General features: G+C 37.3%; 1 pseudogene; it reads right to left on the bottom strand.

Annotated features, from left to right (window-relative positions):
* Nucleotides 1-34,036: 34,036 nt before the first annotated feature.
* Nucleotides 34,037-35,443, bottom strand: LOC144254881 (eukaryotic translation initiation factor 2 subunit 2 pseudogene; annotated as a pseudogene).
* Nucleotides 35,444-144,179: the final 108,736 nt, after the last annotated feature.

Here is a 144,179-nt window from a genome sequence, read left to right as displayed (position 1 = left end):
TTATACACCAGCAGAAAAAAAAAGAGAATTACTATGATGGCAAAAGTAACTAACCCTCATGAGGAGAAAGGGTTTTTTTATACATATTAGGGAAAAGTATATCTGAAATTCAGGGAATTTATAGGGCACGTATTGAAAAGAAAGAGAAAGAAAGAGCGCACATGTGCACATACAAGAGAAAGACAGAGAAGTTGACCACCACCTGAATGGAATGAATTTATTGTGGGGTCGGAGTCAATCTGAGTAGTGCAAGGGTCAAACTACAGCAGAAGTTGTCAGTGCCTCACCTATTCGGCCTCGAACTTCACAATTAGAGTGCACATGGCTGACCTCCAACTGTCTCTTGACTCTCTCTGGTGGCCAGAGCCTCTGTCCACCCATATGGCAGGTCAGAAGTGTTTGGGAATTAAGAGCTCCTAGGAGCAACTTTCCATGAATGACCAAAAGGAATTGGGTTTAAACATTTCATGTCCCTTTCACCTGGAGAGGACAAATCTGAGGTTCATGCTCTGCACAGGGTCTTAGAGTTCCTCAATGAGTCCTACTTAGGCACTGAAACTTGCTTCATTATGAGCTCTTTATTGGCCAACATCTCTCCCATGCTCCTCCTTCTCACTTTCTTATTGGGGCATCCTAGGATTATCTCCAAACAAATTACTTGCACTCTAATCTCTATCTCAGGATTTACGTCTCAAAGAAACCAAGCAAAAAAAAGATTCTTAGGCTATTCTTGAAGGTATTACCATATGGAACATTCAAACAGAGATCAAGAGTCATGGACAGAGATTATTTCTGTTGTTCAGTCAATGAGTGATATGCTAGATACAAACAGAACTCAAGCCCCTCTTTTGTCCCACTGGAAACAGCAAGGGACTTCACCCTTGCTGAAGAATATGAGAGGTTGGGGGAGGCTAGCTATCAGTGGGCAATGACTTAATTCCAAAGGATGTCCTGGTAAATCAAACACATAATCCCTTGGTCAGGTCTACTCATCTGGCACTTCCCAGCAATCAAGCTCTCTCCTTTCTTGGACAATTTCTGCAATTAGCACCCAGCCTAACAGGCACCCCTCCTTACTTCTCCCCCTGCCCCCTTGCCACATACTCCCTGCCCATCCTGTTCTCCAGGCTTCTTCAGTACCACTCAATTCCTCCTCAAAACCTGCTATCCATGTATAATAGACACCCAAGCCCCACTAAACCCATACTTTATAACTCTAATAATTGTTTTCAAAACAATTTCTCTTTTCTGGAGTACAAAGAAAAATTCATTTTCAAGATAAGAAGAAATATAAGTACACTATCTTTTATTAGCAGCAAATCAGAAAATAAAAACAACTTAATTATTACATTGTTACATAAGTAGAAACAATGCATGTGAAAATAATGGCAGTATTTATTGTTGATAAAAATTAAAGAAGGGTTTGATTTCCTTTATTTTTTTTCTTTATTCCTAATCTTCTAAAAGATAACTACATATGTATGCTATCTTAAGAAAATACAACTGTGTGCATCACTTAAGAGCCCAGAGATTGTAGAGTAGTTCAAGGACTCTAAATCTATGTTTGTTCACATGTTTTGCCTATAATAGGAGCAAGGAACTACTCAATCTTTGCCCACTTTAATTTCAATTTATTTTCCTATGATAGCCTTTCAAATTTAAAACATGTGCTCACAAGTAAAAATAACTCAAACTCTGATTTAGAATGCCACTTACTTCTTTACAGAAATAAGGCAATTTCATGTGATTCAATCTGAAAGTTGAATACTTTCTTTCATATGTATATACACAATACATAAAAATGGTTAGCTAATCTAATAAATATAGAATATACTTACAATGAAAAATTACAAACCTGTCAACCATAAAAATAATTCTAGGTTCAGTTAAGTTCAAAAATAAATTAATATGACAGCTGATTTCATCCAAGAATGAGGGAACTTCTAGTAGGCCATCGTTAAGCACAGGAAATTTGCTCTCTTATGAAATTCTTCATAAAATGACTAAAGATCATCTGGTCTGAGAAGAGTAATAAAAGCATAGCTACTATCCTTCAAGACAGACAAGGGAATCTTTCTGAGCTGCTGTTTTCACTTCTCAAGAACATACTGGAAAATAGCTCTAAGGCACAGGATGAGCATCTCTGAAATCCTATCCATTTAGATCCTCAATATAATGAAAGGACTGAAAGAGAACTAGTAAAATTTGAAAAATTTTCACTGCATCCTAGATTAAGCTCCTTCCTCAGAGCTGTCTGGAGCCACTTAACAAAGTTTGTAAGGAGATAAAAATTCAAAATTGCATATCTAGTACTGGAAAGTAAAATTAAATCTAGTGTAAGTTAATTTACCATAGCTCTCAGTAATTAAGAAAGACCATTGGAATGACAAAGAACCTTGTCTGGAATAAACAGCTAGTCACATATTATATATTAGGCTGAGGCATGTGGAAATACCTATATATGATTACTTTTTCCAAAACAAATGACAATTTCATATGGTTCCATCTAATAATTTTCTCTCATAGTTACACAATTTCAAAACACTTATAAATGTGATCTTTGGGTTGTCATACAAAAAATGGTGATAATACTTTATTACCTCATCTTCATAAAATGTTTAGCTCCACAGGGGCTGACATTCAGTTTTCCATTAATGTTTAGTTCTACATGATCAAAGACCTGTGGGTTTTACATAACATAAGCAGAAAATATTAATTTAAAATGAACTTTTATAATGAAAAATAGTTTAGATTTTCCTCAAAAAATATTAACAATGGAACCACCATACGATCTAGCTATCTCACTTCTTGATATATATCCAAAGGAAATGAAATCAATATGTCAAAGAGATATATCTTCACTCCCATATTTATTGTAGCATTATTCACAACAGCCAAGTGGAATCAACCAAAACATCCAGTGGACAAAGGAATACGGAAAATGTGGTATGTATGCATAATAGAATACTACTGAGCCATTAAAAGAATGAGAACCTATCACTTGTAACACCACAGATGAGCCCAGAGGACATAAGTGAAATAAGTTACACACAGAAAAACAAACAACATAAAATCTCACTCATGTGGAATTTTTAAAAGTTGATTTTGTAGAATGAGACCAGTAGAGGAGGAGGAGACCAGAGTCGGGTGGAGGAAAGTTGAGGAGATACTAGGGAATGGAATTGTTCAAATTATGTTGTGTGCATGTACAAATATATAATAATGAATTCCACTATTATGTACAATTATAATACACTAATATTTTAAAAAATAGGGGAAAAAATAGAATGTGGTTGCCAAAGGCTGAGGTGCCAAAGGAGTGAAATGCTGGGGATGTTTGTCAAAGAATATAAAATTTCTGTTAGACAAGAAGAATAAGTTTAATGTATCCACCTTACAAAATGATGACTATAGTTAGTATAGAGTTATGCAACACTTGAAGACAGATACATTGAGAAATAATATGATCAGGCAAGCTGCTGGTTGTGTAAACATCATAGGGTGTACTTACATAAACTAAGACAGCTATGATGTCAACAGGTCATGTAATCTTATAAGGCCATAATCTATATGCATTGACCAAAATATCTGTTATCATTAACCAAAGCAGTGTTATGTGGCACATGACTTTCTTGTATTCTTGCAAAATGCTAAGAGCAGATGTAAAGTCTTCCAACCACAAAAACGATAACTGTATGAGGTAATGCAGATGTTAACTAGATTTAGTAATTCTGCAACATATATGTTCTTTGAAGCATCATGATGTACACAATAAATACAATTTTATCTGTCAATGTTAAAAATAAAATTATTTTTCCCAAAATTATTTGTATCAGATATTGCTATTGATCTCAATCTGGTATCCTTGATCATACCTAATCAAGAACAGGAGGAGAAATTACTTTCTTGAAAAATTCCCGAATGATGTTGCCTTCATAACCATTTTTCATGTAATGTTAACACAGCAGTTGAAGTTATAAGGTGAAGATAGTTAAAGGGGAAAGGCACTGGATGAGCCAGATCCTTGAGATGCATTCTTGGCTTGCTCTCCTCCCAATCAGCAACACATATTCCTGACTGTCCTCTGTCCAGCTCCACTCCCAGAATCTCTCTCCTTGGAGTTAAAATGTGACTTCTTCTGTTTCAGACCAAATGGATCCTTGAACTTAGATGATCCTTCAGGAGTATTTTAAGGGTATCATCATTTATTTCTCTCTTCTTCAAATATTCCTTTCTCTTAGAAATATTGACATCAGCTCTCCTGGTTTTCCTTCTACCTCTCTGTATCTTTTCAAATTCTCAAACCTATTTCTTCTCCTCTGTCCAAACTCTAAATTTGAAGGCTCCTCGGGGCTTCATCTTGAGCCCTCCTTTTTTCCTCTTCTCTGCCCCTGGTATCTTCCATGCCTGTAGCATTAAATAACCCCTATGTGGTGACAATTTGAAAATTTCTATCTCTAACCAAGATCTCTTTTCTAAGATCCAGATCCACCCATCCAACTGTCTATTTGACATTTCTACTTGAATCTGTCTCCCTCACAAGTAAAAACTAAAAGTTGAACTCCTAATTTTTGTCCCCCAAAGTCACTCTTTCTCTATATTCTTCACCTCATTAAAAAGGCACCTCAATCTCACTAGGTTGCCAAATAAAGAAACCTAAGAGTCATCTGTCCAACTCCACTTCCTAAATGCACCATGTCTGTCACTAAGTCCTATTGATTCAACATTTAATGAATATCTAAAATTTATGTATCTATCTCTTTCAGTCTGCATTGCCATATTTCTAGCCATACCACCATTTCTCTTCTGCATTTCTCACCTACAAAATTTGTGGGGACACAAAGTTGGAAAGAACAAAGTAAGGACCAGGGCTCAACGTGCAGTTCAGCGGTAGAGCACTTGCCTAGCATGCATGAGGCCCTTGGTTCAATTTGCAGAACCAATAAATAAATAAATGTGAGTAAGTAAGTACAGGCCAGATCTGGTCAATGTGAAGGGTAAAATCTTTTGAAAACTCCTAGATTACATATAGTCCAGGAGCCTGAATGATTTTGAATATTTTGTTTGTCCAGCCTCACCATAGATAACTCTCCACTATTCTTGGTCCAATCCTCTCTTACTGGGCATCTGACCTGTTATCCTACCACCTCGAATTCTTCCCCTGCTATTCTGCCTACATACTCTCTTAGGCATCTTCTTAAATGTCACTTCCCTAAAGAGTATTTTTCCTGATTCTTCCAAGGAAATTACATTTTCCCCTATTATTTTTCTTAATAACAACCTATACTTTCTTAAAGGGCTTATCACAACTTTATTTATACTCATATGTCTTTAATGCCTTTTTCTCTCACAAGTCTATAAATGCCATAAGAAAAGGAAGGCATCTGTTTTGTTCAAAAATAATACCCAGAACCTAGCAGACTGCATAAAACATCACTACTATTTGATAAATATTTGGGGAATCTGATTCAGCTCTTGACATTAATGATATATTTGCCTGTATAATAGCTGTGTTAGAAAAGGAAAATTTCAAATTTCTTGTCTTTGCCTGAAATCATTTCAGTTTGGTATCATAGTTTGCTTTTCTTGCTGATCAAAAACTCTGTTCAGCCTTTACAAATAATGATTTCTAACTGAAGATATATTTATCATCATTTGCTTATCACAAGTACAGATTGAGGAAAAAAAACATTTCAACTGTCCACTGAGAAAACAATAACAAAGTAGAAGTCTTGACAATTTGAGAACTGACTTTCAGTTCAAGAAATTGAATTATATACATATATTTACAACCCTTCCGTCCAAAGATCCAATTGAAGTGACAATAATTTATAACAAAAAAAAAGAGGATAAATTCAGCTCCAAGAGGAGGAGTCATCAACAGATCAAGGACTTGGATGATTTTAGAAAACAGGTAGAATTGTACTGACAGAAATGAGAAGGAGCGGAGGGAAGGCTGTAGCCAAAAATGTGCAGAGGCAGGGCTGGGGGCATAGCTCAGTGGTACAACACTTGCCTAGCATGAGCAAAGTCCTGGGGTCCATCTTTACCACCCCCAAAAATATATGTAAAGGAAAGGTTACAGGAAGCAGAGAAGCAGGCTGCAAGGAAAGTAGAAGCCATTCTTTACAGCACAGTTCCAAGGAAGCTGATTGCAAACTTGGAATCAGAGTGGGAAGGGGGCAGAAATCAGACAATCAATCAAAGGACTGTCTGCAGAGCAGCTGCACCAGTCAGCCCACCCCACAACCCTCGCCTCCAGTCCTATGTGCTTGCAAAGTAACTGGCAGCAGGAGCATTTTTCCCCTAGACTAAAATCAAAGCAATGTTCTCTAAACAAACTGAACAATGTCTGGGAAGGGCAGGGTTCCTAATATGAATGCGGATAGCACAAAATTAATCACATATTGAATCAGCAGGGAGAGGAGCCATCTTGACTGTATATTCTCCACTCATACACTCCCAGCTGCCGCACCCACCCACATACAGTACACTCACAGGCAGCCTTCTAATTTAGGGGAGAACCTTGTGCAGAAACAGTCCTACACAACATTCCAGCTCCCTAGATCCATCAATCAAATCCTTTATTTAGTGCTTATCATGTGCCACACACAAGTTATATGGTATTACACTGACTGCTATGTAAATATTTTTGGGATGAGTAAATGAATTAATGAAAGATAAATTAAATGCCTCAAAGAAACTGTTGCTTAGTAAAAGACCTATAGTCATCATTCTCCTTTTTCTTTGCAGTTTTTAAAACAGGTAGCACTTACATTTTACCATCTGCTCCTCCTCACAGTTTCAGGAACATTACTTTCCGATCTTTTTCTTCCTTCTGATTCTTTCTCATGATATTCTCTGGTTCCACTTTTTTCTTTACACCAACAATGGAAATTCCTCCAAAGCTACATATACTTATTCATTCTTTCTCTCTCCCTCTCCCTGTCACTCACTCTTCATCATTCTATAGAAATCTGTTTCATTCAAAATGAGTTCCTCTCTAGAGCCTCATCTCTGGATATTTCACTGATTTCCCTTGATTACTTAAAAAAACCAAAACCTGCCATCTGTCCCACCATCTCAGTGATAGCACTTTCTTATCACCACACGAAATTCTGAATCACTTTTTAATTAACTTCTCTCCTTCATTTTATATATCCAGCCACCAGTCTCTCATAGAAATGTCATACAATTTAAACTGAACCTCATTCCATAAAAAAATATGAGTGGTATATAGAATGCACATATAATAAAGTAGTTCATTATATTTAAAAAATCAGAACTACAGAAAATATAAATTAGAATACAAATATAATATCAGGGAGAATAAAGCAAAGACATGCAGACTATAAAAGCGTGCCGCTATTCTAGTTTAGAAGAAAACTGGTATCAAAACAATCTGATGAAGCAAATGAAATAGGAGACATAGAATTCATAGGTCTTAATATTTAAAATATGGCCTCAATTTTTCAAATTGAGGAAATATTAAAGAAACGATAAATAGTAGCCCTCTTTTCTACCCAGGTGTTGAATCAACTGATAATTAGAAGAAAGTGGTTGAGAGTAAACTAATGAAATTAAAACAAGATTATTGACAATAAAGTTGATTAAAAATACAACTTACATAATGCAGAAAAGTAGTTTTAAACACTGAACCCAGAATTAGATCATCTCAGCCAGACCCTGCCCAGTGGCCCCAGTGCAGGCAGGGCGTGATATTTACCACTTAGCTTCGAGGATGGCAGAGAACATGCAAGTGCAGATTTACCTCAGAAAAGAAAAGAAGGGAATAAGCTATCCCTGCCCAGTTCTCTTCCAAAATCCAATATGATTAATTCTCTCCTATCCAAGGAGTAGAGATGTGGAGTATTCTACTTTGCAACTCCTTCCAGGTAGAGTCAATGTCATCAGGGAAACACTGATTATCCCCAACATAAGGATCCCTGAAAAACAGCAGGCAAGCCATTGGACAACATCTCTATAATGATTCAACACCAAGTTTATGAAGATTGACATTACAAACTATGGTTGTAACACAGAAAGACAACTCAAAGCAAGCAGTTCTAAAAGGGCATCAACAACAAAAGGCAGATTTTCAAATGAAAGCTTCATCATGCTATACCTTTGACAACTGAAACCTTTCAGTAGCTTTTTTTTACTATGAAACAAAAATAAACTACTTAGCTCAGACTGTTATCTTCCAATTCAACTCATCCCAGTGTCATGTATCCTCTTTCTACACCCTTCCATAAGGCCACATATTGTTCCCACATGCAAGACCTTTTCTAAACTTTCAAATTTTAGCCATCTTTGAAAGTAGTTTTAAAGTTGCCTTCTTTATGAAGCATTCTTTGGTTTCTTCAAACCACATTGATTTCTCTCTCTTTACTTCTTAGCGCACATAGAGTCTGTATCAAAAATTCTGCCCAGGTATGCACGTGAGCATTGTTCATTCTTGTTTTATACACAGTATGTCTACTTAACAAAACTGGAAACTCTTGAAGGTGCAGAACAAAGTTTAAGCCTGAATTTCTCCATATTAATTACATACACCACAGGGCTGAGTGTGTGGCAGGTGATCAGTGAATAACTGAATGATAAATCAATCAGTCACATGGAACACACATCAGATAGAATATTTTTTTAAATACGTTTTACAAGTTAAATGCTCTGAAGATCCAAATTAGGTATAATCTTTCAAAACAGTAAATTGAGGCTACAAAAAAAGATTTCAAAACAGATGTACATAGTATCCCACCATATATTCTTATCTTCTCATATTAAATGATGTGAGGAGATGGATGGAAAGGTTGATTGACAGGTACTGTTCTGGTCAAATATAAGCAAGAAGTTCTGGTGTGCTATTGCACAGGAGGATGACTACAGATTATATTAAATTATCTTTCAAACAGCTGAAATAAAGGATTTTGAAAGTTATCACAAAGAAATTATGAATGTTTGAAGAAAGATGGTTAACTTGATTTAAACATTGCACTATGTATACATGTGTTGAAAATTACACCATTGATATGTATAATTTTACATTTTTATGTGTCAGTTTTAAAATAAATTTTAAAGATAAAATAAGAAATTATACATATATCAAAAAAATTGGGAGATCACATATAATAAGATACTATAACAGAGCTCTTATCTCACTCCAGTCAGAATGGCAATTACCAATACAAGTAACAAGAAATGTTGGCCAGGATGTGGGGAAAAAGGTACACTCATACACTGCTGGTGGGACTACAAATTGATGCAATGGTTATGGAAAGCACTATAAAGATTCCTCAGAAAACTTAAAATGGAACCACCATTTGACCCAGTTATCCTACTCCTCAGCATATACCCAAAGGACTCAATATCAGCATACTGTAGTGACACAGCAACATAAATGTTTATAGCAGCTCAGTTCACAATAGCTAAACTATGGAATCTACCATAAAGAAAATGTGGTACCTATATACAATGGAAAATAACTCAGCCATAAAAAAAGTGAAACTATGGTATGTGCTGTAAATGTACAGAACTGGAGACTATCATGCTAAGTGAAATAAGTCAATTCTGAAAAACCAAAGGCTGAATGTTTCCTCTGATATATGAATGCTAACACATAATAAGTGGGGTGGGGAGGAAAGAATAAAGTACATTGGATTAGACAAAAGGGAATCACAGGAAGGGAGGGAGGATGGGAATAGGAAAAACAGTAGAATGAATTGGACATTACTTTCCTGTGTTCACACATAAATACACAACCAGTGAAACTCCATGAGCAACCACAAAAATGGGAAGCTATACTCCTTGTGTGTACACTATGTCAAAATACACTCTATGATCATGTATATCTAAAAATATTTTTTTTAAATATGGAAAAAAAATAGAAGTTTTGATGTTAGTTTTGGATTTGAATCCCAACTCTTACCAGTTGTGCAACCTTTTTATAATTTTGAAATATTTTAATTTTCAAATAAAAGTATAATGAACACATTGATATTAGTGATATAGTATAGTACCCATACTGCTTTTCTGTAAACTCTCTGAAAATAGGCTATAGACCTCATGCTACTGAAGCACACAACTGTATAATCTTGAGCAAGTTATTTCAAACTCTCTAAGTCTTGATTTTCTCATATGTAAAAGTAATTAGGAAAGGGGCTGGGGTTTTGGATCAGCAGTAGAGCGCTCACCCAGCATGTGTGAGGTGCTGGGTTCAATCCTCAGCACCACATAAAAATAAATAAAATAAAGGCATGTGTCCAACAACAACTAAAAAAATTTTTTTTTAAATGAAGAGAGGGGTAAGAATTACGCATTCTTTATAGACTTATTATGCAGATTACTTTTTTTAAATACTTGGCTGTTATTATTTATATTCTTAAAGACTACTTGACCTTTTAAATACAGTATTTTCTTAAATATATAAATTATATATATATATATTTTTTTTTTACTTGTATATGGACACAATGTCTTTATTTATTTTTATGTTGTGCTGAGGATAGAACCCAGTGGCTCTCACTTGCTAGGCAAGTGCTCTACCACTGAGCTACAACTCCAGCCCTACAATGCAGTATTTAATCACACTTGTTATAATTGTCATTTAATTGTCTTATGCTTCATGGAAGGTGAAACTGATGATTTTTAAAAAAAATCACCATTGTATCCACAGCAAAAAAAAAAAAAAAAAAAAGTATATGATGTGTCATAATGCGGTCATTTAAAAGACTTTAATCCCTACCTATATGCACTATTACAGCTTTCTTATTGAATGCTTAAATATCAAACAATTTTAAGGATTATTACCAGGTAATCTGTGTTCATTACAGAAAATAGGTTTTAAAGAACAAAAACAAAAGTAAAAGTCACATATAATCCCACCATCCACAAATAACCACTATTAATATGTATATTATTTTAAACATTAATATACAGACTTTATAAGCATATCTCCACATATGATTATTAACTGAGTCTTACTTTGTCAAATGCACAAATACAAATCAAATACATTTCTCTGTCCCTTGTGTACTCTAAAATTTGCAGCTTAATTGCTTTTTTATGATTTGCTAAGCTATAAGCAAACTGATGTGTATCTTATTTGCCTAAGAATTCTTTAGGCCCTAGCACACAGTAACTACACAATTGGTATCATCCACAAAAATTAAAACCATTAAGTTTTTAAAAAACAATTATAAAATGATGAATAGCACTTTGGAAAGCCAACTTCTTGCATGTAGTGTCAAAATCCTTCCCATGAACTAAGACCTTGAATTTTTTCAAGAATTTGTTTGGAGAAAAAAGAAAAACTGTAAACTCTAGACTCCTGGATTATGAGTACTTTCTTTTTATGGCAACAAGTTATTTCATTGGGAGTTTTACATACTTAAAAATAAAAGACAGTTCTCTTAAAATATGAGCTTGTGCCACCCTAAAGCATAGCACCTAAGTGATGAGTATAATAGAAAAGTTAATTTCAGTCAAACAAAGTTTTTTACATTTGAAGTCTGTGGAATGATTATTTTAGAGGCACTGATGACATTGTAAAACTTGAAATGTAAAATATTTTAGTAGTTTTACTGAAGTTTTCAAGCTGCCATTGAATAGGATCTGGCTTGATTCCTGGTAAGAAGTTCCCCATGTGTGTATTCAGCCCCATAAGCCTTGGACCATCTCTGAGGTCAGTGCCCCTCCCTCCCCACACCAGCCCCAGAGCTAATCTGTATTCTGGAACTTTTCCTTTTCCAGTTTGCTATGGAGCTGATGTCTCGGGAGTACAGCTGTTTTTTTATTTCTCCCTTTTGTAGAAGTCATCCAAGTCTTCATATAATCTTCTCTTTAATCCAATAATCTTCCTTATCTCCCTATTTCCAGATGTTCTTTTTCCTTTCTGTTCCCTGTGTGTCATTTGATCTAATACATACTCATCCACAAATTGGGATTGTTTGTTTAGTAACTGGCAATTAATTCTTTCCTCCTCTAATTTTTGGTCCTGTGTGCCCATTTTTTTCCAGATAAATGGAAATATTGGTATATACAAAAGAATATTACATGTTATGAAGCAAAATAATAAACAAATATTGAGTATCTGTTTACTTTTAAAACCTGACTGTATTCTAAATTTAGGCAGTATATTAATTTAAAAGGTCAGTAAAACAATGAGATAGATAGTTGTCATTTATCTAAAATGTACTTACCCACACAACTACGAAATGCGCACAAAAAAAATAATAATAAGGCATAACATGCTCAGGTGGCTTGTGAAGTGTGTGCACGAAGCATTTAGTAACAGCTGTTTCCAACAAGATGCCAATTAGGAGGTTCAAGGGTGCATCTCTCCACAAAATAACTAAAGTTTGGGAAAAACATATAGTTTGAAATATTGCTAGCCACATAGAAATAGGAGCATTTTCAAGCACACTCTCTTTAAAGAAAGTCAGTGGGTCAGAACTGGTGGCAGACATCAGGAGGAGCAGAGTGGATGCAGGGCAGCTGCTAAAGGCACAGTGCTGTGTGGAACCACAACCTGGACCCATGAGAGTGTCAGAACAATCTGGATCTCAGGTGACCCCAGGGTGGTAGTAGAAAAAAAGAAAAGAGAAATCATCTACAGTTTTTTAACTTAGGGACAAAGTACACTAAACAAAGCAGATTAAAAAAAAAAAAAACTCACAGTATATGAGGAACAAACATACTTGAAAGCAAGCAACAATTGACTAGGAAAGAATGAGGGAACAACTACATAGAAAGGGAGTAAATGCAAGATAAAATCAGAGATCACCTATCAGAAATAAAATATTGAATCTGGAAGATGTATTTGAAATAAATATTGTAGTATGTAGCTGGGTGGGTAGCACATGACTATAATGCAGGAGAGTGAGGCAGGAGGATCATAAGTTCAAGATCAGCCCGGGAAACTTGGCAAGACTGTCACAAAAAATTTTTTTAAAGACTAAGGATGTAGCTCAGTAATTTACACCTCTGTTTTCAATCCCCACTAACACAAAAAGAAAATTTAAAATAAGCTCAAACTTCCCAGAAATCTTTAATATTACTATGTGCAATTAAAAATACAAATATATTTAAAAATAAATTTTAGTAATATATAGTCACACGACTTAAAGCTTTAAACATGGAATATTCTGCTAAGAAACATTTTATACATTTTTCAGAGATCATTCTGTATTACTTGCAATGTCAATTATAAAAACTATTTAATAAAATCTAGTATTTTTAGATAACATAAAATTGGCATTCCCAAAAGCTGCTTTGGACTTTCCTAAAAAATTAAGCTGCACAAATATGTGATTGATTTCAAGGTCTCACAGTCCCACTCAAAACCTGGAGGTGGGGGTTTCAATATGGCAGAATACAGATGGTCCCTTTCCTGGCTGCTCTATGGCATAAAACCAAGAAAGCAGATAGGCAGCTTCTCAGTGAGGTGGGTGAACAAGAAAGGAGGAAAGGACTTTATTGGAATTTAAAACTGAACTTCCAAAGCAGAGCAGGGACTCAAGAGGTTGAATATAATGAGGAAGAAATCCCCAGTGTCACAGCTTCTGTCTGGCCAGAAGCACCAGGCAGATTTGTCCTCCACAAGCAAAGTGAAGGGATAAAGGAATTAAAGGAACCTGCATTTTTAGAAGGCCTGAGGCATATCTGGGTAAGGAGAATTTAGAAATCAAGGACAATGCCCTACTAAACTGAAAGGCACACAGCACAATATCCTTGTGTGGAAAAGAAGTTGCCATCTCTCCAGGCAGCATGTGGAGGACAGATGAAGGAACAATTTTTGCAGCCACAACATGGGGATGGCAACTGAGGGAGCTGATTCCTGGCAAACCTGAGTTTGGCCCTAAGTACAGGCCCAGTAAACATGCACACTCTGTCATGTAGTGTGTAAGTGACCAGGAGAAAATCAAACATGGAGAAGGGTTTACACAGGAGACTACTGCTCTTAGAAACCCACCCGGCTCTTCCTCTCCCCCTCCAATCCAGCTACTTGCAAGACCAGCTAGGAGAGACTCATCTGGCAGAGAATTCAGAAGGGAGTGGCAGGAGAGATTGAGTTAGGAGACTGAACCTAAAACCAGGAACTATGGGGTCCATAGGTATCAAAAGGGACTAAGAATTTGCTTCTCCACCACATGAGTGAAACCCAGGGGAGATCCCTGGGGTACAGTCTCCCATCATGAACCTGCAATTGCTGGACCCTGAAGGTACACTGATTTAAAATCTCCAGACCAATTGGCATTCATCAAAGAGCCTGGAGCCCACCTAACCATAACTGTGCATCCAGGAATTCCACCTATGGAATTCCACCTCTCTCATTCCAGTAATCCAGAGAGTGGAGTATTATGTTCCAGAAGACCCTACCTAAAACTGCTGAGAAAAGAAGTTGAGAATCTTTTGCATTCCAGTGGAAAGAATTCTGTAACTTTTCATCAAGATTTTTTTTTCTTTTACTTTTGTTTTTATATCTGTTTAATATCATGGCCTTAATAGTACATGGACATTTATACATACTCATATTTGGGAGTTTTTTTTCCTCATTTCTAGCATTTTTTGAGGCCAGTTATTTTTCATAGATCAGTTTTTTCAGGACTAGGATGTTTGATTGGTATATTGTAGGTTTGTATTGTATTTTTTATTTTTGTTTTTACTTTTAACTTTTAAAATCATTACTGTATATTTTTTCTCCTACCCATTTTCCTTGATTCATTAACAGCCAATCTCTATTGTTCTCTTTCACTCATTTAATTTTTATGTCTATCTTCTCTCTTCCTCCCTCATAATCATCACACCCTATATCACTTCTGTTCCCTACCTGCCCCACTACTTGAAATTGTAAACCCTTTTGCAAACCTGCTATTTTAATTGTAAGCAATAACTTATCATATCATTTCTTTTTTTTGTGATAATTAACATTATAGACATCATAGCAGGAAATATTTGGTTTAATTCCATATATTGATTGCATTGGTTTTTGTTATTATTTGTTTCCCCCTAAACAGTGAGGTATTAGAAACCTTCAGGGACACCAAGTCCACAGGGTAGAAACTCTATTGCCTCAGATCCATACTGTCAGATGAGTAGACACACAACATGAAAAATCAAGGGAACAAATCACCCCAAACAAATCATGATACTCAAGTAACAGAATACATTGACACCACAGTAGAAGAAATATCAGAAAAAAGTTTAGAATTTACATAGCAAAACTGCTCTTTGAAATAAAGGACTGTATAAGGTGTGAAATCGGAGAGAAAATACAGGAAGTGAAAGATCACTTCAATAAAGAGATAAAGATTCTCAAAAACTAAAAAGGATAAATCCCCTGAAATGAAGGAAACAAAAAGTCAAATTAAAAAGTTGATTAAAAGCATCACCAACAGACTAGATCACTTGGAAAACTGGGTTTCAGGCATGAAGACAAAATATACACCCTTGAAAAAAAAGTTGACCCTTGAGTAAAGATGTTAAGAGACCATGAACAGAACTTCCAAAAAATATAGGATAACCTGAAAAGGACAAATTTAAGACTTATTAGGATAGATGAAGGCTTAGAGGTATAAACAAAAGGAATATAAAATCTTTTCAGTGAAATAATATCAGAAAATTTCCAAACATAAAGAATGAAATGGAAAAATCAAGTATAAAAGGCTAACAGAACCCCAAATACAAAATTGCAACAGACCCAAACCAAGTCATATAATTATGAAAATGCCTAACATACAGAATAAGGATAGAATTTTAAAGGCTGCCAGAGAAAATGAAAGAAACATTTAGAGGGAAACCAATCTGGATCTCAGCTAATTTCTTAACCCAGACCCTCAAAGCTTGTAGGTCTCAGAATAAAACATACCAAGCTCTGAATAATGGATGCCAACTAAGAATTCAATATCCAGAAAAATTAAGCTTCAGAACCGACGATGAAATAAAAACCTTCCATGATAAACAAAAGTTAAAAGAATTCACAACTAGAAAGCCTGCACTACAGAACACACTCAATAAGATATTTCATGAAGAAGAAAGGAAAAATAAAAATGAAAACCAGAAAAGGGAGGAACTACATTAAAAGAAGAATGAATCAATGGAGAAACTTATGCAAATTAAAAACTACAAATAAATCAAAATGACAGGGAATAAAAATCATATCTCAATAATAACATTGAATGTAAATGGCCTAAACTCATCAATCAAAAGACATACTGGCAGATTGATTAAAAAACAAGATGATAAAATATGTGGTCTCCAAGAGACTCATCTCATAGGCAAAGACATCCGCTGACTGAAGATGAAAGGATGGGAAAAAACTATCATTCACATGGATATTGTAAACAAGCAGGGTTTCTACCTCATATCAGATAAAGTGAACTTCAAGACAAAGTTAATCAAAAGGACAAAAGAGGACATTTCATACTGCTTAAGGAAATTATATATCAACAAGACATAACAATCGTACATATTTATGCCCCCAAACAGTGGAACATTTATATGCATCAAACAAACACTTCTCCACTTCTGGAATCAAATAGACCACAACAATGGTGGATGATTTTAACATTCCTTTCTCACACTGAATAGATCCTCCAAACAAAAACTAAAGAAGCTATAGAACTAAAAAATACAATTAGTAATTTAGACTTAACAGACATATATAGAATATTTCATCCATCAGTGACTGAATATACTTTCTTCTCAGCAGCACATGAATCCTTCTCTAAAATAGATCATATATTAGGTCACAAAGCAACTTGTAGCAAGTACAAAAAATAGAGATAATACTATGCCTCCTATAAGATCATAATGGAATGAAATTAGAAACCAACAACAAAATAAAAAAGAGAAGATATTCTAACACCTGGAGACTAAATAATATGCTATTGAATGATCAATAGCAGAAGACATCAGAAATGAAATTTAAAAAAAAATATGTAGAAATAAATGAGAATAGTGATACAACATATCAAAATCTCTGGGATAGAGGCTGGGGTTGTGGCTCAGTGGTAGAGCACTTATCTAGCATGTGTGAGGCACTGGATTTGATTCTCAGAACCACATATAAATAAATAAATAAAAGGACCATTGACAATGTATATATCTATAATACTATGAAGCCAGTAGTAAGAGGAAAGTTCATTGCCTTGAGCTCATTCGCTAAAAGAATAGAAAGTCAACAAATAAATAACCTGACATTACAACTCAAAGCCCTAGAAAAAGAACGAATCAACACCAAAAGCAGAAGACAGGAAATAGTTAAAATCAGAGCTGAAATCAATGAAATTGAAACAAAAGAAACAATTGAAAAAATTGATAAAACAAAGAGTTGGTTCTTTGGGAAAGAAAAAAAAATCAATAAAATTGGTAAACTCTTAGTCAAGCTGAGAAAGAGAAAGAGAAAACTCAAATTACTAAAACTCACAATGAAAAAGGAAATATCAAAACAGATACTATGGAAATACAGACGACAATTAGAACCTATTTTGAAAATCTGTACTCAATAAAAAAGAAAATCTCCAAGACATCAACAAATTTCTAGACATATGACTTACACAAATTGAATCAGGAGGACATAGAAAATTTAAACAGATAAATTTCAAGCAAGGAAATTGATGATACCATCAAAAGCCAACTAAGAGAGAAAAGCCCAGTTGGATTCTCAGCTGAGTTCTACCAGACCTTCAAATAAGAACTAACAACAATCAACCTAAAAATATTCCATGAAATAGGAAAGGAGGGAACCCTTCCAAACTTATCTATGAAACCAGTATCAGCCTAATACCAAAACCAGACCAAAACACATCAAGGAAAGAAAATTTCAGACCAATGTCCCTGATGAACATAAATGCAAAAATTTTTAACAAAATACTGGCAAATTTCATATAAAAACATATTTAAAAGATAGTGCACCACAATCAAGTGAGGTTCATCCCAGGGATACAAGATTGGTTCAACATACAGAAATCAATAAATGTAATTCACCACATCAGTAGACTTCAAAACAAGAATCACATGATTATCTCAAGAGATGCAAAAAATTTGGCAAAATACAGCATCTATTAATGTTCAACACTCTAGAAAAACTAGGGATAGTAGGAATATACCTCAACATTGTAAAAGCTATATGTGCTAAATCCAAGGCCAACATCATTCTAAATAGAGAAAAAATTTAAAGCATTCCCTCTAAAAACTGGAATAAGACAGGGCTGCCCTCTTTCACGACTTCTATTCAACATCATCCTTGAAACTCTAGCTGGAGCAATTAGAAGAAATAAATTAAAGGGTACAAATAGGAAAAGAAGAACTCAAATTATCCCTATTTGCTAAAGAAATGATTCTATATTTAGAAGACTCAAAATACTCCACCAGAAAACTTCTACAACTCGTAAATGAATTCAGCAAAGTAGCAGGATATAAAATCAACACCCATAAATCAATTGCATTCCCAAACATCAATGATGAATCAACTGAAAGAAAAATTAGGAAAACTATCCCCCTCACAATAGCCTCAAAGAAAATAAAATATTTGGGAATCAATCTAACAGAAGAGGTGAAAGACAAGACCTCTACAATGAAAACTACAGAGCACTAAAGAAATAATTGAAAAAGACCTTAGAAGATGAAAATATCTCCCATGTTCTTGGATAGGCAGAATTAATATTGTCAAAATGGCCATACTACCAAAAGCACTATACAGAGATAATGAAATTCCTATTAAAATTCCAATGACATTCTTCATAGAAACAGAAAAAGCAGTCATGAAATTCATTTGGAAAAAAATAATAGGCCCAGGATAGACAAAGCAACCCTCAGCAAGAAAAGTAAAGCAGGAGGCATCACAATACCAGATCTTAAATTATATTACAGAGATACAGTAACAAAAGCGGCATGGTATTGGCACCAAAACAGACATGAAGATCAATGGAATAGAATAGAAGACACAGAGACAAACTCACATAAATACAGTTATCTCATACTAGACAAAGGTACCATAAATTTACGTTGGAGAAAATATAGCTTCTTCAACAAATGATATTGAGAAAACTGGAAATCCATATGTAATAAAATTAAATTAGACCCCTATCTCTCACCCTGCACAAAACTCAAAGTGGACCAAGGACCTAGGAGTTAGACCACAGACTCTGCACCTACTAGAAGAAAAATGATGAAGGTCCAGCTCTCCATCATGTCAGCTTAGGAACTGAATTCCTCAATAAGACCCCTAAAGCACAAGTAGTAAAATCATGAATCAATAAATGGGATGGGATCAAACTAAAAAGTTTTTTCACAGCAAAGGAAACGATCAAGAACATGAAGAAAAAGCCTACAGAATGGGAGAAATTTTTTGCCACCCTCACCTCAAAGCATTAAGCTCCAAGATATATAAACAACTCAAAAACAACACCCCCCCCCAAAAAAAATAACCCAATCAATAAATGGGCAAAGGAACTGAACAGACACTTCATAGAAGAAGAAATATGAATAGTCAACAAATTTATTAAAAAATGTTCAACATCACTAACAATTAGAGAAATGCAAATTAAAACTACACTGAGATTTCATCTCTAGTCAGATGGTAATTATCAAGAATAAAAATAACAAGAAATATTGGTGATGATGTGGGGGAATAGGTATGCTCATACATTGCTGGTGGGACTGCAAATTGATGAAACCACTATGGAAAAAGCACTATGGAGATTCCTCAGAAAACTGGGAATGGAACCACCATTTGACCCAGTTATCCCACTCCTTGGCATATACCTAAAGGACTTAAAATCAGCATACTATACTGACACGGCCACATTTATGTTCATAGCAGCACAATTCACAATAACTAAGCATGGAACCAATCTAGGTGCCTTTCAATAGATGAAAAATATGGTACATATACGTAATGGAATATTATTCAGCCATAAAGAAGAGTGAAATTATGGCATTTGCTAATAAATGGGTGGAACTGGAGATTATCATCCTAAGCGAAATAAACCAATCCCAAAAGTAAGTGAAATAAACCAATCCCAAAGGCCAAATATTCTCAGAAATGCGGATGCAGACTCACAATAGGCAGGGGTTAGGAGTGGAGGCTCACTGGATTGGACAGTGGGAAATGGGGGGAAGAAAGTGGGGATGAGAATGGGAAAGACAGTAAGTAGTGTGAATTGGGCATAACTTTCCCATGTTCATATATGATGAATACATGACCAGTAAAACTCCACATCATATACAACCACAAGAATGGCAAGTTATACTCCATGTATGTATATTATGTCAAAATGCATTCTACTATCTTGTATAACTAAAAATAATAAAATTTTAAAAATCCTGGAGGGGCACCTATCAACAGAGGAAGAAAAGAGGGGATATTGTGATGGACAAAAAAAAAAGAAAGGAAATTCAAATGAAATTAAGCAACTTCAGCATTTTATACTACATTTCCAGAAGAAATCCAGTTAAACTTTGTCTTTTACTAAAATCTTAAACCAGCTTAAGCCTGAAACTTGTAACATTCAACACATCCTTAAATTAAAATCTGACAACAAAGATTCAGCATACTTTTGGGGCTGGGGATATAGCTCAGTTGGTAGAGTGCTTGCCTCACATGCATAAGGCTCTGGATTCAATCCCCTGCACCACAAAAAAAAAAAAAAAAAGATTTGGTATTTGTTTGGGTAGAAGATTATATATCTTTGTTACTATTCATTAATCTTGTTAGTATTTAAATCATGTTATATATGATATTATATTTAATTATTCCCAGTTACCATGTTTCAAAACTGATCTCAGTTTATCTTTCCCACCCATCTACAGATTAGGTGCTATTATTTCCCAGCTGTTTTTATAAATGAGACTATAGTTGATGAAGTTAAGCATCTTCTTCAAAATCACTAAGTTTGCAAAAAGAACGTTGCCTATTATTAGTTTGAGTGATTTGATTTTTTAAATGGTCATTGCAAAGCAGAAGAGAGGCAACTCCATCATTTACTTGATGTTAGGGAGCCATCAATATCCAAGCTATCTCTTAGTAGCAGATAAGGTATCTGTCCCTACTGACTTTGCATGTTTGGGAAATTCTGACGAGAAACTGGGGCTGTATTGATATGAAAGCAATGAAATATGATTCTAAGTTTCTTAGGCAAGTGACAGATACCTTGCATGTGGTCCAGCATGCATCGTACAATAGATTACTATCTGAAATTGGGCAATAAATTGTTTGAAGAGAGAGATGAGTTTACACTGAATTGTCAGGCACATCACTAACCAAAATAGCTGGATTCAATAACTGAGATTTGATGCAGGATCATCTCCATTTATTTTCATCTGGGTTGCAAAGGTTATAGTCCCACTAAATAATATATAACACCACAAACACCAAGGTTAATGTGATTCTTTCCTTCTGGGGTGACCTGATCCAAACACCACACAAAAATAGACTGTCAAGCTCTGAAAATAAATCCAGCATGAGACGGACTTCTTCCCTTTCATCTCCCCCATTGGAGTATCATTACAATTTTAATGATCTGCCTAGAATTTTTCGTACATTCAGTTTCTTTTGAAGGAAGGACAGGAAACCTGTTGAAACATACTAATCTCCTTGAAATGTCTATGGCTACAGCACAGTGGGAATACATGCTTTGCTATAAAGGGAAAGTGAAAGGAGGGAATAAAGCAACCATAAATGCATCACTCTGGTCTGTTATGATATACTGCTTTTCCTGTAAAAAGAACAGATACTTGGGTTCTAATATTGTATTTTCATTACTACAGAATTCTTTTAACACATTCAGAACCCCCACCCAAAAAAATCTATGATTTATGTTTTAGAACTTTGCAGACAATCCAATACAATCATTTGATTTTAATATATCTGGCCAAGCTGCTGTCACTGATTCTCAAAGGGAAATTTAACATTCCATCATTTAAAAAAAAATAGTGATACTGGAGATTGAACCCAGGGCCTTGCATGTCCTAGGCAAAAACTCTACCACTGGACCACACTTACCTACTCTTTCTTTAAAATCAAATTTTATCTTCAGACAAGGTCTGACCAAGTTGCCTACTGTGGCCTCAAACCTGCAATCCTCCTACCTCAGCCTCTCCAGTAGCTGGGATTATAGGTGTGCACCAGGGCACCCAGCTAAAATTTAACAATATTTTTTATGTGGGGAGGGGGGTTGTTCCAAGGATTGAACTCTAGGGCACTCAACCACTTAGCCACATCCCCAGCCCTATTTTTTGTATTTTATTTAGAGACAGGGTCTCACGGAGTTGTTTAGCACCTCGCTTTTTACTGAGACTGGCTTTGAACTCACTATCTTCCTGTCTCAGCCTTCCAAGCCACTGGGATTACAGGCGTGTGCCACCACACACAGCTAACGATACTTTTTAATGATTCAAACTTTATAAAGTTGGGAAGTCTTACATACTTATTTAAAAATCAACTTTTGCCAAAGGTAGTTCAAAGTAGGGGTTCAAACAGGGATAATGAAGAAGGAATTAAGATCTGAGAAAGTCCTGTAAACAAGGTGTTTTATTGGGTGCCTTCACATTTTATCACATTTATCACATCCCAAATCTCAACCAACTACATATGGAAAGAAAATGTTTCAAATATCAAGGTCAAATAAATTCATGTGTCTTACAATTCATTAATTACTCAAACTTATATAACATTTTTTCTTTACCCAACATGTCCTCTACCTAGCTCCAAAGAGTTCAAGATTGGCACAACCAGGAGCCATCTTGGTGCTGAGCAGCATGTGACCTGTCAGCCACCCATCATGGTTCTTCCATATCACCTCCATCTGTCCAATCAGAGCAGGCCTGAGCTCCCAATGTGGGTAAGAGGCATGTCTGGTAGCAATACTGGTACCCTTCAAGCAAATGCTAAATGCCTACCTGCCCCTCCTGCAAGTTTATCACCAACTGTCTCCAGCCAGGTCTTGCCTACAGGAGATTGCTGTGGGCCCATCTTTCTTAGGACTTCCCCTGGGAGAGCACAAGAGAGGAGGAGGAGCAAATACATGTATAATGAGGCTGCTGTACAAAAGGGCCAAGTGCCTGGGCTCTGGTGGCCTGGCTTCAAGAGGAGAAAATGAAAGGGTTCTCAGGGCAATTTGGGGCCAGAAAACAGCTTTGATATATGTGGGTCCTTCTAGTAACCATTTCAGTTAAATTTCACACCCATTTGATGGGATTTGTTGTTACATATTTATACATGTACATAATGTAACAATATAATTTGACCAGTGTCATTCTCCAGTATTTCCTCTTTCTCTCTCTTCCTCCTTCCCCCTAGTCCCTCTCCTCTGATTTCCCATTGATTTGAAAATCCCTCCCCCACCTTTATTTTCCTTTTCCTCTCTAGCTTTCACATATGAGATTGGTCTCACAGAACTCTTGATCTACTGAGATTGACTTATTTTGCTTAACAATAATGATCTCTAGCTCCATCCATTTCCCTACAAATGATAATTTCATTTTTTTATGATAGAATGTGATACACACATATACACACACACACAAAATGGAATTTTATTCTAGCACATTTAAGAAAAAATTTTTAAAGAAAAAGATTTCTATGGTATTAGTTGGAAGACAATTGCTGGCATACTTAAATATATAAAACAGCATAAGGTTTTTACCCTCTATCTTCTGAAGAACAGCCATTGTAGGAAACAAACCTGGCCCTGCACTGTTCCACAGCTCTGAGCCACTCATGGTGCAGCTACCTTGGGCATAACCTCAAGCACATAGACAACATTAAAATACTGGAAAATTATTAGGAGGACATCAGCTTTGATTATTTATTTCCTGTTTTTAAAAGTAAGTTTTTAAATTATACAAATTTAATTTAACAATAGTCTTAAAACTCCAGTGCAAGCCAGCTGTAATACACCACTGGCTATGGCCCTCAACAAAACCTTTAATAATGGTAACAAGGAGTATCGGCAAACCAAAGCTGGGTCCAGGACACTGAGTACGTGTAGGATGCAATTTGCTTTTTTATGTATTGAACAGTTGCATAGCACTTACCAGACACCAAGTGCTGCACAAGCACTATATAAATATTCCCTCTGATATGCATGGTTGTGCCTGCACTGGATGCCTGCAATGGAACTAAAGGTCGAGGTCTGCAAAGGTGAATGGGAGATCTCAAGTTTATTGAGAAATGGCTCAAGACTTACAGCCAAGGACAGAGTGTAGGGTCATGTGGGAAACTGCTGTGACAGAAAGTTTCACTCCAAAGCATAGCTATTAATAAAGCATTAAAGAAAGGAGTTAGTTTAGTCTAGTTGGGCATAGGAGGAAAACTGCTTACAAAAAGGGATTTTGAAAGTAAACCAAGGAGAATGTGGGAGGAGTGGTTAACTATGAAAGACTACTAACACTTAAACAATCAAATTTGAGGAGTAAAGGGTAATTAAAGACAAGTACTGCCATCTAGATTGCTTTGGAGGCCAACTTAAGTGGCCCTAAAGCCACATGAAACTTTTTATTCTCATTATGAAAAACAGCATGAAGGGGGAAATTGCCACTACAATGATTAAAAATGTCAGAAAGAACTGATATTATAAAGACAAAACCAGTTTCATAGAAATGAATGATATAAACAGTTCTAAGTTTGATTCAATATAATTGATATAAAAACTTCTTACTGTTAAATTATAAGCAATGATTTATAAATTATACACCTGCCAGGTACCAGAATATCAGAACTAGGTGTTTATGATTGGTTACTTCTTAAATAAGAAAGAATAGATACCAGTAGTACAAAGTAGGAAGCTACAGATTTTGATTATTAATTGAACACAGGTGTCAAGTAATAAGTTTTGGTCAAATTCTAGAAGCTATTATCATATTCTATTCTGAGCTAAACAATACTAGAGTGGCACACTAATTTAAAATGAGGGATCCATAGGAAGTATTTTATGTTTCTGTTCCAATTTAAATTTACTTAGATTTTTCCTCTAATGGCCATTATTTTTGTATATTTATAATAGTTCAAATAATACTTTTTATATTTCCATTTAATTTATTCTTTTGTTTAAATTAGCTGATCATGACAATAGAATGCATTTTCACACATCATACATAAATGGAGTATAACTTCTCCTTTTTCTGGTTGGAGATGACACATATTAAATCATATTCATTTTATTTGTATTGGTGATTTCTCAAGGACCAATTCTAAGTTTGATATTTTATAAGACAGAAGAGAAGACCTAGCCCGTGCCCTGGAGGTTTGTAATCTCCGCATGACAGACAGAACTGTAATGGTCTGACTAATACAATTCAAGGATGACTGAGTTACTACCATGGCTTAATTTGCTCTAGGAACTCTTCCAATTACATAAAGAATCATGGGACTGAGAGAAAACTGGCATTTTGAAAAGATGGATGCTTAATGCTTTTACCACCACCCACTTGGAATCTCACCTGGGGGGAGTAGGAGAAGAGAATGCAGAAAAGCAAAGCAGTCTTTGTGGAGGGTGTCATTTCTGCTTTCCACGGCACGCAGACCACACGAATCCCTAGTAGTGCACTAATGCAAACTGGAATGGAAACTCAATGAGGTTCCTTTTATTCTGTTCTGAAATTAAAGCTCTGAGTAGTAGAGAGCTTATTGTTTGGATAAGAATTAGCCTCAAGATATCACTCTGATTAGGGGCACAAAAAAGATGTCTCAAGACTCTTACAATGCCTCAGGGTGATTGGGAGCAGACACACTAACACTCTAATCACCTGTCAGCAGTCATTTCTCTTTGTAGCCTTGACTACAAGTAGAAGCCAGGCATGGTGGCACACACCTATAATCTCAGCTGCTTGGGAGGCTGAGGCAGGAGAATTTCAAGTTCAAAACCAGCCCCAGCAACTTAGCAAGGCCCTTAGCAACTCAGTGAGACTCCATCTCAAAATAAAATATAAAAACAGGTCTGGGTGTGCAAGGACCTAGGTTCAATCCTTAGCCCTGGGGAAGGGGGCGATCAATTCAGGGAGGATGCTGGGGATATGGCTCAGTAGTTAAGCACCCCTGGGTCCAATCCCCAGTACCAAAAATATAACTGAAAAAGTGCTAGAAACTGTTAACATCCCATCAAAACCTATCCCTTAATATTCAGTCTTATTTTCCTGAACCTTTGGAAAAGTCATTGGTTTGCAAGTCACACCACCTTCTTTCCCGCACTAAAATAATGATTTACAGAGAGAGGATCCCAGACTGGTTCTCTGAGGCCCTTTCCACTCCTTTTTTATTCCAGTCCCATAGAATGGCCTAAAGGAGCATTGTTGTCCCTCTCCTTTCCCTTAACATCATGGGAAAGCAAAGAACCAGGTAAAGACAAGGGCCTGGAGGTATAGGAAAGCATGGATCAATCATATTTGAGTTTTGAGAAGTCAAGTATCTGCAAACCGCTCCTGCCCTGCTGTCTTCTGCCCTGGTATACAACCCAGTGAGCCAGAGGAGACAGCAAACTGGACTTTCAAAGATTTTTTATTTTTATTTTTTGTTTTTGTTTGTTTGGTGCTGAGAATCAAACAATACAATGCCTCAGGGTAATTGGGAGCAGACATACTAACATACTAGGCAGGCACTCCCTCAATGAACTACCCAGAAGTGGATTTTCAAAGACTGTCCCAGCTGTCTATCCACCTGGAGAGCAAGCACAGCCTTCTAGCTCTCCTTGCATTGCCTGGACTCAGCTGTATAAAATAGTCATCAGCTGCCCAACCACCACTGTCCATCAAGGAAGGAAAGAGGTAAGAGATTCATATCCTTTTATATTTTAGACAGAATCTGAAATTAGAGTTGATATAATTGTATGTGCACCCTCCCAATTAAGTGCAATTTCCTGCAGAGTTTCTAAATTTAGAAGCCTCTTTCCTCTATGCCATCCTTATCACATCAGCTTCCTAACATTTAAATTATTTTTTTCCTTTAGGAGAGGTAGAAAACTCATAAATTGACACGTTGCTATGAGGAGGCTGCAAACAAACCATTGTAGAAGAAAGTTCATACATTTTTGAAGCTGAGAATAATTATGTCAATAATATTGGCTACAGTGCCTTTTATGTCATATCTCAGATCTGCAGGGCTATTATAATATTCCTAACAGTTCTTTTCAATAGGGTAGAAGACTCAGGAGCAAGGTTGGCCTAAAAGAACCTTGTGATAAAGAATTATTATTAAAAATATTCATTTCTGCACCAAGGCTTGAGGAAACATGCAGTGACATATGGATCAGTGCTGAAACTTTAAATCTTTAATTGACTTTTTATGGGTCTGTACACTGAATATTAAACAGAAGGATTTCTCCTTGTTACATTTCCAAGATAATTATGCACTCTGTTTTGTTCAGTAATTTTATCTTTTTGTTTTCAAACTTGCTTTTAGCTACCTGATTCTAAGATTACTCTGTTTAAGACTAACCTACCATCATCATCAAAACCTGCCTTTTCACACTGTCATCTTGCTGCATAGTGACACAGTTATGTAAATATTGCACATTTCCAGTTACCTGGTTATGCCTAATCAGGAGGGCATAGATAATCCTAAAAATCTTTGTGCAAAGTACTTCATTTTCAAGATTTTTTGCCAAACCTTTCCCAAAAGTTTGCCAATAAAAAAAATCAATTGAATTTCCAATTTATCCTCCAATAAATTTCCAATTTATCATTATCACTTTTACTGATAAAAGTGATAATGATAATAAGCAGGAAATAAAGAATAACAGTTGATATACATACATACTTGCACTCCAATGCAGAAATGAGGGCTGGCTCAAGTTCAACATGCCTTTCTTTTTTCTTTCTTAATAATCACTGGAGATCCAAACTTCACTTTAAACTGAGATTTTTTGCTAGAATTCATATATCTGGGCCTGACTAGGGCCCAGGAACAGTGTGGCAAGATGACTTTAGTACCCTGGAGCAGTTCTCTACCCTGGAGCAGTTCTCTGGATTTTTAAGCATTGGTACCAGGTCTAATGGCCAGACAGCTTGTTCAACCTGGTGGGTGACCAAGACCTCAGCTTCGACATCAAGAACAGCCAGTATAGAAAATAAAGAAACAGATGGATATCACATGAAAATGAGAGGCCCTGAGTCTATGTGCACATGAGATACACTAGAAGTAAATCAGAGTAGGCTAAAACTAGGAAAATAGTATCATTCTTAATGTCTTTCTGTTCAGGCTAGAAAGCCCTAGGGAAAGAGGAATTACAGATATGTCTGGGATGACATATTTTTATTTTAAAGATATGAAAAATCAAACACCCATATACGAACATATCTGTAGTTCAGTGTTTCTTCTTTTTCCACCTCTGAGGTCACTTACTTTCTCTGCATCCTTGGATAATCTGTCTGGGTTTTTGTAACAGTTGTCAGCTAGAGCATTAAGCTTTCCCTGATAAAAGCCTGGGATGATCTGTCTGTATCAAGTCAACCCAGAGTTGTAAAATGCTCAAAATCCTCGTAAACACCAAAATTTGTTCAGAAAATACACTGTCTCATAAGTCTTATTCTGTTTTCTAAACCATAAGAGAACGCATTCGCATGAGAGAATAAATCTAAAAGGAAATGTATTTCTTTTCTCACCTTGCCAACTGTTCTCCCTTCCCTGTGGGGGAGCACATATATTTTGTATTTAATGAAGGAATGAGTGGGTACAGCCATGGCTGCGTGCTGCCTTGGAGCACTGCCTAGTGGCCTGGCAGAGTGGGAATTGACTTGTTCTGCTTTGTAGACACAGTTCATTCCTGTCAGAAGTCGTTCAAACCATAGTCTGTGATTTTTAAAAATCTAGGGGGGAAATGAAAAAGGTCACAGGACTGGAGACAAGAGGCAACATTTCCAGATGCAAGACTAGTGAGTGCAGTTGTTAGGACGATGTTAGTCATCAAGAAGAGGTACCAACACCAGAATCGTAATCAAATACTGGGAAAGGAGCTGTAAAGTAAAACAAAATCCCAACAATAGACATGTTCGAATTTCATCTTTGCAGTTTCCTCACTCTGACTTTAGGTCAATAACTTCATCTCTCTAAGATAGTGAAATGAAGATCCTGGTGATAACCTAAACATGTGGTTTTGTCAAGAAGGTTGAATGTCTGTTTTTAATGGAAATTCATGTGGGATCACAAAAATTGTATGCAAATGTATAAAGAGTGGGCTGAGCAAGTGGTGCATACCTGAAATCATGTCTACTAAGGAGGCAAAGGCAGGAGATCTCAAGTTGGAACCTGCCCTGGGCAACTTAGCAAGACACTGTCTCAAAATAAAATTTTAAAAAGGGCGGTGGATGTAGATTAGTAGCAGCCTATTTGCTTAACACGTGTAAGACGCTGGTTCAATCCCCAGGACTTTGAAAATAAAGAAGTAAAACTGCCGCAGTCTGGCTGGGCACAAATAACCGGGAGGTCAGGAGCCACTTGTAGATTCAAGCAGGAAGGAACTTTATTCGAGAACTCCACACGAACTCAACAGAACTCCACAAGAACTCAAAAGTAGCAGGCACCCAAGGTAGCAAGAGCCGCCTTACTGCCGGACAGCAGAGCTTTATATACACAACTGAATAGACAGCTTGTTTCAATTTAGCATCATCCAGTTACAGCAATCAGTCATTATCTTAATAATTATACACAGCTTAACTTAATTATCATCATCTTAATGGCTCACTGGCCCTACCCCTCAACCACTCCTTCTGGCAAAATGCCAGGCACCATCTTGACTTGGTTGTGGCTCTCAACATAAAACAAAAATGGTTAGACTACCAGACAAACATTAGGATTCTTTTGATCTTATGATCCTATTATTTTTTCCCTTCAATCTGTAGTAAAATCAAGAAGAAAATCAAGTTTCAATGATAACAGGAAGAACAATAACAAAGACTGTTGCTCTACACTTACTGAATAGCTACTGTTTCTCAGAAGAGATGTGATCAATACACTTACAAATGACAATGATTTTCAGTCCCTGAGAAGCTGGGTCAAGATAGACTAGAAATGGATTTCAAAACAAATCCCCTCTTTTTTCAGAACATAGGCTTTATATTTTTTTTAATAGAGAAATAACATTGTAATGTTTTTATCATATATGTTTTGAAGTATATGCACACTGTGAGATGGTTAAATCTGTCTAGTTAACAAACGTATTCCTGCTCATGGGTATCATTTTCATGGTTAAATGTCCTTCCAAGGACATAATATGTCATCATTAACTATAGTCAAAAAAGTACTTCACATTCTATATATCAAAGGAACTTTCCATATATAATAGAAGATTTTTTCCTATGATTACATGAATTAATTTATAGTGTAACATGATTTTTCAATTTAGTAAAAAAAAAAATCAAGTGATGCATTTGCCTAAGATTACAACAATTAACATACTGGGTGCAGCCTCTGCAGCCATGAACTTACAGTTCATTTTGCAATTTGTAAAAACATACATGATGTGTCCAGTAATTTACTGCATATAAGTGCCTCCTTTATAAGGGAGTTTCAAAACAACCCTTCCTACACTTCCTTACATTTAATGAGCTATCCTATCATGTGATATTGGTACTTACATTACCTTTAGGATTAGCAAAAAAGTCTATGGCCATCTCATTTTGTTGGAAGGTACTCAAACTTTTGAGAAGATAAAACACTGGAACTGGGGGCTGGGGATGTGGCTCAAGCGGTAGCGCGCTCGCCTGGCATGCGTGCGGCCCGGGTTCGATCCTCAGCACCACGTACAAACAAAGATGTTGTGTCCACTGAAAACTAAAAAATAAATATTAAAAATTCTCTCTCTCTCTCTCTCTCTCTCTCTCTCTCTCTCACTCTCTCTTTAAAAAAAAAAAACACTGGAACTGGGAAAACAGAGCTGAAAATACTTACATAATAACTCCCATTTAGAATCAGATTCTAATAGTACCTCATCTTGGTGATCAAGGATACAGAATCTTAGAGGAGCAAGTTTTCCAGTTCAAATATTTAACTTAAAAAAGAAAAAAAAAATCTTCACACATCTGCTTATCAAAGGTCTCAGCTATTTTTATCCTAGTGTGGGCTCTAGCTTTACTGGAACTATTCAAAGCACAAAGCTACAAAGTTTCAATGTCTAAACCATTATTTTTCCTACTTCCATAAGAGAAAAATGAAAGAAAAAGAAAATACTCTGTGTGTCAAGAAATCTACAGAGTAAAGGATTATTAGATTATAATAGGCCCATTTATTGATTATTGATTTTATTTCTCATGTTTTAGGGGTCTTGTTAAGAAGTCAGGGCCTAGGCCAACATGGTGAAGATTTGGGCCTACTTTTTCTTCTATTAGGCACAAGGTCTCAGTTCTAGTCTTTGATCCACTTTGAGTTGATTTTTGTGCAGGGTGAGAGATAGAGGTTTAATTTCATTTTGCTACATATGGATTTCCAATTTGTTGAATAGGCTATCTTTTCTCCAATATATGTTTTTGCACCTTTGTCTAATATAAGATAACTGTATTTATGTGGGTTTGTCTCTGTGTCCTCTATTCTGTATCATTGGTCTACAAATCTATGTTGGTGTCATTTTTGTTACTATAATTCTGTAGTATAGTTTAAGGTCTGGTATTGTGATGCCTTCTGCTTCACTTTTCTTGCTAAGGATTGCTTTGGCCATTTGGGGTCTCTTATTTTTCCAAATAAATTTCATGATTGCTTTTTCTATTTCTATGAAGAATGTTGTTGGGATTTTAATAGGAATTGCATTAAATCTATATAACATTTTTGGTAGCAAATGAAACAATAATGTGAGTAAAGAGCCTACAGATTGGGAGAAAATCTTTACACATGCACCTCCAATAAAGCATTAATCTCTAAGATACATTAAAAAAACTCAAAAAAAATATGACCCAATCAATAAATGGGCTAAGGAACTGAACAGATATTTCACAGAAGAAGAAATACAATCAATCAACAAATACTTGAAAAAGTGTTCAATATCTCTAGCAATTAGAGAAATGCAAATCAAAACTACTAAGATTTCATCTCTCTCCAGTCAGAATGGCAATCATCAAGAATATAGCCAACAATAAATGTTGGTGAGGATGTGGGGGAAAAGGAACACTCATACATTGTTGGTGGAACTTCAAATTGGTACAACCACTATGGAAAGCAGTATGGAGATTCCTCAGAAAACGTGGAATGAAACCACCATTAGACCCTGCTATCCCACTCCTTGGTTTATACCCGAAGAACTTAAAATCAGCATACTACAGTGATGCAGTCATGTCAATGTATATAGCAGCTCAATTCACAATAGCTGAACTATCAAACCAAACTAAGTGTCCTTCAATAGATGAGTGGATAAAGAAAATATGAGAGTATATATATATATATATATATATATATATATATATACACACACACACATACACACATGTATATATTTTTTTCAATGGACTATTACTCAGTTTTAAAAGAAGAATGAAATTATGGCATTTGCTGGTAAGTGGATGAAGTTGGAGAATATCATGCTAAGCAAAATAAGCCAATCCCAAAAAACCAAAGGCAGAATGTTTTCTCTAATATACAGATGCTAATTCACAATAAGGTGGGACACTAGAGAAGAACAGAGTTACCTTAGATTAGGTGGAGGGAAGTGAAGGGAAGGAGGGGAAGGGAGTGTGGGTATAGGAAGGATAGTAAAATGAAACAGACATTATTGTTATATGTATATATGTGACTGCATGACCAATATGATTCCACAACATGTAAACTCAGAAAAATGAGAAATTATATCCTGTCTATGTGTGTATGTATATGTGTGTGTATCTCAAAGTGCATAAATGCAGTCTACTGTCATGTATAACTAATTAAAACAAATTTAAAAGTTAAAAATATATATAATAGTCATCACTGGTTGATTAAGTCATTGATGACCCTAAATAAATCATTATTGGTAACCACTGTCAATTCTACTTCAGGATTGGAGCATAAATAAGGACAAATAAGATAGCACCCATAGTTAGAAACTATTTCCTCAAGCTGAGAGTAGTTATCAGACAGTGGTATGGGATGGATAAATAGATAGATTAATAAATAAATAAATGTATATATTGCTCTATAATTCAGTGTCAAAGAACAAAGGTATGCTTTTGAGATGAATACAATGGACAATCGCTATGTCATCAAGGCTCTTCCAGGGATCCTTTGCTAGTGGTGACTGCAGCTTGCCCAACCCACGACTTGGATCAGAGGACCCCTGAATCAGCATGCTTTCTTGGCCCTTTGGCACAATTGAGGAAGCCTAATATTCCGTGGAGCTTCTAATTTATCTGATGATAAAAATTAACCTGGAGATACTTATTAAACACACAAATTGCCATGTGTGGTGACAGATGCCCGTAATCCCAGTGACTCTAGAAGCTGAGGCACAAGGATAGTGAGTTCAAAGCCAGCAAGGCCCTAAACAATTTAGCAAGACTCTGTCTCAAAATAAAATATAGGGGCTAGGGATGTGGCTCAGTGGTAGAGTGCTTACCTAACATGCATAAGACCCTGGGTTCAATCCCCAGCACCACCAAAAATAAATAAATAAAATATAAAATGTAAAAAGGGGCTCAAGATGTGGCTCAGTGGTTGAGCACCTATGGGTTCAATCCCTAGTACCAAACACACACACACACACACACACTCTCTCTCTCTCTCTCTCTCTCTCTCTCTCTCTCTCTCTCTCTCTCAAGCTCTACCTAGAACTACTGCTTCAGAATTTCCAGGAAAAGGGCCTGCAAATTTAAACAGTAAGTGCTCTGGTGATTCTTATCCTCACAGAAGGTAGGCAAACAACACAGAAGATTTCTAAGCCCTGGCTCATCACTGTCTGTTGAACCTCCTGGGCTCTAACCAACTGAGTGTCATGCCCTGCATCATCTGAGAAGCACCCTGTTGATCTTAGTCACCACATTCAGTAGTGCAACCCACATGTCACCAAATAACTGAATATCTATGATATACACCAAATTATACAATTAAGAGCATAAAAACAAATAGTGGTTCTTTTTTTTTCACTGTTATAATAACTTTAATTTATCTTGCATTTTACAGAAGTCTATGAACGATTTTAAAAAAGCACCTCCTTACCCCATCATGTCTGACAGTTGTTAAAGTAGGCAATGAGTATGTCAACAGCTTGAGCATCGGCATCCTGCAAGGATTTCAGATCAACCAACCACTCACCAAAGAACTTGGCAGCTTTTCTATCTTGTTTTTAATATAATGGTATATCCACTCTGATGGTAAACCTGTCCAGCCAAATCTCCACAACACACTTTGCAAAATCAGTGGTGATTAGCAAATTAGTTAGCTTTGGCACGGAGCTGTGCTCGCTTGCCCGTGACAGCCTGGAAGCCGGTTTTGATACTGGCAACAGAGCATCGAGAATGACAGGTTTCACACTGTAAGAAATAGAGCCGGGTGTCCTTCTGCAGGATGGTGTCCGGTGATCGGCATGTGTGGCATGTGACATATTCCTTTATATATCTTCTCAAGACATTTTCTATTTGTTTCTGTTGGAATCTTCCTTTGATTACAAGTTGGTTATTTCCATCTATAGATCCACTTGTACCCAATTCTGCCAATAAAAATGCAAGGAGATGTTTGGGCTGACGATGTAATAGTTTACAGATATCTGTAAAGTTGACAAAAGAAGTTTTCTTGGTTCCTACTCGGACAACCTGTGGAGGTTTCATAACAAATTTTCTTTTTTCTCCAGCAACCATATCTGGATTCTTTTCCCTCATGATGTTGAACACTCGATTCAGTAGCTCCTCATAGGTGTAGTCTCTTTCTGAGCCTGCCCAAGCAGGACCTGTCTGGTTACTGAATGAGATCCCATCGTCTTTTTGCTATCTTCATCTTCTACAGCTTCGTCTTTCTCTAATATTTCATCCTCATCTGGGAACTTGACATTCTTCTTTTTCTTCTTTTTATTGCCAAGCATAATATCAAGATCATCCTCTGGTTCAGCTGGCTCTTGAACATCACTTTCAATCTTGAGATCCTTTACACCTTCTTCAGCTTCATCAATATCAAATATCTTTTTTGTTTTTTTCTTCTTTTTCTTTTGATTAAAGAAGTTCAAATCATCTAGATCATCGGAAGCATCTTTTTTCCTACTGTCTTCTTCATCAGCTTCCACATCTTTATCCTCAGTTGGTTCTGGTTCCACTTCTTTTGTTTCAGAGGGCTGGGTTTCTTCTGTCTGGGCATCCCCTTCCTCATCTAACATAAAGGGCTTCTTCTTCTTCTTTTTCTTCTTACTCATTGTAGGATCAAAAATCATCTCGTCCCCGGACATGGCTGCGGTTCGAGTGGGCTCGGCACGAATGGGAAGTCAGACGGATCAGCCCCTGGCCTCGCCGGCAGCGCTGCTCCTACCGACACCTCTCCCAGCACCGCACTAGGCTCTTGCATCAGCGAAAGGGAACGACACCCCGCCCTCCAAATAGTGGTTCTTTAAAGGAGATTTCCAATAAGTCTCTTGGTATTTCTGGAGTAAAAAGTCAAAAGACAAATGCTTTAGTTGGTATAATACTTGAAAACAACTTTCAGGATACTAATTTTCTGAGAAAAGAAAATCCTGGATTAAATTATAAATATAATAGGAACATAAACACATAAAATACCCATCTTGGATTAAAACTAAATACTAACTTACTTTATGTATATGGTGACGATTTTATCTTTTTAACAACATTTATAAGGCATTCATAATTATAAGAATGTCTGATGATACTATTCATAATGTTCTATGATAAGATGAACTGGGCTGGATGAATTTGACTCCGTGATACAGCACATACTTATCATGCAAGAGTCCCTGAAGCCAATCCCAAAAAACTAAAGGCCAAATGTTCTCTGTCATAAGTGAATGCTAATCCATAACAGGGGAGGAAGGGGAATGGAGAAACTTTAATAGGGCAAAGGGAAGGGTGGGGAGTGGGCATGGAGACAGGAAAGATGATGGAATGAGATAGACATCATTACCCTAGGTACACATATGACTGCACATATGGTGCGACACTACTTCATGTACAACCAGAGAAATGAAAAGTTGTGCTGCAATTGTGTACAATGGATCAAAATGCATTCTGCTGTCATATATACCTAATTAAAATAAATTAATTTTTTAAAAAGTCCCTGGGTTCCATGCCCAGCACCATGAGAGAGTGTGTGTGGAATTTTACTAGCATTTAAATGAAAATTAATCAAAGTAAAATTATTTAGAAAGCAAAAGAGGTATTAAAAATTGGGTTTCTGCTTAAAGAATCTCACTGCTTATTTTGTCAACACCTGTTAGTTAAATATATCAGAACATAGCACTTTGAGATGACTCCAGATATGACCCAGCACTTCATGTGGCTAGTAATAACCATTTTATTAAGTTCAGTTCAGTGGAATGTGAACAAAAATAAGTGGTCATGCCCTCAAGACATCAGAAGCAGGATTCTCTGAGTATCTCTGGCCCAACCACTGACTAATGAAGGCAGCCAGCTGGGACTCACGTAGACAAGCTGGGGGTGAAGAAAAGTAGAGCTGCTTCCTGGTCCAGGAAGTTTAGATTTGTACATTAGAAAGAGAAAAACAAAAGCTACTGTTTTGTTTAAGACACTTTTAATTTTTTTAAGTCACTTGAATTTTTGACTTTTTGCTAAAGTAGTCTATACCCTAACAAATACATTACTGTAAACCAAAAAAAAACATCAAACAGATCAGTATTGCCCAAATAATAAGAAACTCAGAAAAGATATAAACTAAATACCACTATTTGTGATACCTCTTAACCTAATTGCAATTCTATCATTTAGTTCCAATGACTTTTTAAATCAATGAACCATTTTAAAAGTAACTGTGGGTGGTGCACATCTTAATCCCAGTGACTCAGGAGGCTGAGACAGGAGGATTTGAGGTTCAAGGCCACCTCAGCAACTCAGCAAGACCCTATTTCAAAATAAAATAAAAATGGCCAGAGATGAAGTTCAGCAGTAGAGTGTCTCTGCGTTAAATTCCCAGTGTCTCAAAAAAAAAAAAAAAAGTAACAGTCAATTCTCTAATACTTACTCTCAATATCTACTCTCTTTGGATGTTATTATAAAATTCTGAATGACCTTTTAGGTTATTTATGATGTAAAATGAACTATCCTTAAAATCTGTATCCTTTTACTGTCAGCAAATCCTTGCAAAGTTCAACAGATTCATAAATAATGAAAGTTAATATTCTGCTACAATATTTATGAAAATTTAAGGCAAAGATATCGATTTAAAAATAAAAACAATATTTTTACATTAACAATTCAGGTCAATAAAGACTATATTTCTAATGTTTGGAACAATCAATAATAAAAAAAAATTTTAAAAAAAGACTATATTTCTAAGTTAAAGTTTTAAGGCACAAACCCTATTTTCATATATCTCTAGGGGAAAAGCATTTCCTGTCATTTTATATAAATCTATGGAGACTTCATTCAAAGTTCTCTGATACAGAATATTAAAACTCAGGAGACATAATCATTGACATCAGAATTGCTAGAATGTTCTTCTCATTGGCTTCCTGCATTTTGTTCTCTGAATGTAGAGAACTCTTTCTTATACAGTTCACATTTGCTTTGAGCAATCACCAATGGCATGAATAATAACCTCAAAGGTCTTTGACTTCCAAGTCTCTACTGGAAAATGTCCAACATTCCCATGTTCCTTAAATCACTTTCCTCTTTCTGTTGGATCCCAGGCCTTCAAGTCTCAGTATACCTGAATGTCTCCCTCCCTTTCTATGATGACTGCTCACTACTTTTCTAAGGCAACATTGTCAACTTTGGTGGAGAATTTGGTTATGATACCAAGTCTCTAACTTTGGGGCTTATCTTACTAAAAGCCCTCTGGATAAAGAAATTTATGATGGAGCAAAACCTTACAGAAGGAAAAAATAAATAAAACAAGATTCTAAGGACTGTTTCAGGACTATGATTTCAGAGGATTTGGTCCATGGTTAGCAGGCTCTAAGGTAGAAATATCACAGAAGACATGGGGAGGAAAGCTGCTTAGTTCATGGCAGCAATGAATCTGAGAGAGAGAAAAGAGGGCCGATGACAGATAGAGTCCCCAAGGCCATACACCCAATTTCCTCCAACCATGCCCCACAGCCTTTACCCACCACCTAGTAGTCCATTCAGCTATCAATGGATTAATCAACTCATGAGGTCAGAGCCCTCTTGATACAATCATTACCTAAAAGCCCCTCCTTTGAACCTTGCACAGTAGGAATCATGCTTTCAACAAACGAGCTTTTGGGGTGATAGTTCAGATCCAAACCATAACAATGAATGATTATAGCAACGAACACAATAAATTAGCAGAGATCTCAAATTCTAGTATTTTAGTGGTTAAGACAGATGTGAGAAAATGGGGCCAGCAAGCATCTATTTACAAGAATCAGTTTACATGGAAAACAAAAGAAATACAAAGGAGGAAGAGAAATGGTCTCCTATCAGATTCCAGAGCCTCATACCAAGCCATTTTATAGAAAGACTGTAGACCCAGGCTGAATTGTTACAAAATATTTGAGAATTACAGATCACCACTCTCATGGAGCCAGACTGAAAAGAAAAAAAAGGTCCTTCAATGAGCAAGCCAGGCAAGTGACTGGGAGCAGGCTAGTGCCTCAAAGAACTCCCAGCACCTGAATTTTGGAAGTACAGAGTTTATAAAAGCAAAAACCACAGGGACAATTGAGGCACCTGTGGGTGAAAAAAAGATCTTATTGAGATGGATATTTTGATTACATGAGAGAATTTTTTAAATTTCACATTTCAGAGTCATTTTTTGTTATACATTTTGTTATACATTGGGGCTATAGTCAGAGACACAGGACTGTCAACATAGATACAGCTGTCAGGAGGCTGAAAACAAAACATTTTAAGCAAGCATAAAATGGAGTCAGGTCAGAACAAAATTGTTTTTGTTTTTTTTAACATTTCAGAATGAGCCTAAAAATCATGAGATAGGGGCTGGGATTGTGGCTCAGTGGTGGAGTGCTTACCTAGCACCTGTGAGGCACTGGGTTCGATCCTTAGCACCACATAAAGGTACTGTGTCCATCTACAACTAAAAAAATATTTTTAAAAACAATCATGAGATAGAAGTACATACTTTATCCATTCAGTGTCCAGATAACAGGTAATACAGAGTGAAAATAAGATGCTGAAAAGGGAACAGAAGTCTCCTCCCCACTTCTAACTTTGCTGCTTGGAGACCTCAGAGTAAGCCCTTGGGAGCACTGGATAGTCCTCATTCAGCACTGTTATAGTTTAGATCTGTAATTCTCCCCCAAAAAAGCTATGGTTTGTATACATGATCCCCAATACAACAAGGCTAAGAAGTAGGGCTAGGAAAAGATCAGATTGTGAGAGCTATCACTTCATCTGTGGATTCATCCATTATATGGATTACAATGGATTCATGATTTGAATGGATTACTAGATGATAACAGTAGGCAGGTGGGGCATGATTGGAGGAAGTAGATCTTTCTCCCTCCCTCTCCCCCTCTCCCTACCCCCACCCCCATTTTCTCACATCAGATCACAAGAGTTTTATGATCTTGGAGATGATGGATATATCAAGAGTTTATCTTGCCTTCAGAAAGCTATCTAAGAAGCTAGGTTCAGTGGTTCGAGTAGCTAGGTCCAGCTACTCGGGAGACGGAGACAGGAGGATGACTAAGATCAAGACCAGCCTGAGCAACTTAATGTGATCCTGACTCAGAACAATAAAAAGGATGGGATAGAGCTCAGTGGTAGAGCACTTGCTTAGCAAAAACAAGGGTCTAGGTTAAAGCCCCAGTGTGGTAAAAGAAAAGAAAAAAAGTGAGCAAACTAAAGTAGTAATGTCATTGGATTTTAGGTGGCGTCATTAAAATTCCAAAGACTTTAGTAATTACCTGAAGCCAAGTGGCAGTAATGAGAGGTAAGGCTACACATGGCCGCCTTCCAGGGTCACCTGCAAACTACACCACTGCAGAGTGGCATGGAGCTAAACAGTGTCTCCTAAGTGCCTACAACCAGCATTTCAGAAGTGAGGTCTAACATACCAATACCAGTTTGTGCAGAATGTAAAGGAAAATCTAGGGATAGAAAGTTGAATGCTTTTTAGCTTGTTGTTCAAAACCATCTCCCAAAACATGGCATTGGAGAGAAGACAAATTTCAGAGGCACATTTAAAGATTTTCTATCCCACAAGGCGGCTGAGCCAGAGCCTCCTGGAAGATTAGGGACACCTGCCATCTCTCTAGCCATCTGCCTCCCTTTGGCTACATCTTCTCAGAGCTAGTAGAGGAGTTAGGTGGCTAATTTTATGTCAACTTGATTGTGCTAAGGATGCCCAAGTACTAGGTAAAATATTGTTCCTGGGTATATCTGTGGGGGTATTTCTGCAAAGTGTTAGCAAATGAATGCTAGAGTAATGAAGACTGAGTAATAAAGAGCACTCTCAATGTGCATGGGCATCCTCCTATCTGCTGAGGGTCTGAGCAGAACTAAAAGGCTGAGGGAGAGTTTTCTCCCCCACCTCCCAGCTTTCTCTTTCCTTGAGCTAGAACATCCATCTTCTCTTGCCCTTGGACATTGGAGCTCCAGATTTGGGGGCCTTAGGTATGTACTAGAACTTATACCAATGTTCCTCCAGTTCTCAGCCCTTTCTATCTGAACTGGAGCTACACGATCAGCTTTCTCAGGCCTTCCACCTACAGAAGGCAAATTGTAGGACTTACCAGTCTCCATAATCATAAGGAGTTCCTCTGGATAACCCTGACTAATGCAGGCCTTTACTTACACAGCAGCAAGATTCAAGGTTCTGGTTTAGGCTGAAGAAGAAAGATCCTTGGTCTTCTAGCCTGAAACACCAAATCCAGCCTAACTCACAAAGTTCTCTCATAGCACAGTGAGCAAGGCAATTTTTTGTTTTGTTTTCCTTTGCAATGTTTGCATATTTCCTGGGAATTCACAGAAAAAAGAGCTGCTGAAAGCCTTGTCTTAACCATAATACCTTAACACCAACCCAAACTCTAAACTAATAACAAAGGGTTATTCTGAAAGATAGGATACCAGGAGAGAGAAATGCCAGACAGGGTACAAGTAGTGAGGTCCTTTATCCCAAGAGAGATGATATCAGGGATGCACAGAAACTAGACCAGAGGGACTAGGAACAGGAGGCAAGGAAAGAGTGCCAAAAGGAACAGAGCAGGAGCCAATGATCAACTTTGTCTACCCAAGTTTCTGGTAAGCCAACAATTCCAGAAGTCTGCAAAATTCATATAAAAATAAATTTTTATATAAAAGACCAAAAAAGCTGTTATGTAACCAATTCTGAGACCCAGATTAACTACTAATCTAGAAATACTTCTCCTACCCCAGATCATGAGTAATACCAAGACTCACACAATGATCTACTTATTATAATTGAACACATAGTGGGCTTTTTAACTTTAGATTTGTTGAATAAAGGAATGGTTTCTCTTTCATTATCTATTTTGTCTTTGATCAAAAAGAAGAACATTTTGCTTTGAAAAGCTGCCAGCATAACTAATAGTTTTCAGCCTGTTAAAAATATTTGAAACTCTTCTCAACATTTCAGAAAAAAAGCTGTTCAGATTTTATTTTGTTGCTTGATCATTGCAACGATTGAAAATGGAACATTCCGGGGGATGAGGAGTTAATGCACAGGCAAGGAAGTTGTCTCAGAATTTTTATCAGCAACGTCTTGGAAAATGTTAACAAAATCGATGCTCTTAATTTTGGAAAGAAATTAATTTCCAAAGATAATTTATAACTTCAAACCGGTCCTTTAGGCAAGTATTGGGAAAGAAAGAAAGAAGAGGAGGAAGTACAGGAAAGAGTGAGAGAGGAAGAGAAAAAGAGAATGCTGTACTCATTATTTGCAAGCTGGGCAAGTCCTGAAGAGGCTTATTAGTTGCCCTATAACCCATATCTTTATTCAATTGTAATGGGAAAATGAGTAGTATGGTCAATTTGAGCTTGGACTTAGGAGTTCTCATTTTGTAAAAAAATTGCAGAAAATCTAGAGTTATGTATGCATTTTTACTTTAATATCTAATTGTGTTTATAATATATTAAGCAGTTAATATCACAATTTATAAAGCATTTTTAAATATATCACAAAATAAAGGAAAAATAATAACAGTATGTGAAGGGTACTGTAGGAGCTGTTTAATTTTTTTAAGCCTCCGCCCCTTATTTTTTTGCCCATCTCTTCTCTTTTATCCCTATGTTTATATATGCTCTTTTCTCCATTGGAGCCTAGGACTGTAACCTATAGTCCACTCCCCACCACCACCACAGTGGCTGACAGACTCCTGCTGGTCAATCAAATCCTTCCCTGTGAATGGAGCAGCATCTTGGAAAGCCAAGCCCACCAGTTACATAAGCTTTTTGATCTTTCCAGCTTGGTGAGCTAGTATATCCCACCCATCCAGTTCCTTTGTTTAAACTGGTCTCCAGTTAGCTAGTCTCCAATCACATGCATTTGAAATGGTCTGGAATAACATATGTATGTCCTTCTATTATATGTGAACTCCTTTTCTTCACAGTCTTATTCATAGCTGCTGTTAAGCAAAATCTCCTTGATTTTTTAATACTCTTTGCCTATCTTCTATTTAAAATATATTTCTGTTAAAACCTAGAAGAAATGAGTACATTCCTTGATATCTATAATTTACCAAAATTGAATTACAGAATTAGAGAATCTGAACAGACCAATAGTGATCAAAGAGATTGAGTCATTAATAAAAAGCCGTCCATCAAAGGAAAGCTCTGGACATGAAGGCTATACTGCCAATTTCTACCTAACTTGTGAAGAACGAATACCAATTCTTCACAAACCATTCCTAAAAAAATTGAAAAGTAGAGAATTCTTCCAAATGCATTCCAGGAGTTCAGAATTACCCTACTACAAAATCACACAGAGACACAACAAATAAGGAAAAATATAGGTCAATATCTCAAATGAACATAGATGCAAAAATCCTCAAAATCTTAGCAAACTAAAGCCAACAGCAAGTTAAAACAGTTATTCACCATGATCCAGTGGAAGTCTTCTCAGGAATGCAAGGATGTTTTAACATATACAAATGAATAAATGTGACATGTCACATTACAGAATGCAGGACAAAAACAATATGGTCATCTCAATAGTTTCAGAGAAAGCATTTAACAAAATCAATCTTCCTTTATGACAAAAACTCTCAATAAATTGGGTCTATAGAGAATATACTTCAACACAATAAAGGCCACATATGAAAAACCCACCACTAGGCTGGGGTTGTGGCTCAGTGGTAGAGTGCTTGCCTAACATGCATGAGGCACTGGGTTCAATTCTCAGCACCACATAAAAATAAATTAAAAATAAAGGTATTGTGTCCATCTACAACTAAATTATATATATTTGGGAAAACCCACAACTAACATCACACAAAATGGTAAAAAGTTGAAAGTTTTCCTACAAATTCTGAAACAACACCAGGATCTCTTTTTTTTTTTTTTTTTTTGCAATTTCTATTCAACCTAGTACTAGACATCCCAGACAAAGCAATTAAGCAGGCAAAAAAATAAAAGGCATATAAATTGAAAACAAGAAAATTAAATTGCCTCTATTGTCAGGTGACATGATCTGATGTATAGAAAACTCCTAACAACTCTGCCAAAAAATATTAGAATTAATAAATTCAGTAAAGTTGCAGGATACAAAAATCAGTAGCATCTCTTTATGCTAATAGCAAACTGTCTAAAAAGAAATCAATAAAACAATCCCATTTACAATAGCTATTAAAAAATACCTAGGAATAAATTTAACCAAAGAGTTGAAAGAGAATGAAAACTAGGAAATATTGGTGAAAGAAATTGAAGGAAGATACAAATAAAAAGACAGGCCATGTTCATGAATTTGAAGTTTTGTGTTTTTGGTTTGGTTTAGTTTGGGTTTTTGTTTTTGTCCCCCCTCCTCTCCCCCCAATACTGGCTGGGATTGAATGGTGGTGGGTATGGCTCTACCACTGACCCACATCACCAGCCCTTTTCATTTTTAATTTTGAGGCAGGTTTTTGCTGTGTTGCCCAAACTGGTCTCAAACTTACGATCTTCCTGCCTCCGCTTCCCTATTAGCTGGAACTATAGGCATGTCCCAGCTTGGATTAGAGTAAATATAGCAAAATATTCATAACACCCAAAACAATACACCGATCCAGTGGAATTCCTATCAAAATACCAATAACATTCTTCACAGAAATGTAAAACTCACTCCTAAAATTCATATGGAACAAAAAAAGAACCCAAATAGCCAAAGCAATCTTGAGCAAAAAGAGCAAAGTTAGAAGCATCACACTATCTGACTTTGAAATAAACTACAAGGCTGTAGTAAACAAAACAACATGGTATTGGCATGCAAACAGACACACAGACATGTGGAGCAGAATAAAGAGCCTGGAAACAAATTCATACCCTTATTACCAACTGTTTTTCAACAAGGTGCCAAGAATATTGGGGAAAGTACAATCTTTTCAATAAATGATACTCGAAAAAAAACAGATATCAACATGAAAGAGTAAAATTAGACCCTGAACTCTCATCATATGCAAAAATTAACTCAAAATGAATAAAAGCCAGGCAGAGTGGCATATTCCTGTAATCCCAGCAATTTAGGAGGCTGAAACAGGAGGATCTTGAATTCAAAGCCAGCCTCAGCAACTTAGTGAGCCCCTAAGCAACTTAATGAGACCCTGTCTCAAAATTTTAAAAAAGGAAAAAATAGGCCTGAGGGTGTGGTTCAGTGGTAAAGCACCCTTCGGTTCAATTCCTGATACCATAAAAAAAAAAAATTGAATTAAAGGCTAAAATGTACGACTTAAAACTGAAACTACTAGAAGGACACAGAGGAGAAATGCTTCATGACATTGCTCTGGGCAGTGATTTCCTGAATACAACCTCAAAAGCAAGGGCAACACAAAGAAAAAGTGATGAATGGGATCATGTCAAACTAAAATCTGCAAAGGAAACAATCAATGAAATAAAAAGGCAACCTGCAAAATGGGAGAAAAGATTCCTAAATTATATAGCTGATAAGTGGTTAATATTCAAAATATATCAGGAACCTAAACAATTCAATAACAAGAAAACAAATAACTATTTAAAAATGGTCAATGATCTGGGCATGGTGGTGCATGCCTATAATCTCAGTAACAGGGGAGGCTGAGGCAAGAGGACTGCAAGTTTGAGGCCACCCTCAGCAACTTAGTGAGACCCTTGTCTCAAAATAAAAACTTTTAAAGCATCCCTATGTTCAATCCTCATCCCTCTACCCCAAATAAAGCAAATCACCTAATAGACACTTCTGAAAAGATAACAAATAAGTGACCAACAGGTATATGAAAACATGTCAACATCATTAATTATTAGGGAAATGCAAATCAAAACCATAATGTGGCATCACCCACTGTGTTGGAATGACTTACAAAAAAAGAAAAGTGTCAAGGATGATGTAGAGACAATTCCCCAAAAACTTAAAATTAGGATTATCATGTGGTCTAGCAATCTCACTGCTAAGTACACATCCAAAGGAAATGAGAATATAAAAGAGACAGCTGCAGTCTCATGTTTATTGCAATGTTTTCTATTCACAAGAGGCAAAATATGAAAACAAAATAAGTGTCCATCAACAGATAAATGGATAAAGAACATGAAACACGGTGAAATACTATTCAGCCATAAAAAGGAAATACTATCATTTGCAACAACATGGATTAAAACTAGAGAACATGATGTTAGGGGAAATAAGCCAAGTACAGAAAAACAATGCCTCATCTCATGAGTGAATATAAAACAGTTAATCTCATAGAAGTAGAAGGGTAACTACCAGAGGCTTAGGTGGTTGAAGGGAGGGGCAATGTTGGTCAGTTATAGTTAGATGGAAGAAAATACTGTTTCAATGTCTAGAATAGGCAAATATATAAAGACAGAAAGCAGATAAGTGATTGTCTGGGCTAAAGTGGGGAGAGGGAGGACAAAAGGAAGGGACTAAGAGAAATTGGGTGACTATTAATGATTATGGAGGTTCTTATGTGATTGATTGTGGTGATGGTTGCAATAGCTCTGATCCTACTAAGAGCTATTTGTACACTTAATATATGTGAATTGTGTGGCACATGAATTACATCCCAATAAAGCTATTTTTTAAACATACATATCCGTTTGACTCTGGGAATTCATACTACCAAGCCATCTTTTTCAAGCAATGTTTTCTAAACTTTCTGATCATAAAACCGGCTTGAGGTGGGAGGGTCCTTGCTAAAATGCAAATTTCTGAGTTCTGCCACATAAATCTTGCTGAATTAGATTCTTTAAGAGGTGCAGTCTGCATTTTTCTTTTCTTTTCTTTTTTTTTTTTTTTTGACAGCTTCACAAGTGAACCTTATAGTTAAGTAAATTAAGGAAATCCTGCCCTCTAGCAACATTTGTTCCAGCCTTAGGGTCTTACTTTGAAAGAAAGCCTTCCTTCTATGGGTCCTTGAATTTTTGAACCCTTTGGTTTCTTCTTTACACCTCTCAGGAAGCCAGACCCTTGGACTATTTATCTTTTCATAAGTGCTCTATGATGAAGTCCTTCTGCCTAGCTGATTCCAATATAATAAATCAAGCTCAAAAGCTGTGTGAGCTCATTATTTAGGAAATTCATGGAAGGAATGCCAGCCTGGAAATTGGGCTAAACCCAGGTTTAAATACTCCACTTAAAGCTGGGCTGGGATCCCCACAATATACTTAATAGCTACGTGACCTCAAACAAGTGGCTACTCTCAATTTTGTTAACCTGGAAAGTTGGGGCTGGTCATAGAGTAGGATGCCCACCCAACAGTGATAACAGGATTCAGGGTAGAATGTACACTTTGGCTTAACCTGTATTTTTACATAGTGTTTGTTCTAATCAGTTTTTCACCACTGTGACCAAAAGAACAACTTTAGAGGAGGGAGGATAAGTTTATTTACGGTTCATGGTTTCAGGGGTTCTCAGTCCAAAGACAGCCCGTTCCATTGCTCTGGGACCAAGGTGACCTAGAACATCATGGCAGAAGAGTGTGGTGGAGGAAATCAGCTCAGAACGTGGTCACCAGAAAGCAGAGAGAGACTAAGAGAGGCTCAGCAAGCACCCAATGACTGACCTCCTCCAGCCACAGCCTACCTGCCTACAGTTACCACCCAGTTAATCCATTCAAATGGATTAATGCGGTTCCTTAAGTTAAAGTTCTCCTAATTCAATCATGTCAACTACCTCTAAAATTCTTGTATTGTCTCATACATGAGCTTTTGGGGGCTACCTAATATCTAAACCATATCTTTTTTATATATATTTTTCTTATTTTCTATGAATGGTAAAAGAAAAGCATATCAAATCATAGAAAAGAGCTCAGGTAGAATTTTAAAACACTTTGTAGGACTATCTTCATTAAAAAAGATATAGTAGTTGGGGCTGGGGATGTGGCTCAAGCGGTAGCGCGCTCGCCTGGCATGCATGCGGCCCGGGTTGGATCCTCAGCACCACATACCAACAAAGATGTTGTGTCCGCCGAGAACTAAAAAATGAATATTAAAATTCTCTCTCTCTCTTTAAAAAAAAGAGATATACTAGTGCTCAACAAGTAGTACCTTTACCTATTTTTTAAATGTGATTTGATTTTAAAGAGCTCCTATTTATGTTTATACAAAGCCGTGAGGGGAAAACAAAGTTAAACATCAAGCTGTCAAAAGAAGGAAAACCAAGTTGACTCATTACTCTTCCTAATTGTTTGAGTCTCCTATTTAATGGGCAAGGGCTTTTTCTTTAACCTTCACTCTTTTTCTGGTAATTCATAGACCACCACTAATGATATGATGAATAAATCTCAAAAACTGAAAAGAGAGAAGCAAATTGCTTTTCTACCTCTTAATGCATCTTGGTTTTTATCTATCACTCAATCATAGTCACCTACCAAACCGTTCTCTTTATGACTTTGATTCTCCACCTGCTCTGGTCTGCTGGGGCTCTTTCCCAATGGCCCTGGCTTCCTTCCAACGCTTAGCTGGGATTCATATGCAAGGAAGAGTTTGGCTCAGGAGCTATGCTCAGTGCCATTCAAATCCCTGCTTTGCCCACCATGAAAGCCCTGAAATGTTCTTAATGCCTGGTCAAGCATCCTAGAAAATATCCTAGCTGTTTGCTCAGAGGGTATGAAAACATAAGATAATTTTTAATCAGTTGATTCAGATGATCATTATGGGAAGAGGTATAGAAAATTTCTTGAGAAGTGGTAAATACTTGGTTTTCTTGCTATGGCATTTTCATATGCAAGGTACCAACTAAGAAATCTGGAAACACTATTTTCAAACTTGTTGCCAATTTTAAAATCTCTTCTTGCCTTCAGATTCTTATATGTTCCAGAACACATCTGTATAAAGAGCTTTGGAATGTCTAAGAGGTAGTCTGAAAATATAACTTACTATATTATGTTATTATATAATTACACAGATTTAGATAGAGTATTTTTACATCAAGTGTTTATATAATTATCTTGGTTGCTATGCTGCTTGCTGGTGAATGGTAAAAAGCATATCAAGATAACATAGAAAACCTTGCTTATGTAGAAATGTGAGATATTTTATGCTGGCCCTCCAATTAAGACTACAAATATTATTCTAGCTGAAAAAAAATACCTTAACACCCTAAGAAGGAAGGTGGTTAGTGCTTATTGCAAGAACTATAGGAAAATCTAAAGAAAAATGCATTTACCACCATCAGTAACAAAGAAAGCTTACTATGTACCAAAGAGTTTATTTCTACCCAAGCAATAAAAACCTGAAACTAGCAGAAATTTCTCTCAATCTAATGCATCATAAAACTGTACATAACCAACTGCCTATTTCAAACTTAAAGCAGGATATTTATAAACAAAGACAAATGACTACTTTTTTCTGAAATTGCTACAAAATTTTTATACATTAGTCCTTCTCTTTCTAAAATTATTACCAGTATTTACAGTTATCTCTCTAGCATTGTGTTTAGAGGCAGGTTAGATTTTTTTTTTTTTTTTGCTGTTCTTGCAATTTCTTCTTTAGGTGGGTGTTTCAAACCATGCTGACAGCTCATACCTAAACACCTTTTTTAGTCACAGTTGGCTAGCATAATGTCTTACAGTCAAGGTGGTAATTTTTATGCAGTGCCTCAAAGGACTGTGATGAATGATGTGTTCAAAACATAAAGCACCAGCACAAATGATAACAGTGCAAGGCTACCCTGAAGCTTTAAGACTTGAATTAAATGTAAGAAGGCGATAATCAATGTGGTGAGCAGAACAATGATCTAAAAGCCAAAGCTCCAACCAGCCAAGATCCATACAGAGAGTATTTGCAGATCTTTATGGAAGAAAGGCAGCCCGATGTGGGATGTATGAACTAAAAATGGTGGGGCAGAGCAGTAGGTGCATTGTGCATCGTATGTAAATTGTCTAATTGAAAAATATTACATCAGCCATTCATTCATCCTAGAAAATAAATGTGAACATTGTTTCTGCAAGCATTTTTCCTGTAAAATGTCTACCTTACTTTATTTAACTACCAAAATGATATATACTTGGACCATAGGAGTTCAGTACCTCACAGTATTGCTTTGACTGGGTTAGGTTTTAATGATGCCTTAAGCTTCTCTGAAATGTTGCCATAAGAAACAGTCAAAAGGACATTTGCCTTTGCATTTACTGTTTAAAAAGAATTTAGGGCTAGGAATGTAACTTAGCAGTAGAGCACTTGCCTAGTACATTCGAGGCCCTAGGTCTGATCCCCTGCATCACAAAAAAATTATAAAAATAAATCATAGCTGAGTAGATCATCAAACCTAACACTCAAAGGTTTTGTTATACAGAAAAGCCCTTGCCAGGAATATAGCTCAGTGATAGAGTGCTTTCCTCATATATGTGAGGCCCTGGGTTTGATGGAAGGAAGAAAAGAAAAAAGAAAAAAGAAAAAACCCTCAGGTAAAATGTATTATAGAATATGCCACCAGGAAAAATCTGTCTTTTCTGAGACCTGTACTTCCTGCTTTTACTTAAGAAGAAATATGCAGTTTATTGTCTTTCCCCTTTTGCATGGACTGCCAGGAATCTTATAGGTAAGTCTAAAACTCAATAAGGCAGTAATTTAATCCACACAGCATTATTTTCATTCTCTACCTTTCGATAGTTTTGCTTTTCTACTTACATTTTATTAATTTTCCATTAATATTGTAAAAGCTCCTTCAAATTCTTTTGGGGAAAGGATTGGAATTAATAAGTTCAATTATCAAGAGGATGGTCATAAGGCAGCATTAACTCTGAAACATAGTTGATAATCAAAAACATAAGATAGCTGGGCTTGGTGGCACATCCCTGTAATCCGAAGGGCTCAGGAGGCCAAAGCAGGAGGATTACGAGTTCAAAGCCAGCCTCAGCAAAAGTGAGGCGCTAAGCAACTCAGTGAGACCCTCTCTCTAAATAAAATACAAAATAGGGCTGGGGATGTGGCTCAGTGGTTGAGTGCCCCTGAGTTCAATCCCCAGTACCAAAACACACACAAACACACACACACACACACACACACACACACACACACACACACAAAGATAAAGGAATAGTTCAAATCTAGTTACAGGAACTCTGTACCAGAGGCCACGGTGCTACACTACAGGAACAGCTCTGCCTTCATTTAAAGTTTAACTTAGACACGATTCTAACAAGTTTAGATATTGTGTTTCTTAGGGCACAAAAATATGAAGCAGGAGAGGCTGGTAGAAGTAGTCATGCTGTTAGCAAAAATAATTTGCAATTGACGGTAAGGGAAGAGGATAAACAACTAGAAAATGTAATGAAACCAAGTCAGGGCCTTGATAAACCAGAGGCACTCCACTCAGAGTGGAAGCTCAGAAGGTGCCAGCCTGAGGCACTTACTATAGAATCACCTGGGGATTCATTTAAAAGCTAAGATTCTGAGCTGTCTTAATAATCTTGGGGTGGAGGGAAGTGACTCAGGAGAATATATTTTTCATATGCATATTAGGCAATTCTTATCAGGTTGAGAATCACAAGTGTAAACACAGACAACCATATAAGTCAGCATACCTTAAGGGTCCATTCATACACCAACCCCAGAAACAAAGATTATTCCAGAACCTGTCTCTCTTTCTCTCTCTCTCTCTCTCTCTCTCTCTCTCTCTCTCTCTCTCTCTCTCTCTTTTTGAGAACCTGATAAATTTTAGAAAGCCTCTGTTAAAATTATTGATATGTGGGGCTGGGGATGTGGCTCAAACGGTAGCACACTGGCCTGGCATGTGTGTGGCTCTGGGTTCGATCCTCAGCACCACATAAAAATAAAAACAAAATAGAGATGTTGTGTCCACCAAAAACTAAATATTAAAAAAAATTCTCTGTCTAAAAAAAAAATAAAAATAAAATTATTGATATGCAAATATTTTAGTGTTTTGTGATTTTCCTGTGCAGCAAGACAACTAGTAATAACTCCAAATGATTAAGAAATTGTAACCATCAAGAACAGTGAAGGGCCTGGGTACTCGCAAGCTAATAAGTTAGCCGACCACAATGTCACAGATGGCTGACGGAAGACCCAAAACTCCTGGGTCAGAGACAAGGGATGTAATTATTCACAGCACAGTAAGAAGCATGGCTTCATATCCGTCAGTTCCCCTTCCACCTCAAGACCAACAAGGCCCACGCTGAGGGGCCTGGTGGGTTGTGCCACAGCTGGGGAGCAGAATAGGAAACCCAGGTCCTTTAGTAATCAAACCAGCTGAACTTTGCTCCAGGGGGAGGCATTACCTTTATTATGCTGGACAGTATTAAATAAAGTGTTCTCTGCTCTAGAGAGAACACTATCCCTATCTTCTGAGGTTGCTCACTATACAAATATCCTTAAGAGATAGTCTGGATAAGCAGAGGCACTGACATCTGTGACAAGATGTGCAGAAACAAGAGACCTTGTGGAGAGAAGACCAACAGTGGCCTCTCCATTTGGGCTGTGGATTGTTGTGTGTTTTCCTTTTAAAGTGCAGGGGTTTGTTGTCACTTGATTAGGAAATTATTTCTGTTCCTTTGAACCCACTGTTTCCATCTTGATTTTCTTTGCCAATCCCTTCCGCTTCTCCCAATTCCTAGAGGACACTAGACGTCTCCAGAGTCTCCTTGTTCTCTGCCTACAATTATCCTCTCTGTAGTATCATCCGATTTCACACTTAAATGACGTCTGTATTGTCAACAACAACTTGTATCTCCATCCAAAAAAAATCCTATGAACCCAAACTTAGATATCTGCCTGACAACTTGGATTTATTTCCACTTGGGTGTAGTTATGGTTCAGGTCTGAAATGTTGAAGGTTTTGCCTCCGTTGCAGCATTGTCCAAAGCTGGACAATTGGAAAAAATTGGAAAAGTGACTTGGGTCATAAGGGTGCTACCCTTGTCAATATCAAAGGTTAATCTATTGATGCATTCACACCTTCATGGGCTTTTGGAAAGGGGTGGCAATCTTAGGAGGTGAGGCCCTGTTGGAGGAAGTAGCTGGGGTGTCCCCTTAATGGGGATATTTTGTCCCTAGATCCTTTCTTTCTCCCTCTTTCTGCTCCCTGGCCACCATAAGGTAAGCAGCTTTGGACTCCCACACGCTCATTGCCATGATGTGCCACAGGCCCAGAAACATGAGAACCAAGTGAAGTTGAAATAAAACCTCTGAAACTATAAGTCAAAAATCTTTCCTCCTTTGAGTTTACTTTCTCAGGCATTTGCTTAGGTGTCTTGTCACAGCAAGAGAAACCTGGCTAACACAGATGTCTAATACATATCTTCAGTTATGATCCACATTCTACCTGTGGTTTCCTCAATTAAGTGGACTAAAACTCTCCACACTCAGCATTTTTCCCCTGGATTGAATCCATTTTTTTCCATGGATTGAACCCATGGCTTCACACATGCTAGGTAAGCGTTCTACCACCAGGAGCCATCCCAGCCCCTCTGAGAGTCATCCCTGACTCTTTCTCTCATAGCCTACATCCACTTTGTAGGGAAATTCTCAACTTTACCTTAAAAGTGTACCTCCTCACCTCCACTGCTACCTCCCTGATCTGATCTATGATCCTCTGTCTCAATTACTTAAAAAGGTTTTGGAGTTTTGTTTTTGTTTTTGTTGGTTTGGTTTGGTTTGGGGTTTTGGTACCAGAGATGGAACTCAGGAGACTTGACCACAGAGCCACATCCCCAGCCCTATTTATTTAGAGACTGAGTTGCTTAGTGCCTTACTTTTGGTGAGGCTGGCTTTGAACTCGCGATCCTCCTGCCTCAGATTCCTGAGCCGCTGGGATTACACATATGCACCACTGTGCCTGGCTCTAAATAGGTTCTTAAACTATCTCTTTACTACCACTTTTAGTTCCCCACAAATTCCCTAAACATACATACATATACGTAGTCTCTTGTAAAAATCAGACCATTTCCCTCCTCTGGGCAAAAGTCCCAGTTGAACCCCTTAGTGCTATGTACCCCTTTTACCTCTCTGACCTCTTCTGCCACCACACTCTCTGTCCAGTCACAAGGGCCTCTGTTGCTTGAATAATCTTAAGCACAGTCATACTATTAATTTCCTATTTTCCTATGACACACAAGCATAAACTTGGTGGCTAAAAATATCAGCAGGCCTTAGAGACAGGAGGTCAGAGGTCTATGATCACGCTCAGTGGACTAAAGCCAAGTTGTCAGCTGGGCTGGTCCATCTGGGGGCTGAGGGGAAAATTCATTCCCTCACCTTCAGCATCCAGTGGTCTCCTATATTCTGTGGCTGCGGTTCCCCCCCCCCCATCACTCCAACCTCTGCTTCAATCCTCACATCTCCTTCTCTCACTCTGGCTCTTCCTGTGTCCTTCTTATAAAGAAATTTATGATTGCGATGGCTGGGGCCCATTTGAATAATCCAGATAATCTCCCTATGTCCAGGTCTTAAATTTGATCACATCTATGAAGTCCCTTTTGCTAAATGGAGTGACATTCCCAAACATTTATTCAGCCTACCATCCTCACCCCAGGGCCTTTGCACTGGCCATGTCCTCTGCAAGGAATACTCTTCTCCTAGATATCCACACAGCAGATTATCTTACCTCCTTCAGATTTTTACTCAGCCGTCACCTTCTCAAGGAGGTCAATCTTAACTACATTATTAAAAATGACAACAATCAACAACTCCACACCTGTGTTCCTGACCCCGACTGCTTTACCATGTTTGCTCTAGCTTTTCTTATCATCTTCTAACATGTTACATAATTCATTTTTTTATTGTCTGTTTCCCCCACTTGAATGTATGCTCAAAAATCAGAGGTCAGTCCACTTTTGTCTGCATGATTCATTGATATAACCCAAACACATAAAACACTACCTGGCATGTGTTAGAAGTTCAGTAAATTTTTGCTGAATAGATAAGTACATTATAGATCTCATAAACCTGAGACATCAAAAAGAAGGTAATGTTTTGTAATGTCAGATAATAATAATTCAGGCTCCCACCAGTCTCCATTTCAGATGTATTTTTTTCTCCCTGAACTTGGGATTGAGCTACATCTCCAGCCCTTTTTAAAAAAAAAAAAAATTTTAATTTTTGAGTCAAGGTCTCACTAAGTTGCCCAGGCTGACTTCAAACTTGCAATCCTCCTGCATTAGCTTCCTGAATTGTTGGTAGTATAGGCATATGCCACTGTGCCCATCTCCATTTTAGAAATTAAATCCTCAGCATATCTTGTTCAACTAGTTTGCAATTCCTTCATGAAAAGGCTACTCTGCTGGGCTACCTGTCCCCTGCCATGATAATTCCAGTCCTACCTCCTAAGCATAGGAGAGTCATTGTCCCTAATTCTCCATGACTCAAAACCAGACCAATGTCTTTTAAATAGGCATAATAAAGGGACACACAAAGCAAGGTGGCTTCAACTGCAGAGAGTCTACAATAAGCCACTGTGCTATTCACATTATTTTGAGCCAACAGCATTTGAGTAACTGAAATTCCTCACCGACCTAAAAGCAAAGCCATCCAAAAGAATTCAATTTTCATAAGTCTCCTTCCTAGAAGCAACTCCAATCTCTTTCAAAAGAGCAAGATATTAGCACCACATCCAAACAGACATTGTCACAAAACCATTAGATCTCTTATCTTTTCTCCTAAGGACCTATTTATCTTTGAGTCATTTTATTACCTTAAGTACTCTTTTTCTGAGCCTCTTCCACCCCCAGAAGTCATTTATTCTCCAAAAAATACCTTTTTTCCCACTTCTCTTATTTAGATGGCTTATAAATCCAAATTATAATCCCTTCCTTTTCACTTGCCCCGTGAACTTCTGCATACATATAATAGAAATCATTTTTGTTTTTTGTTTGTTTTCTGTACTGGGGATTGAACCCATGACCCCACACACTAAGCTACATCCCATCCCTTTTCATTTAACTTTGAGGCAGGGTCTTGCTAAATTGCCCAGGCTGGCCTCAAAATGGTGATCCTCCTGCCTCAGCCTCCATATGGTAATAACAATCTACCTTTTCTCTTCCTATATTTTGTCAATTTAATTTGCAGGCTCCAAGAATAGAACCTAAGAAAGCAGGTGCTATGGTGTGAATAGGTTGTGAATCCCCCAACGCTTCATGTGTTGAAATTGAGTCTCCATCTTGAGGTATTAAGAGATGGAAACTTATTCAACTCTCCCAAATTTAAGAAGAGGAGACAGAGGGCAGTTAGAAAGCTAATAGCTTTGGGCCAAATCAATAAGATTGTTTCATATTCTTCACTGTATGTTAAACCTTGGGGTAAATCCTGTCACAGTTGATCCTCCGGGCATCACCCTGTCCTGCTTACATTCAAACTTTCTGGACGATTCACATGTAAAAGCACAAGGCTTGTTTCCCTTCAAGAGTCGGTGGATGCAGAGGCAGTGTGAAGGGGAAAAGGAAGAGCTTTGTTACCAGGAGCCTGTTGCTAGCAACAACCATGTTGGAGGTGGCTGGCTCTTGCCATCAGTGACTCTCCTCCCCTAAGGGAGAAATTTTCATAAGATTTTTTGAGGGAAGATGTGTGGGTCATAAACAAGTAGGCGTCTCAGTTGTCCAATGATTCAAAAAGTAGCCGCTTCTGGAGTGTGGGCTGTGTGCATCTTAACTCGTTCAGTGAGGGTTGCAGTCCAGCGGATGTAAGACATGGAGGATCACGTCTGTGTTGATGAGAGTGGCTTGCGTCTGGTTTTGGTGGTGGTCAGCATTTCTAGCAAGCACCCTTCCAGGGTGACCTTCTCCTGACTGAAGTATGAGACAAGGAAGTATTCCAGAAGGGAGAGTTTTGTGCATCTCTAGTTAACTTTTTAGTGTGCAATTAATCTATAAGAGATAGGGCAGGCAGAAGCAAAGAGAAACTTATATGAGAATTAGGTCTAGATAGGGGCAGAGGGTTATGTGCATTCTCAAACCCAACTAATTCAGAAACCAGTACCTCTCTTTATGGACTGTACTTCCTATCCCACAGCTTTCCCTATTTTGCATCATCCCACCCCTCTTATCTACAGCCAGGATAGGCTCAATGTAAACAATTTATGTTTTCTTTCTCCAAAGCTTCATTGTTCAGTATTGCTGCTGTAGCTACAGGAACTTGTCCCAAGACCCAGTCCTTTTTTCTACCTGGCATCTTAACTGTTCAGTGAACACTCATTTCAGAGACCCCTCGGGCTCAAAAGTTTTGATTTAACAAACCTAAAAAAAATGCAAATTCAAACTTAGGAACTCTTGCCTGGTTCTGTAATTCCTCCAGGAGGCACAGGTCCACCCAGCTTCCACCACAGAGGAGGTTCAGGAACACGATAGTCCAAGAATCACAGCTGACGGACTCAGAGTGAGTAGGAATCTAAAAATTGCCTCCAAGAACTTTTATTCCTCCATCCCAGAATTGGCTTTTGGCAATAATAATTTATAAGAGCTATTCCAGCCCCAATCCATTGGAGGTTTAGTCTTTCCCGAGAGTTGTTAAAGAATCATCAATTATTTAAGTCACTAATTGCCCATTTTCCTAAAGTCTAGATAATTCACTTTTTAATAAAAACTTGTAATGCTTCAACAGACCAGTCCAGAAAAATAAGCTTCAATAATCTCAGTCAAATCATTTGTGGAGTCTTCCCCTTTTGGTCAGAGGTGTCCATTTGCCTCGGTACCTTACCTTCTGTAGGAGTACCTCCCCTCCTCATCTTTGGCCAACACTTGGGCAGGAGCTTGACTGAAGAGTACACATGAAATCTCCATAAAAATAAGCAAGAATTTTCAAAGACCATGGGGTCTACATTTAGAAAGGAAGAAAATCTCTAAAGAAAAAAAAAAAAAGAATACACTCAGATTTCATGACTCTTCAGAGCACTCCCCATCTCCATCGGAAACATCTGCTTCCAGTTACTACATCACCTTTAGGTTCTTCCTCAACGGTAACAAGCAGGGAAAGGACAACTTCTGAAAGGAACTTTTCATTTGCATATCTGAAAACCTGAGTCAAGAGATTTTTCCCAAAACAAAGGAGCAGTTTTCCCTCAAAGTTGAATTCAGATTGCCCCCAGAAGGATATGAGGGCTTTAGATTGGCAGGTTTAAAAAAAAAAAAAAAAGTTGCAGTTCAAGTCCAGGCTACAGTCACCCAATTTTACTAAAAGATGAGTAACTCCTTTTTTCAAGATGTCAAAACAATGTTTCAAATTCAAAAAGAATTCTAAAATAGCAAAATCTTCTTGAAAGATTTAAAAGTCATTTTTGCACAACTCTGAGCATCTTATTGATGAAATAGCAATCTCCTACCAGGTGCAGGGGTGCACACCTGTAATACCCGTTCCTCAGGAGGCTAAGGCAGGGGAATCATAAGTTCCAGGCCAGCCTCTGCAATTTAGCGAGAACCTGTCTCCAAATAAAAAAAAAATTAAAAGGGCTGGGGTGGTAGCTCAGTGGTATAGCACCCCTGGGTTCAATCCCCCTTACATGAAGGAAAAATATAATAGCTATCTCAAAGGGATGGAAGTGACAAATGAGAAGGGAAGTTGGGGGCAAAAGTGATACCAGAGATAGGAGCTTCTAATCCTATGACAATAGAAAGAAATTGGGCCAGAGTATGAACACACAGACAAAGAAGAGGTGGGGTGGGGCTTGAGAAGGGAAAGAGGCGCAATGAGAGAAAATTCACCATGCCTCCTTCACCCCCAACCAAGGAAGGGGTTAGCCTCTTTCTAGTAGCTGTAGCGGGTTAGGATCAGGTGTTTTTCCACAGGTCATTAAGTACAGTAGATTTTTTAAGAATTTCATCCTTGTGGAAGATGGGGACATCCTGGCACTGTCACCTGATCTCTGATTGATTTGATTAAGAATAGGTGGGTAGGGAAAAAGCATCTTCGACCTGGGTTGAGAATAGGTTTGGGAGGTAGGGAAAGATCTTAGTGGGTAACAAGTTACGGATCAAAGCCCAAGAGCACATCTTCCCTTTTGTCCCTGACATGTCAGAGGTCTAGACTTGAAGGCCAAGGAGTCATCTTCCAGCTAATGTCACCTTCCAGGTGAGTCTTTCTCTAACTACTTTATCAAAGTGTTTCACCCACCCCCTCCACCTAAGCACACATCCACAAACTTCCTAGTAGGGGAGGGAATCTTCTCTCCTACCCCCACCCCCCCACCCCAGAGATTTTCTAGCTGGAGCTTTGCAAATTAGATAAGCAAGAGATATCTAACAAGAGGAAAGCATACACATGTATACACATTTAGTAGGAAGATTTACATGGTATGGGAACATTCCTAAGGAAATAAAGACTCAAGGAATTGGAAAAGTGAGTACATTTTTATACAAGATTTGATGAAGTGTGGAAAGTTGCAGGAAAATGTGATAGAACAAGAGCAGATGATGAGCTATGGACTACAGGTAGTAAAGTGAGGGAAATGGGCAAGGCCTGTCATTCAGATTCCTCTCAGTGTCCCTCCATCTTCAGAAATAAAGAAGCCCCTTTCCAAGCCTAAGAAGAACACCTCTTCGGGTGAGAAGGGAAGGTCAGAGAATCCTTCCTGTACCTGCTGTTTCTCAAATTCCTTCAGCTTCAATATTCCATAGGCCTCCCCACCATATTTTCGGGTAGCATGTTCTGAACCTTGTCACTAACTTCATTCCTTGTGGATTTTTCTTCACTACATACCACCACCAAATACTCTATATGTTTTACATATTTACCTTGTTTTATTTTTTAAGGCCCTACCCCCTCCTAGGAAGTAAGCAACAGAGGAGCAGAGATTTCTGCCAATTTTATTCATTGTTTGTATGAACAGGGCCTACAGCATTGCCTAGAACAGCAAAAGTACTCAATAAATATTTATTTGGTATATGGAAGGATGGAAAATCCCGAAGCTCTAAAATTCAAAATGTCAGACTCTAAATAAATTGCCTATGCTATGATAACAGCACATTTTTGAGCAAGTGGAAACAATTTTTGTCCATTTTAAAGTCTTTCAAGTTTTTCCTTTTAATGTATAACATATACACTGGTAGCAAAGCATTTCAAAATCAGCCATCCCAGTGCATATCAATCTCTCCAGGCTATTCAGCAAGACCCCAAAAGCAAAACTGGGCCTTTGGCCTTGGTAACACAGTACTGGGTAAGCATTAATGCCTTCATACACAGCTGATGAATAAATGAAGAAAACAGGATTTTTAGTCCCTACCAGGGCTTATAGAATTCTACAAATTCCCCTACAAAGTATCTGCTTCGGCTTCTTGAGGATAAAGTAGTCTTTGAATGTAAATCATTACAAGTCGGATTTTAACTTCTTTGAATACTGAGAAAAACCTGCTAAGGGGATATTTATTCTTTCCAAGGGATATATGCTTTGGGACATAAGACCTATATGTTTTTAATAACTGAAAAATATGTAATTGTTTTTAAGTTCTCAAGAGAAAAGAATAAACATTCTGACACTTAACTTTACACTTAAGGCTCCTCCCCTCATGACACTCCTCTGTATTTTAATCTTGTTGAAACACTAGGATATAAAAATAACTACAAATTTAATAAAAATCTTCTTCCATGATGCAGTTTCTTTATAATATAGCTGCCAAAAATCTGATTCACAGAAGGCAACAAAATTGCCAGACTCTAAGCTGGATATGGAATAAAGATGGCAAATAAATCTTTGCAAAGACAAATTATAAATTGTCTATTGGCATAAAGAGAGGTATATAGAGCAACGGGATAGAATTCATGTTCCAGAAATATACTTTGACATTTATGGTCAATTGATTTCAACAAGGCTGCCAAGACAATTCAATGGGAAAACCAACCGTCTTTTCAACAAATGGAGCTGGGACTGCTGGATATTCATAAGCAATAGAAGAAATCTGGACTCTACCATACATCATCCACAAAAATTAACTCACAAACCATATACATATCTGATACAGGATTACTATCTGAAATGTATAAGTAATTTAATAGCAAGAAGACAAACTGATGGGGCTGGGGCTGTAGCTCAGTGGCAGAGTGCTTGACTAGTATGTGTGAGGCACTGGGTTGGATTCTTAGCACCACATGGAGATAAATAAAATAAGGCATTTTATCCATTTACTAGTGCAAAAAAAAAAAACTTTTAAAAAAAGAAGACAAACTGATGAAAGAAAATGGGCAAAGAACCTGAATAGAAATTTTTCAAGAAGACATACAAATGACCAACAGGTTCATGAAAAAGTGTTCAACATCACTAATAGGGAAATACAAATTAAAATCACCATGAGCTATCGCCTCATGCTTACTAGATTTTTGGTTATTATCAAAAAGGGAATGATAACGAAGATGTAGAGAAAGAGAAGACAGATTAAATGATTATGCCAAAAAGATATCTGAATTCCCATGTTCATTCAAGTGATTGTTCAATAGCCAAGATTCAGTCCAAGTGTCCATACATATGAACAAAGAAATACGACATACACACCCAGCAGAATGCTATTTATTCTTCAAAAATGAAAGAAATGCCATAATTTATAACAATATGAATGAGCCTGGAGAACATTATATTAGGTGAAATAAACCAGGCCCAAAAAGACTGACTTACACATGACTCACTTATATGTGTAATCTAAAAAAGTTGAACTCAGAAAAGCAGAGAATAGAATGGTGGTGACCAGGGGCTGGGGACAAGGAGTGGTATTTGAGAAGATGTTAGTCAAAGGATACAAAATTTCAGTTAGACAGGAGGAATAAATTTAAGAGACCTATAATACAAATGATGACTACAGCTAATAGCAATGTATGCATATTAGAAAATTGCTGAGAAAGTAGATTTGAGTCTCACCACAAAAAAAATGTATAATGTGTGTTAATGCATATGTTAATTAGCTTGACTTATTCAGTCCATATGTATAAATATTTCAAAATGTAGTGTTGTACACCATAAATACATATAATTTTTGCCAGTTTTAAAAAATGCTAATAGTTACAGCACAAACAACATCAACGACAAATATTAATAGTAATAAAGTTGACAAAGGCTTTGTGGAGCAAACTCAAAATGAATCAAAAAACATAAATGTAAGAGCTACAATTATTAAACTCTGAGAAGAAAACAGAAGTAAATGCTGGTGCACTTAGAGTGAGCAATGGTTTCTTAGATATGTCACCCAAAGCATAAGCAACAACAACAACAACAACAAATAGATGAACTGTATTTCATCAAAATCAAAATCTTTTGTTTCAAATAATACCATGAAGAAAGCAAAGAAAAAAAAAAAAAGACAACTCATCATGGAGGAAATATTCCCAGATTATGTATCTATCTGATAAAGGATGTCTTAGTCTATCCCTGCTACTATCACAAAGGAACTCAGACTGAGTAATTTATAAATATAAACATATTTCTCACAGTTTTGGAATCTGGAAAGTCCAAGATCAAGGTGCCTGCACATGTAGCGTCTGGTGAGAACTCCTCTCTGATTCTAAACTGGTGCCTTGTTACTGTGTCCTCACATGAGGAGGGCAAAAAGAAACGAATGCTCTCCCTTAAGCCCTTTAATGAGGATCTTAAACTCATGCATGAAGGCAGAGACCTTTTGGCTTACTCACTTCCCAAAGGCCCTGTGTGTCCATACCCTGACCAAACTCCCAACATACCAACCATGCGAGAGACATAGCCCAACTATTTATGAAAAACTAAATTCAACAATAAAAAGATACATTTCCATTTAAAAATTAGGCAAAGGATCTCTATAGACATTTCTTCAAAGAAGATACACAAATGGATAATAAGTACTTGAGGTGCTCAGCATCATTTCTTAAGGAACTGCAAATCAAATTCACCATGAGATTCCACAAACAAAGATGAATCAAATTCAAAGGATAAACTAGGTGTGGTGGCACATGCCTGTAAGCCCAGCAACTCAGGAGGCTGAAGCAGGAGGATTATAAATTCAAGATCAGCCTCAGCAATTTAGCTAAACCCTGAGCAAATTAAAGACCCTCTCTCAAAATGAAAAGGGCTGGGGATGTAGCTCAGTGAGTAAGCACCCCTGAATTCAATTTCCAGTTCCCAAAAAAAGGCACAAGATAGAAGACAACAAGCATTGGTGAGGATATGTGGAAACTGGAATCCTCATTCACTGCCGTAGGAAAACAAAACAGTGTTGCCACTTCGGAAAACAGCTCGACTCTTCTTTTTTCTTTCCATCTTTCTTTCTGTACTGGGGACTGAACCCACAGGTGCTTTACCTCTGAGCTACATCCCAAACTTTTTATTTTAAGATAGGATCTCACTATAGTTACTGAGACTAGCCTTGAACTTGAGATCCTCCTGCCTCAGTTTCCCCAGATCACTAGGATTACAGGCTTATGCCACTATGCACGGCATTGGCTACTTATTAAAAAGCTGAAATAAAGAAAACACAAGACCCAGCAATTCTATGTCTAGGTTATATCTAAGATAATTAAAATATGTGTCCAAAAACCAAAATGTTTGGTTTTTGTAGACACAACTCCAGTGTCCATCAACCAGTGAGTGGATCCATATAATGGAATATTATTCAATCCTAACAAGGAATGAAGTATTAAGACATGCTACAACATGGATAAGCCCTGAAAACATCATGCTACATGAAATAAATCAGATAAAAATGGCCATAAATTATATGAGTCCATTTGTATTAAATGTCTAGAATAATCAAATCTATAGAGATACAAAGTAGATCAGTAGTTGCAGAGGTTAGAAAAAAACTGGAGAATATGGAATGATTTCTAATGAGTAGGCATTTTTTCAGCTGTGCTATGTTCTTAATTCAGACAGCATTAGGAGTTGTACAACTCTGTGAATGTACTAAAAACTACTAAACTTTTTTTTGGTTTTGGTTTTGCAGTACTGGGATTATACACAGGGCCTGACACATACTGGGCAAGTGCTCTAGCACTAATTTATGTCCCCAGCCCTTTATTTTGAGACAGGGTCTCACTAAATTGCTGAGGCTGACTTCCAGCTTGGAATCCTCCTGCCTCAACCTCCTGTGGGATTATAGGAATGCTCCACTATGCCCAGCTTGAATTATATAATTTTAAAGGCTGAATTTTATGATAGATGAATGACATCTTAGTAAAACTGTTATTTTAAGAAAAAAAAGTAAGAATCGCTTTGGGGGACAACTCAAAATGAGCCACAGCTCATACCTATTTTTATAGATTTATGCATCTTTGAATTGGAAAGAAAGCTTATGTTTGAGAAAAGACAACCAGTAAACTGTCTTACTTTGACTAACGAAATAGATCATATGAATCATCCTAACTTTCCTGGAAAGATCAGATGAAACAATATGAGGCAATGTGCTTTGGTAAGGGCTATCCCTGTAAGGATAGTGTATTATATTGCTGTCATTGTTTTTTACAATGTTACAGGCCATAAAAAAATCAAAGTATGTGTCCTTTCTTTTTGGGCCCCTCCACTAGTTTCCTATGCAACTTTAATGGAATTCCAAATCGTCTCTTTCTTCCCTCTAAGAGGGATGAGGATATATGTAAAAAGACTTAAAAGCCCACGGGGAAAGCCTTGCTTCCTGAGAGTCTTCACTGATTGAAATTGCTTCAAAATGCCACTTGCTCCCTCTCCTCCTTCATCCTCTAACCCCTCCCAAAACAGGAAGGGGAGGAATCAATATTTTCGTTTCTAGTGCTCTCAAAGGCAATAGCTAAATAGCTAAAAGCAGACGAGAGTGTTCTGGATATATTTGCCTCTTAAATGATTGAATGAATACGAAAGCAGTAATCCAGATATTCTCTCCTACATCAACTTTTAATGGTAAACAGCAGTAGTGTAAGCAACACACTTTCCTACTGAAGATCAACAAAGAATTCCACAATGTTGGGGAAAATGATCCAACATTAAAATTGAAAACAGCAGGGCACAATTGTGCACACTTAAAATCCTAGCAACTCGGGAGGCTGAGGCAGGAGGATTGCAAATTCTGGGCCAGCCTCAGCAACTAAGGGAGGCCCTAAGTAATTGAGGGAGACCCTGCATCAAAATAAAATATAAAATGGGCTGGGGATGTGTCTCAGTGGAAAAGTACCTCTGTGTTCAATCCCCAGTACCCCTCTATCCCACCCCACCCCCAAAAGATAGAGATGGAAATAGATGTACAAATTCCAAAAAGGAATGGAAAGGAAAAAATGAAACCACAAAGTTAAATATTCAATTCTTGGGTAGGGAGATGGAATCAAACCTTGTAGTTCTTTCCCATCCTGGTAAATTTTCATTAAGTTCTGGTAAGATGATTGACAAAGAAAAATAGCTACATCAGCCAGGTTTCTAACATACTACTCTAAGAGAAACTCTTCAGATTACTGTTTGCTTTACACTGCCCAAAATCTTCTTTGGGCTCCATATCAAACAAAAGTTGTTCAGAGGTATTTATTTTCACTTATCCTTTGTCTTTGTTCTTGCTACTGTATGAAAATACCCCCAACCAGGTAAGTTATAAAAAACAAACTTTTTTCTCACAGGTCAGGAGTCCAAGATCAAAGCACTGACAAAAATGACTTTCTGATTCCAAAGTGGTGCCCTGTTGCTGTGTCCTGTGGAGGACATGAACACTGTGGCCCTCACTTGGGGAAAAGGCTGGAAGAGCAAAAGGCTAGGTCTCTCAACCTTTTTATAGGGGCATGAATCCAATCCAAGGGTGGAGCCTGCATGATCTAAAAAACTCTGAAAGGCCCTATCTCTTAATGCTGTTGCCCTGGGGATATGTTTCAATATGAATTTTGGAAGGGACACAAACATTCAACCATAACATACTTTTTCTATCTTTACTGTGAGAAATAAAATGCCAAAAAATTTAACTCTCGAGCTGATTTGCCCCCTCAGGAAGGAATAAGCAAACATTTTATGATACCAGTGTAATGTAGCTACCATCTATAAAATGTAGCGATGAACTCAGGGGCTGGCTGCTGCAATACATGTTTGCAAAAAGACGGGGTACATTTCCCAGAGGAGGGGATTGTTGGAATGATTCTTAAGGAAACTGTAGGATCCAACTAGACAAAAGAAACAGGTTTGAGGGAAGCCTACTGGAAATGAGGCCAGAACTATCAGGTAGAGCTAAATCATGCAGAGCCTTTTTGGCTATGTAAAGCAGTCTGGACTTCATCCCACAGGATAGCTCTTGAAGAGCCATTCAAGAGTCACCACTAGGGTAGACAAGGTGCTAATTGCATAGTATCACTTTTTCTGAAATTCCTATGCATTTCAGCCAGACCTTATGAGCTATTTCAAAGTGAGATATTTCTCACTAGAAACTTAAAAAATTAAGACTGAGCTAATTATGCTGAACGCCATTGCTCTGTGGCTTAATACACTCAGACCTACTTGCTGTTTTTATAGATAATTTTTTTGTGTTTTTATTGTTTTGTGTGCCAGTTTATGTTTATCAGTCTTAAGTTACTCTCCACTGCTGTACTTACTAAAAAAAAAATTAACAGAGGAGCTAATCATCGGACTCCATAAAATATTATTCATTGTGTACACACATTGTTTTTCAGCCAAATAAATTGTAGCCAGATACAAGTTATGGCTTTAAAAATTAGCCTTCTATAAACAGGAAACAGGCTACTTGGGTAAACAAAAATATCAAAGCTTCTTCCTTAATGGAAATACTGGGGAACTGGTTACAATCTGCTATATGCTGGGAATCTGACCAATCTTGGTTCCCAGGTCAAGTAACAGTATTTGCTCAACATTTACTCAGAAGTATAAATCATCAACCACACCTCGCTCAGCTCCTCAAGGATGTTCTAGGATGATTATAATGATAGTTAGACTAGAGCAGCCTGAGCTCTAGTTTATGGATTTCTGATTATGTCTTACTAATAGGATGACTCATAACAAACATTTTCATCATGTAAATCATTCCTGCTTTGTCATGTCAATGATTTTTTTTCTAAATTTCCAGATACTTAAGAAACCACTCAGAAGAGCCTCTCATTTATGAGAAAGAGCAAAATCTCACTACATACCATATTGCACCTACGCATTTTAATTTAATCATAATCTAAGACAAAGTCATAGGCTCACTATGTTTTAGTCAGCATTTTCTCTTCTGTTACTAAAAGCCCGCACCAGAGTAACTGTAGAGGAGAAAAGATTTATTTGAGGGATCACAGTTTTAGAGGTCCCAGTCCATAGAAAGCCAGCTTCATTCCTCTGGGCTAGAGGCCAGGCAGAACATCATGGTGGAGAAGTGTAGCAGAAGGAAGCAGCTTACACAAAGATCAGGTAGCAGAGACAGCGACTCCTATCGCCAGATACAAATTATACCCCAACCGTGGCCCGGATGCTTCACTTCCTCCAGCCACACCCCACCTGCCTTAAGTTACCAACTAATGGCATCAGGTGATTAATTCACTGATTGGGTTAAGGTTCTTGTGACCCAGTCATTTCTTCTCTGAAAAACCTTGTTGCCTTGTCTCATAGGTGAGCTTTTGGGGGACACCTTCCATCCAAACCACAACACAATATTTTAAGGAGTCTTAAAGATGAACTTCCTTTAAAGTCAGAGAAACAATCCACTCCTGACATTATCTTAAACAACTTTGATGAGGAGATAAACTCATTCATTTGCACTTGTTACACACTGAACCACTGTTCTTATTTTATCTTACTCTTCTGACTCTGAGCCATAACAGCTCACTGAAAATACAGGTATATTAGCAGCATTTTGCTGCAATTTAGAAGTCAGTCTAAGAAAACTACAGAAAAAGGCCTTCCTCTTTTCGGTGAAAAATCCTATTCAGGCAAAGCCTTTTAATCTCTTTTACGACTGAAAATCAGTTCAGTCTCAATTAACTAATAATTAGATTAAATGTCAGAATAAGACTTCAAAACAAAACATCAACCAGTTCTAAAAGCCTAGCATTTAAAAAGCCCTCAACCTGACCCCTCATCCTTTAGAAGACTCCCTATTTATAATTCAGTGAAAATGAGTTGTGTTCATCAGATCCTACTGCTATGTAGACTCTTAGTTTGTTGATGTGTTGTTCATCAAGTCACAAGATCCTTTTTGGATAACAAATGTTGTGCTCCTTCTTTACACTATCGGTTCCACTGGGTAGATTTAAAAATAAAACTGATCCATCAAATAGCGCAGCCCAGAAGAAAAGCATACTGCTTTATAGAGCATGGCTACAGAGCACCAGGCCCACTGTGAAAGCAATGACATCTCCAAGCTTTTAAAAGAGAGCATTGAAGTGCCCACCATGTGGATGATTTTAAACAGGGGACACTGCTGGGAATGCAGAGTTGGCTTGCCTTCCGCCTAGAAGGAACAATTTTAGAGCAGTTAAAAAAGAAAGAAGCTTTTGTCACAATCACCTGAAAACTGGAAGCCAATGTCCACAAATTAGTTCTCATGCCAAAGACCTGTGTCTTATTCCCACTTCTCCTCATCGGAATCAATAGTAGTCAGGAGAGTCCAGGTGGTCTATTGTGGTCAAATTTTTATTTTCTTCTGTTAGAAGTATAAACTTTCTTCTTAATGCTCTTTTGATGCATTTGGTGTAAAGAATATGGTAAAATCTATTAACTTGTGTCTGATTCCATTTTTTTAAATGTATTTCAACATTTATTTGAAATTGTATTAGGAACTTCTAGTTTTTCTGATTAGGAAAAAAAATAAACCAATATAGAGAATGTTTGAGGCAGTTGATTATCAAACTATTATTTAGTTATTTAATCTACTCATTCTAAGAAACAAAGATGTTCATCTTCCAAGTGTATTTCAAAAATTTCTTCAAAACTTCATTTATTTAAAAAATTCATTCTGCCAATTATTTTTATTTTATCAAGGTTGCAGGATCCCTTTTAAACAGATCCCCTGAATCACCTGGACTGATCTTTCCCCTCAGTGCCTGTGCTTAATGAATATTTTCCCTTGTTAAAGAAGCTCTCAAATATACAGGTCAATATTTCAGAGACAGTGATGCTGACCTCAGACCTCCTTATTCAGAATGGAATTACTTCAAATGCACCAATTTTCAATATTGCAAATAACTAGGGGAGAAATTGGCAATTATTATCCTAAAGAAAAATTAGCACCGTATCAAATTTATACATACATTCCTAATTCACTATAAATCTGTAACAAGGTAGCATAGAAATAAATTAGCATATCCATGATAAACTAAAATTCCAGTTTAGGATATTAATGAGCTATTTTCATATTGTATGAAACTGGTAAAAATACCATTTAGACATGCATTACTCAAGTAAAAAATTGTAGGATTTTTAAAGATTCATTTAATCAGACTCCAGTTCCCTAGTCCCTTATGTGGGCTGTGATTATAGAGTTAAGTTGTCAACTGCCAGTGGCTGTCTGCTGTGAATAGACAAAGCAATAGTAACTCAGCCTTGGCTCCTACCAAGGGTACCATTCCTAACCCAGCCATGAGTACTTAACTTTAAAACCTGCCATATTAGTATCACAAAGAACCCCATCAAAGCTGCTCTCAGGGTCTTGGCTCAAGATTGGCCCCAACCCAACATAGCCAAGCTGCAGCTGCTTTCAAGTTTACTCCAATAAGCCACTGGCAAGATAGGGCTTCGGAGAAGCTTCTTGCTGTGCTGGGCCACTTTTTGGCATTTAGGCATGTGTCTTCAAAATTTCTAAGGCTCCACTGAGTACAATAGTTGCCTAGTATTTCTCAGAAGCCAGCAAGGTGCAAAATATCACATGAAATTGTCTTTCTTAGTATGTCAAAGTCTCAATCTGCTCCATTGCTTTTAATTAGCCTATTCTGACCCAATTAAATTCATTCAATCATTTGAAACTGCATTTACTAAATTCCACCATTCAATTTAAACCAGTTGTCCAAGTTCAATGGACAACTAATTTTCACTCTGCCATAGTACACGGGGGAAAAAAATCATGAACCTGGTTAAAATATACTTGTATGTATGACTTTCATGGATTTTATAGTAGCAGGCCAGAGAGCTCAAGTGATTAAAGCAAGGTGCTAATGAAACCAAGGTTGTGGATTCAACCCCTGCATAAACCAATTAACTTCATTTATACAAAACCACCATTCCATGCATGGAAATTAAACTTCCAAACCTAGCCAACCATACAGAAAATGTGCCAGTGAGCTCAAGGAATATTGAGAAGGAGTATGGGTATCTTAGAGCAAGTCACCATTATTGCTTAGAGAAAAGAAGAAAATTGGTGAGTCATTCATTCAACAATAAATATCCCACATCTGCAGGATACAGGGCATCCACATCCAATTTCAGAAGATGCCTTGCCTGACAAATAAACAAAATCTAATATCAAGGTTGAGACATGTGAAAAAGAAACCACAAGATAAATACAAAGTAATTAGTAGGCATAAGATGGTGTATGATAAGCACCATGAAATTTAAAAACCATCAAGGTCTTACAAAGGACAGAGAGTCTGTGTTTAGCTAATAGGATCAAAAATGATTTTATAGAAAAAGTGAAATCTGGTCTGAAACTTAGAGGAAAAACTGAAAGAAAATTCTTAAAAGATAGGTCAAACTAGATAATAGAAGACCTTGAATACTAAGTAAGGAATTTAAACTTTATCTTTAGAAAACAATTAATTATTATAATTTTTTAATACAGTAATGATCTAGTTAGAACTCTGGGGAACTTAAACAGGCAATGGCATCTATAACACATTGAAGACAGGGGGTCTGGATAAAAGTAGCCAAAATCAGGCTTTCATGATAGCCTATATTCTGGGTCATAGTGAAAATGGGAAGAGGTTCAGGAAATACTGGGAGAATAGAATCAGGACTGGCAACTGATCAGATACAAGAAATTACTAAAGGGGAAAAAATCAAACATATATGAGATTTTTAAAATCCAATGATAGGGAAAGTAGTCATGTTATAATCTGAAACAAGGAATATAAATGAAAGAACTGGAATTAACCAGAAGGAGTGGGAAGGCAGATGAGGATTTGTGTGTCTACATACTGATTTTGAAATATTATCAAAACACTCAGCTTGACTCACAAAGCATGCTAGTAGTTCTAAGAAGGGGTAAATCAATACTACCAAATGTTGCAGAAGAATAAGGAAGAATGAAGAGAAGGAAAAATCTTATTTGATAACGAGGATATCTGGTAGTTCATCAAATATTCATTTGTTCTTTTTCCTCTGGGCACATGGTGAGTTTGTACTTCCTTAACTGCCCCACTAGTTAGATGGGGTCCTGTGACTAGTTCTGGCCAACAAGTCTGAGACAAGGCATGCCACATATCCAGGCCAGAAAAATATAAATTTCCAAGTGTAAAACCTGCAGCATTCTCTTTCACTTTTCAAGGCACCCTGCCATGGTCCAGATATGGGCTGCATCATCAGCCTGGATCTCAGAGTGAAGATGAGATAGACCAGGTCCGCAGTCCACCTGCAGTGTGGCAGTGCTCATACATCACTCACAAGAAGTAAACCTTTGTGGTCTTGAATGACTAAGATTTTTGTCTGAGATCAAGCCCAGACTGCTGGATGCAGGAGAATTTTAGATAATGTCAAGAGAGCAGCTTCAGTAAGGAGATGAGGGAAAAGACTGTTAAGTGATAGGGTGGAAAGAAGGTGAAGTACTCAGCAAGCTCACTGCATGGTGAATCTGGTCATAAGAAAATGGAAAGAAATCAGCAACTTTGAAGATAACAGAAGTGACAAATAGATGGTGACAGCTGTTTTTGTTTTAGGAGGAGGAAACAGTAGCATGAGAGAAAGATTATGGGAGGGAAAAGATTAATAGGATAAGATTTCAAAAGATTTGGAAAAGGGTCAAGGTTTACATTTGGGGAAAAAAAAACAGCCACACTCCTTCCTGAGACACGAATAATAAGGAGGATTAATTAGCTTTAAGGAGATATTAAGCTGGGGAAGGAAGAAACTGAAAGAGTTCATGTCAGATGGCTCCCACCAGTCACTAACGTCATCTTTCTTTTCAAAAGCTGTCATGTTTTGACATTATCCAGGATTATATCTTCACTCATTAAATACTAAGAAAAGGCAAAATCTTTCATCAAATTCATTCTTCTCTGAGTATTTAATTAATAACAACAATATCCTGAGCACAATGGCAAGCATGGCAAGGTACACAGGCATCCAGAGTGGGTACAATAATCTCTTCCGTAAACTTACACTCTGTGGAGGGGAAGAGAATTAACATATATATTTAAAATTAGTGTATTTCCTTATATAAGGAAGTATATATTATACATTAAAATCAGAATTTTATATATTAAAATTAGAAAGCTAAGTATTACCTAACATTAAGGCGTGAATTATAGTCACGCACAGTGGCTGGCACATGCCTGTAATCCCAACCACTTGGGAGGCTTCAGTAGAAGGATATCAAGTTCAAGGACAGCCTGGACAATTTAGCAAGATTCTGTCTTAACAAACAAAAAAAGAATTGCAAATTACAGGGGAGAGAATGGTAGTCAATTTCTAGAAAAGTCTGGAAAAGTCTCTTTGAAGTACTAGAGCTTAAAACATGCAAAATAAAAGATACAGGATAAAGGAGAAATCCAAATGATTAGAATTACCCAGGTGAGACAATCCGGGACGAATGAGTCTGGCATGCTCTAGAATAAGATATGGGGTTGTATTCAGCCAGAATTCTTAACTGTGTGCATCAGAAAACTAACCCTGGTTAATTTAAAGATTTGTATAGCTCATAAAATCATCAGGAGTAACATAGAATCAGATTTAGAGGCTAAGCAGCCAGAGTCAATGACCAAAATCATAATGCAAGCCAGGTCTGGTAAAGCTTCCCGCTGCAGCCATTAATGGGCAAAAATGCCCATTAATGTATTATTATTAGTTTATTAATTATTTATTAATCAATGTATTATTATTAGTTTGCATTATTGACCCTAAATATGGTCTTTGATGCCTCTGGAAAGTGAATGGCTATTGCCAGTGTCACTCACATTCACTTTGCATCCTCTGAGGTCCTCTCTCTCTCTCCGTATCACGATCTTGCTTCAGAGTCTGAGAAAAGTTTGTCCAAAGGAGAGAGCTCTGATCATATGCTCCGATGATGGCACTGCAACAAGGTAGCGGAAGTCATTGTCCAGTATCTGCAGCCTTGATAAGCAAGAGTGGTTCTTCAGAATGTTGGGGACTCCCCATAGATAAGAAGGGAGTTCAATTGTTGGGTGTCAAAAGGCCACCAGAGTGTCTATGCCAAATGGAAATATGACTGAAAAATTATAGAGGATAGAGAAAATGATTAAAAACGACTCAGAAATCCAGACAGAAGAATTTAGCTTCCTATTGAAGGAAAATTGAAACTTTCAAGATTTCATAACAGAATAATATATCAGAAACAGAGTGACATATTAATAAATAATTACAGCAGCCAGAAAGGCTAGATGGGTTGGAAAATGGATTAAAAGAATTAGAAACTGGAATGCTAGGCTGCTGCAGTAATTTGGATGCAAGAGTAATGTCTTAAACTAGGGAGGTAGAAATGGAAAGAAAAGTACTCTCATGAAAAATATTTTGAGGAGAAGATCAATAGGCCATAGTGACTGATTGAGTATAACCAATCAATCAATGTATTATTCTGAAGTGATTCCAAAATGTTGAGCATAGGTCACTGAGGAAATTTAGGCCAAAGCTAATTTGAGTTGAATTTTTATTTGGAGGATATTAAACTTTCTTCTGCCATCTCCAATCTGCTTAGGACAATCTAGTGAATTTTCCATAGCAGTTACTTTCCAGTTCTAGAATGTGTTTGATTATTTTCTGTAGCTTAAAAGTCTCGCTGAGGGGCTGGGGTCATGGCTCAAAGGTAGAGCGCTCACCTTGCACATGCGAGGCCCTGGGTCTGATCCTCAGCACCACATAAAAATAAATAAATAAAATAAATAAAATAAAGGTATTGTATCCAACTACAACTAAAAAATAAATATTTTTTTAAAAAAGTCTCTGCTGATATATTCTATCTGTTCCTACTAAGATCATGTTTTCCAACAGGCATGGTAACACATGCTTATAGCCCCAGCTATTCAGGAGGCTGAGGCAAGAAGATCACTTGAGCCCACAAGTTTGAGACCAGCCTGGGCAACGTAGTAAGATCCCATCTCAAAATAAGTAAATAAATAAGTCTGGGATATAACACAGCAATAGGGTGTTTTCCTGGCATGCACAAGGCCCTGGGTTTAATCCCCAGCAACACACATGAACACACACAAAGTCATATTGTTTCATTCTTTGAGGACATTTAAAACAGTCATTTTTCATGTCTTTGAGGACATTTATAACAGTCATTTAAAGTCTTTGCTAAATTCAAAATATGGGCCATTTTTCTGATTTTTAAAGTGGATGACAGCTTTTTTATATACTAGATATTGTGGATAATTTATATACTAGGTATTCTGGATTCTGTTATCTTCCTTGGAATAATTGACTCAAAAAAGGCCTCACAGTTGTTTTTAGAATATATTTTTATTTTTGATTAACACATAGGAATTGCACATATTTATGAAATACAATGTGATATTTCAATACATGTATACAATGTGTAATGATCAGATCAAGGTCCCTAGCACAAATGCCTATCACCTCAGACATTTACCATTTTTTTGGATGGGGAACAAATTATTCTGTATAGATATTTTGAAATAGTCAATTAAATGATATCAACCATAATTATCCTACTATTCTGCAAAGCATTAGAACATTACAAGTCAGGCTGGGGGGGGTGTAACTCAGTGGTAAAGTACTTGCCTAGAATATGTGAGGCTCTACCAAAAAAAGAAAAAGTTTTCCTCCTAATCAACCATCCCCTCTCATCAAACTCCCTCTACCTTTTCATGCTCTATCTCTATTCTCTCCCTCTTTGAGATCAACTTTTTAACTTCCATACATAAGTGAGATCATGCAGTATCTGTCTTTCTGTGCCTGGCTTATTTCACTTTATGTTCTCCAGTTCCATCAACATGCAGCTCCATTACTTGATGATCACCTTGGATTACACATTCTTGATTTCATGCTATGTTAGGAAGGATCTGTGGCAAGCACAAACTGTTTTCCAAGTCCAACTTGGCAGAATTCAAGTTCTGACTCTGCCTTCTCTGTAAATCTCCTCAGATCTTGGTCTTGGGCTTTGCTATGCCAGGTTTACACTAGGCTTTATGCTAGATGTGTCCTTAGAGGCCTTTATGGTATCCTAGCTGGATATGATACTAACATTTATTCGTGAGATGTTAACTGGATTATTTCCTATGACTGGACTGGACCTCCATTATCCCCCAGCCCTGCTCAGCATCTGGTATCTCTGTTTGACTCCAATCCCAAAGCCTCAAGTCTTAGCCCTCCAGTCAGCCTTGTATAGCTCAGATGGCACATAGTCAGCTTAGTCCTCAGCTGGCAAGGAAGCACCAGACAGACTCTGGGGTTCACCTTCAATGCATCTTTTTCCTCTGCGGTACCCACATCCCAACTGTGTCTGCTGTCCTGAACTCCAGTTTTTTGTCTCTTCAGCAAAGCATAACCACCGTGAAGTCTAGCTTCCTGTGCTCTAAGTGGGAAAGGTTTCCCAGGCAGATATCCAGGTCCACCATGGGGTTCATCTGATGAGGTTTCCCTTCTTCCAGGAGTTGCAATTTTACATCACCTCTTGTCCAAGGCATGCAAAGCATATATTTTGTCCAGTTTCATGGTCATTTATATAGCATGAGGCTAGTCTTGTACTAGTAACTCCATCACAGTGAGAAGCAGAAGACGGAAGACGTGAAGTATAAGGGGATACCCAAAACAGTGAAAATTCAGTAGACTTCTGACATCTGCTTTGTCTGGGGCCCTTATTCTGAAGCCAGCCAGTCCACCCTCATCCCCTGAGGAAGCAGCTTCAGCTGCCCTGGCTTAGATCCTAAGCTTCAGCGGGAGCACCTTTCTTTCTGTCATTTGTCAAGACTCTTTGCCAGTTTGACATTTAACAACTTTCTCAAATGCTCAGGTCCACTCTTACTGGGTCGGGAGGGGACAGCAGGAGTCTTCTCTCCCTAGCTCTGAATTTTCGCCAGCCTTGAAACTAGGAGCTGTGATGTGGGATAGATTTTAAGAAGAGACTTTTCCCTTCTCTCTACTTCTTGCCGGCTTCTCTATGTAGGGAGAACAGTGACACAACTGGTGGCTCAGCCTGGAGAAGAGTTAGTCTATCCAGGTGGCCTGTCCTCCGTAGCCCTCACAATCCACCTTTCCTAGGCGGCAGGCCTTCTCCCACAGGAGGTGCAGGGCTACCCTGCCACACCTCTCTGCTCTGTCATAGGCTCATCAGTAGGATTCCCTGGGAGGAAAAGCAGGACTTCTCTCAAGCCTTGGGCATGAGGCACATTTCAACTACATTTCCTAATAAAGCTGAACCTAAAGTAGAAAGCTGTGTGATTAATTGGCCCCCTCAGGTTCCAACACTGCCCTGGCTTAGATCCTAATCCTTACTTTGGTGACTCACTTAAACAGTTTCCCTTTCAAGTTAAGTTCTTGACTTTGACATGCTGCCTCAGTTTTTATCAAACTTAACTCTATGTTGAAGAGTCCTTCCGCCAGTCCCACCCTACAGGACACACACCAGATTCTTTTTTCCCTGATTCTTAATGAAGATATGAGATTAGAATGTCAAGAGAAAATGGCATTTTCATTTATGAAATAAGCTTGGTTTGGTATTTATGATTGGCTGTTGATTGAAGTACAATATAAATCAAGAACAAAGGATCTATCCCCACAGGAACTAATTCATTTATTCCACTCACCTTAACTAATATCTCTTGATTCTCTATCCAAATAGAACCCAAGGAGAGAGCATAATTACATTGGAACTTAAGGACCTTTAGAAGATCAAAGGCCTCAGAATCATGCTGAGCTACTAATCAGTAGCAACCTTTATGTGTATCAACACCCTGCATGATCATTACATACATTATCAATAGAAAATTTCTCAAAACCAAAGGAATTTCCTTCTTTGATGTTAGACACACAGATGAAAGGTTAAATGTTGGAAGAAAGTATAATATAAATATTTTATCCTCAGAACTGTCAGGTCAATAAAAATGAATTATTTACTATTATCACCATCATTAAAAAACTTACTCAACAAATAACATATGCAGCACATTAAGCCAGGTGTCACAATAGAGAAGAGACAAGGAACACCCTTAGGAATATACAAAGTAGTTGAGACAGCAGGACATATGCAGATGAAAATACTGCCAACAATACAAAATAGAACACAAGAAATGTCAAATGACACAGGAAATGTGACAGGAGAAGAGAGACCACTGTGTACTGCAGATGCTCCAATTCAGTCTCTCAGTAGAGGTTGGAATCTGAGTTGGGCTTATGGTTGAAGTAGAACTTTTTAGATTGAATCATATGAAATTGTCATGTTATAGATCAAATGTTGAGTATCAGCAATTTCATATGGTCCAGCCCAATAGCTGGGTAACTATCTTTTGTACATGAAAAGGAAAGGATGGATTGAGGCAATGGGGTACATTAGAAGTAGAAATCCATAAGAATGAGCCTGGAGAAAATGTATTATGTTAAGTGAAATAAATTGGGCACAGAAAGACAGATACTGCTTGTTCTCACCTATACAGAGAAGCTAAAAAAAAAAAAAAGTTTCTCTCATGGAAGTAGAGAGTAGAATGGTGGTTACCAAAGGCTGGGAAGGGTGGATCAGAGAGTAGAACAGACAGAGGATGACCAACAGGGGTGCAAAGGGATAGGAGGATAGGAACTTCTAATGTTCTGTAGCACAGTGAGATAGCTATGGTGGACAATTAATTGCATATTTCAGAATAGCAAGTAGAGGGCTAGGGATGTAGCTCAGTGGTAGAGCACTTGCCTAATATGCATGAAACCCTGGGTTCAAATCTCAGCATCAAAATAAGAAAAACAAAAACTAGTAGAGAGAATTTTGAATGTTCCTAATAAAAAGGAATGATAAATTTCCAAGGTGGTATATGCAAATTATTCTGATCTGATTATTGCACATTGTGTACATGTATTAAATTTTATTTATTTATTTATTTTTTTATTTAGGCTGAATGTTGTAGCACACACCTGTAATACAATCTACTGAGGAGACTAAGGCAGGAGGATCACATGATTGAGGTTGGCCTGGACAACTTAATGAAAGCCTCTCTCAAAAATAAAAAAATAAAAAGGGTTGGGGATGTAGCTTAGTGATAAAGAGCCTCTGGGTTCAATCCCAGTATTGAAAAAAAAAAATTTAAATAAAAATCTATTAGCTAGGTTCCAGTGCCTGGCACAAAGTAGATTATTTAATTAAAACTCTGTAAAGTGAACTGATATGGCACCTTTTTTTTTTTCCAGATATTTACTTAAAAATGAAGTAAGTACAATCTGGGTGTGGTAGTACATGCCTACAATCCCAGCTACTAGAGAGGCTGAGGCAGGAGGAATGTAAATTTAAGGTCAGCCTGGGCAATTTAGCAAGACTCTGTTTCAAAATAAAAAAGAAAAAGAAAAAGAGCTGGGGGTATGGTTCAGTTGTAGAGCACCCCTGGGTTCAACCTCCAGCACCAAAAGAAAGAAAAAGGAAGAAAGGGAGGAAGGAAAAATGGAAAGAAAGAAGGAAAGAAATGCATGAAGGTCACCAAGTAGGTAACTACTTTGAGTCAGAAGCTGTACATTTGTTATTTCACCTTGAAACAATCCTTCGAGATGAGTATTTCTCGTAGAAACTGATTGTCAAAAAGAATTTTGCCAGGTCAGCAGTAATAAAGAGGGGAGTTGGGAACACAGTTTAAGGCCCTCACTACTTCTTGCCCTGGTGTACCACACTAAAGAAGATAGAATCCTTCTCTCCCTATAAAAACACTTAAGTGATTGAATGATGTTTTCAAATATCTTTCATTCACATGATTAGGCAATGAAAAATTTTTTTATTTAATTCATTCAAAATGCTAAAGATCCTATACTGTGTATCCACGGGGAATGACACTGTTCAAATCTTAGTATTTTCAATTTTTCCTTTGAGAAAAAAGTTATTTAAATGTGTAGTAAAGTTTTATTACATACTACAGAGTTCAAAATTGAGAATATTTTTGCTTTAAACATTTTTTTAAAGAATTCTCAGATAACTGGGGACATAGCTCAGTTGGTAGAGTGCTTGCTTCACATGCACAAGGCCCTGGGTTCAATCCACAGCACCATCACCAAAAAAAAAAAAATTTAAAAAAAAAAAAAGGTTTTATAGAAATAGTGGTCAAAACTTAGGCCTGGGGTTGTGGCTCAGCAGTAGAGCTGTTGCCTAGCACGTGTGAGGCCCTGGGTTCAATCCTCAGCACCACATAAAAAAAATAAAATAAATAAAATAAAGATTAAAAAAAAAAAAAGAATTCTCAGAGAGCTCAGCACATGTCTGTAATCCCAGCAACTTGGGAGGCTGAGGCAGGAGGATTGCAAGTTAAAAGCCAGTCTCAGCAATTTAGCAAGGCCCTAGGTAACTGTGCAAGACCCTGTCTCAAAATTATTATTTTTTTTAAGGGTAGGATGTGACTTCAGCGGTTCAGCACCACAGGGTTCAATCCCCAGTACCAAAAATAAAGAATTCTCAGATTGTTTTCAACCAGGTCCTGCATCCATGTGGTCTGCCCACAAAAATAATTCTGCCTTTTGCAATTCTTGATGTGCTCTTGATTGCTGTATTAGGTCTCTAGAAGGGGATCTCAAAGATACCAAAACAATTTTACTAAAATCAAGATTCCTTATGCACAAGGTGTTGATATATTTCTATGATATAAATCAGTTTATATTTTTTCCTAGAGCTATGTTAAATGTCTTCTAATTATGATGATTTAAATTTTTTCATTATTTATATTTGCAATTCAACTTGAAGACATGGAAGAGAAGCTAAACATTTAGAACTTTCTTCCTTTTAAAATTAAATTTCTTTTATGTTAATCTTCTGATTGCTTCTAAAAATCTAATTTTTTTAATTCATCTATATCAATGTCTATTATTTATTAAGTAATAAGACCTCTAAAAAATAATACTGTAAGTTACCTGATGTTGGATTAAGAAACCAGATATCAAAGCTACTTTTTTAACTGTGTTATAAAATAATATTGAATTATTCTCTCCTAAAGGTATAACTTATACCTTTGATATCTCCAAATAGTTCAAATAATGCATATACAGAGGACTATAGCCTCATTTTTAAATTTGCATGTATTGACTACTATTTGACCTCATATAGTGATTTAACCTTTCCCCCACCAACAAAAAGAATCCTGACACAAACTATCTTCTGACAGACAAATCACTATCTCATTCCATCTGAAACTCCTTTTAATTGTTCATCTTGTTTATCATTTATAAGCTTTGAAAGATAAACCATAAAATCCAAAAAACCTTGACCCCTACTTCAAATATATTCATTCATGCAAGATATTTTTCTCACACAATTCTTTAGAAATTGCTTCTACTTCTTTACTATTCATTTACTCCATAATTGAACACAAAAAGACTCCATTTCCTGTCCTCTCTTCTAATACCAATAATATACTTATTGTCACTCCTAATGGACTTTACTCACACTCTTCCTTTTTAACTTCTTGGCCACATTTCCTATGATCGATATCTTCCTTCTTTCTCTCTCTTCTTGGCTTCAATAAAATTTTGCTATCCTTGTTCTTTTGCATTTTATCTGTATCCCCTAACCTAATAAACTTATGCTTCAATGCTCAGTCCCTTCTAAACTGACTCCCTTTGCATCATCCATCACCCTATCTTTCACTGCTCCACAGTGACACCAAATCTATCTATCCCAGAACACTCTCTTCATCTCAGACCCCAAACATTGAGGTATCTGCACTGTGTACCCACTAGCTCCTTTGACCCAACACTTTCCTGGTGAAAATCCTCTTATTCTGTCCCCTGACGCCAACTCTACTTGATCTCTTTCTATTAATGCTATACTAACCTTCAGGTCATCCTGACATAAAACTTCAGAGTTGTTTTAATTCTTCCCTTGACCTTGACCCATACTTCGAATCAGTCAATCTTGCAACATCTTTCAAATCTTTACTTTCTTTTACAATACTGTCCTAGCATACAGAAGTAGTTAACAGGAGTTATTTTTTTATGTTATTTTCATGATTTATGTACTGTGTTTTCTTTTTTCAAAATTGTGTGCTTCAAAAAGGAAGGAACTGTGTTTGATGCATTCAGGATAATCCTTTAGCTATGCCATTAAATTTTGGAAGGATAGGAAACAAATGGCTCCAAAATTTCATTAAAAAGGGGGTTATGGATGTGGGGATGGGAAGGTGGCATAGATATGGTTAGCACATTGTTCTCTCTTAAGCTACTCAGGTGGCTTAGGATTCTGATGGAGACTTTTTTTGGAAGGGAGGGGGTGCAGTACTAGGGATTGAACCCAGGACATAGTGCATACTAGGTAAGCAATCTACCACCAAGTTACATTTCCAGCCTTTTTAATATTTTGAGATAGGGTCTAGCTAAATTACCCAGGCTGAACTTGAACTTGTGACTCTCTTGTCTCAGCCTCCAGAGTTACTGGAATAATAGGCATGCACCACCATGCTCAACTCTGTGGACATTTTTTATTTTTATTAAATATAATCTGCAAATCAGGTATGATTCGCCTTTTTTAGGGTTTTTTTTCTTTCTATTAGTGTCTTATAATTATACATAACAGTAAAATTTATTGTCACATATTTGTACATACACACGATAAAATAGTGTGATTTGGTCAATTTCCCCATGAAATTCTAATTCCCAATCTGATGGAGATTTTGAAGGCTATAAAACCCCCAATGATCACTTAGTACTGACTCAGCTGGTAAGCACATTGCCCCAAAATAAATTTTATTAAGGAAGGATCAGCAATAAATCCAAATTCTGGGAATGGTGAACAGAGTCATTTTGTATTTTCCTATGGAGCAGCTAGTGTCTCCTGAGCCCAGCTCAGAGGGGTGTCAAGAACTCTTTCCTCCTGTCTCCTTCTTTGCTATTTTCCTCCTATGATCCCCTGACACACTTGCCCTGTTCTCCCTCTTCCATTGTCAGTTGCCTCAGACTGTGTTTTATGGGCAGAAAGAAGGAACAAAGGGAAATTGCCTCTCTCTGTTCAGAACGAGGTGAAGCATCTTCATCTGATTGTATAGTTCTAATGCATTATTCTAAAGAATCTCAGTCTCTTTTCTCCATTTTACTGCTTTCTATTCCAATTTGGAATGAGTCAGAACCCCAGGAGGGCAGAGTAACCACTTCACCCAGAAAGGGTGAAGATTTTTAAATCCTCAATTGCCCTACAATGCACATAGTCACACAAAATTCAACACGGTGGCTAGCAAAAATAAATATTTGGTAAGTAAACTAATAAATATGTTCTCTGTAAAGATTTGCAGATGAAATGGAAGTAATCTAAAAACCAAATAGATTAAATTCTAGTTAATGTGTAACGCTTTATAAAATACAGTAAAAGAGTTTAATCCTTTTTTTCCCTTGAACGAGTGGTGCCTGCCTGATGAATCTAGGTTGTTAATGAATTTGGCTCAGCTCTAGTAAAATCAATGAAGCATTTCTATCAAATCAGTATTCAGAGTATGTGTCCACTGATTTCAACATAATAGTAAATATGTGAACCACCAAAACAGTCACTTACAACCCAGCACTCGAAGATCCCTCACTTAAAATGATGAACAGGAAAATGCTGATATTTTAGAGAAACCCAAAAACATAGAGTCCCAAATGTCATCAAACAGGATGAAAAGCTGCATATTATACCAGAAATTTTGATAAATCATGTTTTATATTTCCACTAAATAAACCAACTAGAATAAGTATAACATAGCTGAAATTGGGTGTGATTGGTTGACAGCATCTATCCTTCAGCAGGCCAGCTTCAGAATCTATTTGTCGGAGCAGGATAGGAAAATGGGAACACAAAAGAACAATTTTATGTGTGGATTTCAGGGTCCGGAGAAAAACAAATTCAAAGGAGAGTATCTAGTGTATTCTGAACTGCCACAGAAAAGGGCTGCACAGAAAGGTTGCAATAGCAGTGCACATAAGGAACTACATGAGATTGGTGCCCGGGTTAACAATATTTGAGGTGAAGCTGGGGAAAAGAGCATTTTATAACATCTACAAATAACACAGCATGGCTTCAGTGTCGCAGTAAACCTGGAGAGGCATCCAGCAGGACCAGGCAATTTGGAGATGCTGAAGCTTTGGAAACGTTGTAAGAAAGTATGCTGGATGGAAACGCAGCATTTCCACAGAGGCCTCTCTAAAGCAACGTGCAGCTGCAGCTTCAAAGAGAAGACTTACTGGAATAGCATGAGAGTGATTTTGAAAACACGTCAGTAATGAGGAGTTTTAGAGGTTGTTCAGGGGGGGTCAGCTAGCTAATGGAACGAAGAGATAAAGCTAATATGGCCCCAATTGTAAACAAAACCATTGAAATTTGGAGATATTTGGAATATAGTCATGAATGTGTAGATCAATGTCTTTCTGGTTCAAAGTTAACCCTTCTAATTTTTGTTGTCTGTATGATTTCACTTAAGAGTCTGAATTTTTCAGGTGTTTGGATACCAGAATATTACCTTTAATTTCCCCTCTCGAATCTCTTTCTCCCTCCCACCCTCCTCTTTGTTTATGTTTTTGTTTAATTTTTACTTATTCACTTATTTTTGTACAGGAGAGGGGTGGGATAGAACCCAGGGATGCTTAACCACTGAGCCACATCCCCAGTCCAGTCCTTTCTATTTTTATTTTTATTTATTTATTTATATTATGAAACAGGGTCTCACTAAGTTACTTAGGGCCTTGATAATTTGCTGAGGCTGGCTTTGAACTTGTGATCCTTCTGCCTCAGCCTCCCAAATCTCTGGGATTGCAGGCATACACCACCACTTCCAGCTTCCAACTCTCTTTTCTTGATTTTCATTGTATCAGAATAAAAAAAGACAATACACATGTATTAACAGGTTTCTTTTTGAACTGCATTTGACCATGTAGATGAGTTAAAAAATAAATAAATAAAACCAATAATAAACACAACATGTATTTGGAAATATGAGATGACACATAAGAACAATGAAAAATAGATCAAGAATGTAAGTTCACAGGCTGGGGTTGTGACTTAGTGGTAGAGTGCTTGCCTTGCATGTGTGAGGCACTGGGTTTGATCCTCAGCACCACATATAAAGAAATGAATAAAATAAAGGTCAATGAACAACTAAAAACTATAAATATATATATATATATATATATATATATATATATATATATATGAGAGAGAGAGAATTTTTTAATATTTATTATTTTAATTTTCAGCGGACACAACATCTTTGTTTGTATGTGGTGCTGAGGATCGAACAGGGCCGCATGCCAGGCGAGTGTGCTAGCTACCGCTTGAGCCACATCCCCATACCTAAAAACAATATATATTTTTAAAAGAATGTAAATTCAGGAGCTGGGGATATAGCTCAGTTGGTAGAGTGCTTGCCTTGAATGCACAAAGCCCTAGGTTCAATCCCCAGTACCACAAAAAAAAAAAAAAATGTAAGTTTGCAAATGTGGCAGTGCAAACCCCAGTTACTCAAGAGACAGGAGGGTGGCAAGTTCAAGGACATCCTCAGCAACTTAGCAAGATCTCACAATGAAAAATGAAACTGGCTGGGGTGTGGCTCAGTGTAACTTACCTTGGGCTTAATCCCCAGTATGCCAAAATAATAATAATAAGAAGAAGAAGAAGAAGAAGAAGAAGAAGAAGAAGAAGAAGAAGCAGCAGCTTATATGAACATCAAATACTTCTGGAAGAATATACAAAGACAATGTTTCCTTTGCAGTGGAGAAATGAAAAAAGGGGTAGAAGGGAACCTGTTTCATTGTTAACCATTTATATAATTTGAACTTTTTTTTTTTTTTTTTAAATTTGCGGTACCGAGAATTGAACCCAGGGCTTTCCAGGTGCTGGACAAGTGCTCTACCATTGAGGTACATGCCCAGCCTCCAATTTCAACCTCCCCCTTCCCACTTTTTTTCCATGTGCTTGTATTACTTTTTCAAGAACAGAATAATTGAACTGTATTTTTCTAAAGTATATACAGAATAGAAAATTGCTATAGCTTTAACAAATGCTTAGGTCTTTGGAGTCAGGCAAACACATTACTATAAACTAAACAAAATCAAGTAGGTCTTTCAAAATTGTTGGTTTCTTTTTGGTAGATCTCTATAATCCCTGACACTCAATAGTAGATGAGACCTGCATCTAGAGTGCTACTAACAGATAGTTTATTTACTGAAAGAAAATCTCAGACAAATATTGGGATATACATATATTTTTGTTAGTAAGTGGGCACTAAAAATCCAGTCATCTTTTGAGCTTGGTGAAGTTCTGTAGGCCCTTAAACATCTATCTTGCAAAACATATGGATGTTGAAATATTTAGCTAATCTACTTGGATCAGACGACAGAATATCCCGTTAAGTGGTAGGGCTAAATGGAATCCTTGGCCTGAGTGCTTCTTCAAAGATTTTTAGGCAGATGGGTTTCTGAATTCTTATTAATATGTAATATTATGATGCAATATTGCTATGCAACATTTATAGAGGAGTCTGTGTATTATATCTCATCAGTAATTATCACTTATGTCACCCACAGAAAATAATTTCTAACGGAGGCAGTACACAGAGTAAATATATACTCTGCAGTCAGATTGTCTGGGTTCGAGTCTGGGTGTAGCATTTACTAGTCATGTAACCTTGAGAAAACTATTTAAACTCTGTGGTTCTTTTCTCTTACCAGGAAAATAGGAATGGCAACTATGCCTACCTTCTGAGGATATTCTGACATTTTAATGAGTTCACATTTGCAAAGTGTTTAGATCAGCGACTGGTACATAATAAATGCTCTGTAGTACTTATTATACATCTTAAAATAACAACCTCTATGCTGACTAATAAACTCTCTAATGAAGATTCTCATAGTGATATTAGGTATTCTTAGATCCTTGGAAGACATAGACAGTGGTTCCTTATGGAAAAGAAGGATAGTATGGTTATTGATCATTATTAAATTCTGGAGTCCCCTAAGCTAGTGTTCTGTGATTCAACCCACTGCATGTGCAGGTGTCATCTGGCCCTCTTTTTGCCACCCCCTGGAAATTAGAGTTTGGCTCACTGATTTAAAAAAAAAAAAAATGTTGATACTATGGTTACTGACACTACTGTGAATCCTTCATCTCTAAACCTTGAGTTTTCTGCCAGCATTCATTAAACTGTGGCAGGAGAATATATTTACTTGCAAGTAGGGTAAAACCTCAGACCTTCATATTCTTGATAATGTCTGGATGCCATAAGCAAATTTACATCAATAAATTAGAAAATTTAGATAAAATCAACAGTTTTTTTTTTTTTTAAACACGGCCTACCAAAACTTTTCAAGACATTTGGAAACATAATTTTTCTTAGGCAGGACACAGAAAGACACAATCCATAAGAGAAAAATAAATAAATAAGTTAGTTTTCAACAAAAGTATATTTTTTGCTATTTGAAAAATATTGTTAAAATGAAAAGGCAAGTACAGGTGCAGTGGCACACATCTGTAATCCCAGTAACTCAAGAGGCTGAGGCAGGACTATCACAAGTTCTAGACCAGCCTCAGCAACTTAGTGAGACCCTGTCTCAAAATAAAAAATAAAAACGGGCTGGATATGTAGCTCAGTGGTAGAGCATCCCTGAGTTCAATCCTCAGTACTGCAAAAAGAAAGAAGAAAGAAAGAAAGGAAGGAAGGAAGGAAGGAAGGAAGGAAGGAAGGAAGGAGAGAGGGAGGGAGGGAGGGAGGGAAGGAAAGAAGAAAGAAAATGAAAAGACAAGCCACAGACTGGGAGAAAATATTCATAGTTGGTATTTCTCACATAGCACTTGTATCCAGAATATATAAAGAATACTTTCAGCTCGACATGAAGTCAAAAACCTAATTTTTAAAAATGAGCCAAATATTTAAACAAAAACTTCTTGAAATAAAATGTATTAATGGCCAAGAAGTACACAAAAGATTCCCTATATCACTGTTCATCAGGGAAATGAAAAATAATACTATAATGAGATATAAGTATATGTCCCTACATAATGGTTAAAATTATAAAGACTGATAACACCAAATATTAACAAAAATGTGAAACAATGGAAATTTGATATATTTCTGATGGAAAAGTGAAATGTTCTTTCACTTTGTAAAATTGTTTATTGATTACTTTTGAAGTTAAATGTATGCTTATCATATGACCCAGAATTTTTCCACCCAGGCATTTTCCCTAAAGAAATAAAAATGTATTCATAGAAACTTCTATAAAAATTTTCATAACAGGGCTAGGGATATAGCCCAGATGGTACAGTGCTTATCTCATATGTGCAAGGCCCTGGGTTCAATCCCCAGCACCACCAAAAAAAAAAAAAAAAGAAAAGAAAGAAAAGAAAAGAAAAAAACTTTCATAACAGATTTATTCAAAATAGTCAGAAGTGGAAACCAAAAGTTATCCAAAAGTGAATGGGTAAAACAAATTATGTCCTTATAATAGAAATTACTCAGCATTAAAAGGAAAGAACTCTTGATGCACATACAAATGAGTGAATCTCAAAACCATAATGTTGAACAAAAGAAGCCAGAAACCAAAATGAACATACTGTATAATTTCATTTATATGAAATTCTACAACATGTAAAACTATTCTATAATGACAGATATCAAATCACTGAGCCTGTGAATGAAGGACTGATTGCAAAGAAATCTATATCTTTTGGGGGATGACATTGATAGGAGGGTTATACACACGTGCAAACAAGCAAATATACGGTCACATAGATACATGTCAATGTTCATCAAACTGTATTCTTAAAGTTTGTGCATTCTATTTTACATAAATTATACCTTAAGTGATTGCTATGGTCTGTGTCCACCAAAGTTCATGCACTGGAAACATAATCCCCAAAGTGACAGTGCTTAAAAGCAGGACACATTTAAGAGGAGAGTCGGTCATGAGAGCAGAGCCCTTATGAATGGCCTCCTGCTTGGCTTATAGTAATAATAATAATATAATCTAAATGAATGGGTTCATGCCTGATATCAAAGAAGTGGCATAATTCTCACCATAATGAGTTCCTGATCAAAGAATGAGTTTGGCTCCCTTCCCTCTGTCTTTTGAGTGCTCTTTTGCCACGTGATGCCTTCTACCTTAGGATGACACAGCAAGAAGGCCCTCACCACCTAGAACCCTTGATCCTGGAAAGAGATCTCCAGCCTGGCATGGTGGAGCATGCCTGTAATCCCTGCTTCTCAGGAGACTGAGGCAGGAAAATCACAAATTCAAAGCCAGCCTCAGCAACTTAGCAAGGCCCTAAAGCAACTTAGAAAGACCTGTCTCTAAAACAAAATATAAGAAGGGGCTAGGGATGTGGAAAGAAAGAGAAAGAGAGGGGGTGGTGGAGGGAGAGAGAGGGAGAAAGAAAAAAGGAATGAAGGGAGGGAGGAAGGGAGGGAGAGAAAGAGAGAGAGAGAGAGAGAGAGAGAGAGAGAGAGAGAGAGAGAGAGAGAGAGAAATCTCTGTTCTTTAAAAATTATGCAGGCTGGGCATGGTAGTGCATACCTATAATCCCAGAGACTCAAGAGGTTGAGGCAAGAGAATCACAAATTCGAGGACAGCCTCAGAAACTTAATAAGATCCTGTCTCAAAATTTAAAAACTAAAAATTTAAAGTACTAGGGATATAGTTTAGTGGTAACCCCACCCCCAACCCCCACTTTTCCTGGAGTTCAATCCCCAGTAGACAGATACATACATACATACATACATACATGCATACATACATACAGGCTCAGGCATTCTGTTATATTCTGTTTCAGCAGCACAAAAAAGACTAAGGCAGTGATTCTTCTTTAAAATCATGATCGCTTGCACTACAGAAGATTCAATGAGTTTTAACCTCATCAAACGTTTATCTAAAAAAAATATGAATAATACTATCTACTTCACTGGCAAGAGGATTATTTTAAATAATTCATATAGACCATTTAGCACAATGCTTGGCTTATAGTAATAATAATAATGTAAACTAAATAAACTGCTAAGGTCAAAAGTAGTGTAGATGTGGATGAGGAGATGAGTTTTGAGATAATCACTAAAGAAAGACATGAATTATTAGAAATGTTGGACATATAAGAAAATGTTTGACAAAAATACATGATGAGCACAGTAACAGGCAGCCATCAGGTATATTCTGCTACGTTAGATAAGCTACACTTAATTATAATGAAAATTGAGAAAGAGGTTATGGAGGGAGACAGTATACAAGGCAATAAACCCTGAAATGTGAAAACTAGCGTAGGAAACAGTAGGACATGTCAGCACCAAGTAGCTGTGATATATGGAGATGAACATTTGGAGAAGGCTATTCTGAAAACCATATGTAAAAATAAAAAGCAGCAGGGAACGACTTGGGACCAAGAAATGAAGTAGAAATCTATCATTCTGCAATGCACAAGGAGACAAGTCTTAGACCAGAAAGTAGAAAAATAAGAGAATTCAAGAGGCCTTGTGGGGGAATATTTTCGGAAATTGGATCTAGACACAAGCAAAACAAGGAGTCATAAACAACTTCAAAGTCTTGAGTTGGAAAATTGTCTCTAATACTAATGCCCAGGTGCACAATATGTGCAGGAGGAGAACAGAAAGGAAAACTCAAAAGAGAAAGTTAGTATTTTAAAAGGAAAATAGATGTTAGAGATTATGGACATGATTTTGCCGGGGCTGTCATACTAAAGTACCAGAAAATTTATTATCCCACAGTTCTGGAGGATACAAGTTCAAGTTCAAGGTGTTAGCAGGACTGCTTCCTTCAGAGGACTGTGAAGGAGAATTTGTTCCATGCTTCTCTTTTAGTTTCTGGTGGCTTGCTGGCAGTCTTTGGTATCTCGTGGCTCTTTCTGTATCACTCTGATCTCTGATCTTCACATGATGTTCTTCCTGTGTGCATGTCTGTGTCCAAATTCCTCCTTTCTGTAAAGACACCAGTCATTACTAGATAGAGGCCCACTCAATTCATCAAGACGTCATCTTAACTAATTACATCTGCAACAGTCCTACTTCCAAAGAAGTTTACTTTCTAGGGTACAGAAACATATGCAATTGGGAGGACACAATTCAACCCTTATCAGTGCTGTTCACGAGATATATCTAGGTCTCACCCTTCTGAAAATATGTAAGATGGGACCTCCTCACTTTGAAAGTTATATGCAACTATCACTCACGTTGGCCAATGAAATGTAAAAGAAAGTGGTGTTTATCATTTCCAGCTGAAGTTCTAAAGGCCAATGCATGATTTACCACATTCTCTTCCCTCTGCTGAGGTCACTGTCCAGGTATATGTCATCTGTGTCACTAAGGAACTACAGTGAGTAAACCCTCCCTCCTGACTGTCATGGTGAACACAACAGCAAGAAACAAACTCTTTTACATTGAACTAACTACATTTGGGGGATGTTTGTTACTCTTGCTAGATACCTAGGTTATCATAAATACAGAAATGGTTGTTCTTTTTCCCAAAACAGTAGTAATTAGGGAAGTGACCATCTGTGAGTCAGCCATGACTTTTTATGTTTTAAGACAGAAAACTAAAAATAGATGGCAGATTATATCTTTGGGGTCCCCCAGTGAGCCATATGTCCCTAAACAGTCCTTTCCGACTTTGGAATTGACCATTTCCCAGTGGTACAATACTAGGCATTATGAAACTAGAGGATCCAGCTAGCAGGTGTGAGAGTCATCTAACAGCCACCAAGAGAGAAGTCTCATGTTTTTATTTACAACGAACCCAGAACCCATATCCTGAGAGGCTAAGGCATGCAATGATATGGCCCTGGTGTTACCAACTGCCAATGACATGTGAATACTATCTTGTAAGTAAAGATTAATGACCCATGAAGCAGTCATTTCTAAAAGCTGCCCACATGTTGGTGCCATGGGATGAATATTAAGTCTTAGTGTTTGCAGGTGAGATAAGTAAAATATGTAGAGAATTGTTACAAAAGATGAATATATTTGATTTTGAATTTTATGCTTACATCCTTACAGCAAATAATAGTATTCTAATGAAATAATAGTAATGATAGCTTATTTTATTTTCAATATCTTTACCTAGAAAAAGCAAAAGGTAACTACTCTATTGCACCTCAGAAGTAGAATTTTCACCCAAGTTCAGGGTATCTCTTTATATTCTGGGAAATCCACAACTCCAGAAACAATTGCCTCAAAACGTAACAGTGTCTAGATTCATTCTTACATCCATTGGCTATGTTGAAGGGGGCAAAAGTGTAAAACACCCAGAAGAGAGCAGAAGTAAACTCCTTTTTCCCCAAGTTGAGACCATTGAATCTTTTTTTGAAATTTTGCTTATTAAAAAAAGGACATCAGGGACTATAGATTCACATTCATATTCACACACATAATATTCTTTATATAGCCTATGTATTGAGGAAAGAGCACTGTAATTTTCCCACAAAATAGAAATGCCAGACTCCTGCATAATTTATACAACATAAAACCAATAGACCATGTAGCTTTGGTGTTTGATTATGATCCCTTGGTTCTTCCTGATGAGCACCATTAATCAGTCCAATCAGTGTCTGAAATGTCCTATTTATGCATACAAATAAACACCTAAATGGAGGTGTTAAGCTTAATTGAAATATGCTTTTATACAAAGTGTTTCTTGGCCTAATTGTAATAAAAAGGATTTAGAAGAAAACAAATGATCAATGCAAACCATAAATTTTTTTCTACGATTTTTTAGAGATATAAGGAAAAGTTGAGGGGTTGTTTTGTTTTGGGGTATGTGTGTCTGTGCCTGTGTGTGTGTATATGTGTGTGAGACAAACATACTGGGGATCAAATCCACATGCTAGACAAATGCTCTACCATTGAGCTACACTTCCAGCCTTAAAAATGGGTATTTTTTAATGCCTTCAGTTTTTTCACTAAAATAAAACTTTCTGCTGTTCAATTAGTTTGTGATTCTTATTTAAAGAATACATCTGAAGTTGCCTCTTTAATGCTAATAAATTTAGAAGGAATCTTCACGCTTTAATTTCATTTTAAGCTAGGATATCCTGCTCCATGGATATCTAAAGGCCAGAGCAACTTCTCAGTGGTTTCACATTTTCTAGCTCTCCAAGAACCTCTCCATGTTTTCAAAGAGAAATAAATTAGACTGATAAGACAGGCTATAAGCACCAAGACCTGGATTTTGTTTTCTCTTCACAAATCTTATTCTACAGCTGCTCCATTTCATTGCCATAACAACACAGATCTATGCAATGTTTTTAAATAGCTCAAAAGGACATTTTCTCCATAGAGCCTACAAACATTTATAAGGTAAACATTACATTTAGTTTCTTTAACAGTAGATTGAAAATCTGGTTTTAGCCCTGCTCCTATCACACCAGAAGCAGCCTTGTCATATGTTAAGATGTGTCACTGTCACCTCTCCAGCAGCAGAGCAAGCTATCAGAGGTTTCTCCCAAGCATGTCCATCACTTTCTCCATGGCAGAGCCTTCTCTCATCAGTCAGCCTGCACTCCAACTGTGTCTTTACTCTGAAATCTTTCTGTGTGGTACATTGTGGCACTCAGTGCTTGATTCCAGGTTGCTTTGCAAATATCATCAGGTCAATTCACCTGTAAATATGAGAAATAACTTATAAAATTGAAACAAAGTACTATTATTACTACTGATGTTTCTTATTTCCAGTAGTTTTATTTCTTTTACATCCTTAATAAATGATTGCAGGATAAATAAGGAGATGGTAATGGTTAATAGCATAAACTTTAAGTTTGAACTAAGTTTGACTCCTGGCTCTGTCATCTATTAGCTGTTAGGCTTTGAGCAAAGGAAATTCTACCTGCAGACCTCCATCTATAAACTAAGGATGTTAGTATCCACCTCATAGAATTCTTATGAACATGAAATGTTGATATCAAGGTAGGCTGTGTACCTACTACATAGTAAAGGTCCAATAGATGTCTATTAGGGTAACCATTGTTCATTCCATTCATTCAACGACTATTTGTTGAGAACTTACTATGTCCTGGCATGTTCTGAATGTTGGGCAATAAGTGATGAATAAAATAAGCATGCCTTTGCATTTTATGGAGTTTGCACTCTGGTGGATGAGATATACAATATACAATGAGTATATAATCACAAACAAAGGCTGAGGAGACAGGTGCTATGACAGAGAACACCAAAGGAAGAGGAACCTACTTTAGATGGGGTAATCAGTAAAGGCCACCTTGAGAAGCTCATTTTTAAACTGCAATGAGGAAAATGTCCTGCATCATGGGAGACAGCAGAGAACAGTGGCTGAGCAGGAAAGTATTCAGGAAATTCACAGCAATGAAGCACCCCAAGGAGCTGAGAAACACTCAGTAAAAAAGAAGCACTAGCAAGGCAGAAAGGTCTACAGAAGCCAGGAAAATCCAGTCTTGCAGGACATGAGAAGAAGTTCCAATATTTTTCTCGGTTCAGTGGGAAACTATGGAGTGATTCTAAGAAGAAACGTATCATGAATGGATTTCTGTTTTTAGGACATGACTCTGGCTATCATGTAATTATTTTGAAAAATACACAAGTGGACAGACAAAACTAGAAGTCTGTAGTAGTCCAAGAGGGAGATGGTAACAATTTGGAGTTAGTAGCAGGGGTGCTGGAGAGAAAGATTTGAAATATATTAGAAAGATAGAAAAATCAAATCCCATCAAGACATCCACTGACAGAGAGAGTGCTATGGTTGACCTGAGTTTACTACTGTAAATATGCACTTCTGTAACTATTGCCAGTCAATCTTGAGGCTCCCCGAAAGGGGACGTGGTTGAATAGCAATTGTTAGATATTAACATTAAACCCTGTCTTATAATCACTCAGTTATTCTCCAGAGTGCATCTCCTCAGAAATTTATTCCACACATTTCTCTGTTTACATCCCTATTCCCCAAATCCTGCAGGAAGACTTGGAGAAAAGCAAAAATGCTTCATCTGTAGAACTTTTCTCTTTGGTTTCAGCATCAGGCTGAAGTGCTAGTAATACGTAAAGTCTTGCATTAATCTCCCCAAATACAACAAAAACCACTGAACCTCCTATATGAAATTTATGTTGTAGCTAGAAGCTTCAAGGATCGCTATATGACTTAAGATGATTTTTTTTCAATTTTAATTTTTTTTGTTGCAAATACATATGTGATTATGCTCATTCCCTTGTAAATAATACTAACAGATGGCATGAAATATTTGGTTGCATAGTGATTAAGTCTGAATTTGGTGAGGACTCAAAGATTGAAGGTTATTCTTAGAAGAATAAGTAATTCACTGACAAGACTTTAAAGTTTCTGATCATCTTCACCAAAGGAACACTTAAGGAAGTGCACATTACAACTTGCAGATCTGAAATCTGAAATTAAAACTAAATACACCTGAAATATGAATCCGTGTACATTCACTCACAGATGTAATCTCAGCCCATGAGAGATTATGAGTGACCCCAAAGTTGTCCCTATCAGGGAGTAGATTCTGCAACTAATTTTAATCACAAGTTCATGCATATTCTATAAAATGCAGGCTACCACTGGGTACAGTAGCACAGACCTATAATCCTAGTGCCTCAGGAGGCTGAAGCAGGAGGATCTCAAGTTCAAAGACAGCTTCAGCAATTTAGTGAGATCCTGCCACAAAATGAAAGTCTAAAAGGACTGGGAATGTAGCTCAGTGTTAAAGTGTCCCTGGGTTCAATCCCAAGTACAAAAGAAAAGCAAAGAAAAATCAGGCTACCAACGTATACAATATGCTCTGATAACTTAAACACCTTTTTAAGAGTTTCCTCAGTAAGTAGGAGCGATGTGGATCTATTGATCCTACAGGATTCTTCCTACAGGAAATAGATGATGGATACTTGAGAAAATATCTCAAATATTTCAATTTCCAGAAGCCCAACACTATGTGATTTGAAAATAACCAGAGATCCAACTCAACCCATATATTGCAATCCTGGAATTACTTTTTTTTTTCTTTTAGTACTGGAGATTAAACCCAGAAATCCTTTTCTCCCCCCACCCTAAAAACCTATACCCATACCTGCCTGTAATCCCAGTGACTTGGGAGGCTGAGGCAGGAGGATGTAAGTTTGAAGACAGCTTCAACAGCTTAGTGAGATCCTGTCTCAAAAAAATAAGAAATGGTCTTCAAATGTAACTCAGTGGTAAAATGTCCCTGGATTCAATCCCCAGTATAAAAATAATAATTAAAGTTCTATGACTAAATCAGATAGCTGAGGTTTGAAGGAATGAAACCCAAATTAAGCAATTTTTATGGCAGAGAAATAAGCAAGCAAAAATTGCTGAGGACAGTATAGCATGCTGCCTGAAAAGACAAGATGTGGGTGTGGAACAACAACAGAGAGAGCAAAGCAGAAGGGAAGAATGCCAAAGTTTTATCTAATAATTAAGATGGCATCTGACATTTATTAAGCCTATGCCAAAGACCAGGAGCTATCCTAGATACTTTATGAACTTTTTCCCTAATTCTTGCAATAACTCTACAAGGGAGGTTTTAGTATTTTCATTTTATAGATAAGAAAATAAATCTTCATGAGGGTATATACCATGCATTAAGTTTCCTCAACTCAGGGCCAGAATTCATATCTATTCATCTCTAAAGACCAGGACTGGCCAGGTTCAGTGGCACATGCCTATAATCCCAGTGACTAAGGAAGCTGAGGAAGGAGCATTGCAAGTTTGAAACCATCCTCAGCAACTTAGTGAAATCCTGTTTCAAAATTTTAAAATTTAATAAAGATCTGGGGGTGTAGCTCAGTGGTAAATCCCCCCTGGTTTCCACTGTCAGTACCATGGGGCGGGGGACTGAGACAGCCTAATAGAGTTGTCCAACCTGCATAATTGTATAATTATAAACTCTAATATCCTCTAAAGCCCATTTGTGCCCACAAAAGTATGCTTTACAAAGACTGATTAGATTTTAACACTGAAGTTTAGATGTCCTATGTCCTGAGCTATAGTCCTAAGCTGAATTTGAGAAGCCTCAAGCATTTTACATAGAAGGAAGATCCTACTGTCAACATTTTCAGAAACACAACAGAGTAGTCAAGTTCAGGGACACTAACAAGAGACTAAGGTGACATGTGACTGCTAGATTCTGGGTGATTTGTTTTGTGCAAAAGTACCAGACAGTCTAAGAGAAGAAATGTAGAAGTACAAATGGTGTACTTACTTTATGAACAGTGTGGCAGATGTTGGTAACTGTTTTCTAATATCAGTAATCTTCCTCTCTCAGTAATAGAATCCCTGAGTTTTAGATGGGCTTAATTATTCAACTAGACATTATTTCCCAGCTGGCTTTGCAGTTAAGTTCCAACCAATGAAACTTCTGGTTTGTATCTGTCAAATTAAAAAAAGAATCTTGGGGCTGGGGTGGTGGCTCAGAGGTAGAGCTCTCCCCTTGAATGGGCGAGACCCTGGGTTCGATCCTCAGCACCACAAAAATAAATAAGTGAAATAAAGGTATTGTGTCCAACTACAACTAAAAAATAAATATTTTTTTTAAAAAAGGAATCTGTACTTTGTTCAAAAACACTGTTGGTAAGGGTAGAGGAGGGACTCTTGCAAGAAGAAGAACATTTTGACTACATGAGTGTTTTAGGGAAAAAAAAAAGTTTTCTTCCACAGAGAGAAGTATAAGGCTAGAAAGAATAAGGTATAGGATGAAAGGGTGGCAAGGTTGATCACTCTGAGGCCACACTTCTTAGAGAAAGGAAAAAAATCTTTTTTTGTTGTTTTTATTTTTTTTTATTAGAGCACTAGGATTATACACAATAGTTGGGTTCATCCAATATAACATACATGCATAGAAATCAGTTTCAATTCATGACCCCAACCCTTCTCCCTCCCCCCTTTTCTCTGGTCCTTCCCCCTCTTTCCTCTAATCTACTAGACTTCCTTTGGCTTGTCTATTACTTTATATTTAATTGGTTCCTTATGTAATCTTATCCTTCCCTCCCCCTTTCCCTTATTTTACTCTAGTTTCTGCATATGAGAGAAAACATCAGACTTTGAGTTTCTGAGTTTCGCTAATTTCACTTAGCATGATATTGTGGAAGGAGAAAATCTTAACCAAACCTTGGTTAATACACATTCTGTTCCCATTGATCACTGAGGACAAAACAGTTTTGATCATTTTTAAGGAGGGAATTTGAAAGATATAAAGCTCTCCTTGTCAAGGCAAACTAGAGGGGCATCTCTGAGTCTTCTCTAAGTCATGGATAAGATGGTTTTTAATAGTAAGCTCTTTCCCAGAACACAAGGAGGGGGAGGTTATTATGGGAAATGAGGCCCACCGCAAAACTGAGGCCACATGGAAACACCCTCGTCAAACCCCAATCTTTGCAATCATGACAATAAGATTTCAAACATGTTGCTCAGAGTAACAAGCATGAGTTTATTAGAAGGGATAGGAGGGCTGAGGTTGTGGCTCAGTGGTAGAGAACTTGCCTAGCACAAGAGGCACTAGTTTGAATCCCCAGCACCACATTAAAAAAAAAAAAAAAACTAAATAAAAAAAATAAAGTTATTGTGCCCATCTACAACTAAAAATATTTAATTAAAAAAAAAAAAAAGGAAAGGAGGAAAACAGGAACACTCTGAAGGGAGAAGAGTGCGTCCTCCCGGAGAGAAAGGGACAACTTGTTTTTTCTGCCTTCCAGTTTTAATGAGGTCTAAGGGAAGTTTCCAGAAAGTCCCGCACAGGTTCACCTCTTGACTTTTGACTGACAGCAGGATGAACTCAGAAATTCAGGTCCTAACTGTGCATGACAACTCTAGGTCACTTTGGTCATGCTGACTGCTCCTAACTAGAACCTGTTCTTACAGATTTATGGTTAGGGGAAAATTACCCTTATCTCCCGGAGTTCTGTAATCTGGTCTGTGTAAGGGTCACAATCCACCCCTCTCCCCTTTCAGGATGACTTATGTTCTTATTGGCCTTTCAAAACATTTCTTCTGCAGATAACAGGTAGTTTGCTGAGGAATATAACATAACCTGTGGACTTAAACCATGCAAGGCTGAAGGTAAATTGCTTTTTAAAAAAGAAAGCATGTGCAAGACAGCACAGTGGACTCAGTTTGCAGAATTATTCCCTTAACCTCCTGTTCCCACCACTTATGTCTATATGTTCCCTATCTGGGAATTTTTTTTAACCATTGATATTTTCCAGGATTACAACATTAAGTAAAATTCAACATCGTCATAACCTTCAAAGCAATTCACTTGCTGTATAATTCTTTTCCCTTCTAGTGGTCAGACATGCTGATGATAAAACACCCTAATGCACCCTTAAAAGGGGAGGAATTGGAGTCCCTGAGTCCCTGCATGACTTTGTGGAACAGAAGTGTCTTCTGGTTATGGATAACTACCTACCTCTGATGAGAAAAACAGAGAAATAAACTTATATTTAGTTTGTACCACTTTTTTTTTTTTGAGGTTTCCAAGTTATAGCCATTTCGCTATTGCCCTAATGGGGGAAAAAAAAAAAAAAACTCTCTACAAATAGCAAAGGTCTTGTTTGATGTTGGCATCATGGTCAACCTGTCAAGCATCATCATCAAATATGAAAGAGATAATATTAAAAGCATAGCTCTCTTAGAGTGGCAAGGATTCACATTCTCATTAATCTATGAATGCCTGAAGCACCAAAAGCTCAATTTCACTCTTCTTTTTCTGTATCACATAGGGAAGATTTTTTTTGCTTCAGCTCCTGGAATATATTTAAAATTTTCCATTCACCTCCCACTGAAGCATAAATAAAGAAAAATAGTGCGACTGCATGTACTTATTTCTGATTAAATAATATATATCAATATATATAGTAGTATCATTAGGGGCTTTTAAAAAGTAATAATATGATAAATTTTCTACAATTTGATTAGAATGGGCTTTAAGTTGATAATTGCCTTCTCTATCAGTGACAAGGTTCAAGACATGCTACCCACCTTGTCACTTGAGGAAACAGCAGAAGCAAGAAGGTCACTCTCACCTTCCTCTTTCCCTTTCCCACAGGAAGCAGGAATTAAAGTAGGCCTTTAGACCTTCCTTCTAGAAGGCTCCTCCCTCTACCCAGAAGAAACATTCTCATCTTCAAAGACAGAGATGCCAAGGAGCAGCTAAGATGCAGATCTAAGTTCCCCAGACTTATTACCATGAGATCATTTCTTTTGTCCTCCAGTCATGCTTGTGCATCACTATCCATAAAAATATAGTTTTCCCTCATTTTTGGTATCTTTATGTCTGAAAGCTTCATTCTATGGACAACTTACATGTGCATACTTTTATCAATCTTTCTTTTGTTATAGGGTGCTCAGCCATGTATCAAATGATGAGTGAGAAAGAAATCTTTTTCCCTCTGCATTATAAATGTGGACACAGGAAGGTGAGGAAGCTCAGCAGGAGTGTGATTAAAATAATTTACATCATGTTGGATGTGGTGGCTCATGCCTGTAATCCCAGCAACTTGGGAGGCTGAGGCAGGAGGATCTCAAGTTCAAGGACCCCATCTGCAATTTAGGGAGACCCTGTCTCAAAATAAAAAATAAAAAGTCTGGGAATGTAGCTTATGGTAAGGAACCTTTAATATCTCCTCCAAAAAACAAAACAAAAAAACTTACATGACCATCAAACTTGTAGTATTGTGTTTTGTTGTTGTTGTTGTTGTTATTAGACATTGTAAGACAACCATCAAATTCCTTCCCAAAGGTAGTACCCATGTGTTAAACTTGGGTAATAAATGTAGTTGACTAAATGACCAACTACATGAATATCTATTGTCAGTGTCACAGCTCTTCAAATTCCAAAGGTCTTTCTCTTAATTTTGCAAGTATCTCAAGCAATCTTATTAGCTTAAATAAAAGTTATTGATGAGTCTGATTCCTCCAGTGAAAAAATAGCTCAATACCAAGACTGTCTAGGAAGGCTGTTTGTTCAATTTAATCTAAACAAAGAATTGGCTGAAAGTAATCACTGCCCCCTCTTTTATTCACTGGATCATTGAATTCATTGTCTCAGTTTAGTTCTTAATGATTTTCAAACACATTTTAGAGAAATTATCCACTCTGGCAAAAAAATGAGCCTATATAAGTTTTAATTCCCTATATCACCTCCATTTTTTATCTGTGAATTTAATATGTTGTGAAATTAATATAAATCTCTGCTGTACATTGTTCTTTTTTAAAAAAACAGGTCCAAGAAGAAATATGAGACAATCAAATATATAGCATCATTTTCAACGAAGTACTCGAAATTTCAAAAACATCCTTTTTTCTCCCAACCTCCCTTGGGCCCCCTCACCCTCGCCCCCTTTAAATGGCTTTTTAAATGTTGTACTTAAGCTCCCCATTGGGAATATTATCAATTAAGAAATTCTTCCTGCTCCGGTCTTTGCATTCTCTGTAGTAATTAAAAAATCTTTTACATATTGAAAGCAATCTAAGTACAATAAAAGCAACATCACTTCCAGAAGATTTGTTTGGTGTCTTCAATCTCAATCTCTCTCTTTTTCTTTCTCTCTCTCTCTCTCTCTCTCTCTCTCTCTCTCTCTCTCTCTCTCTGGAACCCAAGGTCTCATACAAATTGGGAAAGTGCTCCACCTCTGAGCAACACCCTAGTCTAGCCTAATTGGGCACTTCTTGACGACACCAAAAGCAAACAAACAAACAAAACCTACAGGTTATCTTTTTTGTAACCTGATACTACTATCCAGTCGCAGTCTTGCACAGCCTAGGTGACCTACCTGAATTTCTACTCCACCCTAGCCTTGCTTATCTCTGAAGACAGAATGCCTGAAGCCTAGAGTTCCTCTTAAGGTGGGCTGGCTGAAACAGGTTGAATCTAAAATAATTGCCAGACAGGTGCAGTGGTGCATGCAGGCCTGTAATCCCAGCAATTGTGGGGAGGGGTGGGGATGTAGGTTGTGGTTTAGGATGTAGTTCAGTGGTACAGTCTCCCTGGGTTCAATCCCCATCCCCAGTAGGAAAAAAAAAAAAAAACAGTTGCTGCCAGAGTGAACCCCAGACAACCTCTACCTTCACCTGCATATGAAATGACACCACCGCCCTGCCAGCCATGAAGAGGATCGGAAAGAACCAGAAAAGGAGCCAGGCCCTGTGGCACACGCCTATAATCCCAACAACTCCAAGGAGACTAAGGCAAGAAGGGTCACAAAGGAGAGTCATAAATTTGAGGCCAGCCTCTGCAATTCAGTGAGACCCTGTTTCAAAAGAAAAAAAAGGAAAAAAGATGGTGATTTAGCTCAGTGGTAAAGTGCAATAGGTTCAATTTCCCTTAACAAACAAACAAAGGAGTTAAAAGAGGTGGTACCTGGATTCCCAGAAAAGACTGGAATATTCCTCCCTCTTATTAGATTCTTCCCCTTGTTAACAAGTCCCTCCCTCTGATTTCTTTTACCCTCTATCTATAACCTCCCAATACCCAAGGGAAAGAAGGTTGATTTATCAATTTACCTCCCACTTCTATTCTTGGCCAAGAATAAAAATCTCCTTCTTTGCTTAATCTTTGCTAGGTTAGTTATTGGTTCCACAATTCCAAGAGGGAAAAAGGATGAGCCTTAGGCACCAAAAATTGGTAACAATACCAACAAAAAAGGGGGGGGGCAGGATTCTAGCAAAGATATAAGAAATTTATTAAAACTTTTTCCTTTCTATTCAAGCTTAAAAATCTTACCTATCATTACAAAACAAAACAAAAATTTACCTAATGTTAGGCTGAATGTACTAATAAACAAGTACTTAGATACTGAAAAATCAGCCTCTACCTCAGAGCAAAGCCTGACCAAGGAAGGGGGCGTGACCCTTATCCTTGGAAAGACCCACAGAGCACTCCCAGGCACATTCCCACCCTGCTGAATTGTTTATCTACAAATAACAGGAAAGATCTCTGCTCCAGGTGTCCCTGACTCAGTCAGGCTCGGTGAGGACCCATAGCAACCCCCTAGCAACCACCAATCAGCATGAGATGGGGAAAATACCTGGGATGCCAGACGACCCTCCCAGTAGTTTATGGTGGTTGATAACATGTTGGGAAACCATGTAGTTCAGCACTACTCCCCTCGTGGCTTAAGCCAATCAGTCCAAATGAATCCCCCTCTTGTACTAACCAATCACCCTTACCCAACTTGTTCCCACCAGTGAATGTGCTAATCATGTTTTGGAGTTGTTTTATGATTTTCCCGAGGTGTGTGATGATTTGCTAAGAGATGCTATGATGTATGTGAAGTCCCTGCCTTCCCCAAAGAGTGTATAAAACTGCTGCAAACACTGGGCCTCTCAGCGTCACCAGTTGCTGTGTGCGTGCGGAGGACCCAGCTAGCTCGAAATAAACGCCTCTTTGCTGCTTACATCCATCTTGGTCTCTGGTGGTCTTTTGGGGGCCCCGAATTCGAGCATAACAATATGTTTGTAAATCCTTTACAAGGAAGGTTCCTTTAGGTGTCTAATATATATAGTGAATAGGTCAGAATATATCACAGTGGCATGAGGGTTATTTTGAGCTTAAAACATTTGAAAATTAATAACTAAAGGAAGAGAGGTTTTTTCCTGAATTCCCCTTAACTTCCAAAAAGCTAAGCTTCTCCACAAAAACCCAACTGTGATAAATCTCTCCTTCGCATCAGAAGTCTCACAGCCAGGGAAGAGCAACTCTTACCACCAAACACTAGCCAAAGATGAGGAGGCAGTACCTGCAAAAGCAAGCACCTAAACAGAGCCAGGTGTGGTGGCTTTAGGAGGCTGTGGCAGGAGGATTACAAATTCAAAGCCAGCCTCAACAATTTAGAGAAGCCCTAATAGCTTGGCAAGACCCTGCCTCAAAAAAAAAAAAAAAAAAAAAAATTAAAGGGCTAGGTATGTCCCCAATGGTTAGTGCCCCTGGGTTCAATCCCTGGTACCAAAAAAAAAAAAAAAAAATCACCTAAACAGACATCATCAAAAAGTCATCATATTTTCCATCTAATTCCCTCCCTGTTCCACCCCCTACTTCTCTCTCTCTCTCTCTCTCTCTCTCTCTCTCTCTCTCTCTCTTTTCTGGTACTAATCCAGGGGCACTTTACCACTGAGCTACATCCCCAGCCCTTTGGATTTTATATTCTGAGACAGAGTCTCACTAAGGTGCAGAGGCTGGCCTTGAACTCGTGATCTTCCTGTCTTAGCCCCGTGAGTCACAAGGATTACAGAAGAGTGACATGACTGGAAAGGTTTTTATTCTTATACAATCTGTATTTGGTATGAAATGTGACATGCAATTGGATAGATGACAATTTGAAGACCTTTTGTAAGGTGTTAAAGCAGTTTTTTTGGTTGCTGTGAACAAAAGATCTGATGAGAAGGAAACATTAAAAATCATTAGGAGGAAACATTTTGGCTCACAGTTTCAAAGGGTCGATCCATCTTCTGCTGACTCTATAGCTCTGAGCCCCAGGTGAAACAGAAAATCGTAGCAGAAGGATGTGACAGAGGAAAGCAGCACAGAACATGGCAACCAGGAGGTAGAGAAAGAGCTCACTCACCAGGAACAAAGCATAAACACTGAAGTCATGACCCCAGTGACCTACTTCCTCCAGTCACACCCTACCTGCCTACAGTTACCACCCAGTTAATCCATATCGGCGGATTGATCTACTGACAGGTTATATCTCTCATAGTCTAATCCTTTATCTCTGAAAATTCTTACATTATCTCATATATCAGCTTTTGGGGGAACATCTCATATCTAAACCATAACATATGGGTTGTAAAAAAAGTAAGTTTATAAAGTCAAATGTCAGTGTATTGTGAGTAACAAGTTTCAACACCATGTAACAAAACTGTATAATTTATCAACTATTATTAATGGTTACATTGCCCATACTTGTTGTAACAGAGCATGGCATATTCCACACTCAATAAATAATGATTAAACTGAAGGGTTTGGTCTGTGTGGTACAATGGCAAATATTCGACCTCTGTCTCTGGCACTTGTCTCAGAGCACTTAAAACCCAGAGTTTATGCTAATGAGAAGACTTGGGGTACTGCCCTCCATAGAGTCAAGATGAGGCGAGTTACCAGAAAGCTCAGTGATGAAGCAGAACTCAGCCTCAGGTACCCATAACAAGATTTGATGAGCTTCCAGGTCGCTGAACATGTGGAGGTGCTGGATTGTGGATGCCCATGGAAGGTGCCCTCTGGAAGCTCCACACCCCCCAGATCTTGTCCTATCTACCTCTTCCTTTGACTGTTCATCTGTGTCCTCTATAGTATAATAGTTACTGTCTTTATTCCTCCTTTATACCTTAGAACAAGGATTATGCATATCCCTTAGTTTTAGATGCCTGCTTCCTTAAATAAATGGTTCTCAAATGAACAAAATACAAGATTTATTGCTAAATTATTGAGTTCATATCAAAGAGCATCTCAAATCTACAGAACTATAGAGTATGTCAAAGTGATGTTGAACACGCTTAATGAGAGGCATCTCATTGTACAAGTCTCCTAACCTCGCTGAGATCATTTTCTCCTTTACAAAATGGAACTAATATTAATTGTGAGGATTAAATCATGCAGTGGACACACTGTGCCCAGCGTCATGCCAGGCACGTAATCAAGAACTTCATATGGCTTTATTCTTTCATTTTACCTAAGTCTAAGGGAAGATTTACTGACCTAGTGACATTGATTCTGAGGTAGAGAAGCAATTTTTTTTTAAAGTGTGATGCATAAACTCCTCCTCTTCTCTCTTTTTAAGAAAATGATAGAGGGATGCCCAGTACCTACCCAGAAAACAGACGCGTTCTTACCACTTGACCTTACAGACGTTAAAGTAAGTTAAATTGGAAACTAGGCCTGAGGAATTCCTGCACAAGCACGCCAGTGAGGCCCCATACATGCCCTACACCTTGCCTGATTGGAACCACAAGACAAACTCCACTTGAGCTTTTTTGGTTTATCTTGTTTTTTGTTCTTTTTTTTTTCCTTTGTTTTTTGTTTGTTGTTGTTGTTTGTTTGTTTGTTTGGCAGTCTTTGAAAATGAATATATGCTGGGCAATGGCTCTACCTCTGAGCCACACCCCAGTCCTTTTTATTTCATTTTGAGACAGGGTCTCCCTAAATTGCCCAGGATGGAATGGAACTTGTAATCCTCCTGCCTTGGCCTCTCAATAAGTTCAACTACTCAGAAACAGCCAACAATCGTATAATCAGGGATTTTTCCAACAGGATAAACCAAGTAAGACAACTAACTGGAGCCAATCACGTATATTCTCTGCTCTACTTTGTCCACTCTGTGAAAGCCTCCCTTATGCTCCCTTGGGGAGCTCCTGAACCACTTCTGGTTTGGAGCCTCTCAGTTCATGGATCAATGCTGCTCAAATAAACTCTAATTTTTTATTGTCTTAATTTACTTTATAACACAGAATCCCTCGCCCTTATCACTGTGACTTCCTTTCCTTTGTTGTGCTATATGAGCACATTGATCTTGATTTTGCTTGGCCTCTGCATGGGGCCGTCACAGGGCTTTTATTTCTCTCCTTATTAAGTCTCCCTTCGAACAGGGGAAAGAAAGGATTTACAAAGTTCTGACCAAAACCTTTTTTTTTCTCAGCACTTAAATTGCATAATAATAAAAGGGACATGAAATTATTTACCAACTTCACTTTTAACCAATAAAATTGCCATTTACAGGGTGTAGCATAAAGTTGATTGTTTTTCTTTCTCTAAATAAGGGCTTAAATCTCAGCTGGGGTGAGGAGGAACATTAATACCAGGAGAATCAGTTCATGAAATGATACTGGCAACACCTGACTGCAAAGTTAGAAGCAGGGTGGGAAAAAGAAAGAAACCTGAGCCCCAATGTTGACCTCAGTGGCTCCTCTTAGAGTAATAATTAATCAAAAACATACAGAAGGTCACGGTTCCTTTGTATATTATTCACCCAGCCATGCGGCTGCTTTTCAGGATGATCCTGAATGGAGATACTATGCCACTTGAGTTGGGGAGAAACTGGTTCCTTTCAAATTTGACCACAACAGATGTAAAATAACAGGCTCCAATATTCTTTCAAAAGTTTTGACTTTGTTTTTCTGGAAAAACTATCAAGAGAACTCTTTTTGTCGCTGTTGTTTTGCTTTGGTAGTTTGTATTGTTTCCATTCATTCCTGTCTTAAGAGAAAGGCTTTATCCTGCATACCTATTAGCAAAGGGAAAGGAAGTCTTAGGATCCCTACATAAAACAATTATGTGGAGGTGCCCTGTCAAAGGCTTGCATTTGTCCTGGTTCCTCAGCTCACCTATCACTCATAACCAACCTTTGAAGAGACTAGGAGGAAAAATGTGGGGATTGATGAAGAATCTTAAAGCTCACTAAATCTGATAACATGAGAACTTTGAAAGAAAAGAATTAAAATATTTTTTAGAAGATAGAGTGGTTCCCTAAAGCAAATAAACTTCTTTATTAAGGAGCCGCCTTGATAATATAGTCTCCTCCTCTTTTCCAAGCCCTGCCACTACCAACAAAGAAAAAGCCTGGTTTGCACAGCTGTTGCCTTAAGAATTGAATAACAAAAGGCTGCAATTTTGATTTGAATGTGAAGGAAGGAAAAAAAAAAACCTGCCAGCAAATATCACTAAAATCAAGGAAGTAAACAAAGCAGCAAGAAACTTTGTGAGGTCAGGAAGAAGAATTTTCTAAAAGTGTAAACTTCTTATGAGGTTAAGGAAACTGTTGGGGGCCAGCGTGTGAGAGAAGGTGCAGAGGCAGAGTTCCAGAAGTCTCCGTCCCACACCACTGCAGCAGCGATGATCTAACAGCAGGGAGAAATCCATGGCCCAGGCCTGTGGGGTGGAAAAAGCATCAATTTCTTCAGGGCTCTGAAGCTGGAGATCAATTTGGTTCTCTTGCTGAAAACCTGGGGCTCAGTGAGGAATAACTTAAAGAAAGAGTGTGAAGATGTTTCTTCTAACCTCTGGAATCTTCCTTAGAATGAATCTCCATGTAGGGGAGACAGATAGATAGGCTCTGGGAAATAAAGAAGTAGGTGGTAGTTCATATTCATACACCTTTTTAGACTATTTCTCATGTATTTTACTTTTTTAACAGTAAATTGACAAAAATAAAGAAAAGATGATTAATGATTTAAAGGTAAAACCTTTTGGAAAAATAATAAGTTGGTTTAAGGGATTCTTTATAAATTATCAAGTTCCAAAAGAGATTGAGGCATCCACACAAAAGATCCTAAGAAAACCATTAGAACATTAAATCAGGAGTAGAAGAACAAGATTCAGGGACCTAACAGGGGTGGGGAGGGAAAATAATTATACCAGAAAATAGACAGCATTTCTCTTCTGCCATGGAAGTGGATATGCAGAACTAAAATTAAATTCAAATGCAGTGAATTCACTTTTTTTTTTCAATAATAAGAAGTACTGAAGAAATTTCAGGTACAATTCCAGTAATAATTCAATAAATGTTCACGGAATACTTCCTACATGTTAGGTTCTTTGAAGGGTCTCAGAATCAAATGAGAAAGAAAACAAACAATTCTAATGCAAGAGGATCAATTTCAATTACATTTCTTTCAGTAAGTACTATGGTAGAGACTAAACCCTTAACTTTGACAGGAAAGATAAAAAGCATGAGTAACACTTTATCTAAGAGTAACATTTGAGACCAGGTGCAGTGGTGCATGGCTATAATCCCAGCTACTCAGGCTGAAGCAGGAGGATTATAAATTTGAGGACAGCCTGAGTAACTGAGGGAGACCCTATTTCAAAATAAAATTCTAAAGTGGGGAGGAGGCTGGGAATACAGCTGTGGTTCAGTGTTTGTCTACAGGTTCAATCTCCATTACTACAAAAAGAAAGAAAACAGAGTGACATTAGCATTGGAACTTGTGAAGGTTAACATGGATTGTCAACTTGTTTGGATTAAGAGACTTCTGGATGTGTTGATGGAGGTGTTTCCAGAGATTATTGACACATGGGAAAGCAAACTGAAGGGGGTAGACCCACTCTGACAGTGGGTGGTGCAGCCCCATGGGATGGGGGCCTGGATGGAAGGAGGGTAGAGGAAGGGGAAGCCAAAATCAGCACAGGTATCATTCTCTTCTCTCTCTGCTCCCTTGGGGCCATAAGGGGTGCTGCTTTCCTCCACTAGCCCCTTCCCCCACACCATGGTATGTTTTCTCACCTTGGGTTGGCTATCTATGGACCGAGACCTCTGTTAAGTTCCAAATAAACTTTTCCTTCGCTAAATTATTCTTATTGGGTATTTTGATCACAAAATGACACAAAGCTAACTAAAACAGGACTTAATGTTTAAGACCAATTTTCCAGAAATGAAAGAGGGAGGACGTTCCCCAAAGAAATCATAAATGCAAAAGAACAGGGAAGAAGAGACCATAGCGTGCTCAGGAAACTGTCAGATGAAGGGATTGGTAATAAAAGTCTAAAAAGTAATACTGAAAATGAATAAATGGGATGGCATCAAGTTAAAAAACTTCTACACAGCAAACAATTAAGAATGTGAAGAGAGGCCCTCCAGAATGGAAAACCTTTTGTAGCTACTCTTCTGACAGGATGAATATTTAGAATATCTAAAGAACTAAAAAAATAAAACAAAAACACCCTCAAAAAGAAAAAGTTACTCAATTAATAAATGGGCAAATGAGGGGCTGGGTCTGTAGCTCAGTGGTAGAGCATTTGCCTAGCATATGTGAGGCAATGGGTTCAATCCCCAGCACCACATAAAAATAAATAAATAAAATAAAGGCCTATCTACATCTAAAAAAATATTTTAAAAAAAATAATAATAAAATAAATGGGCAAATGAACTAAACATACTTCTTAAAAGAAGAAATACAAATGACCACAATTATATGAAAAAAAAAATGTTCAACATCATTAGCAATTAGGGAAATGCAAATCAAAACTTCACTGAGATTTCATCTCACACCAGTCAGAATGGTAGTCATCAAGAATACAAACAATAATAAGTGCTAGAGAGGATGTGGAGAAAAGGGAACACTTTTGCACTATTGTTAAGATTGCAAATAAGTACAACTACTAAGGAAATCAGCATAAAATTTCCTCAAAACACTTGGAACAGAACCACCATATAACCCAGCTATCCTGTTCCTTAGTACTTGTCCTAAAGAATTAAAGTCATCATGTGATAGGTTACATGCAAATTCATGTTTATGACAGAACAATTCACAATAATTAAATTATGGAACCAAGCTAGGTGGCTGTCCATGGATGACTGAATAAAGAATATGTGATATATATGCATAATGAAGCTTTATTCAGCTTTAAAGAACTTTGAAAGAAATGATGCCATTCGCAGGAAAATGGATAGAACTTGAGAACATTATGTTAAGAGAAATAAGTCAAACTCAGAAAGACAAGAGTCATGTTTTCTCTCACATGTGGAAGCTAGAGAGGAAAAAGGGGGATAAAAAGTTGTGGGAGAGAATCTCATGAAAATCAAAGGGAGATTAGCAGACTAGATAGAGGAAAGGGATTAGGGGTAGGAGGAAGGCAGGGAAATGAAAAATACTGGGGAATATATTTACCAAATTATATTGTTATATTGTGTGCATGTATAAATATGTAACAACGAATCCCACCATTATGTATAATTATAATGTACCTATAGAAATATGAAAAGGAAAAATAGTAATTTGGAAACTTAAAACACTTCAGAGAAGACACCGAAGCTCTTTTAAACAGGAAATGAAATTATCCAATTTTTTAGAAGACAACCAGGTGTTGCAATTTGGAGAATAAATAAAAGTAAGGGTAAAATTAAAGGAAGGAAGTTGTATTGATCACTATTCTCCAGAGAAACAGAACTAAAAGGGTATGTATATTAATTACATATATAATAATATAATATATACTTATATGTAACATAGCATATATATACATATATGTGTGTGTGTGTGTTTGTATGTATATGTATAGAGAAATAAAGGGGGGATTTATTACAAGGAATTGGCTCACATGGTGATGGTAATGTATGACTACGGATGCTGAAAGTCTAAAATCTGCAGGATGTGACAGCAGACTAGAGACCCAGTTCCAGTCCAAAGGCAATCTACTGGAGAATTGCATCCTGCTTGGAGAAAGCCAGAATTTTTGCTTTATGCAGGCCTTCAACTGACTGGATGAGCCCCCCACACACACACACACACACACACTCACACACCTTCTGGAAGTCAATCTGCTTTACTCAAAGTCAACTAATTTAAATGTTAATCCCATCCAAACTACCCTAGCAGAATAATGTTTAATCAAATATTTGGTACTCTTTGAAACCAGAGTTTCTCCACTTCTGCTGGCAATTGGTGTCTATGTAAGCTGCAGGCTTCTGTAGCTGAGAAAGCCTGTTATAGTGTCAGCAGCTAATCAAGACAGGGAATGCCTGCCAGCCTCAACTCTGAGGGTCGCAGCTGGCAAAGCCAATTCTTCTCACTACCCTTGAGTAGTGTGTTGCAGCTCTTCATGGCAGCCTATGTCCTCCAGAGTTGCAGACCCTAGAAGCTCACTGCCAACTTCTTTTTAGGTTTTTGTTTCGTGAATTCAAATAAAATCCACAGATGAGGAAGAATGAGTGAAAAAGAGTAGGATTTATTCATGTGGGAAGAAAAGAGACAGGGCTCTCCTAAGACGACGGGGTCCTTATAGGTGTTTCCACTTGAGTGTGCTAGTCTACGGGTTTTTATAGCTCTTAGGTCAATGCTATTGGTCCAAATTTATGTTAACCAGGATTTGGAAACATACCAGTGCAATTGGTCCAAATTTATTGGTTTGGAAAAATACCAGTACTATTGGTTCAAATTTATGCTGATCAGGGTTTGGAAAAGTACCAATGCTGTTTTAGCCCTGTAAACTCCATTTGGGTTTGCCCCACTTCCACTTTTCTGCTACTCATCAGAAAGTGGGAGGTTGAGGTCAGTAGATGGTGGATGCTCAGGAATTTGGGGTTGCAGCCCTGTGTAGAGCAGGCAACCCCATGAGGCCCAGGCCTGGTTGCTCTGGTCCAACACATCAGCGTGCCCCAGTTTGCTTGTCCTGGCTCACCATGCCTCAGACTTGCTGTGGCATGGTGGGCTCTGAGCAGCCACAGCCCATGCCTGCCACCCATGCTCCAGACCCCTGTCTACCACTCCACCAGTCTAGGAAAAGGGCTTGGCTTCACCCTTGGCATAATCAAATTGACACATAAAATTAACCATCTCAGAGAATCATTATAGTATGTATATGTAAGAGATATCATCAGGCCTGGACTAAGCTCAGGGAAATTGGGAGAGGGATAAAACAATAGGATTTAGTGAACAATTGAATATTAAGGTGAAAAAAAGAGAGCATCGTAAGGATAACATCAAGTTTTCAACTTTGAGCAACTAGGTGATGCAGAAAAACACCAACAAGTTAGATGCCCAGTAACCTGCAATGTTTTATATGTAATAAGTATTTATCTCATAATATATTTATATATGTTAAATATATATATATATATATTCTTTTAAATTTTGCTTGTAAAATTCCTTTTCTTTTCCAATTCCATGTTTCTAATGCCTATTTGCTATTCACATGTTTTTCTTTTTACAAATTACATCATTCAGGTCCTCTATTAAAAAAAACCCACTGTATTTTAAAAGGTGTTCCATTGATCATATTTCATCTGTGCAGATACATATTATATTTCTCCATCTATTTTGGAAAATACATTTACTTAACTTTTGGGTAAATATAGTAATTTGAACACTTTGCCTTCATTTCTTGGGGCCCTTAGCCTCCATTCTTACCCAAATGAAATGTATAAACACCTGAGAACAAAAACACATAAGGAATGACAACAGAGAGAGAAAACAACAAGTTTGGAACTAGAAGAAGATGGCTGAATGATAAATCACAGAAAACAAATCAAGAAGTAAATAAATTCGCCCATGAAACCCCAGAAGGACACAGCAATTGGAGAGATGAGTTACCTCTGAAAGGAAGAAGAAGGTGTAAACGTGGGGCAGAAAGCAGGATTATTTGTTGAAAACTTATATAAAATACAAATCTCTAAATCCACTCCCATCTCCCCTCAGCTAGGTGGATCTACCTGTCACCAGCCCCAGCAGAAGACTGGAGGTTTTCTCTTTGAAGAAATCTGATCCAAGGAAATGAGGATTTGAGATTGGTGGGCAGGGGGTCAAGGTGTATGCCATAAGGAAAGGAGGAGTAAGTGAAGAATCTCCAGTCTAAAAGGCAAAATCCTCAGTACCTGTTCTCCTAAGTTCCCAGAATGCAGGAAGCCTAAATATAAACTTCAAGGATGAGAAAAGAATTTTTTGAGACCGACTAGCCCTAGAGGAAAAAGACACTGAGAAGCTAACAGATTCCCCATTGGAAGAGCCATGTTTTGTTCTAATCATCCAACAGTGAGTCTAGCACTTGACAATCTATCCCAGCAAAATCAGAGCTTTCGATTGACCTTTTAGTATCCACTATGGTTTGAATGTAAAATTCAGGTGTTAAAATTTAATAACCAGTGTGATGGTATTAGATGATTAGGGCATGAGGGCTCCTCCCTTCATGAATGAATCGGATTAAGACCCTTATAAAATACATTTTTTAATAGTATTTTAGAGAACCAAGAGGTGCTCTATCACTGAGCTACATTCCCCAGCCTTTTTTATTTTTTTTATTTTGAGATAGGGTCTTGCTAAATTACCTAGACTGACCTTGAACTTCTGATCCTGCTGCCTCAGCCTCCTAAGTAGCTGGGATTACAGGTGTGCACCATCACCACACCTAACATAAAATACACTTTCTTTCATTTCCACATTCCACCATGTGAGAACACAGCATTTCTCCTCTCCAGAAAATGCAGCAAAAAGATGCCATTTTGTTGTTGAGGCATATTATAGGAAAAAACTTCAAGTTGGGAACAGTGGCACAAGCCTGTAATCCCAGTGAATTGGAAGGCCTGAGGCAGGAGGATTGAAAGTTCCAGGCTAGCCTGGGCAATTTTGTCAGACTCTGTCTCAAAAATAATTTTTTTTTTAAAGGCTAGAGATGTAGTGTAGTGGCAGAGTGCCCAATAATGAGGGAAAAGGGAAAAAAACTTTCAGGTTATTGAGAATTTTAAAATACTAAAAGCTTACACAGAGAAAAAACAGATCACATTCAAGGGATCAAGAACAAAAATGAGAAATGATATTGATTGTTCAACAACTCTGATATCTATAATTCAGTCAAAATCCCAAAAGAAAATTATTAGAATTCTAATCCATTCAACTTATCAATCAGGTTTGATAATGAGATAAGCAAAATCTCAGAAGCTATCTCTCTCAAATTCTGTCTCTCAGGAAGTTACTAGAACATTTATTTGTTCCCAAACAACTTCAGCATCAGCCAAGCATTTGTTAGAAATGCAAATTGTGCAATTTTGCCCAAACCCATTGAAGCAGAATCCCCAAGAATGAGGCCCTACAATAAACATCTATTGCAAGCTAAAGTTTGAGAAACTTTACCAGTGGGTGTACTTCCCTCAAAAAAAGGAGTGAACCAGAAGGAGGAAGACAGTGACACAACCCAAATCACCCAAATGGCAACAGAAGGACAGAAGCTACAAGAGGGATAGAATGAATTTTCATTTAAGATGTGTCCCTAGTTGCTCTAACATGTTTCATTTATTAATGTCTAAATCGTCTCAATAATCTTTTGAGATGGGTCTTATTTATTTTCTCCATTTTTTACAAAAGAGAAAACTAAGATGTGAGATCTTGATAAATTAGGGCATATTGAAACACTGAAGAATTCAAACAAAGCATTCCTAAACAGGGACAATATGCTCTTAATTAAAACATACACTACTGGGTACACCAAGAAAAACTGAAACCAAGAGGATGCTTGTGGTATTTAAATATATTGAAAGATTTACACCTCTATGAAAGACTTTGAAGATAAATAAAGGGATATATATGTAAAAGCCAAACCAGCAAAACTGAGGCAAAAATTTGAAAAGAAAAGGAAAAAAAAAAAAGAAATGCAATCATAAAACATTGCATGGTTCAGGTAGTTCTCATATTTTTATAACCCTATGAAAATAAATACTGAATACAGCTTAACAAAAAAAAAAGTGTGATTTCATTATATTAGGAGGATGGATAGCAAGACAAAATGGGATGAGCAGGAGAGGTATAAAAGGTAAAATCTCAGACAGGTACAGACAGGTACAGTTGCTCATGCCTATAATCCCAGCTGTTTGGCAGACTGAGACAGGAGGATCGCAAGTTTTAGGTCAGTCTCAGCAAGTTGGGGAGGTCCTAAGCAACTTCGTGAGAACCTGTATAAAAATAAAAAATAAAAAGGACAGAGTGTGTAGCTTAGTGGTTAAGCACCCCTGGGTTCAATTCCCCAAAACCTGAAAAAACTTAAAAGTTGTATCCTGCACATTGGGAAGTAAATGTTTAATGCCTAAAATTGAATATTTAGGAAATAACAGTATGCACGTTAATAGCCAAAGAGTTAAAATCAGTTGCTCTTTGGAGAAAAGATAGGTAGTAAACAAAGGTAAGGAAGGAGATTGCATTGTTGTTGTTGTTGTTGTTGTTGTTATAAATGTTCTAAAATTATTGGCCTTTTAAATTATTCCCATATTTCTTTGATCAAAAAAAAGCCACTAAAATTAAAGGAATAAATTTACTCTGATATACACGTCAAATTTCAGTTAATGTTCTCAAATGTCTTCTGACAAACAATTTCCATTTTCCTGTTTCTGACTTTCAAAGCAGGACCAAGGACATCTTGGAAACTTTCTTCCTTGTCTCCATTGTCAGAGAAGCAGTTCTCTGTCCCCATCTGAACCCGGAGATTCTGGTCGTCATCTTCAAAAGGACAGATGGGAGGGAATTACTGAGACCTATCGCCATTGTCCTCCCAGATCTTGGCAGTGTGTGGTCTTCTCTACAATCCATTTCTACAGAAACAAATTCTCTACATCATCTAGAAATTTTTAGTAGGAGTAAGGTTGCTATGACCTTGCCTGTGTTTTCATTTCCACAAGCATGAGCTCTTTGGGTATCACACTTCCATTTATTCATTCATCAAAACAAAACTGTTTTGTGAGCTCCTACTACATACTAGAGATGGACTTTGCATTTCTTGCAATTTTTATTTCTCTATGCATTTTTCCATATTTAAGGATCAAGATGCTTTGAGGGTCTTTATAATCATCACCTTTTTATTTATTAATTAGAAAAATCATCCTTCTGTGATGTGATATTTAATTAAAATGAGGACAAAACAGATTATTTTAAGAAAGGAAAAGTGCCAAGATTTACTTTCTAAATTTAGAACAAGCCAGTTTAAATGTTTCTTTTATTCAATTTATCAGTGGGTTCTCTTGTCGCAAAGAAAAATGTTAGTGTTTGTCTAAAAGTGTTATCTTCTTTGGGCTGATAATTTATGAGAAAACAGACTTTTGTGCTCCTCATCAAGAGAGTAAAGCACACTTACAGGGTACAGTAGTATTTTGAAGTACTAATTGATGTATCCTTACACAATCCCACCTCCCACCCTCCTCAAATCCAGACAGTTTAGTGTAAATTCACCATTGTCCTAAAGGGTTGTTAATATGGCAGGACCAAGTGCGAAAGTGACAAATTCTTAGCTAAGTTTAGAATTCATAGTCTAGATGTACACAACAAATCTGGAAGCAATACCTTCTGTTTCCCCCTCTGAGTTGAACTTAAAGACAATCAGAGAAAGGTGCAATGTGATAAGACATTTGCTGAAGGCTCCTGGGTCCTACTTCCTGCCACTTTTCCTTCTCCATCTCCAAGGGTGGGAAAGTTTTCATCCTGGAATCAGAGCAAAGGATATCTGTATACAGCTTTTCTGCCTGGAATGCTCTCTGCCCTCTGGCAGGACAAAAGCCCTGGAGAGGGTTGTTTGGCATGACAAGAATGGAGAGCCCAAGGCAAACTCATTGACTAGAATGTGTGGGAGATCTTAGGATTTTCCTGTGCCCCCATATGTTTACAGCATATTTTTAAACTCTTTGACAATATGTTTATCATAAACTTGTTGCTTTAAGCCACAACCCCTAGCTTTGGTTAGTTACCCAAATCACATTGAAATACCAGGAATGTTTAGTTGGCTTTCAAATCAGGAAGACCATCAATATGAATAGACTATGAGAAAGTGAGTCAATATGAATATCTATCTTCTGTTATCCATACTTCCATCAATAGGAGGAGTTTTTCTGTTGGCTAGGTTGTTAAGAGTCTCATTGTGGAAATCAGTGGAATTCAGATGTCTTATTTAATGAAGAGAAAATGAAAATCCACCCAACCCTAAAACTTGTACCCTTAATGATAACCTCTGAGATTTGACCCTTAATGATCTTGTGTCCAGTCATTGAGTTGGAGGATTTCTGGTTGCCTGATGCCAACTAGAAGGGCATAGGATCCTGTCTCTGGATATTATTGGATCTGCTTAAACATTGCATGCAAAAAGATAGAAGGAACACCCAAAAGAACAGAGAGCAAGGACTTTATCGATCTTACAGAACCATGTGTATAAATGTTTTGGGATTGGGTTGCTAATAAAGTGCTGTTTTTTTAAAAATAAATAAATAAATAAGTCTGTATCTGTGGCATATTTTGCAGAAAGTAAATCAATTTGGTGGTGGTTGCTATCATTTACTAAAATAGCCTAAGGTTATACAAGACTGAACTGGTCTAGTTTCACAACAGTCCCCATGAAGGTACAGAGTGAGTTGATTGAGAGTAAAAACCCCTGAAAGGAATTTTGTAGGTATGTTGAGGGAACAGAACAGTGAAGCACGAGGAAGCTTGGTTCATACAGCTGGGATCAGGCACACAACACCTCGATGAAGCGACTGCACAGCAAGAACAACACCTAGAAACCATACAGGATGATCTCAGGGTGACAGCCCAGACAACTACTGATCCAGGCCCAGATACCTCCTCTTTCTTTGTGGCCACAAGGCTATTGAAAGGCAATCAGGAAATCAACCGAATTAAAACTTGAAATGACTAAATTTACTAGGAATTGACTAAAATTATGGTTACTACCTTAAGGAATAATAGTCTTTAAACAGACATATTAAATGGGAACTTGGGGGAAAAAATCTAAAAATTTTTCTTGTATATCTAAGTTTGGGGTTTTAAGAATTCATAATCACAGTCTTCTATGAAAGGAAGAACAATTTTGGTCTCTCTCAATTTTTATTTCTACAATCTTTTAATGTAAGACTTGCCACCAAGTCTGTTACATTTTCTCCTCCAGCAGCACTTCAGGAATGACCCCATTGTCCCTAGACTCTTCTTAGTGATCCAAAGTCTGGTCTACATTATGTTAAGTGAAGTAAATCAAATTCAGAAGGTAAGGGCCATATGTTTTCTCTCCTATGTGGAATCTTGAAAGGAAGAAGGAAAAGAAAGGTGTGGGGGAGGCGAGGATCTCATGAAAATCAAAGGGAAATCAGTAGAGGAAAGGTACCAGGGGTTGGAGATGCTAGAAGTGATTCTGATCAAATTATAGTGATATATTTTGTGTTGTGTGCACATATGGATATATAACAACAAATCCCATCAATATGTACAACTATGATGCACTGATAAAAAGAATGTGGGGAAAAATAAAATTACATGCATAGCTTGCCAAAAAAAAAAAAATCAGTCTGGTCTAAAAGTCAAGAAAGAGATATTAATGTCTTGCTGAAATGTCTTTCTTTAGGAAAAACTTTCTTCTCTTTATTTCTGATGTCAGGTTTTTCCCACACCAAGCCATTGTCCAATTCTCTGCAGATACCAACCAATGTCCTACAATTCAACTCAATTTTGATACTACCTACCTAGAGATAATATAACATCTCATAAGCAAAAGAGCTCAATTCCATAAGACCGCCTTCCTACCCCACCTCTTCCTAAGTCCAAAAGTCCAAGTTATAGCCTGTGTATTGACAAACTGGCTATAAATAAGAAGCCCCCACAATTCCTTCCTCAGTTCACTCATTTGCTAGAGCAGCTCACAGAACTTAGGCAAGTACTTCACTTACTTTTAGTTTTTTATTATAAAAGGGAACAAGTCGGGCTTGGGTTGTGGCTTAGCGGTAGAGCGTTCACCTAACGTGTGCGAGGCCCTGGGTTTGATCCTCAGCACCACATAAAAATAAATAAATAAAGCAAAGGTACTGTGTCCAACTACAACTAAAACATATTTTTTTTTTTAAATGGTGGGGTGGGGGTGGTACAAGTCAGGAACAGCCAAATAGAAGAGATGCACGTGGCTAGGTGTGGAGGAAAGAGTACAGAGCTTCCACAGCCGCTCCAGAAGTGCCACCCTCTGAGCACCTCTCTAAATACCCTTTGTGGTACTTAGGAAGGCTTCAGTACAAAGGCTTGATTGATTAAATCATTAACCATTGGAGATTAATTCAACTTCGATCCTCTCTCCCCTCCCTGGAGTTGGGGGCTGAAAGTTTCAACCCTCTAATCACAGGGCTGGTTCCTGTGGCAACTAGTCCCATCCTGAAGTTACCCTGGCACACAGCCACCAGACCTCTCATTGGCATAAAAAAAGACATCACTTTGGAGATTCTAGGTTTTAGGAGCTGTGTGCCAAAAAACAGAGACAAAGACTTGATTTATATTGACTATTATAAATCACAGTACCACCCTATTTCAAATCAAAGGAAAGACTATATCTTAAGTGTGTAGTTAAGGTCTGCAGTAGGGAAGGAGGTGGTGGCAAGAGGAAATTTATGTTGAATTGACTCCTTGGAATTTTACTTCCTAAGCTGATACAATCATCTTGCATTCGGCAAACACCTAACTGTGAGCCAGACATGGTGTTAGGAAGCCACTAGTTTTACCAAGATGATTAAAATATTTTCTGACATCATGTAAGTGAGACAGACAATAGAAAGTGATGGGGCCAAAGGTAGGAGGAGGCGAGTGCCCAGCTCTGACTAGAAGGTCAGGGTGATGTCTCTGAAAAGGCTTCCAGGAGAGTTTTCATTCAAACTGGGTCCTAAATTTGTTCAGCACAGAATGGTCTTTCCATGGAACACTAACAGAATATGTCAAGGCAGATATGAGTGGAAAAGCATGGAGAAATGGTGAGAAGGCCAGAGCCCAGAAAGCATATGGCAGACTACTGAGGCGTTATGTTGGAAGCATAGTGTGGTCAGATTGGGAAGACTCACGGGTGCCTTCCTGAAGAGACTGGGCTTTATGAGGTCAACCATCGCATTCAATACGCCCCAGAGCTTCCAAAGAGTACCCTAATGGAAGCACAGTACTATGCTTTGACTGTGCCCCACAAAGTTCATGTGTTGGAAAATTAATCCTCAAATTCATATGTTAATGGTATTTGGAGGTAGAGTCTTTGGGAGGTAATTAGAATTAGATGAGGTTATGATGATAGAGCCCAGGATGGCTTTAGTGGCTTCCTGAAAAGAGGAAAAGAGACAAGAACTAACTTGCTTGCTCTTGTCTTACCATATATCACCTTCTTTCATGTTATGATGCTCAAGAAGGTCCTCCTCAGTTGCCTCTACCATGTTTTTAGACTGTTCAGCCTACAGAACCAGGAGTTAAATAAATCTTTATTCTTTATAAATCATTTAGTGTCAGGTATTTTGTTAAGGCAACAGAAAATGGACTAAAGACACACAGGACAGGTCAGAAGGCCAAGGTTCTGGCCACTCTCTATTCCATCCCAGCTCACTTTATTTCTTTTACATATCTCTTTTATACTTTTAACTTGAAAGTAGGACCCATCTGTTATTTTTTTTTTTTAAGTTTTAAAATCACTTATATAGGCAACTGAGAGTCATAAAAGATCTGTAATTAGGGAAGTTAAATGACCACATTTACATTTTAGGAAACTAACTTCTGGTTGCAAGTGAAGTGAAAGACTAGAGAAAAGAAACAGAAGAAGTCAGACTGTTAAAACAGCACAGATGGGAGATGACAAAGGGTCTAAATCAAGTTAGTGATAGTAGAAGTATGAACAGAAACAGGGAGAGGGAACAGATTTAAGAGACATTTCAGAGACTGGACTGTGAGCCATCTACAACTCCTACTATACATGCAGCAGCTTTTGACAGTGTTGGGGCAAAGTAGACAGGAAACCTATACAGACTTTACCCTTTCACTGGTGGACTCAGGTAGCATCGGCTGCTTTACCTCAACCCCAATGATCATCATGGGGAAGTGAGATAGGGCCTCTTCTAACATTTCCCAAGCTTCTAGGCTGTTGAGGTTAACACAGTTTATTGACAGATGTGATTTTTGTGGAAAGTTGCATTAAATTTGGTGACATATGGTTGAATGTGGAAAAAGTCACCAACACAGTGTTCATTTGACTAATCAATTCTAGAAGACAGATGTGGTCACTTTTATTTTCTAAAAATAAAACCATTGTAACTTTCATTTTCTAAACAGGAATATTTTAGTCCAACTCCTAAAAAAAAGAAAATTGGAAAAAATAAATTTAGTAGTAAATGAAATGAGCCATAGAGGTGCTTCATTTTGTTATTGTTTTTATGCTATGTTATTTGATATATTAAATACAATGAGGGGCTGGGGATGTAGCTCAAGCGGTAGTGCGCTCGCCTGGCATGCATGCGGCCTGGGTTCGATCCTCAGCACCACATACCAACAAAGATGTTGTGTCCGCCGAGAACTAACTAACTAAATAAATATTTAAAAAATTCTCTCTCTCTCTCTCTCTCTCTCTCTCTCTCTCTCTCTCTCTCTCATTCTCTCTCTCTCTCTCTCTCTCTCTCTCTCTCTCTCTCTCTCCTCTCTCACTCTCTCTTTTAAAAAAAAATTCTCTCATGATACACTCATGATACAATGTTTTGCTAAGACTGACCCTTACATTGAGCTGCCCTTATACTGACTCTATTGTGATTTAAGACGTGATGGTGAGATAATAAACCTTTATTTCATTCAGTCATTCATTAATGAAGAACCTACTTTGCAAGGAGTCCTAGATGGGCAATGAGTGTACAGTGGAAGGCAACATACATGTGATCTGACTCTAGTGAGAGCTTTCAGTCTTAGCAAGGGAGAAAGACTTGCGTCAAACACGAATTGCACACAATTATTTGATCACTATTGTGATATCTGCTTTGAAAATGAAAGGAATGCTACTTAGAATAGAACTTCATCCAGTTCTTGCTTCCATGAGGAAGTAACTTTTGACCTGTGGGCTGAAAGATAAGCTGCTACTTCTGCAAATAAATGGAGTAGAGAGATTCAGGCAGAGTAGACAGTGAAAGCAGGAGCCTGGGCCCTAAACAGCTGGAAAAAGGCAGGTGCAGCAGAAGGGCAGAAATCAACAGGAAGAATAGATTAGGAAAATATTATCATACAAAGATTTATGGGTCATACTGAGGACTGAGTTTATTCTAGAGGTTAAAGAACGCCACTGAGAGAATTTAAGTGGGGGTGGAGGGTGAGGGGCAAAATTATTAAACTGGTATTTTTATTTTTTAAGTTTATTTATTTATTTTTGTGATACTGGGGATTGAGTCCAGAGGCACTTTGCCACAAAGCTACATCCCCAGCCATTTTAATTATTTGAGAAAGGATCTCCCTAAACTTCCCAGGCTGACCTCGAACTCACAATTATATTTCATCTTTCTGAGTCTTTGGGATTATAAGCGTGCATCCCTTGCCCGGCTGGACGTGAATTTTTAAGGACCTCTGGTTGAAATTGGGCAGAGGTGGATTGAGGGAGAATGTATAAGTGGATTCGTTAGAAACATAATCTCCATTTCAGAACCTGACACCAGTAACTTAAGTTCCAGAGAAAAATCTAATCAAAACAGGTTCTAAATAGACCATGGCTTCGACATACCCAGCAGCGGAGCCTAACATCTATCTTGCTGCTCTGAGTTTGGTGCCCTGTGCCTGGCATAACCCAGGCCACTAGACCATGGCCTCCCCCACTGTAGCTGTGTCAGCCTGGGCCATGTTCTGCCTACTGTTTCAGAGTTCTCCACCTAGGACTGGAGACTTCCCCTAAAACCTATCTGGCCCTCTGCCTCTAAAATTACTAGGCCTTAAATTCTGCAGTCATTTGCCACACACTGGTTTGGCCTCCTAGGACAGCAGCTATTGATCCCCTCACTGGGTTCAGCTCTGCTTAGTTCAGAGTTCTCTCCTGGTCCTTCCTCTACCCTCTCCAAAAATGCCTCTAAGCTGAGGCTGCTGAAATTATAAAAATACGCTATGATAGATAGCTTACCATAGTGAAAAGTCTAGAAGATCTTCCCCTTAGCAGAAGAGAGGTGATTTTTTGTTTTGTTTTTTAATTCTACTGGGAATTACTATCCTAGTTCTCTTTTGGCCCTGATACACATGATCATCAAAAGAATCTAGTTTTACGGCAACAAGTATTATAAACTTTGCAAGCTAAAAGTTTTTTAAAAAATATTTAAAGGTTTAGGTTTGTTTGCTTTTAATCAACATACATGTCTAACTTCTTTTTTTTTTTTTTTTTTTTTTTTTAAAGAGAGAGTGAGACAAGAGAGAGAGAGAGAGAGAGAGAACTTTTTTTTAATATTTATTTTTTAGTTCTCGGCGGACACAACATCTTTGTTGGTATGTGGTGCTGAGGATCGAACCTGGGCCGCTCGCATGCCAGACGAGCGCGCTACCGCTGAGCCACATCTCCAGCCCCCATGTCTAACTTCTATTTGTCTGATTTCCAACATCAAAAATGATATGCTTAGCTGGAGAGAGAAAATGGGATGTGAAAAGTAGTATGTATGAGTCAAGGAGCTAGTGGTATGTAACCTATAGCAGGTGTGTCGTTAGATTTCATAAGCAGTCCTTGGTGTCAGGATTTTTTCTATAAAGAAGGCTCTCAGCACATGAACAAAATGTGAAATATAACACTAGCAAGGTACAATAAATAATTCCCCACCCTTGCCCTTTCTTTACTCCTGAAGGAAAAGAGTTAAGAGAAGAAGTTTTCCCTGAGTTCACGGGTTACATTTCTTTTTTTGTTTTGTTTCCTTCTTTGCTTTTCCAGTCCAGGCAAGACAGGACCTTTCATTAGAAATTAGGGCTAGAGGTGTAGCACAGTGGTGGCATACCTCCCTAGCACGAGCAAGGTCCTGGATTTGATCCCACCACCACAAAAAAATATAATAAAAAAATTTAAAAATTATTTGCATGCATGCACACACACGTGTGTGTGTGTGTGTGTGTGTGTGTGTGTGTGTGTGTGTGAGAGAGAGAGAGAGAGAGAGAGAGAGAGAGAGAGAGAGAGAGAGAGAGTTTCCTAGGATTAAAACCTGAAAAACATTCACAGGTTTCAAGATAATATCCTTTTAAATTTGTAATTTCTTTTTAAATACCTTTCCTAAAAGTAGAATTCTCAGGGTGACCAGAACAAATACAGATTGGATGCGAAATGTTCTTGCCAAGTTATAAGACTGATGTGAATTAAAGTAGCTGAAATGTAAGCCCATGTTATTGTAATCTGAAGTGTTAAAGTGTGCCCTTCATCTAAGAAATGCAAAATATTTTCAAAACAAGCACCATGTGATACTTAACAGATTGAGTCATATGATTACAGCTCTCCAGAGGAGGTAACTTGTTGAGCAGAGACTTTGGGATATTTTGTTGAAATACTTTCTTCATGTGGCCTAAGAATTATCTTTTGTTTTCCCGTGTTTTATTGGAGTAACCTAATTACTGTAAAAAGAAAAAAAAATTCTAAGGAATTTTATTGTCTTTTAAATTTCAAGAGACTTTTTTTTTTTTTTTTTTAATGCTCAAAAGTGAATAATGAAGTGGCAGGTGTTTTTACTTAGTAGCCTTTTGTGCCGTTTTGGAGCTCCCAGCCATACTATAAATTTACTTTAGCACTTTGTACTCTGTTCTCAAATTAGAGATTTTCTTTATCCTTTCTCCTATGTGTTCTTGTAGACCCATTTCATAATCTGTAGATTAGTTTAATTTTTCCGCAGTAGTAAAAACAGCAAAGACACTTGAGCTGCCAGTTAGAAATTGCAACTCCCAGCTCCACCTAAGCAGAAATAAATAGGCCCCCAAAGGAGAGGTGAGTAGCAGCCTCAAAGAGATCCAGTGGCAAAGCTCCTGTGGGAATTAGGGAAGAACAATGTTATTTCTGCTCCCTGGATATATGAGCACCTTGAAAGGAAGACCGAAATCTCAGGCTAGAGAAAAACAAGTACCAGAGGGCTGCACATTCCATATCACAATTGGTTGGTTTGGAAACCATTGTTCTTTTTAAATAATTTCCAAGAGAGTTTCCTACCTAATAGCATAGCCCCCATTCAGTTCTTCTTTTGTCTTCTATTTTATTTGGTTTTTATTCTTGTTTTGTTTTGAACAGAGAGGGCCTATGGCTCTCATAACTTCTTAGAAACTCAGTGATTTTTTTTTATTTGTTGGTTTCTAGGCATCTGATATTCTCTAGTCAAAATGTTAAAGCCAATACAAATATTTCTTTATTTTTGAAATTCAACATTCATGCTACTTTTCCTTATTTGTTTTAGTCTTCAACCTAGCTCCATCTATCCGTTTTTCTGAGCTGGGTCTAAGCTCTGACTTGAGTCAGCTGGGTGGCAAGTGCCTATAATCCTAGAACTTGGGGGGCTGAGGCAAGAGGCTCACTGGAGCTCCAATAAGAGCTGTGTTCCAAAGGGTTTAACTACCTTTGACAAGGGCAATTTCAGAAGACCTGTCTCTGAACAATGGAGTGATTAAGAGTTCTCCCTTGGCCCAATTTCTGTGAATTTATAATCCAAACATGTATATCATAAATGGAAGCCAAATTCATGTACAACGTGAATGCTATTATCACATAAATATTGGAGAACAAAGTTAAGGAAGGGCAATGTGTTTGTGTAGTTTCAAAAAGAAAATCCTGATGATTAAAAGAAAATTTATTTCTCTGAGTACTTCAGAAATGGTAGCCCAGTACACCTAGCTTTCATAGGACAGAAACATTTTTAATTCATCTATAAGACATTAAATTTTATGGGGCCTGAAGTGTTCCAATGTGGAGAAGCACTCTTAAAAAAAAAAAAAGAAGAAGAACACAAAATTATAAATATAAAATTAGAAACAAAAATGAATATGTGTTTTGAAAAAGAAAATAAATCACAACAAAAAACAACTTAAAAATCCAATAAATACATTAAACAAATGTTTTGTCATTATGTAAACATCTCTTTATCTTGCCTAATAAATATCTCTAATATATCTTTTTTATTCATACCCTAGAATATACAAAGTTAAATTTAACACAAGAGGAATTTCAATATAATTTTAAGTTGTTGTTATATTATATTGAGCTACATAAATGTGCAAATCATTCTTATATTACTTACATTGACTAAGTGTATGTAGGCATTTTGTCACAGGGCACTTTTTTGGCCTATATTACTGCATTACTATATTGTTAGTAATGGGCTGTTTAGGTTTTTCTTTTTATTTGGGGGGTGGTTTTGGTGGTTGTTTGTTTTCTTTTATTTTCAGTAATGGGGATTCAACCTAAGGCCTTGTACATGTTTGGCATATGTTCTACCACTGAGCTACACACTCCATGCCCCAAAAATTACCACTTTTTTTTTTTTAGCCAAGACAATCTCACTGTGTTGCCCAGGCTGGTTTGGACTCCTGGGCACAAATGGGTCCTCCAGACTCAGCCTCTCAAGTAGCTCAGATTACAGACACATGCCTCTGAGCCTGGTTCTTTGTGTGCTGCTTCATCTTGAAACACCCAACTTTATCAGGGCAAGATATATCAGATGTTCTAAGTGATCTGACCTATTGAGATGCAATATGCAGTATACTAAGACACATATTCACTGTTTTGTAAGAGTCCTAAAGTTTGTGTTATATAAACAAAAGAATTAGATAAGTTTGATTTTGCATAATTCTCATTGAAAAGATGGAAAATGTATGGTGCATTTATCATTTTACTCTCTAAGACAGTAGTCTACTTACAGTTTTAGACTTCTGATGATTAAAAGAATTTCCCACAGATAAGCTTCTGGCTTCATACTTTGTAAACCTCTTTTCTTCTTCCACAGTCAACACTTCAGTGCCTGGTGCTTTGGGACACACTCATATGACGATGAGATTTTTGGTCTTGTACCTTCATGTCACAATGCCAGGTGGGTAGCAGATGTTCCCTGGAAGCAATTCTTTCAAAGAAATGCCTAATTACACATGAAAATGACTGTCAACTGCTGCATTTCCAAAATGCATCACCAATTACCAAATTGCACACCAAAAGAAGTGTGAGGGAGGGAAAGTCTGAGTGAGATAGTAGTCTTAACCAATTGCAGTTAAAAATTTGCAAATTTTACAAAATCATATAGCTATGTGAACACCTTGCTGGGCCCCTTCCCAGGGCTTTGGAAGAGTCACATAAGGAAGAACTTTGAAGCATAAGCTCCATTAGTTTCACAATAAATTTCTGCATTTACTCTAACTTGATTTTTCAAAACTGAATGTTTGCTTTAACTTATTGTGGATTATAGAATGTTCACACATATATGTATACACGTATGTGTATATGTGTGCATATACACATATATATCTATGTGTGCATACATGTCTATGTTGCATATATATGTACATTGATATATGTGTATTAATGTATATGCATATATATACAAATATACAAATATATGTGTATACATTCTATAGAGATTAAAATAATTTATTCTGGGCTGGGGATGTGGCTCAAGTGGTAGCGCGCTCGCCTGGCATGCGTGCGGCCCGGGTTCGATCCTCAGCACCACATACCAACAAAGATGTTGTGTCCGCCGAGAACTAAAAATTAAATATTAAATATTCTCTCTCTCTCTCTCCTCTCTCACTCTCTCTTTAAAAAAAAAATAATAATAATTTATTCTGTATTAAGATCTTGCTAAGGCTTGGATATGGTTAGAGGGTATCCCCAAGACTTCATGTGTTGGAATGTAATCCCCACTGTGAAGAATTAAAATGATGGAAACTTAATCTGAGTATGGTGTTTAGAGATCTGGTCTTTGTGAGGTGATAATGATTAGATAATGTCATTGGGGTGGAGCCCCATTATTGGATCCTGGTGGATTCATAAGAAGAGGGAGAGTTACCAGAAGAAAGACACACATGCACAATCCTTGTCTTTTGCCATATAATGCCCTGTACCATCTTAGGCCTCTGCCCACAGGAAGACCATTACCAGATATGGCCACTCAACCTTGGGCCTCCAGAACTGTGAGCCTAAATAAATCTCTTCAACTCACCCAATCTCTGGTGTTGTGTTGTTGGCAACAGAAAGTGGACTAATACAAATCTATAAGCATATTTGCAAACATATTGGAAAACATGGCAAAAATAGTAAAAAGGAATTCTAGTCATGTACCAAAATAGGCAATTTGTGTTATGTCAAATAGTGGCTTTCACTGTGCCTCACATTGCTCCATCTGCTCCCTATACTTAGCAACCAGAAACTATAATAATCTTTTTACTTATTTAAACTTCTTTCCTTAAATATCTCCTTTTCCTAGAGTTTTGTTATTAAAGGTCTAGTTTAGAATATGACAGTAAAACTTCAATTTCCAATTGTTGATTATCCAAAGTCACACTGATCTTGAATATTAATTGGTGTGATGTAAATAAATAAATAAATATGAATTTGTGAACAAAACTAAAATAACTAAGAATCAGCTAAAGTGATAGGTCACTTATGTCTGAAACTACATCCTAGCTTAAGCTTCACAGTTTTTTCTATTGCTTATTTATTAATTTCACAAATATCTGCTATACATGGAACATGTACCATGGTGGACCAGACAGCAGTGACTGAAATAACCAAACAAATAAATGTCACTATAATGGCAAACTGACCAGTGCCATGAAGGGAATGTAAGGGTAAAATGAAGCCAAATCTAGTTTAACTTTTCACTAGGATGGAAAGAGAGGGGGACAGAAAAATCTTCCCTGAAAAAAAATGGCATTTTTTTCACCTGAAGTATGAATATTATTTAGAGATAATAGTGAAAAGATAGTAGTGAAGAAAAGGAATCAGTATTACAGACAGGGGATTGCTATGGTTTCAATGTGTCCCTCAAATTTCATGTGTTGCAAATTTAAATGAGTTCATGGAATTTGGAAGTGGGCCCTTTGTGAGTTAACTATGTCATGAGGGCTCTGCCCTCATCAGTGGATTAATGGGTTACTGAGGAAGTAATTTTCTTATGAAAGCAAGCTCTCTCTGGCTTGCCTACTCTGTCCCATCATGTAATGCCCTGTGCTATGTTTTGCTGCAGCATGAAGACCTTCACAAGATGCTATCACCATGATCTTGGACTTTCCAGCCTCCAGAAATATGATCTAAACAAACCCATATTATTTGTAAATTATCCACTCTCTGGTATTTTGTTGTAGCCACAGAAAATGGACCAAGGAAAAAGTCTGTGAAAGGTCTTAGGAAAGCAAGGAGCCGTAACCATTCAAAGAACTAAAAGGAAACTTGTGTGGTTGGAACACAATGAGCAAGGAGGGGCCCTGCACAGGGGGAAGCTAGAAATTAGGCAGGTCAGATCATGCTAGGATTTGGGATAATAAGTGATTGCAGAGTTTTAAACAAGGGGGAGCATAGTCATATTTAAACCTTTTTTTTAAAAAAAAAAAACCTTTGAAATAGAAATGAGATGAAAAAAATTGGGAGAGGTGATATTTCTCTATCATTTTTATCACTTTGACTTTTGAACCATGTCAATGTTTTAAAAGTCATAAAATAAGGCTGGGTACATTTTATTCCTAAAAGGGAATACAAACTAAAACAAATGAATCCTATTGTATTTCAAAAGAATAACAAACATACTAGAAGCAGGAAGGGGAAATTCAAGTAACTTTTGAACACAGCACGTTGACACTACACTTTCATTCAAAAGACAATGAACTATAATTAAATGTTGAATACATGATTTTTAATATTTATTATGAAAGAGAGAAGCAAAAAATATATAAGAAGTGTATCTGTGTGTGGTCATACATATTTCTTAGCACTGTCCACTGTGAAATCCTTAAAATAATCACTCCTCAATAGCAAAGGATAACATATCCAAATCTAGGCCTCTAAAAATAATTTCCATTAAGTAGAACGAAGACTCCTTGGGGAAATAGTTTATTCCAGCCTGGGACGTAGAAAATATCAGATGAACCTGGAACATCTTATTGTGGCAGAAAGTAAGGAAGTGGTTCAAAAATGACAGGGATATCAATTTGGGAACAATTTCAACAGGAAAATAATTAAATTAAAATCCACTGAAGGAAATTAGAATGCCTGATATTTCTATAATAAAATAGAAATCACAGGAAGGAATGGAGGGAGGGAAGGAAAGAGGGAGAGAGGTAAGAAAAGCTTCTGTAAGGCAAATATTATAATAATTAGCTTAGGCAACAATCACCAATGGATACTTAAACTAGTGGGTGAAATGTGATGATGAGTCAGAAATCTATGTAGTCCTGCAATTTATTTCCTCACTAGAAAATAGTTGTAAATAAAAGGAGAAAAACAGGAACTTTGAAATGGAGGACCCTTTAACCAAAAATCAAAGTTAACATCATCAGTATTAAGATAAATTAAACTCATGTGGCTCATGACACAATGAACTGAGAAGTAAGTTATTTTTATAGTATTCCTGCCAAAAATAAATAAATTCAATCTAATCATGAGGAAATATCAAACAAACCCACATTGAGAAACACTGAATAAATAACTGGCCCTATATTCTTTAAAATGTGAAGGATGTGCAAGGCTATTGCATACTGGAGAACTGTCCCACATTAAATGAGACTGAAGAGATGTGACGGCCAAGTACAACATATGATCTTGGACTAAACACTGAACCCCAAGTTTTTTGCTTTAATTTTTGTTTTAAAATTAATAACTGCAACTCTTCAAAAGATACTATAAAGAGACTTTTTTTTTTTTTTTTTTTTTGAGACAGAGTCTTGCTGTGTTGCCCAGTCTGGCCTTGGCCTTGAACTTATCATCTTCCCACCTCAACCTCCCAAGTATCTGAGATTATAGGAGCATGCTACTGGGCCAGGTTGCAAAGAGAACTTCTAAAAACAATAAGTAAAAGAGTGGGAGACATTTGGTATTTGTTTTTTAAAGATTGACTAGCTTCACTTAGCATAATCTGCCCTAATGCCATCCATTTCCCTCCAAATTCTATGATTTTGTCATTTTTTAATGCAGAATAATACTCCATAGTATATAAATGCCACATTTTTTTTATCCATTCATCTATTGAAGGGCATCTAGGCTGGTTCCACAGTCTTGCTATCATGAATTGAGCTGCTATGAACATCGATGTAGCAGTGTCCCTGTAGCATGCTCTTGTTAGGGCTTTAGGGAATAGACCGAGAAGGGGAATAGCTGGGTCAAATGGTGGTTCCATTCCCAGCTTTCCGAGAAATCTCCATACTGCTTTCCAAATTGGCTGGACCAATTTGCAGTCCCACCAGCAATGAACAAGAGTGCCCTTTTCCCCGCATCCTCTCCAGCACTTATTGTTATTTGACTTCCTTATGCTAAGTGAAGCTAGTCAATCTTTAAAAAACAAATACCAAATGACTCCTTTGATATAAGGGGAGTAAACAAGGACAGGGTAGGGACGAAGAGCTTGAGAAGAAGATTTACATTAAACAGGGATGAGAGGTGGGAGGGAAAGGGAGTGAGAAGGGAAATTACATGGAAATGGAAGGCAATCCTCAGGGTTATACAAAATGTCATATAAGAGGAAAGGAGGGGTAAGACAAGATAATACAAATGGAAGAAATGATTTACAGTAGAAGGGGTAGAGAGAGAAAAGGGGAGGGGAGGGGAGGGGAGGGGGATAGTAGAGAATAGGACAGACAGCAGAATACATCAGACACTAGAAAGGCAATATGTCAATCAATGGAAGGGTAACTGATGTGATACAGCAATCTGTATACGGGGTAAAAGCGGGAGTTCATAATCCACTTGAATCAAACCGTGTAATATGATGTATTAAGAACTATGTAATGTTATGAACGACCAATAAAAAAAAAAAAGAGTGGGAGAAAATATTTAAAATTTCATATCTGATAAAGGACTTGTATGCAGATTATATAAAAAATTCTCAATGAGAAACAATAAGAAAATTCAGTTATTTTAAAATAGGCAAAAGAGGGGCTAGGGATGTGACTCCAGTGGTAGGTAGCTCGCTCGCCTGGCATGCGTGCGGCCCGGGTTCGATCCTCAGCACCACATACAAACAAAGATGTTGTGTCCGCCGAAAACTAAAAAAAATAAATATTAAAAATTCTCTCTCTCTCTCTCACTCTCTCTTTAAAAAAAAAATAAAATAAAATAGGCAAAAGATTTCAATAGATGTTTCACCAAAGAAGATATATATATGTCAGATAGACACACGAAGTGACACTTAGCATCATCAGTCATTATGAAAATGAAAATTAAAACTATAATGAGATACCACCGCATACCTATTAGAATTATAGAATTGTTAAAATTAAAAAGTCTATGAAAAGTGTTGGTAAAAAGGGGCTGGGAAAGTTGCTCCAGAGGTAGAGTACTTGTCAGAGGTCCAATATGCATGAGGCCCTGAGTTGGATCCCCAGCACCACAAACCTCCACACACTAAGTATTAGAAAGGATAGAGCACTATCATACACTAGTTGTGGGAATGTCAAATGAGCCAACCCTTTGGAAATCAGTTTCACAGCTTCTTAAAATGTTAAATGTACACATATCATGTGATCTACCCATTATAATCTGATATTTATCCCCCCAAAGAAATGTAAACATATGTGCAAAGATTTGTACATATATGTACACAGATATTTCATTTATCATAGCTGAACAGAAATCTAGTCCAAGTCACATTATCTCTAGATTTAATTATTATGATACCTCTCTATTTCTGTTCCCAACTCCAATAATGCATTCTCAAAATAGTAGTCAGATCATCTCTTAAAACAGTTAGTGAGTACAGTTGTCTCTTCCTATCTGCACGATATTGATTCTAGGACCCCCATTGGATACAAAAATATGTTGATACTTAATTTCCTCACATAAGGTTGTGTAGTATTTGCATTTTATCTATAGCCTCATATGTTCTTTAAATCATCTCTAGATAAATTATAATACCTAATACAATGCACATATTACGTGTATAGTTGTTAAGACTAAAATATTTAGGAAATAATGGCAAGGAAAAAAGTCTACATCTTCAGTATAGATGCAACTTTTTTCTTTTTTGATGTGTGGTTGGTTGGACCAGCAGATGCCAAGCCCAAAGATATAGAGGGCCTATTATACTTACACGATTGAATCAGTCTTATCTCCACCTATCCATCTATCTATCTTCTACCACTCTATATTACTCAGATCTAGCCACAGGATCTTCTTCATTTTCCTTAAACACTCCAAACACACCCCTTCCTTATGGATTATGCCCTTGGCTGATCCTCTACCCAGATAATCTTTGCCCAAATATCCACATAGATGATACCTTCATTTTCTTTAGGTCTATGTGAGATGCCACGTTCTCATTAAAGAGTCTTTTGGACAATGCTATATAAAATATCTACAATTTTACCATCTCTCCCTGCCCCTTTTCTCAATTTATTTTTCTCTATAGTACTCCTCACCATCCAACATATTATATATTTGTTTCTTTCTTTATTATGGTATTGGCAATTAAACTCAGGAGTGTTCTACCATAGAGCTACATTGCCAGCCTTTTTTATTTTATTTTATTATTTTGAGACAGGGTCTTACTAAGTTGCTCAGGCCTTGAATTTATGATTCTCCTGCCTCAGCCTTCCTTGTTGCTGGGATTACAGTTATATGCCACCTGGATCCTATTTGGTTTTTTGTTGTCTCTGTGTTCTCAATATAAGTTCCATAACAGCAAGAACTTTGCTTTTTTTGCTGCCATGTCCCCAGCAACTAGAATAGTAGCTGGTATGTGCACAGTTGATAGATTCTTATTGATTGTATTAATATTTAAATGCATTCTTTTTAAGCTTTTGTTTGGCATCTATAGAGTGGTAAAGGTTTCGTGACATAGTAGAAGTAATGAAAAGTAATCCTTTATATCAAATGTATTTTGTTCCACATTTTTTGTGCCTTGTTTTAACATGATTTGTCACTTCCTTCCCTCATCCCTACCCCTATTAATCCATTTAATTTCAAATGTGACAAAACTCCCTTATCCATCTCCCTGTCCTATTCAAAAATAATGTGCTATTTTCTCTACTTCATTTCTCAATATTTGTAAAACCTAGGGAGGGGAAGAAGGATCAGATGCAGTCCTAAGAATAGTGTAGGCATTTTCCTATGGTTTGTGGTGGAATTAACATTTTCAGAAAGTAGAAGAAAAGAGGAAAGAAGGCCTGGGGCTGTAGCCTGGTGGTAGAGTGCTTGCCTAGAACATGCTAAGGCCCTGGTTCAAACCCCACCACTTCAAAAAGGAAAAAAAAAAAAAACGGCTTCTTCTGGCAGCATTATTTTCTTAATCCTGATTCTTTGGCCACTCAGATACTATATGGCATTTTATAGCTGCTGATCTTATGTACTATCCTTCTACATTGCCATGGTGATTGAAAGGCATAGTTTTAGCATCTGAAGTCCACCTTCAAGAATGCATAAATCATCACACTGTATAAATGAATAAATAAAGCAGGAATTTGTTCAAAATAGCTGCCACCTTGTTTACTCTCCAGTCTCTGATTGTATTCTACTAGTCATTCCTGACACTTAACTAGCACAAGATAAGCGCCTTGCTGTGCCACCATTTTCTCTCTCCATCCTGCTAAGGTAACCTCATTGCTTACAGAAAGAAAGCCACCTCAGGAATTGCTGAGATGCTTTGCTGCTTAAAGAAAAATTATAATATGACCTATGTGAAGGATGTTACATCACTTGAAGAGAACCAAGAATCAAAAACAAGAATACATCCTGAGAAGGGGTACTTGACAAGCTTTTGGAAACATAAAAGAAGCAAATGTAAAAAAGAACAGAGGAAAGGCTATTTTGAACTTCCAACTGGGAGTAGAGGAAGAGGATGGGGGAAAAACAATACTAAATGGCTGAAGGACTCACATTTAGTTATCTACTTAGAATGGACAAGGTTGAAATTAAGTGGATATTGCTGACAGAAATGATTTAACTGGTAAATATCACTATTACTCCAGTTCATTTGTAGTTTCTTCACCTTTGGTTAATCTCATCTAATTGCCATATACTTCTCTGCTATGCTTCATGACCTAAATAACTCAATTGTTACTGCTTCCTGAAGAGGGTCAGAACACTGCATATTACAAGATATAAAATGACATATCAGTACCCAAAAGATGTTTGCCACAAGTGTTTCTTATCCTAAAAAAAAAAGTCACACAAAACACTATAAGCTACTTTTATTCTCAAAGATCATTCTGCAAGATGTATAGCCCCTTTCCAGAGTACCAGAAGGAAAGCCCACTACCTCTTCCCTTCGATTCTCTTCCCTCTTCCTACACAGACTTAATGAAGACATCTGCCTGACAACAGTCAGCTTGTCAAATTAGACAAGAAACAGCCAAATCTGCAATGTCATCTGAAAAAAAAAAAAAATCCAAAGAAAAGATATCAGAAATACACTTTATCTTGCCCTCAACTCATTCTTTGATAATTACAAAAAGAATGATGGATGCGGGATGGTTTTTATAATTTTCTTAATTTTTTTTTAAATATTTATTTCTTTTAGTTCTCAGAGGACACAATATCTTGGTTTGTATGTGGTGCTGAGGATCGAACCTGGGCCGCACGCATGCCAGGCGAGCGCTCTACCGCTTGAGCCACATCCCCAGCCCTAATTTTCTTAATTTTGATGTGCTTTCCTTAGAAATGAATCTATATTACTACAGAAACCCATGAGTGGCATGCATAAAATGATTTCAATAGAGAAATTGCTTAAGAGAAGAGTAGATAATAAAAATATGTGACTTTTTCACCTACTCAAATACTCGATCCAATATGCAGAAAACCCTAGCTGTTAGTGAAGAAGAAAGTTGAACACAGGGAAAAAATGAAGCAGTTTCCCTGAAGGGATTGAAAAGCAAGTCTGAATTTCCACAAAAGGCTAGACTTTCAGGTGACACATGTCAAATGCTGGCACTCCCAGATCTGTTCCCATGTAGCCTCTCTTGTCTTTTACTCCCATTCAAATTTGGTTCCTCTCTTTTCTCCTCCTTTTTCTACACCTCAACAGCAACCCTATATATAATGCAAAACACAATGGAAAGAAAAAGAAACCATCTCTTTCGCCCATTTGATTGTGTACACTGCTATAAATTCTTACTGGCCAGACATCATGTTATTTAGAATTATTTTCTAGAACAAGTAAATACTTAATGGATACTATTTGATTGATTTCCAAAGTTCTCTTTAGACTCCATTTCTCTTTGATATTTCGGCCAGTAACCGCTTCAGTCCAAAACACTGCTTCCTTGGTGGACAATGGTCTTTATTAGCTATCTCAGTCATTCACCATGCCCTGATTCCCTTTGGGGAAAATGCCTTGCCCTCATTGTATGTGGTCATGGTGGAAGGGCAAATGCCTATTTTTGGAAACCAAGGGTTTCAGGTACTTTTCCTGGTAGACCCAAGGGTCAGACATGTAATTTAATTTCAACCAATCAGGTTCTCATTCCTGGAACTATAAATATTAAGTCAATGATGCAAGACGAAGAAAACATTGTAGAGATATTTTAGTAGCAACAAAAGAGAAGAAGTATTCTGACCTGGGGTTTTTGTTTACTTGTTTGTTTGTTTTTAATCAAGGGATAGTTGCTGTTTTCTCCTGATTCTTGGTCCTCAAAATCCTCCTTTATTTCTCTATTTCAGAGCCTCCCTTTGCAGTCTCCTCACCTGTTATCCCTACATTCGAAGCACCCTATTCATCCCCAACCTGGGCACCACAGTCTTAAATAAATTTACTTTTCTTTAAGACAAGAATGATCAGGCAAGGTTCGGGATGTAGTTCAATGATAGAGTGCTTGTCTGGCATGCAGAAGCCCCAGATCCCATCCCCAACACCAAAAACCAAATAAACAAATAAGCAGTAGGCAGGAGCCAGGCCAGGCCAGTTGGTGGTACAGGCCTGTAATCCTGGAGAAGCTGACGTAGAACACTTGCAATATGGAGGCCAGCCTCAGCAACTTAGGGAGACCCTGTCTCAAAATAAATAATAAAAAAGACAGAGGGTGTAGCTCAGTGGTATAGCACCCCTGGGTTGAATTATCAGTACCAAATAAGTTAAATAACTATAGTTTCTGCTAATCATAACTGGAGTAACTGATCAAAATACCCTAGAGATAGAAGTGATTCTCTAATAGATAAATTGAAAACTATTTTTATTCCAATGAAATTACATGTGAGAAGAAAATTTGATGGGGTATTTCTCTGATATATGGAGAAATAGAGCACACAATTGGTAAAGAAACAAAATTTTAAATTATTTTCTCTTTTTAATAATTTGTTTATTTTGAGAAACTGGAAGCCAAGTTTTAAAAGAAATAGGGGCAGTTAGTGATATACAAGCTTAGCCTTTCATTTTACAACAGAGTTAGGAAGAAGAATATCAATAGATAAAACCAGAGGTTTTAATCTTGACATAGTGTGAAAACTGCAGAATCCTAAAATTTTTCTAGATTATAAGGACTGCTGGATAAAAGACCAAATGATCAGAGTAATGGCAATAGAGTGAGTAGAGGTGACAAGTAGATACTCAACAGTGGCCCCAATTAATACTTTGGTTGACAGGCACCTGAGTCATGAAATGACAATGAGAAGAGAGAAACCTGTGGGTGAGAGAAGATAACATAAGAAAACAAAATTGCAAACTCATATGTAAAGTTTATGAGTTTTAACAAGGGCTCCATTGTTAATATCACTTATTAACTTTACTGAAAAATTTTACTATGCATCACTAATTTTATTAGGAAATTTCTTACACATATGTGTGTGTGTGTGTGTGTATCTGCCACTTTAACTTTTTATATTATAAGAAAAAATCAAAGATGATAAATTCTGTGTCATAATAATTTAGCATTCCATGGACAATACAGAGCATGGATTGAATGATGTGTGGGATGAGCTTAACTACACAAAAAAGCAAGGAGGAAAATGAAAATGGAAATCCAGGTCTAAATGGCCTGAATCAAGGCTCATGCTAGAGAGATATGAAAACAAACATAAAGATACTATTTGAGACTATGAAAAAGAATGCATGTATTGAGAATTGGAAAAAAAAATAACAGAATTATGATATAAAAGCCCTGGGAAACACACAGAAGAGAAAGACACAGCAGGAAAAAATAACAGGACAACTAGCTACACCAGTATGAAGAGAGCTAAGAAAATACACCATAATGCAAATAAATAGATTTTTTAATGCTGTGCATATCAAGGAAATTGCTGATAAGAAAAGACCTTTAGATTCAGTTATGCATAAATGCATGAGTCATTTTTTTCTAATTTTTTTTTCCTGGAGGATATGGGCAGTGATACCCGTTTCTGATGTTGAAGCAAAATATATTCATCACTAAATTTGTGAAATATTGAGAAACACTTGTGGAGGAGACCAAAGATGTATTTTGACATTTCATCACAATACAATTATTTCTGGAGAATATGCATGTTCATTTTCGGTGGCATGGATGAAACAAAGGAAGGGGGTCCAAAGTTAATCTAGGTGTAGTTTTACATATTTATGATTTGTTTCATTTTTCTACTCAACAAGAAAGCACTTTGGAGTCCCACAAGCTTGGGTTTCAATTTGAGCTCAGCTCGGCTACTTTCTAGGTATGTGACCTCTAGCTGTTACTTAACCTCTTCAAGCTCCAATACCCTCATGTAAAAAAATGAAGCAAATAATATCCACTTCAGGGAGGATTGCATGAAACATGACTGGTAGTATATAAAGTGTTTAATACTGAAGTTATTTATTAAATATCTGCACCTATATAGTAAGATTTCAGAGCGCCAACTTGCTATTTTTCTTCTTTCCTTGTCTTACCACCACCGATCACTCCCCATTTTACTGAAACTAGAACCCAAACTCCCCATTTTAGATTACATCCTTTGGCAAAAGAATGTCCTGCTTTAAAATCCGAAGACGACTGAAAAAACACAAACAAAAAATTTATCAGTCATCTGTACCTCCGTGGACACGTTTATTAAATCCTTGATCGACGGTATATTTTAGTGGGTGCAGAAAATCTAGGAAAGCACTGAATTGGTTTGGAATGATGGCAAAAATTCATTATTCATTCTGAGAAGGGAAGCGGGGTGAAAAGGAGAACCTGGAAATGCAGACAAACTTTATCATCATTATGGTTATTTCCTGTGGTCTAGCTTAGAGAGTTTGCAAAATGGGGGTGGGGCAGAGAAAAATCTGTTCAATATTCAACAAGTTATGACTTTCTAGAATGCCAAGAGGGTGAAATATAAAAGCTTTTATTAAAATCCTGGAAGTCATAATACATTTTTATTTAGACATAGCCTTTATTCCCAGAGCTCTTGGGACCTGGCAGTCGCATTACAATTCAACCTCAATTTATCTTTACAAGTGTGTCACTAAAGTGTGTAGGAAGTAGGTATAGCTCTATTATCTTCAGATTACAAATACAAAAATGAAAGTAGACACAGATAAAGCAATGGCCTAGCTACAGTAGGTGGCTTGAGCAGGGAACAGAATCAACCATGTGACCGATACTTCTCCTGGCAGATAAGTGCAATGGTGTCCCATCCCATTTGGGACCTGCCTTTTTTCTGAACCCTTAGTGTCTGATGATGGAAGGCCGGGAAGATGGAGCTCCTCTTCAGAAAAATAATAATAAATAGAACAGTCTCTGGGAAGTCTGTGGATTTGGTGTTCATTAGCTGAACCAGGACCTAAAGTTAGTCTAGAGCTCGGAGAAGCTTCTTAATATATACTTTTTTTAAATTTTTTGGTTTTTTTCAGTTGTAGTTGGACACAACACCTTTATTTTATTTACTTATATGTAGTGCTGAAGCTCAAACGAAGCACCTCACACGTACTAGGCAAGTGCTCTGCCCTGAGCCACAACCCCAACCCATCCTAGAAGCTTCTTATCCATTAGATGAACATGTGTGTGCTCTAAAGTCTTCAGGATCCGGTCCTCTGAGGCCCCCTCCTCGTACCCTCCTTCAACCAGCTTCAACCCTAGCATTATTGTTTTCTCCCTCGCCATAACCGATTGAACCCAGGGGTGTTCAACTGCTGCTTTCCAGCCCCAGCCATTTTTACTTTTTATTTAGAGACAGGATCTCACCAAGTTGTCCAGACTGAGTTCAAACTTGTATTGCTCCTGCTTCAGATGCTAGTCCCTTGGGTTACAGGCGTGGGTCACCACTCCTGAACAACCCTAGCATTGTTGAGCAAGTTCCTCTACAATTTCGGTACAACAGAAAGAGCCCAGATTCCCACCCTAGCACCTCCACCCAACAAATCAGAATTGCACAGCAGCCACTCCTTAGTGTAGAAGTGAAGCATATATAATTCTGGCACTGAGTCAAATTCTGAGGCAAGACTTTTACTTTGTTTTTTCTATATCAGTTACTCTCATTTCAAAGGTCATTATTTAGAAGAAAGAAAAGGAAAACCTAGCACGGGTACAAGAATAATGAAGAAATGCTCATTCATTATTTTTGTTTCTAAAAATCTGCTTCCCTGTTTCCAGAGAAAAGTAAAATGAGATGGTAGAATAATTGCTGAAACAAAATGTTTAAGAGTAAGTAAATGGTCATAATAATTTATTTTAGGCAGAGGTATGAAAAGATAGGTAAAGCCTTAAATCAAAGTCTTTCCTATGATGGTGAGAAATTTGAGGTTAGGTTAAAAAAAAAAAAAAAGAAAAAGAAACAAAACAAAAAGTAGTGGCTGTGAATGGCCTTGAGACAAACTCCTCACTCTGACACTCAAAGCAAGCCAAAATTAAGTCCCTTTCTATTTTTACAGGCTCCTTCCCCCTAGTTTCCTAAAGGGACTTCACAAAATAATTAAATAGTATAATTTTCTCTCACAAAATATGTTTCGCACTTTCTTTTATCCATGCTTTGCTACAATGTCCCTACTGCTTTGAATGTACTTCCTCTTCATCCCAATTAATAAGAGATTAAATTCACTAGGAAGGTATAACATTTCTAAACTTACCTGGGGCTGGGTGTGTAACTCAGTGGTAGAATACATGCTTAGCATGTGCAAGGCGCTGGGTTCAACCCCCAGCACCCCCCTCAAAAAAATACACACACACACACACACACACACACGCACGCACGTGCACACAAGCATACACACACACCCTTAATAACATGATCTCAAGAAATGTAGGCCAAAAATTTATCAGAATTACAAAGAGAAACATGAAAATCCACAATAAAAGGGAGAGAATTTTAATACAACTCTCAGTAACCAATAGAATAAAGAAATGAGTAAGAACACAGAAAATTTGAATAACATGATAGCAAAATCTGACCTTTTCCAGTATACATAAAACATTTACAAAAATTGGCCTCTGAAGAAGTTAGAAAAAGATCGGAAGATTATATTACAAAGAATTTTAAACTAAGGAAATGTTAAAGTTGGGTGCAGGAATTGTGGTCTCTTATATATTGCTGTGTTTCTATTGTTTATCAAATCTTTCAAAATACAAAAACCATTCCTAGTGTACTGGTTCCCCCCAAAATGGACCATGGGCCAGGTTTGGCCAGAAGACTATAGTTCACCAACTCATGCTTTAGATCACAAAAGATGTTAAAATGATCATAAGAAGATATTTTTATAAAAAGCTTCATATCAATAAATTTAAAATTTAAATGACACAAAGACACAAGTTACCCAAACTAACACAAGAATAGAAAAATATAAATGGTCTATTAAAGAAACTGGATTCTCAATTTAATTCCTTCCCACAGAGAAAACGACAGGCCCAGATGGCTCTGCTGGTGAATTCAACCAAACGTTTAAACAGACTTTCTAGAGAATAACAAATGAGGGACTATTTCTCATCTTTTTTGAGGGAGCTTCATAACCTTTATATCAAAACATGACAAAAACATTATGAGAAAGATAAAGCATAAGCCAAGATCACCCAGAACACAGACTGAAAATCCTAAACAAAATCCTAACAAATCAAATTTAGTAGAGTATAAAAATTTGAGTTCATTCCAGGAATGCAAGACAGGGTAGAAATAAAAAAAAAAATCAATCAATCAATGCAATTTGTCACATGAATAAAATGAAAATGTCTTATTCTTATGATCATCTAAATAAATGGAGAAAGTACTGTGGTAAAATTCAAGGTCTATTCATAATAAAAAGTCTTAACAAACTAGGAATAGAAGAGAATTTCTTTATTTTGATAAAGAATATCAACAGGAAACATACAGCAAGCACTATGCTTAGTCTAAAATGGTGAAAGCTTTCCTACTGAGATTTGGAACAAGACAAGCCTGTCAATCAGTGCTTCTATTCAACATTGAATTGAAGGTCTCAGACAGTACAGAAAGGGAACCCAGGTAGTACAGGAAAAGAAAAGAAATCGGGAATGGGGAAAAGATTGGAGAGGAAGAAAGAAAAACTTAAAACCCAAATAATATCAGTGTGTTCACAGAAATTCTAAAAGAATGGCATTGTAATTAGCATTAATAAGCGAATTCAGAAAGTTTGCCACATACAGTACACAAATGCATTTCTTTTCCTATCCTAGGACAGGAGGGCTATTGTCTGTTACCTTCTGAAAGTTCCAGATGTGTTTCTTTAAACCAGTAATAATCAAAAATAAAAATTTCAAGTTATCTCATTTAAAATAAGATAAAAATATCAGACTATCAGCATTAAATCTTTTTTATTTGTTCTTTTTAGATATATATGACATATTTTTACATATTTTTCATATATGGAGTATAACTTATTCTAATTAGGATCCCATTTTTGTGGTTGTATGCTATGTGGAGTTTCACTGGTGGTAGATGGAAATAAGAAAAACAGTAGAATGAATCGGACATAATTTTTCTATGTTCATATATGAATACACCACTAGTGAAACTCCATATCAGCTATTAAATCTAACCAAAAAATATGAGAGGCATTAAAGAAGACCAAACAAAAGGAGAGACATACCATGTTCAGGAATTTGAAGACTCAATAACTTAAAGATGCCCATTTTCTTTAAACTGTTCTATATATTCAATGCAATTGCAGCTAAAATCCTAACCCATTTTTAAAAATTAGTTGCCTTTGTTTTGTTATTGTTGTTGTTATAGCATTTGAAAAACTGATCCTAAAATGAAAATATAAAATGCTATAGGCTAGCCTGATTCTAAAATGGAAATATATGGAAATTCAATGAACTAAGAGTAGTGAGAACAGTCTTGAAGAAGTAAATGATGAGAAAATTTACAGGACACTATAGCTTTAATATGATAGTAGTTAAGACAGGCGAATTGAGAATTCAAACATGAAAAACAAAACTTTGAAGCTTCTAGAAGTTAAGTTAGGAGAATATCTTCATAACTGAGTAGAAAAGACTTCATAAACAGGACACCAAAAGCATAATCATAAAGAGAATGATTGATAAATTTTATGATATTGAGTTCATTCATACATCAATAAGCGAGAGTAACAAGTAAGCCACAGAGGAAATAATATTTTAACATAAAAACAAGCCTACAGATCAATAATGATGATATTAATAATAATCAAAGTTAAATTGGATAAATGATTTATAGGTGTGTTTATACAATGGAAGATTGTAAAGCAGTGAAAATGAAAAACTACGATTACCATCAAAATCTGGATAAATTTCACAACTATGTTGGGCAAAAGAAGCCAGTTATAAAAGAATTCATACAATATAATTCCATTTATCACAAAATTTAAAACAGACAAAACGTAACTATAAATATAAATTGCCTAGTAATAAAACTCTAAAGTAAGCAAGGAAGGAGGTGATCATAGTAGTAGACAAGGGGAGATGGGGGAAAATGAGGGGCTTCTCAGGAGCTGACAAGGTCTTTTACTTTTTTGTTTTTGTTTTTGTTTTTAAGACAGAATCTCACCAAATTGATCAGGCTGACCTTGAACTTTCAATCCTCCTTTCTGAGCCTCCTTAGTATTTGGGATTAGAGGTGTTCACTGAGGTACCCAGCTAAATGATTTTTTTTTTACTGTAGTGTGAGACCAGGTCTCACTCTATTGCCCAGGCTGCCTGAAGCTCCTGGGCTCAAGAGATCCTCCCGTTTCATCCTCTTGAGTTGCTGGGACTAAAGGTATGTGCCACCATGCCTGGCAAAACTTTGTTTCTTGGGCTGGGGTTATAACTCAGTGGTAGAGGGCTCCCCTCACATGCAGGAGGCCCTGGGTTCAATCCTCAGCACCATATAAAAATAAAATAAAGGTATTGTGTCCATCTACAACTAAAAAATAAATTTAAAAAATTTTTAAAAACTTTGTTTCTTGACCTAGGTGGTGATTACAAAAGTGTTTTCCTTAGGCCACGTGTTTTTGTTTTGTATATTTTTGGTATATTTTAATTTCACATTTTCAAAGCTTAAAAAAAATAATAAACCTTCAACACCAATCCATTGGTGGTGTCCAAATACAATGCTATTATAGCAAATGGTCTATTAAATTCATTGAACATTGGGCCTTAAATCATCTTGTGTTAAAGCCCAACATCGAAATCCTTACGGATGCTATCATCTCACTGACTCAAATGAAGGACTAGAATTTTCTTTCTATGTGAAGTGAACTGTAAGGATTTAGAGAAGAGAAAGAACAACCAACATTTCAAACCACATGTAGTTTTAATTAAAACTTTCCTAGGAGAAAAAAAATTATCATCAGCTATTTATGTATCCTCTGAGTCCTTCATGGGAGCACTCTGCTTTCCTCTGGAGAACTGTCAATGTTCACACACAGTCAAAACCAGGAGAGATCCAGCAGCAGAGCTCCTAGCCCCAGGTGGCAGCCCACACAGTGGGAGCAATGGAGCCCCTGAGTTATCACCACCACTAAGCCTCCTGCTGTCCTCAACAAGCATTTAATGTATTGGCTTTGGCAACCTTTCCCTCCCTTGTCACTCCAATTAAGTTATTAAAATTAAAGGAGAAGTGCTTACAGCTAACAGATGTAGGAGAAGTTCTTAAAAAGGGGATGAATCTGTGTACACTGACTTCTTAGCAGGATACTTTCTTTCCCAG

The sequence above is a fragment of the Urocitellus parryii genome, chromosome 5 (genome assembly GCF_045843805.1).
Source record: "Urocitellus parryii isolate mUroPar1 chromosome 5, mUroPar1.hap1, whole genome shotgun sequence".
Taxonomy (NCBI): domain Eukaryota; kingdom Metazoa; phylum Chordata; class Mammalia; order Rodentia; family Sciuridae; genus Urocitellus; species Urocitellus parryii.
Note: the sequence above shows the minus strand (reverse complement) of the source record. Positions and strands in the feature narration are given on the sequence as shown.